We start from the raw sequence: 144,179 nt of genomic DNA on the forward strand, positions 1-144,179 counted from the left end.
AGAGCTAATTCTAGGAGGGAGTCACCTAAAATAAAGCAATTTTGGCATTGCCTGAATGGGATCTGTTGGCATCTGTGTCTGCTGACACTAAGCTTGTTCTACCACCTTTATGAGTACCTGTGCCAATGGCGGCTGGAGACATTTGAAAATGGTGGGGTATAAAAGTTGGGTATAACTTTTATGTAGCGAACGAGCAAGCTTAATGGACAAAAGTGGGATCCACGGTGGGTCCTCCTCCCGAGAAAAAAATGAAAAATGATTGGCAAATGGTGCATTTAAAAGCAAAATGCTTATAAAGCACTGGGAATGAATAGTTTTGAAATAATAAACACATTAAAAACTGGCACATATCTTATTACAATAATATGTTCAACATTTACTGTAATGTGCAAATTGTACAGCACGACACCTTCAGCCATTTAAAGCGTGTGCTTGCCCAGTGTCTAGCACTGCATGTGGCAGCAACTTTGGAAGAAAATGCTCTAACCAGGCTTCAAGAAGCACCCACAGCTGCTGGCTGCAATCAGTCATATGGAAAAATGTGCAGAATGGTCTTTAACGAGGATGATAAAAGGGGTGCTCTCCAAAAGGGAACATGTAAAATACATTTCTGTGATTCCCATTGTGTGCCACCCGACTAGTATTTTGGTTTCTCTCTGAGATGTAAGTGCATCCAGATATATAACACAACTGACATACACCTAAGACGTATCAGTATGATTGGCGTTGTCGATGGTTGTTAGCTGTTTAAGATAAATGAGTTACAAAAATGATTAGTTATAAATAATTAACATTGGAAATGTTTCAATTCTGAAATTGTGAGTCTATAAATTAAATAGTATTGATACCTGAAGAAGGTACTTTGGCCTTCAGCTCTATGCGCTTTATGTTAGATATGTATGTTTTTTCTCTGCATACCTCATCCATCTGCACATCTTCAACTATCTCCTTTTCCTCCTCAGCAACCTCTTTTCACTCTTCTCTGAATGCTCTTTCTCGCATCTCCCTCACTTCACCACTTCCAAACATACACTGCACTCACTCACATTTAAGCAATGTATTACCTTTTTTTTGCCTTGTAAATATTTTGACATCTGTGTACCCCCTTCTCACACATTTGCACAGACTTTCAATTGCAACTGGAATACATGACTATAGTTCTGTTCGGTCTGCAGAGAGGCCAAAGAGGACAAACTACTGACAGGCACTTTGCTTTGTCTTCAGCGTCAGAGCTCTCAATCAAAGCCCCTAATAAACATCTGGCATGGGTCAAAGAATGCACTATGCAAGAGTAATAAGATGCACAGGAAAAAATATAGAAACAATATGATAAAATAACTCACACTCTTGGGAAATGCCACATTAAGTAAAACATATGAAATAAGAGAGGAACTAAGGCCCATATTTATACTTTTTTAGCGCTGCAATTGCGCCGCTTTTTGACGAACAAACGGCGCAAACGTACAAAATACCATTGTATTTTGTAACTGTGCGCCGTTTGTGCGTCAAAAAGCGGCGCAATTGTGGCGCTAAAAAAGTATAAATACGGGCCTAAATCGCTGACATAAATTGTCTTAACGGTTTTAACATTCATTGTTCGTAAAGAAATCCATGTTTTTGCCATTAATGTTAAGGCATGAAGATAGGGCCAGTTTTATCACTATACATCAGATGACTGTCTTTACCATAAGCACATATTTCCCCCTTTGCGCTTGACTTGGATATTTGGATCAACTTCGCAAGGGAACTGCTCGTTTTTTTGTACGGGTTTCAATGGGGAGCGAATATAGCGGTTCTACTTCTAATGAGGCCAGCGACATGCAGCCAGGATCTGGGGTGTCACAGTGGGCGAAGTGAGCGTAACCTGGGGTCTCAGCACAATATACTTAATACAAGATTAGCATTATAACACTTACCATTACCAAAGATAAGGCACCATGCTTGCTTCCTACGTGTGACAAATGGTGGAGGGTGAGATCTATGCCTATGGATGACGGACGGGTGCTCTCACACAGGGAAGGAGACTCTGACACCCAAAACTGTGGCGCTGAAAGCGTCACTAGCCTACAGGGGATACCACTATAGACTACAATGGCAATGAAGGGCTATAGAACGGTAAGCCCTGCGTCATGCGTCACATTGTAGAAAGTTGATTTGATGCCTGGTTTCTGTCTCCTGCTTCAGAGCGGGTTTGGACAGGCAGCCTGGGACAGACAGCCCAGACTTAAATACATCAATTTGTTTAGAGATACGAGCATATCTCTAAATAAATCAATCTAATTAATATTTGTGCAGGAATGTATAGGGGTTTCAGTGGGGGGCAGCCCCTGAACCCTAATGAAGAAGCCGTCCCTGATTTGTGCTCTTCCTTGTGCAGCCCTGCCAAGTGCCAAGCAACTCAAGTTACTGTAACACATTTTTTTTAAATGATTGCAACTCCGCAAGGCCAGTCCTTTGTCATGCTAATCAGCTATGAGCTGACACCATGATCTTAAATTTAATACAATCTGAGAGTCATATAATCTCTGCTCTTCTCCCTGAACATTTGTGACTAACAGGACAACAGATAAAAGATTATGATAGCACGCCGGAGGTACACGTCTGGGAGACTGAAAATACGTGCATTAGGACTTGGTTGGGTAATATCCATTCCGAGTGACTGATCATGTTTCGCAGGGAGCACTGGTCTTGACTAAGCTGAGAGTCTGCACTGGACCCCAGCAGTCCCACTAGCACAACGTTTAAAGGCAGCAGCACACTGAAAACTCACCATCAGCAAGATATCAGAGTAGCCTGTTCCTCTGTCGTGCGCTAGACAATCCCTCACGCCACCCTGAGCCTTGATGTGGGAGCTTCAACCTACTAAACAACTACTGACTCCTCTGACCGGCTGTGCAGGATGTCACAGTAAGCATAGCTCCTTTCTTGAGTTTGTATGTCAAACTACAATAAACCTTTTTTTCAGTGATCGAAGTTGTGTTGCAATTCTGCAGCACACCCAGCTCATTGCACCTTCAGTGCACAGACTCTCTGTACTAAAGGAGCAAGTGTGAAAGCACTTCAGACTCTCAACGAAGCACAACAACAGTACTCTTTTCTTAGTGAACTGCTCCTGATTCGCAAATGCATTCCGTGGCACACATTTCAAACAGTGGGTCTAGGGTATGTTACTGTAGGAAGTTGGCTCTGTATGCACTATTTCAAAGTAAGGAATAGTATGCACAGAGTCCAGGGGTTCCCCTTAGAGGTAAGATAGTGGCAAAAAGAGATAATACCAATGCTCTATTTTGTGGTAGTGTGGTCGAGCAGTAGGCTTATCAAAGGAGTAGTGTTAAGCATTTGTTGTACATAGACACAGGCAATACATGAGGAACACACACTCAGAGACAATTCCAGGCCAATAGGTTTTTGTATAGAAAAATATATTTTCTTAGTTTATTTTAAGAACCACAGGTTCAAATTCTACATGTAATACTTTGCATGAAAGGTATTGCAGGTAAGTACTTTAGGAACTTTGAATAATCACAATAGCATATATACTTTTCAAATAAAACACATATAGCTATTTTAAAACTAGACAGTGCAATTTTCACAGTTCCTAGGGGAGGTAAGTAATTGTTAGTTCTTGCAGGTAAGTAAACCACCTACGGGGTTCACGTTTGGGTCCAAGGTAGCCCACCGTTGGGGGTTCAGAGCAACCCCAAAGTTACCACACCAGCAGCTCATGGCCGGTCAGGTGCAGAGTTCAAAGTGGTGCCCAAAACGCATAGGCTTCAATGGAGAAGGGGGTGCCCCGGTTCCAGTCTGCCAGCAGGTAAGTACCCGCGTCTTCGGAGGGCAGACCAGGGGGGTTTTGTAGGGCACCGGGGGGGACACAAGTAAGCACTGAAAGTACACCCTCAGCAGCACGGGGGCGGCCGGGTGCAGTGTGCAAACACACGTCGGGTTTTCAATTGGAATCAATGGGAGACCAAGGGGTCTCTTCAGCGATGCAGGCAAGCAAGGGGGGGGCTCCTCGGGGTAGCCACCACCTGGGCAGGGGAGAGGGCCTCCTGGGGGTCACTCCTGCACTGGAGTTCCGATCCTTCAGGTCCTGGGGGCTGCGGGTGCAGGGTCTTTTCCAGGCGTCGGGATCTGAGAGTCAGGCAGTCGCGGTCAGGGGGAGCCTCGGGATTCCCTCTGCAGGCGTCGCTGTGGGGGTTCAGGGGGGACAACTTTGGTTACTCACAGTCTCGGAGTCGCCGGAGGGTCCTCCCTGAAGTGTTGTTTCTCCACCAGTCGAGTCAGGGTCGCCGGGTGCAGGGTTGCAAGTCTCACGCTTCTGGCGGGAAACGCTGTTGCCTTTAAGTTGCTCCTTTGGAAACAAAGTTGCAGTCTTGGGTGAACAGGGCCGCTGTTCTCTGGAGTTTCTTGGTCCTTTTAGAGCAGGGCAGTCCTCTGAGGATTCAGAGGTCGCTGGTCCTGGGGAAAGCGTCGCTGGAGCAGTTTTTTTCCAAAGGGGGAGACAGGCCGGTAGAGCTGGGGCCAAGGCAGTTGGTGTCTCCGTCTTCTCTGCAGGGTTTTTCAGCTCAGCAATCCTCTTCTTCTTAGGTTGCAGGAATCTGAGTTCCTAGGTTCTGGGGTGCCCCTAAATACTGAATTTAGGGGTGTGTTTAGGTCTGGGAGGGCAGTAGCCAATGGCTACTGTCCTTGAGGGTGGGTACACCCTCTTTGTGCGTCCTCCCTGAGGGGAGGGGGGCACAACCCTATTCCTATTGGGGGAATCCTCTTTCTACAAGATGGAGGATTTCTAAAAGTCAGAGTCACCTCAGCTCAGGACACCTTAGGGGCTGTCCTGACTGGCCAGTGACTCCTCCTTGTTTTTCTCATTATCTCTCCTGGACTTGCTGCCAAAAGTGGGGGCTGGGTCCAGGGGGCGGGCATCTCCACTAGCTGGAGTGCCCTGGGGAATTGTAACACGAAGCTTGAGCCTTTGAAGCTCACTGCTAGGTGTTACAGTTCCTGCAGGGGTTTTTCAGCTCAGCAATCCTCTTCTTCTTAGGTTGCAGGAATCTGAGTTCCTAGGTTCTGGGGTGCCCCTAAATACTGAATTTAGGGGTGTGTTTAGGTCTGGGAGGGCAGTAGCCAATGGCTACTGTCCTTGAGGGTGGGTACACCCTCTTTGTGCCTCCTCCCTGAGGGGAGGGGGGCACAACCCTATTCCTATTGGGGGAATCCTCTTTCTACAAGATGGAGGATTTCTAAAAGTCAGAGTCACCTCAGCTCAGGACACCTTAGGGGCTGTCCTGACTGGCCAGTGACTCCTCCTTGTTTTTCTCATTATCTCTCCTGGACTTGCCGCCAAAAGTGGGGGCTGGGTCCAGGGGCCGGGCATCTCCACTAGCTGGAGTGCCCTGGGGAATTGTAACACGAAGCTTGAGCCTTTGAAGCTCACTGCTAGGTGTTACAGTTCCTGCAGGGGGGAGGTGTGAAGCACCTCCACCCAGAGCAGGCTTTGTTTCTGTCCTCAGAGAGCACAAAGGCTCTCACCGCATGGGGTCAGAAACTCGTCTCTCAGCAGCAGGCTGGCACAGACCAGTCAGTCCTGCACTGAACAATTGGGTAAAATACAGGGGGTATCTCTAAGATGCCCTCTGTGTGCATTTTTTAATAAATCCCACACTGGCATCAGTGTGGGTTTATTATTCTGAGAAGTTTGGTACCAAACTTCCCAGTATTCAGTGTAGCCATTATGGAGCTGTGGAGTTTGTTTTTGACAGACTCCCAGACCATATACTCTTATGGCTACCCTGCACTTACAATGTCTAAGGTTTTGCTTAGACACTGTAGGGGCATAGTGCTCATGCACCTATGCCCTCACCTGTGGTATAGTGCACCCTGCCTTAGGGCTGTAAGGCCTGCTAGAGGGGTGACTTACCTATGCCATAGGCAGTGTGAGGTTGGCATGGCACCCGGAGGGGAGTGCCATGTCGACTTAGTCATTTTCTCCCCACCAGCACACACAAGCTGGCAAGCAGTGTGTCTATGCTGAGAACGGGGTCCCTAGGGTGGCATAAGACATGCAGCACTTAGAGACCTTCCCTGGCATCAGGGCCCTTGGTACCAGGGGTACCAGTTACAAGGGACTTACCTAGGTGCCAGGGTTGTGCCAATTGTGGAAACAATGGTACATTTTAGGTGAAAGAACACTGGTGCTGGGGCCTGGTTAGCAGGGTCCCAGCACACTTCTCAGTCAAGTCAGCATCAGTGTCAGGCAAAAAGTGGGGGGTAACTGCAACAGGGAGCCATTTCTTTACAGTTACAGACTAGTATTTGCAGAGGAGAGTTAGGAGGCCCTCTGTCAGAGTGTAAGAGTGCATTATATTTCCAGTAGTACACAAAAAATGCACATGCAAGCTCAGGGCCCAGAAACGCAAGTTCATATATCACATTTTTGTATTACTGCAAGTTTCCAAAGATACCCAATTTCCTCATGAGAGAACGTGTTGGAAGAATATGAAGAGAATTGTTAATACAGAATTATTTTTAGTTGGGGCGCTGCAGATATAGGCCAGAGAAAGAAGCAATCACATAATGGATGGGAAATACAAAATGAGCAGTGTAGCATGAAAAGCAAGAGGTTTGGAGTGGATCCTGGTTCAAGAGCACCTCCTACCCCGACTGGTGTTTGGGGAGCAGAATATTGCACTAATCAGGGTTCAGTGCCATTACACTTGCTGCACCATTGATTGCTACGTCTATGATGATTGCCCTGAAAGATTATTCTGGAAAGTGAGAGAAGGAAAATAGTAACTAATTGACAAAATTATTTGCTGTAGAGTGATGGTGGGAGACCCTATTAAGAGCTGAGGGAGAAGGTCATGCAGTTATTTATTCTATGAAGGGGCCTTGAGGCATAATTGGAGATCAAGATCGGAGTAGTAGAGAGTTGGTGGTTGCAATTAAGGTAATCTAGAATAATGCAGCCAGCCACAATAAAGTGTCACTCAAAGTGTCACCCATAAGACATGAAAATGTAACAGAGAAACCCACTTTACACATGGAACGCACATAAGTAAAATAAACATTTGGCAGCTCTGTTTGTGAGACGTTCTGGTAATCACTGGGCAAAAACTAAGAAGTGCCATAACTCACTACTGGTTATTTAAATCACTGATCTCTGAAAAATCAGCGCCATGTTCCATGTGTCCAACTCCTTTTCATGCCATCTCTGGTTGATGTAACCTAGTACTGTTTCAGTTCGCCTGGTGTCAGGCAGCTGCTCCTCTTCATGTCCTCTACTTTGGATGGGGTAGCCTGTCCCATATTATGTACGGTACCTACTTTCCCTTTGTTTAGAAGGTGATTACAAACATACTTTAGCAAACGCGCCGTCGTGTAGCCTTCAAAAAATAATAAACATGGCAACCAAATACATGGAACAGCACGCGGCTTTGATCCAGAAAGAGGCTTGCAACGCACGCAGACGCTAGGCGGCGAACAACGTCAGTTTCAGGCGCGGTAAAATGCCCGTCCTGCGGTTGCTATGGTAATGGACGCGTGCCGGGCTCAGGAATGAGTGCAGGGGCACGGAGAGCTCACTTTAGGGTCTGTTGTCACGGCCCCCGGTGCGCTTGACCCCCGGTGGGCGGCGCGTGACTTCTCGGCCCTGCCAGAGGCCGCGTCGGGAAATGCTTCTCGGAGAGGCGTGAAAACTGCCCGTAGCTTCCATGGTCAACGAAGAGTGCTAAAAATCCCCAAATTTGAGGTGGGACGTCCTTGATGCGTTTTTGTTGTAACTGCTGCAAAAATGTCTCTTTCGCGAGGGAACCTGAGAAAATTAATATAGCAAAAAGCGCGTTTTCGGTCATTCATCGCATTTTAGTAAGGGTGCTTGCTTGTGAATTATTTCGGTTTAGGAGGTGCTCCCTTTGAATGCGCACATTGTGAAGCGGAATGCGGTTGTTTGACGTCAGATGTGAAGTTCTAAGCGTAGAGGGGGGCAAGCCACTAAAAGCTCGAGGCACGAGGTCGCCAGGCAGCTGTGACCCCCAGATTGCCCCTTGCGACCTCTGGCACTGCCTTTGCGACCCCTGGCCTCAGAGGTGGCAAAATCAGTGCCAGGAACAAAGGAGTAGCTTGTTATTATGGACGTTGCTTTGGGTTCCACTTTCTCGTTATCAATCAGTTTTTTTTATTACACTAGTAGTGAATAAAACATTGTTATTCACTTTTAGTGTAATACAAAATGGAGTACAGTTAGCTGGAATATTACCCTTCTTATTAGCTGAAGTAAGTAAAAAACACATTGTTAGACTTGCTATCCTTGGCGTGGTCTCCCCTAACTTTTTGTCTCTGTTTCTCAGGTTGTTGATGTGTGCTGGACTCTGTTTTTGTTAGTCTGGGCACTTTACCAATGCTATCCAGTGCTAAAGTGCAACTGCTCCTATGCAAAATGTATGTGTAATTGAATTTCCATGATGGGCATATTTGGTTTACTGGTACGTCCCTAGAACAGTGCACTAGAGGTGCCCAGGGCCTGTAAATCAAATGCTACCAGTGGGCCTGCAGCACTGGTTGTGCCACCCACATGAGTAGCCCTGTAATGATGCCTCAGACCTGCCACTGCTGTGTCTGTAGTTTTAACCTGCTAATTCGACTTGCCAAGTGTACCCACTTGCCAGGCCCAAACCTTTCCATTTCTTACATGTAAAACACCTGTAAGGTAGGCCCTAGGTAGCCCCATGGGCAGGGTATGTTTAAGGTAAGACATATACTAATGTGTTTTTTATGTCCTAACAGTAAAATACTGCCAAATTCGGTTTTCACTGTTGCAAGGCCTATCCCTCTCATAGGTTAACATGAGGACTACCTTTAAATATGATTAAAGCATAGATTCCATTTGGGAGAGGATAGATATGTGGAGTTTGGGGTCTCTGAGCTCACAATTTGAAAATACGTCTTTTAGTAAAGTTGATTTTAAGATTGTGGGGGTCAGTACGACCCCGGCTTACGGCGATAATATGGCAGTAAGTACTGCCAAAAGGCTGACGGTATTTACTGCCATATTATGACATTGGCGGGTTGGCTGAAGCCAACCTGTCAATGTACCACTCCGACCGCCACGGTGGTAACAGCTGCTGGGCTGGAGATATCTATCTCTAGCCCGGCGGGCGTCACTGTTCCGCCTGCGGGATTATGACCCCGCCTACAGCCATGGCATTAGCACTGCCATGAAAACCATGGCAGTAGGCACTATCAGTGACAGGGAATTATTTCCCTATCACTGATGGAGGTCTCCCCCACCTCCCCCTTCCCTTTTCTTACATGTAAAATACCCCTAAGGTAGGCCCCAGGTAGCCCCATGCGCAGGGTGCAGTGTATGTTTAAGAGGATATAAACTAATGTGTTTTTCATGTCCTAACAGTGAAATACTGCCAAATTCGGTTTTCTCTGTGCAAGGTCTATCTATCTCATAGGTTAACATGGGGGCTACCTTTAAAAATGATTAAAGCGTAGATTCCCTTTGGGAGCGGGTAGACATGTGGAGTTTGGGGTCTCTGAGCTCACAATTTAAAAATACATATTTTAGTAAAGTTGATTTTGAGATTGTGTGTTTGAAAATGCCACTTTTAGAAAGTGAGCCTATTCTGTGACTCTGCCTGTTTGTGGATTCCCTGTCTGGGTCAGTTTGACAGTTGGGCTGTTTGCACCTCTCTCTAGACAGTGACCCAAAGGGAGCTGGGGTGTAGCCTGCATACCCTGATGAGCCATCTATGCTAGGAGGGAGGGGGGGAGTGGTCACTCACACCTGAAAGGGCTGTGCCTGCCCTCACACAATGCGGTCTCCAACCACCTGGTGTGTGTCTGGGGCCTGGCCTAGGCAAGGCAGGATTTCACAAACAAGAAAGACTTTCCTTTAAAGTAAGCCTACTCCAAAGGCCAAAATGGGTATAAGAAGGGCACCCAAAACAACATACTTTAGATCACTTCTAGAAATCAAGAGGAACCTCTGGCTGGAGAAGAGCTGAGGATAAGTGCTGCCCTGCCTGTGCTTTGTGGAGCTATGCTGCAGTTGTTGCTTCTGCCTGGTGAAAGGGGACAAAGACTGGACTTTGTTGTGCATTCTTGCTTGTGAAGAAATCTCCAAGGGCTTGTCCTGAGCTTGCCTCCTGTTGTTGAAGTCTCAGGGCCATCAAAGGCTTCCCCTGCAAACACATGGACTCTCTGCTGAGACTCCTGCCCTGCCAAGTGGTGCCCTATCTAGTTCCTGGGGCCTTGACAGGTGAAGGCTGCAGCCCAAGCTTGAAAATCCATGCATAGACCGCCGTGTGGGAACATTTCCGATGCAACTTTTGAGAGCGGCTGAAGAAAAGACGCGCCGCCGGCTCTGCGGCCGAAATCGACGCAGGAGATTGACGCACGCAGCTGGAGAAACGACGTACTGCATAGCTGATGGAGGCTGGTAACGTCACAACCCACACAGCGCGGTTTTGCCATCACCGTGCGGCAGGATTTTCGATGCAAACCTTGCTGGGTGCGGAAAAACGACGCAACGCCTGCCCGGACCTGAGTGTTGCCCAGATCGACACTTGTTCCCCTGCGGGGCGGTAAAACGATGCACACCGGCTCGACCGGAGAAGGAGAAATGGCACACAATCTCGCTTGCAGGTGAGAAATCGACGCATTGCCTACTTTGTTTTACGCACACTCGCCCGTGCGTGTTATTTTGACGCTACCCAGGTACTTTTCAACGCTAACAGTGTTTTACCTGTTTACAAAAAGATTTAAGACTCTTTTTGCTTTTTCATTATTAACTTGACTTGTGTTTGTTGGATTTTTGTCGTTTTGGTCTTGTTTTGTTTAGATAAATATTTCCTATTTTCCAAACTCGTGTTGGGTCATTTTGTAATGTTTTCACTGAGTTACTGTGTGCGTTGGTACAAATACTTTACACCTAGACTCTGAAGTTAAGCCTGCCTGCTTGTGCCAGGCTAGCAAGGGGGTAAGCGGGGTTAACTGAGGGTGATTCTCCTTTAACCTGACTAAAGTGAGAGTCCTTGCTTGGACAGGGGGTAACCTGACTGCCAACCAAAGACCCCATTTCTATCACACTTTTAAACGTATGTTGTGTGCATGCTTGTGGGTGAGACTGTGCTTATGTAAAAGAGTGTGTGTGTACGAGTCAATGTGTATGTATGTGTGTGTTATTGAAAGTAAAGATGAAATGGCGTGTGCTGTCACTTCGGCTACTCATCGCATTTTGGTGACTTGACATCCATGCTAAAGCCTAGCTCAGGCGGAGGTCCTCTGCAACTTTGACCTCATGCCGAGCCTTCATATGGCTTCTGCCTGCCACCCTATATCTATTCTGAATGCAACATTAGGGCCAGAGCTGCTGACTTTGAAACTGGTGAATCAGGTTCGTGTCTTAGTGTGGACTCCGCATATTGTGATTTTGGGCGAATCACGTAACCTCTCAGTGCCTCTGAAAAATAAATATGATCTGGTGTAATGTAACTGGCACTCGCATAAAGCGGTCCAAAACCTTCGGGGTTGAATACGCGCTATACAAAAACTGCCAGAAAATGCACAGAGGTAAAAACAAAGCATTTACGTAAAAAGGAAAAACATATAGCAAAAAAGCAGGGGGTGGGTGCTAAAAAAATCTGCGTTTCCCATGTTAATTCCTATAGGAGCTTTGAACACGACTATAGCCCGAACTACTGGACGGAATTACACCAAATTTGGCAGAAAGCCAGCTGTTGGTACGCAGATCGCGCTTTCACTTTTTTTGTTGTAAATCTGTTCAATATTTTTCGAGATATTAAAGGGAAAATAAATTGAGATATCCAAGCATGCAGATTACTTCGCAGTGACTTCGCGAATTCTCACACCACCAGAACTGCCGAGATTGGTTGGCCGCAACCTCACCAGAAAGTTGCCTCTGCCAGTTTAAGGTCCCAGGAGAATTATTATTATTATATATTTTTTTCATGCTGCATGATATTTGCTAATTCGTCGCGACTGTAACTTTGCGACAAATTCACGAATAAGCAAAAAAAACATTTACAGACACATTCATACACTAATTCATTCTGTCCTAGATGCAGTCGGAGACTCATGCGCCCACTCACACACCCACTCAGACACGCATGCACCCTCTCAGACCCACTCAGACTCACACACCAACTTTAAGACCCACTCAGACACTGAAGAACCCAATCGGAGATCAAATCACAGAGAGAGGCCCTGTGGCCAACCCCTGCCGTGCATGGCCAAAGGCTGTGTGCGACATGGGGTTGGGTGGTTATAGGGATTGACTGTAGGCCATGCGGCCAACCCTAGCCGTGCGCGGCGGTGTTTGGATTAACGTATGGTAAGTAAAATCACTTTACTTTAAAAAAAAAAAAACATAGAAATTCACAGAAAAAAACAAAGGTTACAGGGACGTTATAGTTAGGAATAAGAATTTAAAAAAACATAGAAATTCACAGAAAAAAACAAAGGTTACAGGGATGTTATAGGGGTTCTGAATTTACTTGTACAAAACAATAGAAATTCAGCAGTTCTAGTTAGTTATTTCAAGTAACTCGTGCCCTAAGGTAGCTGTAACTCGTGCCTTCGCCATGCACACCCAATTACTCCACATATTATATCATTGATGACATCTTCTGTCAGACCCTCAAAGATTTCGCGATTTGCAAACAAATTGTGAAATCTGCAGTTTTGTAAAAAGGCTGCACTTTTTTTTTTTTTTTTTTTTTTTTTTTTTTTTTTTTTTTCACAAAACTGCCCGCAAAAATTTGGGGAAGGAGGACACCTTGTGGCTAGGAATGGAAAAAGCACCTCCATATGAATTCACTTCAGTGTTATAACTGATTTGTTTTTTTATGTATTTTGAAATACTTGTTTTTGTTTAGTGCAGATGTTTATAAGTACATAACAAACACACCATTTCATACTGGCCAAGGCCTGCTTTTTTGGCTTTGCCAATGCTTAGTTGTTAGAAAGTGATTTTTTTTTCCTTTGTGGCATGCAACAGTGGTACATATTTGTCACTTCTGATCTGGGTCTGGAAGCTTACTGGACTAATGCCTCAGCTCCTGGGGCCCGCGTTTTACCCTATGGTTATAGGTTTGACACATCCACTTAGAATTAAATCTTTCTGTGGTTGATAAAAAGTGTAATTTGGCTGGGTAGCATAAAACGTCTGTTACAAGCAAATAGCATCAAGAGAACTCTAATTGATTAATGTGACTCTGCAAACATGCTCGTTACATTTTGGGCTATGACGACGTTTGCCACTTGTCCAACGCACAGCGCTCGTAGCTGAAGGCGGGGGAAATGTTTGAGTGCAGCTTTATGTGTACTATCTTTCAGAACATGTATGTTTTATGCCTGTATGTGTGATGTTCATGTGTGACTGTTTGTGTTGAGAGTATGTGCTTGTGTGCCTGCCCCTTTTTCACAACCCATCCCTGCACAGGGCATGTGTAAGAAGAATGTATTGCAGAGGCAGGTACCTAGGTAGGTCAAATACGGCAGAATAGGTATGGATGATAGATAGGTACATTAGGCTAGATATGGTAAATAGAGATGATAGGTATTACAGGTAAATATGGTTTGTATGTAAGGTAGGTGTGGCCGATATAGTATTTGTGGTAATTAGATAGTTACTGTAGGTAAGGTATGGCAGTTTAAGGCATGGTGGATGAAGCAAGGTAATTTACGGATAATTAATTAGTATTAGTAGAGTGTGGCTTATCACCCCCGGGGCTATCCAGGTGCTGGGGAACTGACGCTGAGTACTAATGGCCTCTTGTCAAACAGCCAGGTCTTGAGCTTCTTCCTGAAGTTGGGGAGGGTGTGTGCAGTTTGCAGGTGGTGGGGGAGGTTATTCCAGGCTTTGGCAGCGAGCTAAGAAAAGGAACGGCCTCCGCAGATGTCTAACACGTCTGGATTGAGAGAGTTTTAGTGTGCATGTCAGGCTGGCCATTGCAAGACGGCCGGCCAGAGGGGCATGCGCACTGTAAACTAGTGCACAGGCAGGCAGCTCTCCACTGCTGCCACTCAGCAGGCCCCGCCCCGTCCTGACACAGTTCAGGTCGGGTTGACGAAAAATAAAATGGTGATGAATTACCTTCATTACCGTTTTCTTTTTTTGTCTCTGTGGCATTTCTTGGGGAGGGGATTAAAGTGGGGCAGCGTTCCTCCACTCTAAAGGAGTGCCACTGATGACTTGTTTATTGAGAAAGGCAATATATTGTGCAGTAACTACTGGTAATAAAAAGCGGGATATTAGATGAATGGCGGAGGATTTAACTAAAACGAAATGAAGCCCAAAACTTTCTCCAAATAAAAATGTGAGGCACATATTTTAGTATAGTTGTGATTTAGGGGTGGAAATGGGGGTCAGACTACAAGAAGATGAGTAAAAAGCACGCAAATCATAGCAGTCCTAATGAAATATCTACTCTGTCGATGAAGTTGTTAACTAATAAAGAGTGTAGGCATGCAAACAGAGGGAGATTAGGTGAAGTGCAGAGAACAAGTAAACACTTGTATGCAGCTGTAATATAAAAATTCTGGTCAGGGCAATTTTGCACTAGTTTTTGTTCAAATTTTGCAGTAGTATTTGCATCGACGACCATTGCCAAATGGCATTTGTCTCAACCATTTTGCAATAGTTGTCTGGTACAAATGTCGGTTCAATAGCGGTGCAAAGATTTCCACCAACCGTTCAAAATAACCCATCACCAGGGGAAAAATTGCTCATCTTCAGCGCAGTCAACATGATCTGGCCCTGTATTTTACCCCAGTAATACTAATCTGTGCAGCTTCATTAGGCTTCACTTCTCATAAACTGCTATATATACAATCTGATTAAGTCCTCAAGCCTTACCCATCATTGAAATTAACATCCTCACCCTATTGACAGTATCCTTCAGCAAAAACAACGAAGACTGTGGTATGTCAAGGGAATATTTGGCAGGCGGTACTCCGAACCAGGAACATGTGCTGTGATCTCATACTAATTACAGAGAGTGCACCTAATGCTTCTTATGAAAAAAACCATTAAAGCAAAGAAATCCGTGTGTCTATAACCTCTTCTATGAATATTGGTTGAAAGCAAGTGCTATTGAAAGAGGATGGGATTCAAGCTAAACACGAAAAAGAGAGGGGGGCTGATGGTTTAGGACAGGTGGCAATGGCAAAGTGAAATCTTTATGGTTGAGGAAACGGCTACTAATAATGCAAGTGTTGCTGTACTCGGCACACTTTTCTGCCTAGTGAGAAGTAAGGGTTAAAGCACACATTGTAACAGAGGCCTCTGTAATCCATGGTCCAGGCTGAGTCATTAAGCAGGAGGCTGCCTTAATGAATTCTGCGGGCACCTCTAGTTGTTGCTGATTTGTCTGCACTTGAGACCCGTTGGGCAGTGAGAGCGCAGAATTACTGAAATTAAGCACTATGTGTTGCAGGCCTCTGAATCTTAAATCTAGAGCCATTTCAGCCCAGCTTGCTTTTTAGGTCGAGCGTTTGAGACCTCTTGTGTATATACTTTTATACTTCTTTGTGGGGTCTCTGCTTTTTCACTGGTTTGTTTTAGTGTCCTTAAAAAATCTTTGCTTGCTAGTGGTCAATCCTTGCTCTTTGTCCCACCTTTTCCACAGTTGTGCACTCCCCTGGAGCATGGCCCTAGTACTGTACCCTTCCACTTGTGCCTATGTAGCATGTGCTTAGGGATTACGTTTTTCTCACGCTAATAGTATTTGACCAGAGCGCTGGATGTTTCAGTGGCTCCAGTCTGTTTCTGTTAACAGGGCTCAAGTCTATTACTTATTTTCATCTGCAGTCATGTGTGATTTTGTTTATTCCATTCATTACTCTCCCTCGCGCATTTTCTGTTCTTGCATTACAAATGCTTGTTCCTTTTGTCTGCCTCTGCGAGCTCACAGCGGCACTTTGAACCGGCCACTTATGTCAACTGTTTTACTTTTTATTTTCAGTTTGTGTGGCAAGAAAATGCTAATAGCTCTAACTCGAGAGAACGCAAGACCCATTGCAGTTCAAATGCTTGTGTGTCTGTATTTTGTTTTTTTTAACACTGATTTTCTATCCGATAGACCGTTTGGAGTAGAACCTGGCAGAGCTGTGGCATGGGGTGAGGGTAAACACACTCGGCCCCCACCCCAGGTGCTGTTCTTTCTAATGAGGTAATGGCTGGGATGTCTGCCGATAGTGTTTGCTTTTCTGGGGGAGGGGCGGACACATGTAATTTTTTTTTCTTCCTTGTAGTGCCTGTGGCCCTCAGAGCGTCCTTGCAAGCTGGCGGGAGAATCTCTACTGTACTACTGTTGGCAATGTTTGTTCCCCAGGCAGCCCCCTTTTTACTCCACCCAGTCCCTACACATGCACACGCCACTGCGATTGGCACCAGTTACATGTTTTCTTCTTACCATTTCCCGCTCTTATCTCGCTTCACTGCTCCTGACTGTTAAAAGAACCTAATTTAAAAAAAAAAAAAACGGAACTACTGAATTGTCCCCAAACACGCTGTAAAATCATTCCTAATATCTAGATTTTCTCTTGAACACTTTACATTTTAGTGTAATCTGCTCACGTTGCATAAGATTTCCTGTAAAACAAGTGAGTTATGTATGGCACCGCAGCACTGCATTCCAGCAGTGTATTGTTTTTGTCGTGATATGTGACTCGGGCTGACAGGTCTTCTCAGACTCTGATTTTAAACTCCCCAGTCCTGTCTTGCCGATAGGCAGGGAAGGGGCGCATTTTCCATTTCACTAATCCCACAGTTTTGCTAGCTGCCGAAGAGACTATAAATATTTCACCCTCATGAGTGATACCGCAAGTCTCTAAATCTTTGTTAGACATTTGTGTTCTTTTCATAGAAGAAAGGTTTATTTAAATCCTAAAGGGAGCGCTACGATGTCTTTCAAGTTATTTATTTACTGTAAGGATGTCTTTCTACTTGCTTATTTACTATAAGAAATCTCTGTACTGCACTTGCTATGTTCAGAAAGGTTCTGTGTCATGTTTAACTCATATGTTCTCTTGATTAATTGTTACTTAGCGTAATGCCTTCCTGCACCCATATGGGTGTCTTTGGAAATAGTTGACTCCCTTTCCTCCTTGTAGATGCCATTGGACCTCCAGAGCAGTATTGTGAGTAGGTTAGTTATACACGCGCTTAGTCAGATGTCAGCGTTATTCTGTCCTTTTTAGCGTCAAGCCTACGAGTGCATGCGCTAGTGCATGCAAGACACTTTTGTGTTCAGTGTTCAGGCTTGGAACCCGCCTGTCGCTCACCATTTGTTGGTTTGCGTGGCACTCTTCTTTACAGACTCGTCAAGGCATGACCTCTGTGTGGAGGAGGGATCAAACATTAATAGATTTGAAATCAATTAGTGTCTGTTCGCTACTCCCGACGTGATCGAGGTAGTATTTTCCTCTTTTTAACATCCAGTGACCGCAAACAGGAGGCCTGTGACTGGCAAAAAACATGCCCAGCAGGACAAACAAAAGTGCAATTTTGTATTTTTTAAAATTAACTTTCTTTTATTTTGTTAAGTAGTCTTTTCTCGGTTTCCACTCATGTTTTCTTTTTGTTTTTACTCATGGGCGCTGTCAAAAGATGACGACAATGTGATGAAGTGCATTTTTGGGCTATCCTATCATTTTTGTATTTACAGTTACTTAAATTGCTAACCAGCACCTATTGCTATCAGTCAAGTGCCAAGCTGAGCTTTTCTTTAATGAAGTACTTCTGCCCACATGCCCAGGGTGTTCAAAACACAGAACTTTGTAGCTTAATGGTTTAGCTGTTCGCTGGAATCTATACTTTGTGGCCGATATCCGTTTTCAGACACCGTTTTGTTCACAGGGACTCTGCAATGTTTAAAGGGGCATGTACTGGTAAATTTAAGTTTTTATTTAAAAAAAATATATATAAAAAAAAAAAAAACAGGTGTCAGTGAAAATGTTAGTTTGCTAGCCAGGCCTCCTATCATTGCATTGGATCTTCCCCAGACCATTTATTTTGAGATACTAATGTTAATCCTTCCACGGATCATTCATTTGAGGCTGGATTATTAAAGCTGTGTTCCTGGATTGCAGGTTGGTGAATGTATTGCTTTAGTAACAAACTCAGTAAAAGGCAGGAAAAGACAAAATTATGCGGCAGGGTTGACCAATTTATGTGACAAGAAAAGCCCAGTTATACATTTACAACACCAATAGCTCTAACTCAAGCAAATTTAAGACCTATTCAATTGCAAATGCTTGTTTTCTTTTACAAAAGTTACAAAGTAATTATAAAATGGAGATTCTGGGCAAACACTATGTGCAACTTCTGCGGCTGTAAGGGTTTGTGTGTCAGAGCAGTACATTATACACAGCGGCCTGTTACGGTACATATTGCTTTTCATTCCCATATGAGTGCAGTGCTGTGGAATTACTGGCCTGCTATGTGTCATCGTAACGACCAGATGGCCCATCCAGCCGTCACACAGCCTGTCTGGACACAAAAAAGAGGGACAGGGCCTTTTAGAGAAATCAGTCCGCTGTCTAAACAGGGGGAGGTTGTTCCAAGCTTTGGCTACAGGATGTGAGAAGGAGTGTCCTCTGCTGTTGGCTCGACAGATCTGTGGGGTGTCTGCGAGGGAGAAGGAAACTGATTGGAGGTGTCTGGTCGGTTGGTGGAAGGTCAGGCATTTGTTGATGTATTCCAGTCCTTCGTTGTGCATGGCCTTGTATACGTGGGTCAGAATCTTGACCTAGCATCTCTTCTGAATCAGGAGCCAGTGCAGTTTTTTGAGATGGGGTGTGATGTGCCTCCCTCTGGGGAGGTTGAGTACGAGTCTTGCCACCGAGGTCTGTATTGCCTGAGGTCTCTTCGAGAGGTGTGCTGTGACTCCTACATACAGCGTGTTTCGTAGTCCAGTCTGCTGGTGATGGTGACTTGATTGACTGTCCTTCTGGTGTCTGCTGGGAGCCACCTGAAGATCTTGCAAAGCGAAAGGTGTGAAAGCAAGAGGATGAGACTGTGTCAGCTTGTTTCTTCATAGATAGCTTGCTATCCAGGATGATGTCGAGGTGATGGGCATGGTCTGCTGGGGGTGGGGGTGGAGTCTATGGTGCGGTGTTGTTCTTAAAGATGAGGAGTTCCTTTTTTTGACACTACTGGGCTCCATCTTGTAGCCAACATTTATCTCATCCTATGACTCCTAGTAGAGTGTGACTACAGTACCAGTCCCACCACACACTCCATGGGGCTAATGACCTGTCCGACTTAGGGTAAGATTTAAAACAAATTAGTGATCAGTATTGCATATTTCTAGGAGTATGCCTTTTATTGAATTTGTGTCTTTGTCCTGTGACATGTCTCACCTATAACACTCTCACTTTTGACATTTTGCAATTAAAATAGCATGAGTGACTCACAATTTCACAATTGTGCACTTCACCCTAGGTGACCACTTTAATGAACCTCTAATGTCACTTTACCCTGCTTTTCCAGGAGATGAATATGTCCTCCCATATTTTGGACTTGATGAAGGCCTTCTGACACACACACAGGCAATAAAACAATGGCCGTAATGTATACTGTAACAGTGATGCAGAGGCCGTTATTACCCTGTAGCCTCCAGTTCAGTACTGTTGTACAGCCATTTTAGTGATGCCTGTAGGCACATTATGTTAGCAGCGAGGCCTGACGCTTGTGACCTTTAGCAGAGTTAAATTGTATTCTGCTTCATTTTTATTATTTTAGCATCAGCCACATTCGTGGTGCTGTTTTATTTTCTTAATCTAGTTGTTCTTTCACCCAGGAAAGCATTGTGGTTCTTAGCAACACATTATTCTCACTTTGTGCTTTCCTCAAGGCTGCAGCGAGATCGGGTTGCCATCAAAATGGTACACTGGGTCTCCAACATTTGCAGAAACATACAGAACATTATGTGGAGACATTTTCCCAGAACATTAGTTGTTTTATTATAAAAACATTTCCTGTCCTATGCATGTTAGAGGGAGATCCCAGCCAGATGACCACAACCACATGCTGCCTAACTTTGCTACAGCTGCTTGCTGAGACTACCGGCTCCTTGGCCTACATGGAGATGGTGTCTCTCTAGACAACAGGCTTCCTTGCTCAGGTATGGGGTATGATGACTTCCCAGGGGGGAAACCTGAAGGGCGGATTAGGGCTCATCACGCTGTGCTCTAACATAGCTTGGGTAGGCACAACATATATTACTTTTTAGTGACAGTATGGTGAGACTTTTCCTGTGTTTCACGTTTTCCGTCACCGTTTTGCTTCTAGCATGTTTCATCATTTTAATTATTGCAATTCATGCCATTTTATCTTAGACGCAGTTGTTTCAATTAATCTTGTTGAACCATTCTCTGCCTCGGTTTGTGTTTGTATGTGTGAGAGTAGCGTAACTGAGAGAAAACGATGAGATCTGATACACCACGATTTACCTGAGAAGTCATTCTTGTCATGCGCCCGGCTGCCACAATCATCCTTGTTCTCAGACAGAGATGAGGTGCTGATAATTGGCCAGAAATGGATTAGGCTGACAGGTGTCACATGGTGTGAGATTTGACTCAGTTCCTCACGATTCAGGTGACGCTGCAGCCCAAATCCAACAGCCTCGTTAGGATAATGAGAGCCCACGCGACGGTACTTCCATAGTACCAAGTGTTTGTAGCCTTATCAGGGCGACTCTCCTTAAAATCAGTTTGTATATTTATTCCCTAAATAATGTTATTCTTCCTCATCCTTACAATATTGAGTGCTCCCAGATTTCTGGTTGAGCCCAACCACACGCACCATCATCCTGGAAGAGGGGTTAAATGATGAAGCATTCCACAAAACCTTTGTTGGTAAGGTCCCCTTTATGGCTTTATTTGTGTGTCCACACAGGGACCCATTATTAGCTTACGTCATTTGTGATGCAGTGTTTTCATGGGTGCCTGCACCCTCATTGGACTTCATGAAAATAGGTGTACGTATGTATGTGTGTTGATCTATTTGCATGTGTAAATGCTCTGAATACATGCGTTCCCATATTTTGTTAGACTCTCTGTTCATGTACTATTTAAAAGCGAAACATACTGTCTTTGACGCTACCTATTTTATATAGCCATCAAAAGTACCAGATTGGGTTTGCAGGTTTTTCTTTCCTTGTCTCAACAATGTCACTTACTTCTCAAAATGGATTAATTATTTTCTAGGGAATCAGTAAATTCTAACAGTTATTGATGTTGTAAATAGCTTTCAGAAGCTGCATTGATCGTCTCTAGTTTAATTTCTTTTAAAAATCGAGTCCATAACAACCAATATAAAATGGAAATATCAATTACCACATTTTGAGACTAGTTTTTTTATTGTTATGAACGTTGGGGAATCAACCATAGACAAACGCAATAGATCCTGCTTTAAGTTTGATGAAGTGCTTTGTTTTGAAAGAGTCTCTGTGTGAAGAAGACTGGCTCTTGTTGATAGTTTCAGTAGCGTGAACAAGGATTATATTGACAGTGTGCATTCCCTCATTACCATCCTTATGGCTGCTGCATCATAGTGGACATGTGAGAAGCTACCAGCAGTCATAGTTTACATCAACAATAATACTACTTTCCAACTCGGCTGCTATTCATTGAGTAGGACACTATCCTCCCTTGTATAGATTGTTTTGTATACTTTAAATGCTTAGTGCCTCCACTTACCAGCAGGGCTACCGAAGGGTTAGTGAAACAGTACTACCACTTCTCAGCAGAACTACTGCTCATTTCAAGGGCATCTGTAATAGCTGGAAGAAGAGGGCCTCATACGGTTCCTAAACTGATTCCACTCTGCTTAGATAGGTCATGGAAACAGTGTCTCATATGCAGTGCTGGAGTAATAGGTTTGCTAAGTACAGTTGAAGTAAAATACGTAAAGCTTCATTTATGAGCTCATAAGAGATGCAAATATTTATTTGGCTCTTAAGAGCTGCGAATGTTTATACAGCTTTTAAGGGCTGTAAATATTTCCACAATTGCTACTGGCCTCTGACACGACATAACAAGTGACTTCATTGACGACATCCGTTGTGACATCACATATGATGTTATGAAGAGCATCAATGATTAACTCTTAAGAGCTGCAAACATTTCCACATTTTCACATCCTTCGGCTGACAAGTTGTTTTCACATGGACCTCTTGCTGTTGTGAGTAGTTCTTCAGCCTTACAAGTACAGCTAATGTATGAGTGCCATGTGCCCCGAAATAATTGGGATCACATCTAGTAGATTTCATAAGTCCATTAAAACTGTTCTCCTTTTAGGGAAAAAGAGCACTGGCCTAAGTCTTTAGCCACTCGCAATGAGTTATGTTCATTTGGATAAAAGTGTTAGGAGTCAAACGGACCTGTCGGAGATCTCTCAGGGGATTTTTCAGAGCACCAACCTTAAACAAAATGTTTTTGTTGTCGTTGCTAAACCAGTTTATTGATTTTCAGCACAAATAACAGGTACAGTTAATTGCATCCCTGTCACCACATACAGCACATTGCACGGATATAATATGTTCAGTCACCAAGTACCAAATCATGGTAGACAACATGGAAAAAACTGCCTCTGACAATGCACATTGGAAGCAGTTAGCTTGAGGAATACTACCAGCTCGGTGGAGTCGCAGGGGTGTCCTATAGTTTAAGTGTAAGTAGTTAAGCTGAATTAGCCTGAGGGGTGTGGAGATAGCTAATTCTCTGTGTGGGCCAACTTGGCCTCTCTCTCTCTCTCCAATTAGTGTCATTCAGCTCACCAACCCATACCTCCCATCTTTGCTTCAATCTAGGGAACTGGTCTGGTGTATTAATTACTAGAGATCGACAGACCTGGGAGAATGCAACTTTAGTTAACTTCCTGGTCAACAGCTTAGCCTCAAGAGGCTGAAGGAGTGATTGCTGTGTCTGGGGAAACACTAGCCCTCAGCGCATCCCACAGTTGCAAGTACTTATTGAACTGAGCCCAGTAGAAGTGAGACCAATCCTGAAGCTCCTGGAATGTTTATAATTGACTACCCGACCACATATTCCCAAGATGAGTGATTCCTATCTTGTTCCACTTCGAAAACTCCTCCAACCTCATTGTCTGTAGCAGCCATCTCCCTTTACGGAGGAGGAGTCATCAGTGCCAGCTTGCAATCGCAGCCCGTAATGTGGAGCGCTTTCCTCCATTTCAGGAAGATAATCTGAGTGAGATTCTGGATTATCTGAGGGATTGTGTCTCAATGTAGAACTGCCACTATCCTGTCGTGTCTCAACAGTGCCAACTCTGCTTGATAAGCTGGATCATCCTAGTCCCCATCAAGCTAATCATTATTTGTTACCTGTGAAGTTATATAGCTGCACTGCAAGTCCACCATTCCCAGACCTCTGTCGTAGAGGGATTGCTGGCAATTAGCAAAGGTGATCCTGGGGTGGCCACCCATCCATAGGTAGGAACAAATGATGGAGTAGAGATTTTGGAACCACATTTTAGAGATTTGGAGAGGGAAATTGTGAGGGTCCATGTCAACTCGGAGAGTAGCAAAATGTGGCAAGTCAAACGAAGTATCAGGATTGCAAACTGCCAGGTATATACCCCTGAGTCACCTCCTGTTGGGACCAACAAAGACTTTGCTCTATTCACTTGCAAACCAGAGGCCACCTCAAAAATATCAAGGATTTCCATAGAACTTGGACCAGTGTTTTGCGGGTCCATCAGGAAGAGCAAGACATCATCAGTATACAAGGCTATGTGTTCCCCAAGGCCATTGCCCCATGCCCATTCCTGCACTTAGGCATCCAAGCGTATAAGTCTTGCCAGAGGTTCAATAGCTAGGACAAAGAAGAGGGGAAAAAGGACAGCCTTGTTGGGTCCTCCTACATATCGGAAAGGGATCCATAAATTTGGACCTGGGCAGCTGGTTTAGAGTACCAAAGCGAAATACGCTTACATAAGTAGGGCCCCAGTCCTGCCTGTTCAAAACCGTGACGAAGAAATTCCAGTCTACTATGTTGAAGGCCTTTACAAAGTCTATCATGAGCAGGGCAGAGGGTCCTCGAAGACGGTGAGCTTGGGAGAGAGCCACTTGACTCTACAAATGGAATGTTGGGTGCCACGGGCCAGCATGCAGCCTCATTGATGAGGGTGGATCAGATAGGGCAGGATCAACTGCAGCCGGTTGGCCAGGTTCTTGGTGAACAGTTTAATCTCGGCATTAATCAGTGAGATCGGCCATTAAGAGTCTCATCTATCCGGTGGCTGACTCGTTTTAAGGATCATCATTATCATGGCCTCATCTGCACACATATGCTGTAAATGCAGGAGACTGCAGAACGTCTGGTAATACTTGACAGGGAGCCTATCGGGCCCTGGGTTTATCAGGGAGCAGGTCTGTAAGCAACTCATCAATTTTTTGAGGTGTAGTTGGCAGGTCCAGGTCACTAGCAAGCGACTGGGGGACCTTAGGAGGATCAGGATGTCCTTCAACAAGGGGCACATTGCCTCCTGCAGAGGCTGTGGTCTTGGCTCATACAAATCTTGATTATAGTTCAGAAACACCTGCACAGTATCTGAGGTACGGATCTTTATCCACCCCAAAAGCGTCATGATTTGCGGAACCACCCTAGATGCAATCTCTCTGGTGGCCAGCCAACATACGAGCTTCTCTGTCTTGTCTCCTTGCTCATAGACCCACCTTGTGGATGCTCTTCAACATTGTAGGGCCTACTCCAGCAAAATTTCTCACCCTTGTCCTAGCCACTGTGAGGTGACATTTGATCTCCTCGGAGGATACTAACAGCGCTTGCTGCTCTAGGGCTAGGATTTCGATCCCAGAGTTGTATTTTGCTCCAATTTCTTCTTGTAAGCATCCCAGATATACCCTTTTACAGGGCCACTAAAGGTAAGTTTGCTGGCTGATGAAAGGGTTCCAGCCGGGCTCACTGTACCCCATCTAATCTCGAAATAGGCTTGGAGTTCAGATTCCACATAGTCGGAGCAGTCCTCGATCTCTCAAATGCCATACGTTAAGACGCCACATAGGGTGCTGAGTGGGTGCTGACCACCTCAAACATATTAGAAACGGTGTGTTTTCAGAGATCCTCTGTGGCAAGATATGAACCTTGAACACTTGAGGGACATCTGTTGCCGGCAGCAGCAGTAGGTCAATGTGTGTCCTTTTCCTGTGGGCATCCAATGTGTGGGGTTTTGCAAGGTCATGGGGGTGCCATACCCTCCTTGCATCACAGAGACCTAGGGAGTTTCTCCAAGTGGCAAGTTGCCTCGACTGGAATCGTCTCACTGTCGACTCAGACTCTGGATCCAGGACTGTGTTAAAGTCCCCTTCTATAATGGTACTACCCTGCGGAAGTGTCAGTGGGAGTGTTGTCGATGTTTCTAGTATGGGGTAGAGCAGTTAGTTCAACATATATACAGACACAAAGTTATAACGTTTGCCTTTTGAGCGAACCCTGCAGCCCTATTTATCTCTCCTGGGTATCTGTGTGTACCTTTACCTTTGTCACTGTCAAAGGAAAGCCTCTGTGTAATAAGAGAGCCACCCCATGGAAGCCTCAAGTGTACCCTGAGTGATATACTCTATCATACCCGTATCACTGAAAGAAGGGGCACTGCCCACCTGAAGAGATGAGTTTCTTGTAACCGAGAAGAACAGAGGGCTGGAAACGTTTTGTGTAACTGAAGACTGCAGACCATTTGATGTGGTCCAGGAGGCCATTTACATTCCAGGAAAGTATCTTCATTTCTGTCATGAGGGGCTGTGCGAAGCACATTGTGGATTAGGGCTGCAAAGCTGTGCTGTGGAATCACTGATGCGCCTTGTGATTGGCACATTCAGGATTATGTCCCTAAGGAAGTCGCACAAGTGACTGTGGTGTCTGTGACTTAAAATTTGTACCATTAAACAGGTGATGACCCACTTAACATCCCCTCCCTCCAACTTTCCCCCACCCCATTATTCTACCCCTGAAGCATATGTTGCCCTAGAGAAAAACATAACAAAGACCTCAATCAAAAGTTTATGCCAAGATTTAAGATGGAGACCTCCACACTTACAGGATAGCATACCAGACATTTACTCACTTTCCTTACTGTACTGCAGCTAATTAACAGCCCCGGCCAATGAAGATGATATACCACACAGGGAAAGTAGACCGGTTAAGGGGTCTCTGGGCCAGTGACCCATGGGCCTGTTCTTCCGCAAACCACGATCACAGGTTTTCACTGGTGACCCAGGACCACAGCCACACTTCCAGGTGGTGCTCTGTTAGAAGCTTCTGTGCTTTTGGGGGATCCCACGAACCATGGATTATCCCTACATGATCTATTTTTGGCATCTTTGGTGCACTCTCCAAGGTCCACTGTAGGAGATAGCAATTTGGCGAACCACTTTTTGAGGGTAGTCACGTCATCTTCAACCAAGGATATTCTGTTTTCGGCATCAGTGATTCAGCTTGCAACATTTCTGAGATCCTGATGTAGCAAGGAGACTTCAACCTTATCCTCGCTTACCCTGGCCTCCACTGTGTCTCTTGAGTCCTGGATTGCCTCTAGGATTGTTGCAGATTGTGCAGGATTTTGGTGTGACCCGGGAGGGTTGCAGATGGTTCCTGTGTTACTTAAGGCTGACATCATGGTCTGTGCGAACATGGGAGGCGGTGGCGGCTTGTCTCTTCCCATCTCATCAACCATTTGTCCAGCTCCAGGCAGACCCAAACGGACCATGGCCCTCTTACACTGTGGTTAAGCATGAACAGCTAGGGCCAAAGCAATGCAGGAATTACTCCGGTGTTACCAGGTCAGTCGGCCCCCACCCAATGAGCAGGCCGCTCACAAGTTGAACAGGTGAGCAGAATGTGAGGTTTGGTGGTGACTATGAGTTGCTGCCTCGAGCAGTGTCTGAGAGTGTCCGTCTGGGCCCTCCTCCCCTTGGGACCTCCGGCCCAATTCCAGGTGTTGGGGACTTGGGGGGAGGGGGGGAGTTTTCCTGTCCTGTCTCACCTCCCTGGTGATCCTCCAAGATAGCACAGCCCTCAGGACTACTCAGTTGTTCCTCCTTGCCCACCTTCTCCGTGGGTGAGCCATGGCAGCACACCAACTCCTCTTCGCAGGAGGTGCTGCAGGGCAGAAGCTGTGCAGTCCGCACCAGTCAGGTTCACCATCTACCTCCAAGTGTGGCCCCTTCCACTCCTGTCAGGTTGCTCTGATTCTCAGCCGGTTATCAACTTGAAGCAAGAGAGGGAGAGGTCCAAAGGGCAAGATACGCTTCCTTGGCCCAAAGATGGCCCCAGTCAGTCAGCTGGCCATCCAGCACCACGTCGGTGCCTGCTACACCACCAGTCACTCCCTGCTTCATTGCGGCATACCTGCAGCCCACTCTGCCTCCATACGCTCCCTGAGGCAGTGCAGGCCTCCTTACTTCTGCTGGCCACTCAGGAGCTCCGCAGCCTAATTCCCCTGTCCGGCACTGCACCTGTCAGCCATTTTAGAGAAAGGACTGGCTGGAGCCCACATCCCCCTTGTGCTTCTGCCAGGGAGAGCCCCTGCTCTCTCCGATGCAGTGTCCTCACTACTAGTGCAGCGATGGGTGAGTTTTATTGCCAATATCTTGCTTGATTGGCTACCCCAACCAAAATTATTGTGAACACACACACAAGTATTAGTATTGCACAAATAACACATTACTTATTATATGTTAATCTACAGACTATATATAAAGTACCCTAAATTATTGAACAACTCAGTAAGCAAGATGACTATAAAGTTGAACATGAAGTACACTCCAATCATATTTCATCTGACATCTCTTGGTAATTTAGTCTAAATCCATAGCTACATTACTAATAACTACAGCTATTTTATTTCTATGGTTCTGTGCAATATATAGCCTCCTTCCTAACTTATGCTATTAGACTCGAAGCTGGAGAATCACTTATAGAAACCGTTCCAACTGCTACGCCCCTCCCCAACCACGGGTACCATTTATAACTTTTTGTTATTACATAGTCTCTAAAGTGAAGAGGTACTCAAGCAGTGCCTTCATTCTAACTTCATGAAGTACAAATATGCTGCATCTTCTCTGGTTCTGTATCAGCTAAAGGGTCATTTTTATTGAAGGTAGTACTGGCCCAGAGCATATTCTCCTCAGTCACTCTAATGCACATAACAAGAGTATGTTAAGATACATCAAGGACCATGCTGTAAGCAACATCACCAAAATATATTATGTGTATTTTGTGAATAAATGCGGAAACATTTATTTGCCATATAATCTCTACAAAGACGTTTCTGTCTTCTGACAGTTGTCGTGCAGCCTATACACTTCTTTAATATGTATGAAGATATTTGTGGATTGAAAATACAACTGCAGCAACTTTTCTTTTGTACTTAATCTAAAATAAGTGTAATTGCTTGCAAGAGTACTGCATCCTTGTTAAGGTATTTAATGTTTTCCATGTTATCTATTGCTTGAAAGTGGAACAGCACAGACCTTTTTTCGCTTTATACTGTTTGATCATCCAGCTACTAACAGTAGAACATGAATCTTATAATTTCATTTGATGACTATCAATATTGATTGGTCATGAGTGGACCAAGGGTACCTTATTAGAATGCTATCTGTTAAGTGTTCACTGAATACTATTAATGAGGACCTTATGAAAGGTTTTGGTACAGCTCTCATCCTGAACTCTCATAGTTATTGGTGGTCTCATGTGCTGTAATGAAGGAAAAGGAGGACTGGTGAAATTAAACATTCCTGTTGAATGAAATTTGGCTAAGCAGGAATGCTGAGATTGTTCCCAGGTTTTCTGGCTACACTTTGTACAATTTACCAACTGGTGGATATCTCTTTCTCTCTCCTTTTTACATGAAACGTTAATGATTTGTTTTTGTGCATGAGGTTAGAGCATAGGTGGCAGGAAGAAGCCACATGAAATGTTAGCTTGTTTTGGACTCAAGGTTCAAAGAGGACTACACAAAATGCAACTGTTCATCTTCTAACAAGCACTTTTAATAGCACTTAGTACCAGAGAGCTTCAACATGTTCCAGATTTAGCTAAATAGGGCTATTGCGATGTAGTAATGTAACCAAACCCAAGAGATGAAGCAAGCAGGCCAGTTTGTACACCATGGAACTGAGAACCGTGAAACGCAGCTGCAAGCAACTAGCATGGAAATTGCACACCAGTAAGAAGCCCACAGACAGAGCCACCTTCAAGTCCTCCCTCAACCAATATCACCAACTACTGAAAGAGATGAAGAGGAGCCCCCTAGCTAACTGCATCAAAGTCTGCTCTAACCACAGCAAAGACCTCTTCAGCCACCGAAGAAAACATCGTCACTCTTCTCTGGAAGACTGTGACACCCAGGCGGAATTATTCTACAAGATCTTCGCCATCTACAAAAACTTTGAATCCCAACCCACTGACACCCTCAATCTCCATGCTCCCACGGATACAAACCCAATGCTATCTCTGACCACTTGCTCTCCGCCTGGGACCAGCTCACCACACAATACACCACAGCCATCATGAACTCCGTTCACTCAGGAGCACCTGCTGACCCATGACCCCACCACATTTTTGACCTTGGGAGCAAGATGATCACCAGACGAGCTAAGCACTATCTTCAACTCATCCATAACCACCACCACCATCCCTGAAGTTTGGAAGCACGCAGAAGTCAAACCCCTTCTCAAGAAACCTTCTGCCGAGCCCAGCAAAGTACTGTCCCATCTCTTTGCTCCTCTTTCCCACCAAAGTCCGTGAAAGTGAAAAGGCCGTCAACCACCAACTCCCAGAACACCCGGAGATCAACAATCTTCCGGACCCCTCCCAATCCGGATTCCGCACCAAAACTGCCCTGATTGCTGCCTCTGATGACATTGAAACCCTTCTCGACTGGGGAGAAATGGTGGCCCAGATCCTCCTCGACCTCTCAGCAGCATTCAACACTGTATTCCACCACACACTTATAAAGAGGCTTCCTCATATTGGAATCCAAAGAGATACCCTCAAATGGATTGCATCTTTCCTTACTGGAAGAACACAGAGAATCCGCCTACCACCTTTCACCTTGGAGCCCAAAACAACATTTGGGGCATCCCTCAAGGCTCATCATTCAGCCCTACACTCTTCAACATCTACATGACCCCCTTGGCCAACATTGTCAGAACCCACAGAATGAACATCATATCCTACACAGACAAGAGCCAGCTCATCCTCTCACTATCAGAAGGACCACAGATGACACCCAGCTCATCCTCTCACTATAAGAAAAACCCTCCACCACGAAAGCCAGCTACCACGGGTGCATGGCTGGCATTGTCAACTGGATGAAAAACAACTGTCTAAAACTCAATACAGACAAAACTGAAGTGCTGATCTTCAGGAATAACACCTCCCCGTGGAACGACTCCTTGTGGCCAACGAATTAGGACCAGCACCTGCTCTGACAGACCGCTCTTGCAACCTTGGCATCATCCTGGACAGCAAGCTCACCATGAAAAACCAGATCAACGCAGTCCCTTTCTGCTGCATCTTCACTCTTCACATGCTCTGTCAGATCTTCAAATGGCTCCCCGTAAACACCAGACAAACCGTCACCCAAGCCGTAGTCAACAGCCAGCTGGACCACAGCAACACACTGTACATGGGAATCACGAAGCACCTGCAGAAGAGACTAAAGACCATACAGAATTCAGCTGCAAGCTCATCCTCGACCTCCCAAAACAGACCCACACCCCCCCCACCCCCAGCTGAAGAAGCTCCACTGGCTCCTCATTCAGAAGAGATGTCAATTTAAGATGCTGATCCACACCTACAAGGCCCTTCACAATTAAGGGCCAGCATACATCAACCACTGCCTGAAGTTCACCAGCCCTCCAGACACCTGGGCTCCGCTTCCCTCTCCCTCGCATATGCCTCCCACGTCTGCTGAAGCAACAGTAAAGGACGCTCCTTCTCCTACTTGTGGCAAAATCCTGGAACAACCTCCCCTTTCATCTATGCACTTCATCCTCTCTTCTGGAATTCAGGAAAGGACTTAAGACCTGGCTGTTCAACTGAACCCCTTAGCAGCTATGTTCATAGCACCTGGATACCCTTGCTGGTGATTAGCTACGCTCTATAAATTCTGTTTGATTGAACGTAGTTTGACCCGGCTAATACTTAGAGGGAACAAGGATTAGTTCCCAGTTGAGGCCACAGTTAAACCTATTCATTCGACCTCCTCTTCAAAGTAAAGGTGTTTTGCCTATTGAGAAATTCACTTTTAACCCACAGGCAATTACCCCTGGAAGCTCTTTAAGGCTTGTGAAGAGCCAATTATGTGCTTGCCTTGCATGTGACTGAGCAGGTCTCACCTTTATGTTTTTACTCTCCATAAACCAGCCAACCTTTCTGTGAAGAGAAAGAGAGCCTGAGGCCCACTTCAGAGCATTTGATTTTGTTTTTTGTATATGTTGCTTACACTTGCATGCTCACAGCAAAGTGCATGAGTTAAGTTCACACACCTTGGTGTCACAGGGTCCTTTCCTCGGGTTCTGCACGTTGCTGAACAAAAGGCCCACCTCCTGGCATCACCAACTCAGAAAGCTATTATAGCACAGAGTTATGGTGAAGCCAGTCAGGGGGAAGGGAATTAGGGAAGGGAACAGCAGGGAGAGATATCTGAAAAGGAAAGGTTAGAACAATATGCATTTACTCATTCATAGAAAACGTAAATCATTTATAGACTCTTGACTAAAAGTGTCTCTGAGATATCAGGTGGAGACCTCTTCTGAAATGCAGTCAAAGCCCCTTGTAAAACACGACCTCCGATTCAAGAGATGGCAAGAACGTTGAATTATGATTTTACACAGAATATCAATCCTGTAACATTTATGTATTCACAACATAAACCTTTGATCATGACTTAGAAAATCTCAAAGACTTAAATATGTTTTTTCATATCTTAAGTTATTCAAAGAACAATGAAAACTTTGATTGGTTCATCTCCAAAATACTTTCACATTCATAATAATAAATGTCAAAATGGTTTTACTCATTAAAACCTAAAGCGCCTTACTTACTAACACCAGGAAGCGCTTTTACTCAAGTTGTCTAAATCACTTAGATCATTGTGCCAAGAACCTTTTCCTTCTGTGAATTGAAGCGCTTTATATCTGGGAACTGAAGCACCTAAATTATCATGCCCAGCGTGCTTTACGTCTGAGAACTGAAGCGCTTGGAATTACTGAGCCAAAAGAGCGCTTTACATCTGTGAACGGAAACACCTTGAATTACGTGTGCACATAGCGCGTTACCTCTTGGAAGTAATAACTTCCTCCAAACTTGGATTCAGCAAGGCCTTAAAGCTACGAGTACGACCTAGTTGTTTTTGGATGCACCATGGACTTTGGTTAGACGATACTCTGCCATTCAGAAACTCTGGACTTTTCCAGAGAAACCTCCATGAGGTCTGGCTGCATCGAAGTCTTCAAAATAGTGAGTAATCTGCTTGGGTGTGGCTGGGCTTTATAGGCCTACCACACTCCAAGATGGCCACTGCCTCTAAAAACATGGGAAATGTAGTCCCTTCATAGGATAGCACTGATAAGTGCATCTTGTTCACCAATGCCCTTAACCTGCAGCTATATGAGCTTTACCACAGGTCAGACGACGCTGATGGCCATTCTTGGAACGAGCGGGGATGACCAGTGGTGCGCATAAAGCACTGCAGAGTTGCGTAGCGGAATTTCGAACGAGACCTGGACCGCGCCTGGCCTTATTCCTGACACTTGGTAGCAAAAGGCAGCTCTCATTCTGTTAGTTTGTGTAGTTGTAGGAGGCTGGACTGGCTTGTAGTGAGTACCAAGGGGTACTTGCACCTTGCACCAGGCCCAGTTATCCCTTATTAGTGTATAGGGTGTCTAGCAGCTTAGGCTGATAGATAATGGTAGCTTAGCAGAGCAGCTTAGGCTGAACTAGGAGACGTGTGAAGCTACTACAGTACCACTTAGTGTCATATGCACAATATCATAAGAAAACACAATACACAGTTATACTAAAAATAAAGGTACTTTATTTTTATGACAATATGCCAAAGTATCTTAGAGTGTACCCTCAGTGAGAGGATAGGAAATATACACAAGATATATATACACAATAGCAAAAATATGCAGTATAGTCTTAGAAAACAGTGCAAACAATGTATAGCTACAATAGGATGCAATGGGGAAACATAGGGATAGGGGCAACACAAACCATATACTCCAAAAGTGGAATGCGAACCACGAATGGACCCCAAACCTATGTGACCTTGTAGAGGGTCGCTGGGACTATTAGAAAATAGTGAGAGTTAGAAAAATAACCCTCCCCAAGACCCTGAAAAGTGAGTGCAAAGTGCACTAAAGTTCCCCTAAGGACAAAGAAGTCGTGTTAGAGGAATAATGCAGGAAAGACACAAACCAGCAATGCAACAACTGTGGATTTCCAATCTAGGGTACCTGTGGAACAAGGGGACCAAGTCCAAAAGTCACAAGCAAGTCGGAGATGGGCAGATGCCCAGGAAATACCAGCTGCGGGTGCAAAGAAGCTTCTACTGGACAGAAGAAGCTGAGGTTTCTGCAGGAACGAAAAGGGCTAGAGACCTCCCCTTTGGTGGACGGATCCCTCTCGCCGTGGAGAGTCGTGCAGAAGTGTTTTCCCGCCGAAAGAACGCCAACAAGCCTTGCTAGCTGCAAATCGTGCGTTTGGCGTTTTTGGACGCTGCTGGGGCCCAGGAGGGACCAGGAGGTCGCAAATTGGACCTGAAGAGAGAGGGGACGTCGAGCAAGACAAAGAGCCCTCACTGAAGCAGGTAGCACCCGGAGAAGTGCCAGAAACAGGCACTACGAGGATGCGTGAAACGGTGTTCGCCGAAGTTGCACAAAGGAGTCCCACGTCGCCGGAGACCAACTTAGAAAGTCGTGCAATGCAGGTTAGAGTGCCGTGGACCCAGGCTTGGCTGTGCACAAAGGATTTCCGCCGGTAGTGCACAGGGGCTGGAGTAGCTGCAAAGTCGCGGTTCCCAGCAATGCAGCCCAGCGAGGTGAGGCAAGGACTTCCCTCCACCAAACTTGGGCTGAAGAGTCACTGGACTGTGGGGGTCACTGGATTCGAGGGACCTAGCTCGTCGTGCTGAGAGGAGACCCAAGGGACCGGTAATGCAGCTTTTTGGTGCCTGCGGTTGCAGGGGGAAGATTCCGTCGACCCACGGGAGATTTCTTCGGAGCTTCTGGTGCAGAGAGGAGGCAGACTACCCCCACAGCATGCACAAGCAGGAAAACAGTCGAGAAGGCGGCAGGATCAGCGTTACAGAGTTGCAGTAGTCGTCTTTGCTACTATGTTGCAGGTTTGCAGGCTTCCAGCGCGGTCAGCAGTCGATTCCTTATCAGAAGGTGAAGAGAGAGATGCAGAGGAACTCGGATGAGCTCTTGCATTCGTTATCTAAAGTTTCCCCAGAGACAGAGACCCTAAATAGCCAGAAAAGAGGATTTGGCTACCTAGGAGAGAGGATAGGCTACTGACACCTGAAGGAGCCTATCAGCAGGAGTCTCTGACGTCACCTGGTGGCACTGGCCACTCAGAGCAGTCCAGTGTGCCAGCAGCACCTCTGTTTCCAAGATGGCAGAGGTCTGGAGCACACTGGAGGAGCTCTGGACACCTCCCAGGGGAGGTGCAGGTCAGGGGAGTGGTCACTCCCCTTTCCTTTGTCCAGTTTCGCGCCAGAGCAGGGACTAAGGGGTCCCTGAACCGGTGTAGACTGGCTTATGCAGAATTGGGCACATCTGTGCCCAAGAAAGCATTTCCAGAGGCTGGGGGAGGCTACTCCTCCCATGCCTTCACACCATTTTCCAAAGGGAGAGGGTGTCACACCCTCTCTCAGAGGAAGTTCTTTGTACTGCCATCCTGGGCCAGGCCTGGCTGGACCCCAGGAGGGCAGATGCCTGTCTGAGGGGTTGGCAGCAGCAGCAGCTGCAGTGAAACCCCAGGAAGGGCAGTTTGGCAGTACCAGGGTCTGTGCTACAGACCACTGGGATCATGGGATTGTGCCAACTATGCCAGGATGGCATAGAGGGGGCAATTCCATGATCATAGACATGTTACATGGCCATATTCGGAGTTACCATTGTGAAGCTACATATAGGTAGTGACCTATATGTAGTGCACGCGTGTAATGGTGTCCCCGCACTCACAAAGTTCAGGGAATTGGCTCTGAACAATGTGGGGGCACCTTGGCTAGTGCCAGGGTGCCCACACACTAAGTAACTTTGCACCTAACCTTTACCAGGTAAAGGTTAGACATATAGGTGACTTATAAGTTACTTAAGTGCAGTGTAAAATGGCTGTGAAATAACGTGGACGTTATTTCACTCAGGCTGCAGTGGCAGGCCTGTGTAAGAATTGTCAGAGCTCCCTATGGGTGGCAAAAGAAATGCTGCAGCCCATAGGGATCTCCTGGCACCCCAATACCCTGGGTACCTCAGTACCATATACCAGGGAATTATAAGGGTGTTCCAGTAAGCCAATGTAAATTGGTAAAAATGGTCACTAGCCTGTTAGTGACAATTTGGAAAGAAATGAGAGAGCATAACCACTGAGGTTCTGATTAGCAGAGCCTCAGTGAGACAGTTAGTCACTACACAGGTAACACACTTATGAGCACTGGGGCCCTGGGTTACCAGGGTCCCAGTGACACATACAACTAAAACAACATATATACAGTGAAAAATGGGGGTAACATGCCAGGCAAGATGGTACTTTCCTACAGTAGTTGACAATGCTTAATTTCTTCAATAAAAGTGCAGTGCATGACCTTTTTTTTTTGTTGTTGCACAGTCCTTAAGCTGCCTATACTTGATTCCAAATCAAGATTTTCTTCCACCAGCTTCATGTCCTCTTTGTCTAACTGTTGCAGGTTCTTATTCATCTCTCCTTTCTCTGGTTGTGACAGTTCTCCTATCTTTTGCTCTTCTCCCTTTTTTTTTTTTACCTTTGTCTCTCTGGCTCTGTCAAAGTCTTACGATGACAATATGCATTCAGCGGATGTGCATTGCAGTGGAGCAGGTAGTATGTGACCAGCCCTGATTCTAACATGAAGCAGCTCTGATTTAAAAAAAAAAAAAAAAAGGAAAAAAAAGCTTTCTTTGTTCATCATAGCCGTATAGAGCCTTTGCAGTATGGACAGACTGTTTTCACCAAAATGAGCAGCAGGATTAAAGCGTTAGTAGGGGCACAGATCCCATGCCTCAACTGATGCCTTGATGTCATCTGTAGGCCCATATGTATGGTCTTGAGTAATGGTTTGGCGTTGTTTTGGGCATTAGAGCTGACCGCACTCAGTGTTATTCACACAACCTATCTACTTTTTTAATAAAAATAATGATGTATGCGAGATGTAATACCACAAATTATTGAACCAACTACTGCAATAACTTGTTTGCAATTAACAGAGTGCTATCAATTGCTTTATGTGGCAACTGAAAAATTATTTCTCTCCCTTTGCTCTTTAATGCCTTCATCTTTTATCTTATCTTGACCTTTCTTCTGACTTCCATTCTCCTACCTATCATTGACTTCCATCTTACTCCTCTTGTTTCAGCTGCTGTAGGTAGTTCCTGGCTAGCATGTCACGGCGACGTTTAGAAGAGGCCCTCTGTATATCCAAGGAGCTAGAGAGCGGAGGAGAGAGTGCGGACGAGTATGTATCCGATGAGGACTATTTGGACAAAGTCTCTGAACTCTTTGTCCGGTGCCATATACCTCTCCCTAAAGATAGCCACAGTATTTACAGCGTACAGTTCTCCCCCGATGGAAAGCAGCTCGCTGTTGGCTTTGGAAATGGCGGAATCCAGGTAAGGAGTCTTTGGCATTGTGAAAGATGGGACCTTGAAGGGAATAATCAACATTTAATTGTGGCTGGTCTAAAAGTAGCTAGATTATAATGATTTATCGGATTAGATGTTGAGAGCATACAGTGTGCTGTTTTGTACATTCTGGCCACACTAGTACAATTCTACTAAAACCCAACAAATTAAAACATTGTACTATTGTGTTTCTGCGTACTAGAACATCATATCTATCTATGAGTACCAATGTGACTTGCAACTGTTGGACTACTCCTTCTCAAGTTCATTTAAAAGTGATAATACAGCACTAGAAGTGCATAAGTATTGGGTGATTTAAACCTAATTATAGCATTTGAAACAAGCATTTGGAATGCAGTGGGTCTCACGTTCGCTCGAATTAGTGCTATCAGTGTTGTATATTCCTAACTGGACTTTTCTTGCCACATACATTGAAAATGAAAAGTAAAACAGTTGACAGAAGAAAGCCAATTTAAAGCACCACCACCCTCATGAGCGCAAGAGTTATTGGCTCCCTGCTTGAATGTCTAGAAAGGATCACTGCTGGGATGAAAGGCAAACCGAAACTGGAGGATGGTCCATCACACACTGTAACAGGAGGAAGCATGACATAGTGTGATGGCCAACAAAAATGTTCACTTGGTGAAATCACCTGGGAGGCAACTCAGCACACAAAGGAGGGACATTTCACAAAATAAAAATGAAGCAATTAAAACAAGCACAACAAACAATGAATAGCAAGAGTGGGTGTGATGAAAAGCCCACAGAGCGATTACAACAGGCCAGAGCGCTTGCGCGCTTGACCCTAAAAAGGCTGAGCTGACAAACCTCAATGGAGACCACTGACATATTGTATCTAGATAAATCTATAAATGTTGCTAAGAGACGCAAGGGATGTTCATAGCTCCTCTCAAAGTTTAGGTTTGCCAAACTTCTCTTATCAGAAGGCGAACATTGCTTTTTTTGTCTCCACTTAAGAGAATTTCATATTGTCCCTACGAAAGAGACTCCCTCCATTGACTTGAACAGGATGCATTTTCTATGCCTTTGTCAGGCCACTTGTGGATGTGCGTGCCGGTAATGAGGTAGTGCCACCCACACACACACCAAAATGGCACCTTTAGTCGCTCCATGAACATCAACCATTTTGCATCCTGCACATTTGCTCTCCAGGGAGAAGGGGCAGAAAATTGCTTACCAGTGCTCTGCCTGCTCTCATTGGACACTTAGGGCCTGTTTTAGAACTCAGTGGATGGGTTATTCCATCACAACAGTGACGGATATCCCATCCACCAAAATCTAAATTCCATTCTGTCCTATGGGATTTAGATTTTGGTAGATGGGATGTCCGTCACTGTTGTGATGGAATAACCCATCCGCTGAGTTCTAAATCAGGCCCTTATGCTTTTTTTGTCCCAAATCGCAAGTAACATTATCTAAGGGTTGCCACGGGGGTGTTTAAATCTCGGGGAAAGCAGAAGGGCTACCTCTGTTTGTTGTCCGGGTTCCCCAAAGTGTATGCTTGCATCCTGGCCAAGGCGGCTGAGGATGCAGAAAAATGTCTTCATCTATGTACAACTAGTAACAAAGTTGTTTAGTACTGGTGGTAACTTGGTAATTGGAAGTTGAGGTTTTGTTATTGGTGTGCTTTTCTGGTAGGCTTGCTAGGTCACTAATGTCTGTTAGACCTGACAGCCTTAGGATGGTAACCCCCCCCCCCAACTTTTTGCCCGTCTTCCCGTCATTTTCTGACCTCATTTTTGCTAGTTTTAAGACTGTGCGCTTTACCACTGCAAAAGTACTTCTGCTCTCTCCCGTGAATCTTGGTCACATTGGCCTAACCACAATTGGCATATATAATTTACTTATAAGTCCCTAGTAAAGTGCACTACATGTGCCGTAGGTCTGTAAATTAAATGCTACTAGTGGTCCTGCAGAACTCATTGTTTCCACCCACTCCAGTAGCACCCTAACCATGGCTCAGGTCTGCCATTGCAAAGCATGTGTGTGCAGTTTTACTGCCACTTGAACTTGGTATTTAAAAACCTTAAACTTCCTTTTTATTACCCATATGCCAATCTAAAGTAGGCCCTAGGTAGCATATAGGGGAAGGTGCTGTGTAAGTAAAAGGCAGGATACATACTTATAAGTTTTGCATGTCCTGGTAGTGAAAAACTCCCAAATTTGTTTTTCACTACTGTGAGGCCTACCCATCTCATAGATTAACATTGGGAATTCCTTATTAGCCCTTTAAGTTGTAATTCCTAATTGAGGAGTAGCTATGTCATGTTTCATATGATTGGAATTGTAATGTTAAATCCAACTTTACCAGTAAAGAAGATTTAACATTACTATTTTAGAAATGCCACTTTTAGAAAGTGGACATTTCTCAGTGTGCCTGGATCCTGTCTCCAATTCACCTTTGGGGTGGGTGACAGCTACGCTTTGTGCATTTCCTCTAAACCGCCACAAACACAGAAAGAGTAGATGTGTCTGAGCACTCACCTGCATTCTGATGGCTCTTCCTGGGCAGGAAGGGAGCGGAGGCCTGGCACTTACACCTGAATAGGCAGTGCCTCTCCCAAATCAAAAGGCTGATTACCCCCTACTGATAGTCTGGAGCCAGGGCTTGGAAGAATGGACCTATATGCACATCAAGGACCCTTCTTTGAAGTCACCCCAACTTCAGAGGCATAAAGGGGTATAAGACCCAACCAAATCAGTACAATGCTGGACCTGGGAAGATTCTGCCTGGAAGAAGGACTGCTGTGGTGCTTAAAAGACTGCTACTCTGCTGGATCCCTGCCTTCCCTGACTCTTCCTTTGCTGAGCTGCCGTGCTGCCTGCTGTTACCCTGCCTGGGTGAAAAGGACAGAGCCTGCATCACTTGAACCTAGAGTGACTCTAAGCACTTGCTGGCTTGCCTCCTGCTTTTTAAAGTATCAGGGACACAAAAGTCTTCCAACAATCCTGCTACAACACGTGCCACCTATGAGTTCTGCCCTGCCAAGTGGTGCCAACCTAGTCCTGGGCCCTTGGAAGTGACTCTTTCTGGATGCTCCTTAAAAGAACCGCGCATCGACTCATGCTACACAGATCGGAGCCAACGTACTGCTTTCACTGTCAGCGCTTCATTAACACATTGCAGCTGCTGTGAGAATCTAGGACACTGCATCGCATGACAGCGAACCACTGCTGCGAGAATCTGAGCACCACATTGCCGGCTGCGCAATACATTGCCCCCTCTGCATGGCCTGGAATCAATGCATCGCCTTCATCTTCCAGCTCAACAACTACGCATCACTTCACTTATTTCTCCAGCGCGGACCTAGTGCCGATGCATCAACATTGTTGCACAGATTGGCACCGATGCATCTCAAGGACCAAGGTACTCTGACTCAGCGGGCCCCACGTAGGTCTTGAAGCTGGCCTGCGCTCCATCATGGTCGGCCTGTACTTTTGACTTTGGCCCGGTCTAACACAACCAGATAGCCCCAGTGGGTGCTTTCTGCTTCTAAGCCCTACAGTTTCAACAGTTTCATTTATTCTTCAAAAATTCATATATTGTCTTCTACTTATTAGATGTTTGTCATTTTAGTCTTGTGCTGTTCATTAAACTATCCTCTTTGTTTTCTAATCTGTTGTGGGTTATCTTTGTGTGGTGCTTTCACTGGTTTACTGTTTGAAGTGTTGCACAAATACTTTACACATTGCCTCTTAAGTTAAGCCCAACTGCTCTGTGCCAGGCTACCAGAGGATGAGCACAGGTTAACTTATAGTATGTATGTGACTTATCCTGACTAGGATTGTGGCTCCTGCTTGGACAGGATGCATACCTCTGCCAACCTGAAACACAATTCCTAACAATGCCCAAGCAGGGATGGTGTGTTATGTAGTTCCCTGGAAACTGTGCTCTATTCTGCTAATCGTATTTCATCACTCATCTGTTATACTGTAAAGTCTGCCATAATATTGATGGCACTGTGCCACTGGCCCCTGGGGAGGCAATGCAGATTGTTGGCATCATGTGGGAGATTTAAACAGGAGTTTGAGTATCTGCAATACTACAATTTTCAGGTACATTTGCTAAAGCCATTTTTTGAATGTCGAACTTGTGTACAGCAGCTGAATATATTGCTAGTTACAATTATTACATGCTGTAGAATTGAATTATGCCTTATAGTCAGTGGCGGTTCCTCCGCTATGGTGGAGGAGCATTGCCCCCCCCTGTAAGCAGCAGCCAATGCAATCCTTTAACAACAAAACAATAATAAACAGTTTTTCTTATTGTTTCCTTTTTCAAGGGGCGGACCATGGGGGGATGACGGGGACAAGGAGGAGTGCACTGTGCACTACCCTCAGTGTGCATGTGTGTTTGGCCAGCGGTCTCGGGCCAGCCAAACACACATGCGCACTGTGCTCTCTCCAGCCTGGCACTGTGTGGCATGGCTGGAAAGAGCAGGCACAGGCTCCCAGTCTGCCTGGGAGCACCCTAGCTGGGCGCTCCTGCCAATCCTAACTCTGCTTTCATGCAGTGTTAGGATTGGCCGCAGGGCAGGCTGGGATTCTGGGCCTGCCTGCAGTGACCGTTTGACCCCACTGCTAGGGCCCGCCTCGCTGTCATTCCACCTAAGCGGAGAGATGGTGATGCGGAGAGTTGGTGAAATGGGGTTTTTGTTACTCGGGGAGGGCGAATTGCACGTTGCAAGCGTACTACTTTAAATCACCTTCACAGTTTAAATATAATGAACAATTATGTTATGTGAAGATCTCCACATAAAAAAAAGTTCTTGCACACAGGGCAGGTAGTGCATTAAAACGTACAACTGTTCCATGACATAACACAGCTGACTTAGGGCTATGTACAAGGGTAACCCAGTCGATGCTGTGCTGTTTTGTTTAACAAAGGAAGGTAATTCTAGAGAACATTGCACAATATAAAGAGGTCTTAAAATAGTTTTCATGCCTGTTACCTCTGTATTCCAGATTGTGAACGTGGAACGGATGAACGTAAAACACACATTGTTCTCTGGCCATAGAGCTAGCCATGCTGTCACTGCATTGAGCTTTCATCCAAGAAGTCGAAAAAGCCTGTTGGTTGCCGCAGGGGCCGATGGGATTGTGTCCATATATGACATTGAGGCTGAGATGAATGTTGCCTCTTTGCCAGGTGGGTAAGATGCACGTTTGTCTGCTTTAGCATGTTATTCTGAAAGTATGCAATGGAGATTTCTCATAGGCCATAGATCAGTAATTCCCAACCTTTTGGCTCCTGAGGCCCCCACTGAATCATTACTTGAGGCCAGGGACCCCCAAGCAATTTGTACGATTTACATTTCAAACATTACAACAGGAATTGGCAAAAAATACACAAACAAGTACACACCAAACAAATACTCAAATTACTAAAGATATAATTATTTTATACTGAAAAAATATGCAAACATTGAAACATTTTAATGGGAAGGTTGGCGCTGCATCTCTGGGACGAACTTTAAATGTTTGGTTTTATTTAGGAAAGCTGAATCCTCAGGCCAGAGACTACATTTCCTAAGCAATTTCTGTTTTTATTTTTCAGGTACATAAGATCTGAGAAAGCCTTTTCTCTTAAATATTTGTGGGAAAAGGAAGTAAAACCATAAGGGCCTCTCATCTCTGTCACTTGTAATTAATTTGTTTTATAGCACCTTTCATACAAGTGTAGGTGTTGGAGTACTTTACAGGGGACTTAAAGGTGTAGGATTCACGTCATCGACACGGGTAGGAATTTTCTAAGAGTGCTTGCTCTGAAGAAGCGCATACTCAGGATTTAGAACATAACACAGTAGTTTGCATTGACTTTAATAATAAGAATGTATTTCCACGCAAGCAAACCTTTTTTAGCAGCATAAGGAAAATGAAAGATTGGGAAAAAAACATAACTTTTTAATTTGTGCCATGTAGTTTGCATGCAGCTCTTTGATGGCAGATTGCAGCTCACTGTGCTCGATTAAGATTGTAAATTATGAACTTCTCCGTAACAAAAGAATCTCAGTAACAAAAGCATTAACCCACTGTGCTATGCACATACAATACTGTTCTCTGCCTGATACATGTTCTTTGCAGCAGTCATACTAACCATCTGCGCTACCTTAGATGATTCAAAACTGCCACTAGACAAAACTTCCATCTCTCGCCAGCAGGTACATTAATCACCAGAGTTACCTTGACGCTTTTATTTTTGCACGAACTATGGTGGATGTACAAGGAACTTTGCAGTGCTTTTTAAAATGTTGCACAATGGAAGTTATAAATATAAAAACACACACTTTTCTGTCATAGGCCCCAGGACTGCTGACCCCCTGGGAATGTGTCGAGGACTCCTGGGGGGCGACGGCCCTATCTTGGGAACTGCTGCCATAGATTATTGAGACATTGTTTTCTAGACAAATCATAGAAAGTCTTTCGGTTATTATGACTGTGTTCTTATAATATCAGACCTATGATAATACCTTCTCTGATTATTTGAAAGCTCCTGTTATATCATGGTGTAGATTCTAGCAAGGCTGTGATTTTGCCTGCTTTGACCAAATCTACTTCAATGTGGAGGAAAGAGCTAGTTCCTGTTCAATATTTGTATGCACCCTTTATAAGATATAGGGGGTCATTACGACCTTGGCGGGCGGCTACCGCCGCCCGCCAGACGGTAACCGCCGTGCGGCCGTCAATGCAGCCGCACTCACGCGGCCCCCATTATGACATACCCGCTGGGCCGGCGGGGATGAGGCCGCAACATAGGAGCCGGCTCCTAATGGAACCGGCGGTGTTGCGGCCGTGCGACGGGTGCAGTTGCACCCGTCGCGCTTTTCACTGTCTGCTATGCAGACAGTGAAAAGCTGGCCGGGGCCCTGTTAGGGAGCCCCTGCACTGCCCATGCCAGTGGCATGGGCAGTGCAGGGGACCCCAGGACACCCCTTACCGCCAGTCTCTTCCTGGTGGTGCAAACGGCCAGAAACAGGCTGGTGGTAGGGGTGTCATAATCCCCAGGGCAGCGCTGCTGGAGGATTATCACCGCCGGGGCTAAAACGGCGGGAAACCGCCGGCCCCGGCGGTGCGATTGCGGCGCTTCCGCCGCGGTCGTAATAGGGCAGGAAGCCCGCCAGCCTGTTGGCGGTGCTTCCATCATTTTAGCCCTGGCGGTCTCGGACCGACAGGGTCAAAATGACCCCCATAGTTATTTAGCTTTAAAATGTTTCTTAAAAATGGTATGCTTTCATATTGTTTTATTTCCATTAGGTAGATGACATGATGTTGATGAGTTTGTTACTTAATAAGTCAAACTAGAGACATAAACACTCCTTTGAGTAGAACTCTTTGCCTAATAAACATCATGGGATTATTATAGACCATGGAATGAAGAGATACTTGGGGTGATACCAAGATGCTGATTTATAGCCAAAGGTAATGAATACAGTTGAGGCACCCGTGATGTCTTCCATTGGACCTGGAGTATTCAGTACAAATCACTTTATTCGATTTGACATAGTAAATCTCAAAAGCACAATCAAACAGATTGAATGCATCATTTACATCTTAGAAACATGGCATAAAACCAAGAATTTAAAACAATCATATTCCAGAATGGACATAAAACACTCCTGATAAAAACCGTGACAAATAACAACAAACATTGAGGTTCTCTAGAGACTGCAAATACAGTAATGCTGGCCTTGCTTGTTTAAAATTTAAATGTAAAAGAAGAGGGTGTATATACTTATATCGTAATCCTGCCCGCTTGAGGCAGAAAAATATAATATGTAAAGTGTCTTATACAGCTGTCCTATCACAGGTACAAGTCGTTGGGGGTGGGGGGGCGGGGGATACAGAGAACGTATGCCAACCCACTAAAATTCAACCGAGAATTTGCTAAAAGTCTTCCATGCTGAGATGGCATATCCAATGTTAAATATAGCTCTAAATTACTCAAAAGTTTCACCAGCGCATAATGATTACAATGAAACTCTGGCCCTTTCCTCATGCCTATGTTAAAAAAAAAACTCTTTAGCCCAGGCGATGTCAACTTTAGCAATCAACTCAGGATCACTATAAAAGTGTGGCTTACCCAGCTCACCCAAAGTGATTTTTATATACTTCAGCCAAGATATAAGTAATCATTGATCTAGGCTCAAACGATCCCTTAAAATTGTTCTATTCAGCTCAAGATCACCTTTTAACCACACTGATAACCATAAAAGTATAGGGTGAATTTGAATAAAATCTTCTATAAAGCCCTCACGCAACTCATCTTGTCCGATCTCTGAAAGGACACTCTGGGGTAGCCATAATATTCTCCTGAAGAATTTATTTTTCGCAAATTGTATCTGGGGACAGGGCTTGTACCCCCATATCTCTGACCCATATGAGTCTGTAGGGATGCATTTGGCTTTGTAGTGATGTAACATAGACCTCAGGTGGATATAGCCCAAGTGTCTAGCATAAGCATCAATGATGTGGACTGTCCTGTTTAAAAGATTGAACATGTGCTTTCATCAGGGGGGCCCAAAGCAATTTATGGTCTGTCAAAATGCCAAGATAAGAACAATTAACCACATTAGCAATGGGATTGTTCCTAATATGATTTGCTTTGGGTTTTACCTTTTTCAAACCTATAATCATTGAATAAGGTTTGGTATAATTATTTTTGAACCCCAAATAATTAATCAAATCTCTCCTATAAAAATTGTAGTCTAGTAGCTGTACGTGCAATTAAAACAGAATCATCTGCGTTGCTCAGAGCCAGAACTAATTTGGATCCTACCTTCGGAACATCAATACAGGGGCCTTTTCATAAAAACTGTATTAGTCGGTTAATATAGAGAATAAAAAGCAACGGGCCAGTATACAACTCTGCCTGACCCCGTTCCCTAACTAAAAGTGTGTTGTGCATTTGCCAGAAGATCCGTATCTAAACGAAGCTTCCAGCCCAAGTGCAAGTCATGCAGAAAGGCTATGAGAGCCTCATCTATCTCCATGTCCCTCAGCACAGCCCACAGTTTTGATCTGACTTCTGTGTCCAAAGCTGTACTGAGGTCCATTAAGACCAGATGAATACTCTTTCCTTTAGCAGCTGTATATTTAGTTATTAATAAATACAGGTTCAGATTTTGTTCCTCTGTTCCACGGTCAATATTTCATTGCTATCGGCCCAGTCCAGTAACCGGTTAAGCAGAACCCGGCCCAGCACTTTCACTTCTGTGTCTATCAATGAAATCGGTTGACAGCACGCCGTATTTTCTCGGTTCCCCTTTTTAAAACCGGGAATAACCACTGATTGCTTCCACGAGGTTGAAATTAAACCTCGTACAGCGATGTTAAGGTATAAAGGGGGTCATTCCTCCGCCGCCCTCCAAAGTAACCCCGTCGAAAGACCGCACCGCGGTCAAAAGACCGCGGGGGTCATTTCGACTTTCCCGCTGGGCCGGCGGGCGACCGCCAAAAGGGCGCCCGCCGGGCCAGCGGGAAAGACCCTGCAACAATGAAGCCGGCTCCGAATGGAGCCGGCGGAGTTGCAGGGGTGCGACGGGTGCAGTAGCACCCGTCGCGATTTTCACTGTCTGCAGAGCAGACAGTGACAATCTTAATGGGGCCCTGTTAGGGGGCCCCTGCACTGCCCATGCCAGTGGCATGGGCAGTGCAGGGGCCCCCAGGGGCCCCACGACACCCGTTCCTGCCAGCCTGGTTCTGGCGGTGTAAACCGCCAGAACCAGGCTGGCGGGAAGGGGGTCGGAATCCCCATGGCGGCGCTGCAAGCAGCGCCGCCATGGAGGATTCCCTGGGCCAGGGGAAAACCGGCGGGAAACCGCCGGTTCCCCTTTTCTGACCGCGGCTTTACCGCCGCGGTCAGAAGGGCCCTGGAAGCACCGCCAGCCTGTTGGCGGTGCTTCCGTGGTCCCCGGCCCTGGCGGTCATGGACCACCAGGTCAGAATGACCCCCAAAGTGTTTATAGGAGCTGTTAGACCTGACAGCCTTAGGGTGTTCGTCCCCCCAACTTTTTGCCTGCCTCCCCCCACTTTTCTGACACTGTTTTTGATGGTTTTAGGACTGCTAACCAGTGCTAAAGTGCATATGCTCTCTCCCTTAAACATGGTATATTGGTTCACTCCCAATTGGCATATTTGATTTACTTATGAGTCCCTAGTAAAGTGCACTACATGTGCCCAGGGCCTGTACATTAAAAGCTACTAGTGGGCCTGCAGCACTGATTGTGCCACCCACATAAGCAGTCCCTTAACCATGTCTCAGGCCTGCCATTGCAAGGCCTGTGTGGACAGTTTCACTGCCACTTCGAGTGGGCTTTTAAAAGTACTTGCCAAGCCTTAAACTCCCCTTTTTCTACATATAAGTCACCCCTAAGGTAGGCCCCTAGGTAACCTATAGGGCAGGGTGCTATGTAGGTAAAAGGCAGGAGTTGTACATGTGTGTTTTAAATGTCCTGGTAGTGGGACATTCCTAAATTCGTTTTCCACTACTGTGAGGCCTGCTCCTTTCATAGGATAGCATTAGGACTACCTTCATATACTGTTTGAGTGGTAGATTCTGATTAGTAAGGGGTAACCAGGTTTTATTTAGTATGGCCATAATGGTAATAGCAAATCCTGCTTATTGGTGAAGTTGGATTATATATTACTATTTTAGAAATGCCACTTTTAGAAAATGAGCATTTCTCTGCACTTACAGTCTCTCTGTCCCTTACAGCCTGTCTCCAATCAACATCTGGGCTGGGCTAGTTGACAGCTTCCTTTTGCATTTCACCTAGACAACCACAAACACAAACACAGGACATTCAGTCACACCTGCGCTCATCTGCATACTGAATGGGCCTTCCTGGGCTCGAAGGATGGAGGGCCTGACACTTATATTTCAAAGGCTAGTGGCCTGCCCTCACATCATGGACTGCCAAACCCCCAACTGGGACCCCGGCAGACAGACCTATACTGAAAGGGGAACTTGTGCCCTTCAAAATCACTCTTTAAAGTCTTCCCCTACTGCAAACGCATTTTTGGGTATATAAACTGGGTCTCTGACTCCACCGACTCAGACACTTATGGACCTGAACCTGCAACCTGTCCAGAGGAACTGCCTGGCTGCCCAAAGGACTCATCTGGACTTCTTTGCTGAGAAGGACTGCTGTTGCTCTGATGCCCTGCTGACCTCTGACGCTGCTAAGAAGTGCTCTCCAAGAGCTTGGATTGAGCTTGCCTCCTGTTTTCTGAAGTCTCAGGGCCAAAAAGACTTAATCGCTTCATTAAACTCATTGTGTGCCGAGAATCGATGCACAGCCTGCCAGAAACGACGCACAGCCTGCCTTGCGACCCAGAAATCGCTGCATAGCCAAACCCGAATGACGCAGCCTGACTTCCCGAGTGGAAATTCGATGCAGCGTCTGCCTTGCAACAGAATATTCGACACACAGCCCTACTGGGTTGATGCACAGTCAAACTGGAGTGACGCAGCTGATTCCCCGAGTGGAAAATCGACACAGCGCCTGCCGTGCAACAGAAAATTCTACGCATCGCCCCCCCGGATCGATGCAACGCCTGTGACTTCCTCCAGCGCTGCCAGGGTTTCCCCACATTGTCCCTGGGTGTCAAAAAGATCCCTGCATCGCAGTGAGGAACGAAGACTGCATGCAAAAAAATGACGCAATCCCCTTGCAGCATGGAAAGAAATGATGCAACATCTGTGCCTTGTCAGAAAATCTGTTGCACACCTTATTTGTCCACACATCTCCTCCTTTGCGGTCTCCATGCGTGTTATTATTTACGCAAACCAGGTTCTTTGTGTAATCAAAAGACAACTGTAGATTGCTAAGATTTAAGACTCTTTTTAAACCTGCAAAAGTGATATTTCAACTTCTGCTTATTGAATCTTTATCGTTTTGACCTTATTTTATTTAGATAAATATCCACTTTTTTTTTTAACTTGTGTGGTGTCTTTTGGTGGTGTTTTCACTGTGATACTGTATGATTTATTGCACAAATACCTTACACATTGCCTTCTAAGTTAAGCCTGACTGCTCAGTGACATGCTACCAGTGTGGGCACAGGATAATTTGGATTGTGTGCGACTTACCCTGACTAGGATTGTGGTCCCTACTTGGACAATGGTGTAATCCTCTGCCCACTAGAGAACCCATTTCTAACAGGAGCCCATAAATCAATACATAGTTTAAGGAGGTACCCTGGCACCCCATCCGGGCCAGGTGCTTTTCCACCTGAAAGGCCTGATATTCCTGCCTTCACCTCTATCAGAGTAAATTGTACTTTTGGCTCAGTTACCCAAAACACCATATTAGGTGAATCATCACCACTTGCATAGATGGATGAAAAATTGTCTAACCATTTCTGGCTGGGATGGACTGGCTCATGTTTGGAGTCGCCACCTCATTAAAAAGCGGCTGGTTAACAACTTGCCAGATGGCTGAACCATCTCTTAGACTTCAGGCCTCCTTAAGCTCTTTCCAAGCTTCTCTTTTAAGTGCACTTATTCTTTTCTTGTGTGCCTGTGGGTATAGCCTCCTAGTCTCCTTGACAGCTTCTCTAGACCTCGGTTTCTCTCAAAGGGCCATCTTTAAAGCTTGATGTGCCTTAGTGCAATCTTTATCTAACCATTTGGAGCCACAGTGAGCAAATTACACTTCTTGGTGAAGGCACTCTTCACCTCTTTACATATATTAGAGAAACAATCCACTATGGCTTGATCAGAGGAATCATCTTGCAGACACATTTCAAAATCCAGTCTACAATTCTTCGGGAAGTCTTCGAGAATGAGCGTATCCCAACCTATTCGTCTACCTTGTTCCTTAGGCAAAAGGATTTCATTATATGAATTGATATGCTTCTTTGCCTGGAAATCATACCAGACAAATTTGGCTATAAGAGGGTTATGATCGCTGGTAACATTCCACACGACCATGAACTTGATAAGGGAAATGCCGAGGCAAGCAGACACAAAAATATAGTTGATAAACAAGTTACTACCTATGCCCTTAAATGCAGAGACTAACTCTGGGGAATTATAGAGTTCCTTAGTCAGGAGATCAATAAGATAAAATTCAGATAGCAAGTCATTTCAGTTATCACCCTGATAAGTGTGAGTAAAGTGAATTCGCTCCATAGCCATTGATTGATTAGATGCTCTCCGGTTGGAACTACATGAGGCGTAAGGGTGTATATTAAAAATCACCTGCTACTATAATAATGGGCAAAAAGGTCCAGGCTAATGGGGTCAAATCCCAAACGTTCCTTAGCTCATCTTCCAGCTTAACCTGAGACAAGGGAGAATTATAAATGTTAATAACCATGAGGTATTAGCTATGAGGGAAAGATAAAAGAACCCCCAATACCTGCTTTGTTCCAAAAGCCACAAACTCCATATCACAACCCAGCCCTAGACTAACAAAAGTTGCAAGACCCCCTTTTTGTCTACTGTGTGGAGAGGCAACCGCTTTAACCCGGAATGCTATAAAGAAGCTCTCCTTGGTAACCCAAGTCTCTTGGAAACACACTACCCCCACAGGACTTACATAAGTCAACACCCTGGTCATCGATCAGCAAGGATCTTATCCCAGCTACATTCTAACTAAGTACTCCCAAAAAGTTGTTGCATATCCCGGGACCCTCCCTGGGAGCCTGAGCCACCTTTATAATAACTTCCATAGTACTATCTGTTAGGCTCCCTATTTCTCCTACAGTTCCATTGATGGAGCCAGCCCTTCCATGATATGTCAAGCTATACCTGCTAGTGCCTGAAACCTACTGTAAGTTGGAATCCCGCTAGGGATAAATTTGCCACTATTTGGGTCCTCAGATTTCCTCACAAGACCTCCATAAAATGGAGTACCTACTTGGGCAGATGCCCCGACAATTCAAGCTACCAGTTTGTAAAAGTATCCCGGGGCAGTATTACGATGTTACTAAGACCAAGCTACATGCTCAAGTGCCCAAAAAGTAATCTTTTTTCCAGATATGTAGAACTAAAATTGACAATAATACAATTCCCCTGCCCGTCCACCGGAACCTTTCCAGTCCATCCCACCCCACCCTCCTTGTTAACAAAATCTTACTAGCAAGTAAAGGAGGAAAATTTCTATATCGACCCAACCAATTCACAGTCTTATTAAGTAATTGGGGGATTTTGTCAGTGCCCCAGAGGGTGAGAATCTCTTGGAGCACCAATTGCCAATGCCATCGGCTTCCCTCTGCGTGCATATAAGGGAAACGTCAGGGGGTTATGGATCCCAAGAATCGTGTAGGCAGGAAACCTAGGAATAGAAGTCTCAAATGCTGTGTCAATATCATCTAGTACCTGTATCCAAAAAGGTGAGAGCTTGGGGCAATGCCATAACAGGTGAAGTAGCATGCCCATCCCACCGCAGCCTCTCCAGCACTCTTTAGGGCGCTCGGAGTGCCATGTGTTGAGTCTGACCTGGGTTAAATACCAGTAGGATACTATCTTATATACTGTCTCTCTGCTTGAGATGTTGTGTGCTGTGTGTCTCGCTCTGTGGAATATATCCGCCCACTCTGCGTCTGTAAGTGGTCTGCCAATCTCCCCCTCCCCACCGTCTCTGTCCACATGTGCGGGTATTCGTCTTTTCCCTATTAAGTATGGCGTACAATTCAGTGGTAAGGTGTCTATCATTGTCCTTTAGGACTAACCATGTTTCTAAGGGAGTCAGGGCCCTCTCATGAGGCCGTACAGAGGGCTAAAGGAGCCAATGATGACCTGAAGGTACTGGACCCAATCAGCTTCCTCTAGTCTGTTATCAGCTTTGAGTTGGTCAAAAGGAATGACCCCCTCAGGATCGAACAGGCATCCAATTGGCTTACAGCACCCCTCATGTTAGTGCCGTAATCGGTCAGGCTGTGACCCGGGAGTGGACTCTGAGTTTCAGAGAATAGGTGTCTTTGGTGAAGGGGAGGTTGTCAGCCCTGTACTGACCGCCACTGCATCCCACACATATAGGATAGCCCTTGTTACCGGGTAAGAGTAAAGTCCCCAAGCTCTTTCTTTTTAGGGAGCCAGGGTTCCTTCCAAATCTGGGAGCCAGCCACTGCTTGGTCTCTAAAACAATGAGCCAGTGCTTCTCAGTGAGTGGTCGGCTCCATTCAACAAGGAACCGCAGTTGTGAGGCCTGGTAATATTTCAGGAGGGAAGGCGCAGCACGGTCACCATCGCACTTAGCGTGATATAGAAGATGTCAGTGGAGTCAGGGGGTGTCTCTTCTTCTCCCAAATAAACCTATTGATATCTGACTGCATAGCTTGAAGTGCTTTTTTAGGTGGGGTCAGTGGGAGCACCTGAAAGAGGTAGAGAAAGCGCAAAAGGGTGGTTATTTTGATGACCACAATTCTGCCTATCCAGGAAATACCAAATCGCTCCCAAGCGTTGATATTTGCCCTGACTTGTTTGGTCAGGTTGCCATAATTGAGGGTAATGGTTCTAGAGAGTGTATTTGCTAATTGAATCCCAAGATAGGAAATATGTGAGGAGGCCCATTCGAACGGGAATTGGGCCCATAGGGAAGATTCAGTCTGAGCAGAGACTGAGCGATTCAAGATGTGATTTTTGCATATTGACCTTGAAACCAAAGTGGGTTCCAAAAGTTTGAAGCTCTGTGACCAGAGCAGCAAGGGATGTCACTGGGTCTGAGATAGCTAGTATCACATCATCGGCGTACAGGCTGATCAAATTTTGCTCGGCTCCAAACGTAATGCCAGTGATGTCAGGGTGCACTTGTATGTGTTGCCTGGAGGCTCCATATAGAGAGCAAAGAGCAGAGGGGACAGCCTTGGCAAGTGCCCAGGCCGATGGGGAAGGGCGAGGAGGAGAGGTCATTGCCGCGCACTGTGGCCCTAGGAAAATTGTATATGCTTTTAATCTGTCTACGGAACCGGGCACCAGAGCCGAAAAGCTCTAGACTCTGGTGCATGTAAGGTCAGTGTACTCTATCAAACCCTTTTTCTGCTTGGATTGAGAAGAAGAGGGCTTCTTTTTCCGTCCTCGACACTTTATCCATCAGGTGGTATATAGGTCTTGTGTTGTCACTGCATTGGCACGCTGGAATTAAGCCTGTCTGATCTGGTGAGATCAGTCCCAGCAAATGCAGCTTGGATCGGTGGGCCAGTATGCTAGTAAATAATTTGGCATCAATGTTGAGGAGGGATATGGGCCTATAAGACCTGCAAAGTGCCTGATAATTCCCATGCTTAGGAATAACTGAAATGGAAGCTTCGAGCATCGAATCCGTAAGGGAGCCCGTAGAGGTGAAAAAGGCCAGGCTAGGTCCAGACAGAATGTCTTGTAAAAATTAGGAGAGAAGCCGTCCGGTTCCAGGGACTTCAGGAGTTTAAGATGGGCAATAGCCAAAATTACTTCTTCAATTCAGAATGGAATTATCCAGGGAGTCAGCTATTTGATGCGAAGTGGAGTTGGAGGTCAGGCTAAAAAGTATTCAGAGAGGTCGGTGGGCTCTCTGACTGTACTGTATAGAGGGATTTGTAGCAGTTGTGAAAAGCATCAACGATCTGTGTGTCTGAATGTACTCCTGTAAAGGGGGTGGGGCGGATTGTTGGGATTGATCAAGACTGTACCTTGGCCCTCAAGCGATGGGCTCACTCTGGTTTCCTCCAAATAGTACTTACACCTCAGGCAGATGAGGGCGTATTCTACTCTACTGAAGTCTAACCATTTAAGAAGTGAGCGTGCTCCCTCAAGCTCACGCCAGACTCACAGGGTTTCTGTACGTTTGTGAATCATTTCAAGCCGGAGGACTTTGAGTTTGAGCTCTTTTTGCTTCTCCTTTCAGTGACGGTTTTCTGCGGCAAATATGGTGATGACAGAGGCTTGACAGAGGCTAAAGTAGATAATACTAATGCTCTATTTGTGGTAGTGTGGTCGAGCAGTTAGGCTTGTCAGAGGGTAGTGTTAAGCATTTGTTGTACACACACAAGCAATAGAAGAAGCACAAACTCAATTACTTAACTCCAGACAAATAGGATTTTATATAGAAAAATATATTTTTGTTACCTTATTACTAGAACCACAGGATTCAGTTCAGAAGTAAATGCGGTTTCAGGTAAGTACTTAACGTAGACATCAATGTAACTTTGTTTCACTTTAGTCAAGTAAACAGGTTTTAAGAAAACAGAGAATATCTATTTTAAAAGTGGACGCAGTGCATTTTCTAAACAGTTCCTGGAAAATGCACTTTTAGAGGTAAGTACACGACTTACAGTTCCAGCCTCTGGGTTATAGGTAGACCACCATTGGGGGTTCAAGTCAACCCCAAACACCCACCACCAGCGACACGGGCCGGCCGGGTGCAGAGGTCAAAGTTGAGCAATTTTAACGTGGGCTCCTGTGGAGACAGGAGGTACTCGGAATCAGGTCTACCAGCAGGTAAGTACCCGAGGCTCAGAGGGCAGACCAGGGGGATTAGAAGAGCACTGGATGGGCCACAAGTGGGCACCAAACACACACCCTCTGCAGCACAGGGGCGGCCGGGTGCAGGGTGCAAACAGGACGTCGGGCTTCCAATGCTGGTCTATGAGGGGACCCCGGGGTCACTGAGAAGCTGCAGGAGAGGTCCAGGGGGGTGTCTCGGGCAAACCACCAGTCGGACAGGGAGGAGGGCCACTTGTTGATCGTTACTTGGGTCAGAGGGCAGTAGCCAATGGCTACTGTCCCTGAGGGTGGTTACACCCTCCTTGTGTCCACTCCCTTTGGGTGTGGGGGAAGCACAATCCCATCCCTATTGGTCCCTGTCCTCCCAACCAAGATGGAGGGTTCTGCAGGGAGGGGGGTCACTTCAGCTCTGGACACCTTAGGGGTGGTCCCAACTGAAGTGGTCACTCCTCCTTGTTTTTTTTTAAAGTTTCCTACCGAACTAGCCACCAAAAGTGGGGGCTTGTCCAGGGGGCGGCATCTCCACTAGCTGGGGTGCCCTGGGCACTGTAACATGAGGCCTGAGCCTTTGATGCTCACCACCAGGTGTTACAGTTCCTGCAGGGTGGGGAAAGGGGTGAAGCACCTCCACCCAGAGCAGGCTTTGTTTCTGGCCTCAGAGGGCACAATGGCCCTCACCCCATGGGGTCAGAAATTTGTCTGCTAATGGCAGGCTGGCACAGACCAGTTAGTCCTACGCTAGAGGATTGGGTAAAATACAGGGGTCATCTCTAAGCTGCCCTCTGTGTGCATTTTGTAATAAATCCCACACTGGCATCGGGGGGGGGCTATTGTGCTGAGAAGTTTGATACCAAACTTCCCAGTTTTCAGTGTAGTCATTATGGAGTTGTGGAGTTCGTAATGACCAACTCCCAGACCATATACTTAATATGACCACACTGTAGTTACAATGTCTAAGAATGGACTTGTACACTGTAGGGGCATATTGCTCATGCAGCTATGCCCTCAACTGTGGTATGGTACACCCTGTCTTAGGGCTGTAAGGCATGCTAGAGGGGTGACTTACTTATGCCACAGGCAGTGTTTTGTGGGCATGGCACCCTGGGGGGGGATGCCATGTCGACTTTGCCTTTTTCTCCCCACCAACACACTCACTCAAAATGCAATGGCAGTGTTCATGTGTTAGGTGAGGGGTCCCTTAGGGTGGCACAACACATGCTGCAGCCCTTAGGGACCTTCTCTGGTCACAGGGCCCTTGGTACCACTGGTACCTTTTACAAGGGACTTATCTGTGTGCCAGAAATGTGTCAATTGTGGAAACAAGGGTACATTTTAGGGAAAGAACAGGTGCTGGGGCCTGGTTAGCAAGATCCCAGTACGCTCTGTCAAGTCAGCATCAATATCAGGCGAAAAGTGTGGGGGGGGAGGGGTAACTGCAACAAGTGCCAGTTTCCTACACACACACTTACACCTCCTTCAAGTTTCCTCTTGCCCATAATGGCACAAAGCTTCAGCACTCACCCTATTCGTACTGATTAGGGTACATAACACGATGCAGGCTTGGAGGATTAAAAAGCCAAGAGGGATGACCTAGCCTCATCTGGGTGCAGACGGGCCAGCCCTTGGTCCGGGCACGGCACGCGTGCGTCCCGCACAGTAGCTTGCAGGAGTGCTTTTCAGCACGACGGAGGAAGGCCCTGCCCCTTCAGGAGCAACCCTCAGCAGCTACACCTTCTGGCGCGGTAGGTGGGAGATTAAGCCCCCTGAAATGTTCAAGGTCCCGGCAGGTCAGTTATCCCAAAATCACTGGCCAAAATGACCCACACAGCAGTCTTGCAGGAGCGCTTTTCTACGCAACTGGAGAAGGCCCCGCCCTCTCAGGAGCAGCACTCACCAGCTACACCTCCTGGTGCGGTAGGTGGGAGATTAAGTCCCCTGAGGTCTTCAAGGTCCCGGCAGGTCAGTTATCCCAGAATCACTGGCCAAAATGACCTGGAATATATTGTAGCCTACGGGGATGGTTCCAGAAATATTGGCACAAAGATCTTGTTCTGCCTATGCTGAGTCACTGCCAAGAGTTCCAAGGAGTGTCCATTGGACAGTTTATGGACTCCCCATCAGTAATGGGCCAAGAAATGGTAAGCGTATAACAACTAATGGAGAAGCAAGAATCGGTCATTCATTCATTCATGATTTTTAAGAAATATAATAAATGAAACATAGCACATAAATCTAAAAGCACAGCATATTTCACAAATGATACAGTAACAAAGTAGATAAAAGAAAAAAATACTTTACAAGTATCAACATTGCACTTTATAAGTAGGTGCTAAATAATAATACTTCAAAAAAACCTACTCAATTATATGTTATTTAGGGCTCTTTTATTCTCATTATAGAAAAGGAGAATGTTGACACCAGCCTTACAACACCTTCTGATGACACACCAGACATTTGGCATTTCGTTGGGAGCATATTCCTGGGAAGAGAGGGACATGGAAGTTTGATACAAAAATAATAAAGTATTGATAGACAATAGGTTCAGCCCATTTAATCCACACGCATTTTTAACTTTTTGAACGCCTGGTGTTTAACCTTTTACTGTAGGGGAGCCTCATAACCTGTGACTAACCCATGGAAATGCATGGTAAATGACTGTGCATGTTTACTGCCAATGTCAGCCTTTTATGGTAATGCCGCTGCGATGCGGCAAGGGTAAAGGGCACTGGATTGGTTACACGTAAACGTGTGCACATGCATGATGGCTGTGAGTGTGAGCCTTCTGTTGTGTGCAGCCCAGTAACTACGCACAGGTAGCTTGGTGCAGAGGAGATTCTGCAGGACTGGATATTGACCTGGGGGAGGCCTCATAGTGTTAGTGTACACTCATAGGGAAACTTGGTGTGGTTTTCTGTCTTGTTTGCAGTGAAACTCCATTATACATGTATGGGAAAGGATGCCTTAGTGTGCAACTGCGCTTCCCTTTGGCCTCCAGAGACCAGAGACTTTTCGAATTGGGAGGAGGGGGTCATGCAAGAATGTCATCTTTCTCTGCTCATCTCAGGACAAGAGCCCATGCCTTTTGTCACCCTGCTGGGCTGGCTTAATTACATTTCCCTGCAGGAGCAGGAACAATGACCTCCCCACACAACAGGTGTAATTAATAGTTCTTAACTCTTCTCTTGAGAAGAAAAGAGGTGGGGCGGAATGCTGTGCATTAATCAACCAGCTGTCGCACTGTTCCAGAGATTGGCCTGCCCAAGCCCACTAAACAAAAGAGGGAGCCCAGACCTCTGGAGCCAACCCAGGATGGGGCTTCCTTTGAAGATTTGCTGGGAAAGGCCCTAGCAGTGATGTCAGCAAGTGGCTGAGCTAAGGCCCCAGAGCAAATGTGGCAAGTGATGCCTGGGTGACACCATTTTGAAAATGTCCCAGCAGGCTGTGCAGGAAGGTCCCGACAGGGGCGGAGAGGTAATGTGGCACCCCAGGACAGACCAGAGGTGCATCCCTGGTGAAACCTTCTGCCCCCTCTTAAAAGGTCTTGCGCAAGGGGAGGGCGCCCTCTTAGTTGTGACTTTCTGCTTGATAATGGTACGGGAGGAAGCTGTGATGGGCAAATTGGAAGGAAGAACCCCCTGATGGCCATCTGGAATAAGGACTTTGACTTCAGCTGACCCCAGAACTAATGGGGCTCTCCCCAAGATCAAGGATTCTGGTCCGCTTATAGCCTCTGAGGACTAGTTAGGGGAAGGGCTGGCCTTCTGCGCCAAGGAGGAGAGGGGCCCAAGGGAGTACAAGGAGAAAGGCTGGCACAGGAAGCCAGTGAAACCAGCTGCCTGCAAAGTTTGTCGACTTTGAGGCCAAGAGAACTAAGGAAAGTGCTCAAGGTGGCTAGGGCTCACCACCAGGAACAAAAGGAGACCAGAATCAACGGCCCAATGAGGCCTGACATATGAGTCTGCAAAGGATTTGACCTTTAACCCTCGCCCCCCACAAGAGGCCCATAGCACGTTGAGATCCGCTGTCGGAGCCTTTCTAACCCCCCGCCCGGGGGTTGACCAGGGCCTAGGGGTAGCTGCAAAGAGAATCCTGATACTTAAGCCAGGAGGGGCTTGTATGGGGACCCCTTCCCCAGCAGTTTGGGGGCCCCAATCCCCAGGTCAGTTTTATGACTGAGAGGCCCGGGCCCCAACTCTGGGTCCCCAATGGCAGAAAGGGTGGGGAAGCACCACTGTGCTTCTCCCACACACACAGAAGCCACGGGGGGAGTGCTGCAAGTGTGGCGACCTGGCAGAGGTGGTTGAGGTAGCTGGGGATTGGCTCCCTAGGCTGCCTCCCAACCCAAGCAGAGTGTGAAGTGGCCAGGGTGTGACCGGGCAGCCCTGGGAAAAGAAAAGGGGCTGTGCGGCATGATGCAGCATGGCTGAAAACAACAGAAACAAAAAGAAAAACAAAGACCGCAGGTCTCCCCTGGTCAGCGGGAGAACCACTAATTGAGTATTCACGAGCTCCGAGGGAGGGCCCAATAATGCTCTGTGGGGCTTAGACATTTGGCACTGTTTCTCGCTCTGTGGTGGCTCCAGTATGGCGGGGCCACCACCAACAATGTTTAGATGTGTGGGTGGAACTGCATGTTTGGCGCAGCCTATCCCCAATATGGATTTCAGCGGCACCACCATAAGTTTGATGGTACTAGAAAGTGGGAACCATCCCAGGGTTTTCCATATAGTTCAAGCACTCCCCAGTATGGAGCATGTGCTCTTCAGCTGGGAGTGTAGCACCCTTTAGGGCAAAGTCTATGGTTACAATTACAGTTGCCTGAAGGATGTTAAAAAAAAAAGTATACATGTTGTGCAGTGCCTTCTAGAGATGAAGTCAATGGTAACAGGTGTTGTGATAAATAATGTAATGCTTTCTAGGGGCTATGTTTACAACTGCTTTTTCCATGTTGGTAGTTTATCATTAAAACACAAACCATTCACACTTCTGTATATATATTGTTCTTGTAAATGCTTTATTGATATAATGATGTCGACAGCCACTATATATATGCTTTATTGCCAGAAATAAGCTAATTCGTAATAGTTATATACAGATTATTACATTTAAGTACAAGATAATATTTTGACATGTGGTTTGGTGAACTGGACCGCCTTTAAAGGGTCATAAGTGATTACGCAGTGCCATTGAAAGGTACTTCCATCAGCCTTATGTATATTTGTGAATCACTCCATAGTACTGAGTTGTGTGTGTGTGTGTGATAAATGTACTCTTCCTTTAACAAAAGAAAAAGCACAGACTAGATAATCCTTCATTTAGAGTCATTCTTACATGCCAGTTAGTGGTGATCACTAGCTCACACTACCTCCCTTGAGTAGGCCCTGGACTTCTCTGCTTTGCTGCCCTGGGAGAGTCAAGCACCATAACGGGGTGTCTGGTTCTCAGTGGAGGACAAATGTGAACCCATTACTTGTGTAGGCAACACAACTAATGACATGTTTTCTTATAAGCATAAACTATATTAGCACGACCCCAGCAGACACATTCAGGTATATTTTAGGAGTAATAAGAGCAAAGATGTTTAGATGTCAACTGTTTCGGATACCATAAAGGCGGTGGTTAGGGGCAAATGCATTGCTATTGAAGCTGGCCAGATGAGAATGTGGGCACTGGTGCAGGAGAGGTTTGTAGCAGATATTTAAGAAGTGGAGAAATGCAACAGGGAGTGGGGTACTCTTACCGACTTTAGAAACCTCACTGCGCTAAAAGGATAACTGAATTTACTTCTCAGTAAATGAACAGAAAAGGTTCTACTCTGGATCATACAGAAATCCTATGTGAAAGTCAATAAAACCAACAAGGTGGTAGCAGTATGGCTGAAGCTTAAACTAGAATTCTGAATGTCTGTGACATATGGGGCTGCCTCTAATTCGTTAAACTCTGGAAGCCACAAAACACGTGTTCTTTATTTAAAGGACTGTATGAGGAAGAGCAGATTGATAATGAAGCAGATGCTTTCTTTGAGGACATCACTGACCGGTATTGAGACTGTCTGATCGGGAGGCTTTAAAAGGAACAGATATCTGAGTTGGAAGTGGCAAGACTAATTAAAAATATTCAGGTTAACAAGACACTGGGTCGGATGTTCTTACAAGGTCTTTCTCTAAATGCTTCTATAATTAGTTGAGCCCCTCCTCCCCCAATTAACCAAGCTGATTTCTCTACATGAGGACGAGCTCCCATTTGATGAGGGAAGCGGACATCACCCTGATACATAAACTGAGCAAACCCACTAACGACTGTTCCTCATACAGATGTGTTTCCTTTTTGATCACTATCCAAAAATATTTACAGTGATATCGATTGACCATTTAGAAAATTGGATGCCATTCTCTATAGAACCTGGCCAGTCAGGATGTTCGATAAAGTACATGGAATTTTGCATCAAATAGAGAAAGTTCAACAAAAGAAAGCTCATCATGGCTAAACTTTTTCTCAACGCTGTTGTTAAAAGAGTTTGACGGATTAAAGTACATCAGATTATGTTTTACTCAAGGTCGGATAAAGCCCAATAATGTGGGGCCATTTATGGCATCCTATGGAAAACTTTCTTCAAGAGTTTCAGTATTTTGTAAAAAATAAACACCCTTACGTTTTAGTAGAGGAACCATACAGAGGTGTCTGCCCCTTCTCTATCTTTTTTTTTAATTTTGATGGTAGAACAATAGTTCCTAAAATCAGAGGGGATAGGTGGCCAAGGATATGCCTTTTGGATCCACAGATCATAAGGTAGGTTTATTCACTGATGCTATACTCTTAGTGTTTAAGAACCCAGAGATTTCAATTCCAAGAATGCTAGACATTCTGTAACAGTACAAAAGAATCCTTGTTTTCAGGTGAACCCCTCAAAATCAGAATTGATGGGGTGGGACTTGACGTGGAAACTAGTACAGGCCTAGAATCTATTTCACCTTTCAAATGGGTGAAAGATAACTCAAATACCTTGGAGTGCATACCATTCCTTCTATGCTTGGCTTGTATAATGCCAAACTAGCCTGCCCTTTTCGAGGAACTCGAGGCCGTTTTCTCAAGGTGGTGCCTGCTATTTGTATATTGGCTGGGGATTGCCACAGTGCTGGAAATGAACTCCCTCGGCCGATTGTTATGCATGTTCCAAACCTTGCAAAAACACTGCCCAAATCAAAATTACTGACAAATTAATTTGGGGTGGTTGGAGACCTAGAATTTTGAGAGAAATAATGCGATTGGGTAAGGTTGAGAGTGGACTGGGGCTGCTCAACATAGCATGTTATTTCTTGGCTGCCCAACTGCGAGTAACTTTTGAATGGAGCCTGAGGGAGACTGACAAATATTGGCTACATATGGAACAGGCATTACTTGAGCGGTCCCTTTGGGACATGATATGGCTTCCTTCAGAATCTAGAAGGACAACTGCTTACACTTCAAAGATGTTTCCCCCCCTCGTGACATTCTCCTTCCTCTGCAGTACTAAACATCATAACCCTTGTACTAAACATCATAACCCTTGTACTAAACATCATAACCCTTATTTTACTCCTGTTATTGAAAGGTGAGGCCTTTTGGGCATGGGGAGGGGGTGACTGACGTGGTTGAGCAATATGTTCCTATTGTAGGTGATTAAGTCTTTTGATTTTTAACAAAAATATTTTGTAATTGAATAAGTGGAAAGGTTACACTATCTTTAGCTACACCACTGCACACTCACTCCCTTTAAGGTGGTTGCAACAAGAGGTGTGACACCTTTTGAAAAAAAGCTCTTTTGCACACATAACACTACAAAAGAACCCATCTACAATATGCACATCTTTAGTAGCCATATATGGCTTGATTGTAGAGGGCACTGGATTAGGGCATGTCACACAACCAATGGCAAACACCGTGGCAGTATCTCCAGGGTGCCTGATGTAATGAACAGAACAGGGAAACCCTCTCCAAACTATTATTCAGTTGGTACTTAATGGGAATGTCTAGTGGAGACGGTGAAAGGAAGGAAATTCATGTTTGATGGGATTGTCTGAAAATTAAAACATATGGAAATAAACTTTAAGTTAAGTCAAAAGTGGCCACATCTTAGGTTACCCACTACCAGCTGATGCAGTATTTATTCTTCTTGATTTGAAGACTAGACATTTGCCAGGAATCATGAAAAATCACCAGACGTATATAACCCTTAAGCTATTAGCGGGTGAACAAATAATGGCAGCGGAATGGAAACAGGTGACCTCACCTACTGTGAAGGACTAGCTGAGGTGACTCTGGTTGCTTATAGCAGTGAAAATGCTCTCACATTATCTGGTAGATGAGGCCCACGTTTAAGGTTGTATAGAAATCACTAATGCGTTTTATTGAAGTTCAAACACCATCTCTACCGTTCCCCAGAAAAGTGGTTCCCAACCTGTGGTCCGGGGACCCCTGTGGGGTCCACGGAGGATCCTCCTCAGGAGGTCCGCGACTGCTTAGAAAATTAAATAATATTAACAGATTAGCTACCCAACTTTCAGTAATGACTTAGTGGGGGGTTCCCGGATTCCAATAGTGATTCAGTGGGGGTCCCTAGGTTCCAGTAATGATAAAGTGGGGGTCCACAAAAGTCAAAATGTTGGGAACCCCTGCCCTAGAACACGGAGCGCTGAAGCTTCTCTCGGACCCTTATTTTTTGGTAACTTAATAGGCTGTAGGAATGATGGGAAATAATGAAGGTTACCAAGTGGTGCTCTCAGAAGAGGTGTGTACTTGTTAAGTAACATATGGTAGACAGATACTCTGTCCCAGTTTAGAAGGGGGCAAGAAGGGCGTTTGGGAGGGCGGACATGGAGAGCTGATCTAATTGCAACTATGTATTGCATAAGAATGAACCATCTCATTTTTCGATTTATATATGTTCCATGAATAAGACCTTGTAGTAAAAACCTAGGCTAAATGAGTATTCACCTTGAAACGGTTATTGGATAATGGCAAACATTGTTTAAGATTTTTAAACAATTCAAAATATGTCAAGAATGTGGGACAGCAAAGACTTGCTAGATATTAATGGGGATACACATAAGGACATTCAGAAATATAAAAAACACTGAGAAACCCAGTTCCATTTTTGTAAAAAAAAAACTTAAATCTCAGGTAACAAACAAACTTCCAACATAAATGTTTTGCAAATGTGTGTAGATTTTATTTACTTTATTCTTGAATGCTACCTAGGAATTTTCAGTCCCTAATAAACTATAGATAATCTGCAGCATCTAGAAATGTATGTAAGGTATTTATGAGAATATTCTGAAGCATACATAGTTCAGAATCATATGTTGAGCCCCTATATTCCCTTCCAATTGAATGTTTGTGAACTTCCATAATCATTGCAATTCACTCCTTACTTGCTCACCAACTCGTAACATTTACCATGTAGTGATTTCTCACTCTGAAATAAATATTCATGGTTTGGAATTTGCCAAGCTAAATGTTTTCACTGGAAACTGAGTACACATTTCGGAAAAAAGAAATTGCAGTAGAACAAACTATATTATGATTTAGAGACGTTGATCAGTCAAACTTGATTCTTTCCTTAATTTGTGTTACTCCTGTTTGTTGTATTGACAATCATACTTAGCTATCAAATACCGCAATGACTCCAGAAATGGTCTGCAGAAAATAAAATATAAAAATTGGGTCATTCCAGCTAATTTACTAAATCCTGATGCAGGCCGATGAACGTGGAACTAAATTCCCAAAATGGCGAAAAGTGAATGAGATTTGTATATAGTATTCTATATTTCAACGAATTGGCAATTATTAATGTGTGTGTGCATGAATTCTGCTGACATTGTTAGCTGTATATCATCCCATCTGTACATGCAGATTTCTGAAACTGAATTTTCCAATTGCTTCTTCCTCAGAGAAGGATAACGAAATAAATGCTCTGGATTTCTCAATGGATGGCACTGTATTTGCCACTGCTGGCAAGGATAAAAATATTCGTCTATATGATAGCACTACTAATCAGGTAAGTAGGGGCACTGAGATGAGTAGAAATGTGTGACACTAAATGTAGGTCAGAGTGTGAAGTGTCATACACCTAGTGTTTTGATGTGAATGTTGAGACAAAAGAAAATAGTACTGCTTTTATCAATGATTGGAAAAACAACAAGCATTTGCAATGCAATGGGTCTCGCGTTTGCTCGAGTTAAAGCTATTAGCGTTGTAAACTTCTAACCGGACTTTTCTTGCTTCATAAAGTGAAAATGTAAAACGGTTTCACATAAGCGAGCCGACGGCCGCCATGAGCGCAAAGCAGACACTCAAAAGGAAACAGAAGTTTGGCTCGTAGTGAAACATTTTGGCAAAAGTGCAATTATATATGTAACCTGCAAAAGTGCAAATATCCATGTAACAGGGTCGATGTCATGCAAAGCGCTCGACTAGTGCCCAGCGAGATTGCGCTACCTACAAAATAAAAGAAAAAGTAGCCCATAAACCATACGATAAACATGGAGCCTCGTATGTTTTCAGTAGTTGGCGGGTGCGCTCGAGGTGAGCTAAACACCGGAAAAGGCATGACTTATGTATGCCTTTTACTAATTAAACCAAGCGAATTTTAAAAGGAAAGCCCACGAACCAACCAAACTGATGGGCGTGGTTACAAGCCCACAGAGAGATCACACCAGGATCAGAGCGCTTTGCGCTCGACCCTAAAAGTGTGATGGGAGGAATGCTTAAAGTGATCTCAGAAACTAGTAATTACTCAGGTTGCAGTCAAAAGGTTTTTTGTTTTTTTTTGTTTCTTTTGTTGCTTTTTTTTACCACTATGCCACTCTTGGAAGCAACCACATGAAAAATCTGACTTGACCCTCTTCCAAAGGGAACAGTCCAGCCCAGGTTTGCAACAGTAGGAACGCATAAGAATGAAATGGCACCTCTAGTTTCTTGGTATAAATGCACTAAGGGCTGAGACTGTAACTTTCATATGTTCTCATTGTCTTTTAAATTGATCAGTTTCTTTTTGCATCCCAACGCAGTGCGGTCAGAAATGATGATTGCTTACACAACTGGAACTCTCCCTCTGCTCACGCTTAAAGATAGCTGCCAAACACATAGGGGGGGCATTATGAGTTTGGCGGACGGTAAAGGCCGTCCCCCGAACTCCTGCAGTCAGCTTGCCGCCAGCGCGTCCGCCTTCCCGCGGTCAACATTACGAGTTCCCTGCTGGGTCAGCGGGCGGAAGCGGTGTTTCCGCCTGCTGGCCCAGCGGGGAACAGGCTAGAGCCGGCGGCAATGCTGCGGTGCGTAGAGTGCACCAGCACCCGTAGACAGTGAACACCGCGACGTGGCTGGCCATGGGGGCCCGTACACTGCCCTTGCCAAGTGCATGGGCAGTGCAGGGGCCCCCCGCACCCCAACTCCGCCAGCCTTTACATGGCAGTGCTACCACCATGTAAAAGCTGGCGGAGAGGGGGGTGCTAATTCCCAGGGTGGCGCTGCTTGCAGCGCTGCCCTGGAGGATTAGGACCGCCAGTCCCTCCTATGGCGGAGAACTGGCGGTGCTGGCGGTCCGACCGTGGTGCAACTGCCACGGTCGTAACGTTGCGGTCAGACCGCCGCCAAAGTGGTCGGACCACTGCTTTGGCCTGGTGGTCGTAATGAATAAACTTTGAAGGATGCATCTTGATTTGCCTTTACTTTGGCCTACCTATGGTCTCCTAAGCAGTGCTAAGACACTGGAAACCATATTTGCATGGCAGTTCTCTGCACACTTAGATTCAAACAAACTTCTGAGCCCCCTTGGTGAAATTCAGGGGACCAATCTTAACAGACTTTTAGGCCTGCATACAGTTGGTTGGTGATAGTCGGTGTGGGAGCCCTGCAGGGGTGGGACTATGTCTCCCAGCATTCACCTGTTACAGGAGGGGCAAGGACAAGTGCACAGTGCTTAAAAGCACAGACTGCTTTCTGCAACACAGAGAGCAATCTCAATGAACTTTTTGGCCCACATACAGTTGGTTGGTGGCAGTTGGTGTCGGAGCCCTGCTGGGGTGGTACTACATCCTCCAGCATTTCCCTATTACAGGAGGGGCAAGTGCAAAGCACCAGTGGTTTCCCACGGCGTAGGACTCACTCGGGTGTGTGCCCAGGCCAAGACTGGGCCCATCTTTGCTCATCCTTGGCCAGAAGAGGCTGAGCTTGGCCGCATCTCTTGGTTTTCCCACCAAAAGGTACTGTTTTATTATTTTTATTATGTTTGGAAGTTATTTTAAGTGACCTTTTGGTGGGCTGTACTTAACTTGGATCTTGGACTTTGCCCCCGGCGGCTCCTGACTACAGAACCAGCTTATTTATTGAATCGTCATCAACATGGGACAAAAAATAAAATCGCTGATTGTGACTGTTTCTACTGCCTCCATTAAACATACCTCCATTGATCGCATGCTTGAGCGAGCCGTAGGTGTTATTAGTACAGAAATCGCTCTAAAGGAGAAAAGACTTTCGTTAAACTTGTGCTGTGGAGCAGGGCCTAGCTCTTTGAACTCGTCACCAGGAAACCCTACTCCTGCACCTAGGGAAATTATATGTGCCAATTTGCTCGGTTCATTTAATACGCAATCTGCCATTGCGAAGTCACCTGGTTTCACTCCAGCAGCAAGTTCTGCTTCTACCCCGTCTCCCACCAGGAAATGCAAGCGTGGCCCTTGGCCAACTCAATCAAGTAGCAAGAGTACAAGATACAGGATACCCCGCTGCAGGTTGTTAAGTTGGTGTCTTGTAATTCTCCTGTTCATTGCCTTTGCCCACGAGGGAAGAAGGTTGTATAAACATGTCTCAGGACAGTTTAGCCCGCCTAATGGAAGGTCACTTTAAGAGGCTTATTTCTTTCTTGAGGATTGAAATCTCGCCTCTTATCTCACGCCTGGACTCTATTGAAGACAAATTATCAACACTCCTGGCTCATCCTTGCCGTTCCTTATCTCCAACTGTTGATAATAACATTCCCTGCCCAGAAGGGCCCTTACAGCCGGCTTCAAACAAGCGTCTTTGTAGGGTCCCCGTTTCCTCAACTCATTCCTTCACTGCCAGGGATGCATCGTTGCCTAGAGATACTGATCAAATGGAGCAACCTGACACAGTTCCATCATCCCGGCCCGTCCTTAGAACCTCTTCACAAGTCAATACTGTTGGAGAAGGACCTACTCATGCGGGGCAGCACGATATGGAGCCCTGAGACAATAATTTAACCTCCAAGCCAGACCAGGCCATTGTTAATCTTCCTCCAGTGGCATGTCCCTCTATGGCAGTTGTCCCGGGGGTTACTCTGCTATGTAACGGCCAGAATGAATCACATAAGGAGGTGTTTAAGTAAACTCTAAGTTGTCTTGTGCATTACAAAGGGTTGCCTTTCCATCACGCTAAAGATATTCTGTTGACTTACAGATGCACATGGATTGACCATGTCCCATTTGACACTTTGGGTGACTGCATAATAGTGAACTTTAGGTTTCCATTTCTGGTGCAGAATGTTTTGTGTGTTTCTGGTACATGCTCTGTATTGAGGAATGACATCACTTTGATTCCCCAGAGAATTATCCATTTCCCAGGTCCTAATATGGCTCAGCCTAATTACTCCCATGACACCCGATGTTGGTCCTCACCGTTCTTTCCCTCAGCCCAGTCCATTGGGGTGCTCAATAGGGCACCCACCCAAGGGCCCACAGTCCACTTGAATAGACCCACTGCCCTTTTTCCATTCCCACTGCCAACAGATTTGAAGCATTGTCAAGTCAGTCTAGATTGACTCCATCTTGAATTGAATCCTGCTACTGTTTACGTAGTTAATTTGAACCCACCAGTTGTGAAGGGCAGTTCTCCAGGACCTAGGCCATGTCGATCATTTACCATACACAGTTGGAATGTTGTGGCTCTCCAGGGGAAACTTAACCCTGATTGGATGGCCTTTACTAAAAATATGCCATTTCAGCCCTTCAGGAAACATGGGCCACCACAACCATGTCCTGTGATGGCTACGCATGTTACGCTAATGAAACTATTCTATCCCCACGTGGTAGAGCCATGGGAGGTCTATTGACCTGAATCATCCTGAGTCTTCATATGGAATTATCACAATTTACTTTTTGCTTAATTTCTGTTAAAAATGGGGTCTCTAATTGGCAGTTGGTTTGCACCCTGTCCAAGTAGGGACCCTCTCTCTAGTCAGGTAGGGGAGATACCCAGCTCAGATAACCCCCTGCACCTCCTTGGTAGCTTGACACGGGCAGTCAGGCTTATCTCAGAAGCAATGTGTAAAGCATTTGCACATAACACACAGTAATACAATGAAAACACTAAAAAAGGACACCACACCAGTTTTAGAAAAATAGCAAATATTTATCTATGTAAAACAAGACTAAAACAAGAAAAATCCAACATTCAGTAATAAAGATTAAAGATATAAATTTTGCAAGAATTAACTTAAAAAATACAGTTTCTTGAAGTCGATGGCTCCACCTGGGGCTATCACGGCGTTGTGATCAACAAAATCAACAGTTCAGGCCGGCTGTGGCGTCGCAGGCCAGCTACGGTGTCGGGAATACTGGACAACAGAACCTTTGGAAATGCAGGGCGTCATGATCGTCTCGATGAGATCCGGAGAGCGGCGTCGCAGTGTCTGTTTTCCGGAGGTCAGTGCGGGGGTCGTCGGGCCCTTGAAGTCTCACGCTTTGCAGATCAAACACTGGGCTGATGAAGTCAGGACGCTGGTGTGGATGGCGTCAGGACTGCGGTGCGAAGCGGGACGATGCGACGTGCGGTGCCAACAGGTCACGGTGCAGGCAGTGGCGTCGTCATTGCTAAAGCGCTGTCGTTAGTATGCCCATGTCGGTGGTGTGGCGTGGGATGGGCTACGTGCAGCATCCATGGCTCGCTGTGCAGACAGGGTCGTCTGTTGACGACACTGGAGTCAATGGTGCTGGTGTCGGTGGGCCGGGGCTGCGGTGCGAGACGGTGCTTTGTGTTCCTTACAATCGTGCCCACAGGCCACAGTGCAGGCAGCGGCACCGGCGTCAGTCGGAGCGTCGTCGTCGGGGATGCCCAGGCTGCAGTGTGAGCAAGGCGATGCCAGAGTTCGGGGCCCACAGGTCACGGTGCAAGCAGCGACTCGGTGGTGGCGTGAGATGACGACATACGTAAGATCAGGGTTGCGGGGTGATGCGACGTCAGCAGGTCACGGTGCAAGCCAGCAGCATCGTTGGTGGCGCCGCAGTGTTTTTTTTTTTTCTTCCTGAACGGCACAACACTCACAGTTCCCGGTGCTGTAGGCAGATGAAACTAAAGACTTTGTTGTCCCTGAGACTTCCAACAGGAGGCAATCTCTACTTCAAGCCCTTGGAGAACTCTCTCAAGCAGGATACACAGCAAAAATCACCCTTTGCTCTCTTATGAGGTAGAAGCAGCAACTGCAGGCCAACCCAGCAAAGCAACACAGCAAAGGGGCAGTACTCCTCCTCCAGCTCTTCAGCTCTTCTCCTTGGCAGAGGTTCCTCTTGAACCAGAAGTGTTTTAAAAGTCTGGGGTTTGACTCCACTACTTATACCCCTTTCTGCCTTTGAAATAGGCATACTTCAAAGGAAAGTCTCTGTTGTTCACAAGATCCTGCCATGCCCAGGCCTGGCCCCAGACACACTCCAAGGGGTCGGCAACTGCATTGTGTGAGGGCAGGCACAGCCCTTTCAGGTGTAAGTGACCACTCCTCCCTCCACTCTAGCCCAGATTGCCAATCAGGATATTCAGACTACACCCCAGCTCCCTTTGTGTCACTGTCTAGAGGGAATTCACTACAGCCCAACTGCAGTCTGACCCAGACATGGAATACACAAGCAGGCAGAGGCACAGAATGGTTTAAGCAAGAAAATGCCTGCTTTCTAAAAGTGGCATTTCAAACAGACAGTTTAAAAATCAACTTTACCAAAAGATGTATTTTTAAATTGTGAGTTCAGAGACCCTAAACTCCAAATCTCTATCTATCTCAAAGGGAAACTGCACTTTAAGGATAATTAAAGGCAGCCCCCATATTAACCTGTGAGGGAGATGGGCCTTGCAATAGTGAAAAACGAATTTGGCAGTATTTCACTTTTAAGACATGTGAAACACATCAGTACATGTCCCACCTTTAACATACACTGCACCCCGCCCTTGGGGCTACCTAGGGCCTACCTTAGGGGTGCCTTACATGTAGTAAAAAGGAAGGTGTGAGCCTGGCAAGTTGGCTACACTTGCCAGGTCAAATTGGTAGTTTAAAACTGCACACAGACAAAAGAAAGTTTGGGGATAACCCTGCAGAAAGGGCCATTTCCAACTATTTCTATAAATGATTTTAGTAACATTTGTTACATTTTCTTTTCAGATTATATTCCCCAGAGGGTGGTATTAAATCACAGCCACATTACTTCTTGTGTGGCAATTTTAATGCTAAGTTGGCATGCCATTCTTGGGAACTAAGGACACCAGTGGGAAAATTTTATAGAGAGTTGACGGCAGGGGCAGGGAGTTGGCCAGACATCTAGCTGCACATAATTTAGTCGATCTTGTTGATACATTTATAGAAGGGCCTTGCCTGCCATCTTTTGGAGGCCAGGTTGTTTGTTAGCCATTGACTATGTTTGTTACTAGAAATGTTCTACCTTGGTACTTTAAAAGGGAAGTTTTACAGACCGCATGGGGGACCATAACAAACTCTCTGCCTCAGGACATCTGCCCCTGAGCAGACATAACCACCCCACCAGAGCCATCTCTGTCACACAACATTCATTGAAAGGATTTAGGCTAGTTTGTCATCTAAAAGAACCTAGTCTGTAGGTTCTCAGTTTTCTCTGCTTTCGCTCTTGTGGGCAGGGAAACTGTAATGTCCTGGGACACAGTGAGTGAGCCGGCCCTGTGGAATAGGGTCCCCGGGGCCTTTAAAGGCACTGGGAGGGAGTCAGCATGGCCCCCCCTCTCTTTTTAAATATTATCAGCCCTGAAGAAATGGGGTCCCCTAGGGCCTTTACAGGCCTGAGAATGGGAGCTGTGCTCCCTTATCCCCGTTATTTTGTTTTCAGGCCAAGGGTTGGGTCCCTGGGGCCTTTTCAGGCTCGGGAGGGAGGGTGCATGCTCCCTTCCCTTTATTATGATGTTGACCCCATGGGATGGGGTCCCTAGGGCCTCCTGGAACAACCTCGGGGAGATGGGTCATTATACTCCCCTAAATATTTAAATGTGCCGTTTGTGTTTTTTTTTTTTTCCTTTTTCCTTTTAATATTGCTATGGATTCGCAAATCAAGTGTGCAAAAACGATTTTGGCCCTGTAGGGGTGGGGAGGAGGAACTTCCTTCTGGGACTCCAACCAGGCAGAGGGGGCAGGGTATCCCTACCCTGCCTTCTTATAGCTTTTTCAGGATTTGGAACTAAGTCCCAAGTCTTAAGATGGCTGCCGCCACATCTGGTTGATGTGGTGGCCGCCAATCAGATCCTATTTGTGGATCTGTCAGTTTCATGGCATGAAGATCTAGCTTTCTGACAAATCTGGTTTAAATCCATTCAGCCATATGGGCTCTAGCTGTGTCAACATTTTCTATGGAATAATAAATAGGGGAAACACGTTTTGGAACCCCTCCTTATTGTTGGCCCCTGCTTGATAGGTCACTCTGAAACGTTCCAGAAGGGAGGAACTTTTTTTGGGAAAGTTTCTTGATTCATCAAACTGCACTGAAGTTACTAGGACAACAAAAAATGCTTTTCCTATGGAACCACAATCCTAACTATAACTACCCAGTGGGGACTGCCACTGGGTAATAAAATGTAGTCACATATTTATATTCACATGTACATATTTAGTCCATATATTGATGTACATAACATCACAGTAATTATATGTACAGTTAAGAATAGTAAATCTGTAAATGTATGTACCTTGACAGTATAGTGGCACTTAATATTTTGCAGTCGCCATCCTTTCAGGGAGGTATTAGTGACCTCATTATTTTTTACACATCCTTTTTGAAGGCCCTCAAAGATTTGCACTCTCACAGCTCTTCTTCAAATGTTTGTGGTACTAATTTCCACATTGCAACCAAGTTTGATGTCCCTTTCCACATTTACACCGCTTTCCACATATGCCAAGGTGACATCTAGATCCACCTTCAAATTCAGGATTGGTCTGGGCATCAGCATTAATTAGGTGACACGCTAGCGTAAGTCCAGGACTCGATGTATGAGGGCATGTTTTCATTATTGTGTCCGAATCCGAGATCACAATAACCATTCAACGTAAACTGCCATTGAATTGCCCCCCTGGGCTTACTATTCCATCCACCATAATGAAGGGACATTATCCAGAGGTTCTTATTGGTGCCATTCGGTACTTTTCAGTTACTTTAAAAAAATAAAATAAAAAAAAAAGAGACTGGCAACTTTTTTTGAAATGGATGCATAAAATGCGATCTACAAGATGTTATTAAAGTTTCAACAGCGCTTGTAATAAGACATTACATTGTAATCTCATGTAAAGTCCACATTGATGTACTTTTCACTGGGAGACAAAAAGGGCATCTAAATGGCATGTTTTTGTTCAGGTGTCCTTCCAAGAATTGCAGGTTTAATGGGACGTCTGATACTTAGATACTGACATAGAAATCTTGTGCTGCTCATTAGTGAAAAAAGCAGGACAAGATCAGACTGTCACCAGCTCGGTGCATCCCAGCCGGGACCACACACACTTTTCACCTGGCAGCAAGAAAAAGCAGACCTGGCCTCTTATGACGAAGGGGCTCATTTAGGGGTTGGCAGAGCGGGAATTCCACTGATAAGCAGCAAGGTTCCTGCTCCTCAAAAATGATGGACCTCCTGGCTCATTTAGAGGTCAAGAAACAGTTTACCGACCGCAGTTGGCCACTTTGCTGCTCTGCCCGTTACCACTCATTTTCAGAAACCGGTGTACCACAGGGATGCTGTATTTGCAGCATCGAGAGGCCTCTCCTATATAAGGCAACACATATTCTTCCTGCTTTGCTGCCATCATGCAAACCTGTGAAATGTTTACTAGGAGAGTCTCCGGCATTGCATTAGGATTCACCCTGCAACTGGCAGGCTGTGCCTAGCTGTGATGCCCTAGACCCAGTAGTGCAATGCAATTGGGATGTGGGAGATGGGGAAGGGTGTGCCCATCGGGTACTTGCTGCAGAATGTAGCCCTGGACTACATCCTGTGCCCAGCACCCTTATCCTCGGTATCAATAGTTCAGACATTCCTCAGTGGCCAGTCGGTGCTTTACACAGAAAATTACTTTTTTCTTTCAACAACTTTGTACTAGCATTTCCATGTAGTTTATCGTACAGTAACTTAACTTAGACCATTTGCTATTTGTTTGAATAATGTACATGCAAATGTTTTGTGTGAGGACCAATGCCAGCGATTAACTTAGCAACAATCCCCCCCACCTCCCTTCCTTTTTCTCACCTCTGCAGACAGCATTGGTATATGTGCAAACAATGAGGCATAGGTAGAAAGGCAGTCAATTCTGGCCATGGTTATTCGACTATATCTAAGTCAGTGTTGGCTTCTTGGCTGCCAGTTTGCAGATTTTCTTGTGGGGGATCCCCAGTTATTCAGTACTCTCTTTATTTCCTGTAGGACATGTGTTGGAGCAATTGAGTTGCCACTCTTTGCTGCCTATTGCTAAGTCGTTGAACTGCAACGAGTTTGCATGTCTTAAGTAGTGACCCCTCTCATTGTGGTCTCTGATCGTTCCCAATGTTCTTTTTGTGTAGCTGCAGCATTTTATCCCATTCTTGTGCACTAGGCTTTTTCAGCATTCCCCTTGCTTTCTCCATTTTAAGTGTTCTAATTTCTGCCTCTGCCCAATAAAGAAGTGCTTGTGGCCAGTCCTCAACCATAGGAGGCTGGCATGCCTTCCATGTCCGTGATTGCTTGCATATTCAATAGCAACTCCAGGGCTGCATATTTGGTGGGCGGGAGGGGGAGGGAGGTGCAGTCCCAGCAGGTTATGTCCAACATGCCCAATCCAGTTCTAAATGTGGTGCAATTTGAGATCTTGTTCATGACTCCAGTATTTCTGAAGCATAGGGCAGTCCCACATCATATGTATCAGGTTAGCTACATCTACTCCGCATTTGGGGCATTTATCCAGTGTGGTAGGGTATATCTTGCTTATTTTCTATGGTGTAAGATACACACTATGCCATATTTTAAACTGGATATATCGAAATTGCGCAAGTCCCACTCGGTCCTCCCATTTATCTCTAAGAGCCTGTAGGGAGGCACCAGTATGTTCAAGTAGAGATTTGTATAGCCAGGTGATCATTTTGCACCCAGGGCCCATTGGGTATATTGTTTGCAGTACACTGTGCATAGTGATGTTCCGTTTTTGCCTGAGTGCATGTATGACTTTAGTATAGAGGAGGGAGCTGTCCTCCAGGTATCACCCAACCTTCCATCACAGTCTGAAAGTCCATCAGTGATTCTTGGTGGAACAGACGGCCAACATTATCAATTCTGGCTCTGCCCCAGTGGTATAGATCTCTGGAGGTCAACTTGCTGCCTGCTATTGGGAGGCTTCGCAGTGGTACTGGTGGTGGGTAGGGTACGTCTGTCGGGTAATTGCTAGTCTCCTCCTCAAGTATTCCATTGATGTTATGAGCAGGGCAGTCTTTCTTAGTCTTTTGTGGAGCATGAGCGCTAAAAGAGCCCCTTCCCTTATTTGTATGTTAGTAAAGCTGGTATCATGTATGTGGTGTCCTGCAAGTCACATTACCACTCACTGGAGCTGCACTGCTAAATAGTATCCCCTAAAATCTGGCATCCCCATTCCCCCTCTGTCTGTTGGCAGCTTTAGTTTTGCTAAGGCGTTTCCGCTCCCCAAACCAACATGTTTGACAATGTGTTGAGTTCTACAAATAACTCTTTCGGGAGCAAAAATAGCAAATTGACAAAATAGTAAAGCAGTCGTTGAAGCATCGCCATTTTAGGAACCACTATGCGTCCAGCAACTGATAACTCTAATGTTGTACAGAAGGCCACTTGCGATTTTAAGGATCTAGTAGCGCAACATACATTTCCCTCTGGGTAGTCTGCTTCTCTGTGGTATACGTAGATGCCCAAGTATCAAAGTGTAGAGGGTTCTCATCGCATTATTCTACCCTCTAGCTTCAGCTGACCTGGAGCCTGGGAGCATTGATGGGGAAACAAACACGATTTATTATGGTTCATCTGCAGTCCCACCTCCCGTAGTTGTAGGCTCTAGCTAGTGCCCCACTCTCTTAGCTTGCATGCCAGTGGTTCCATGGCCAGGGCGTACAGAATGGGGGACAGCAAGCATCCTTGACTCCTGCCCCTGATTACTGTATACTTGCTTAAAATGTGTTGTCTCGTTCTTACCCTAGTCGTGAGGTTTGTGTATAAGAGCTTTATCCAGGCAGTAATTCATGGCAAAGTACTCTTCACATATATTCTCACTTGAGTGTCAAATGCCTGTCCAGTATCTATTGCCAGAGTTGCTGCTTTGGGCCACTTATCCCTGGCACTCTCCTGAATGCGATATATGCTACTTAGATTTAATCAAGTGTTTCTGTGAGGGATAAATTTGTTTTGATCTGAGTGCATTCACTCTGAAATCTCTGCTAGGCTTTTACTGCATTTATTATAGCCTGGTTCTCGGCCTGGCTTTAAGACAGAAGTGATTATAGCCTTTCTAGTCGTGATCAGGAGACATCAATCTTCCCCTGCAGTTTCCTAAAGTTTCAGGAGTTGTTGTGCAAGCCGAGATTCATATGTAGCATAAAGTTCTACGGGGAACCCTTCGGTCTCAGGTGTCTTCCCCTCGCTAATGCATGAATCGCTTGTTTAAACTCTTGCTCTGTTATTGGGGCACCTAGAGCATCTACGCATCCCCTGGGAAATTGTGGAATCTGTACCTCACTCAAAAATATTTCTATGGTATCAGCGCCATGAACACCATTGCCTCTATATAGATGCTCATAGTAGTCTCAAAGGCTCCATGAATAGCAGCTTGTGTACATTTATTTTTGGTGCCTTGTCTAATGCGAATTGCTTGGATTAGGGTACTCCTGGGGTGTGGCCTTATTATCCATGCCTTATTAGTCTGTTCTGCCCTCCCAGATACCCGAGGATTGATCCCTCCCTTTGCCAAGTGTCAGATGTCAAAGGATGCTGTCCACTGTTTGCAGGTAGACCATTGGAGTCGGACCCGAAGTGTCTGTCACTCTTCTTGCATTTTTTCGAGAGAGGTACTGGAGATTCATTGAGTTGGTACTTGTGTACTTTGTCATTGTCATCATCGTCTTTCCAGTTGCCTGTTTGCTGTGTCATCTCATTCATTATGGGTTCCTCCGTCTGGGTGATACTTTTCTATCCACAGCTAAACATCCTGAGGCTTTGTGAAAAAGTGGGCCTTCTGCTGCCTGATTATATTTCAGCTGCTTTGAGATAAGCTTAAATTACTGGCGGCCATGTTCACACAGTCGCTTCTTCACAGGCAGGAAAGAGGAGCGTCTACGTCACACTCTCTGTGAAATAGGTGAAGGTCATTATCTTGCCATTCTTGACCACTGTGGGTCTACCCAGGCTGGCTTTCTGTAACATAGTGTCCCTGTCTCTGTAATTCAGGATTTTCACAATAATGGGCCAGGGTAGGGACCCTAGCGAAGGTCGTCTGCCCAGCAGATGTTGCACCTGTTCCACAGTGAAGTGTCCCGACGGGTTCGGCAACCATGTTTCTATAAACGTTGTTACATTTGGTCCTTCTATATCTTCTGGCATGCATATTACGCGCAGATTATTGTGCTGCTTCCGGCATTCAGCTTCTTCTGCCTGTTCGTCCCAAATGCAGACTCTGTCCCTGAGCTCATTTAGCTGTCTTTGAATGTCTTTCATACGTGGAACCAGTTCTTTGAAGGTAGTTTCATTGTGATGCATCTGGTCACTCAGTTTTCACCGGTCATCCCACAGCAGGCCGTGTAAATGTATACTCTTGTGCTATTCTCACTCCCCTAGCACTGCTAGTATTCCATCAACTTTAGTTGCCATGTTATCAGGGAGAACAGTAGGGGGTACCGCTTCTTGAGAAGGTGTGGGCCAATGTGGTGTTGTCATTTGGTCATATCCTCCATGCAGGTTCTTAATACTCCGGGGTCTGCACCTCATCTGGCATGGTAGGGCACCACAATCCTGCTCGCTGTGTGCACACTCTGGCCTTCAATACTGACACGGGCATAATCATCAGGGCCCCCTCCCTTTCTCGCCGGTCACCCGCTGTTCACCTATGAATGAGGAGATCCAGTCACCCCCCTCTCCCTCCATATGAGCCAGCACAAACAGCTGCCACAATGTGTCGGGTCTCAGTGCTACACTGGACGGATGCAATATTGTAGGCCAATATTATGGAGATCTGGTGGCCTGCGATAAATCAAGGCCCTTCATTGTCCCCAGGGAAAATGGCTAGCCCTCTCAGTTGGGTGGTCCGATGTGCAGGTCTCTGTGTCTCCCTAATAGACTCTTTCCTCATGAGGGCACTCTGTGCTCCTAGCTGCTCAGGGTCAGTGCTGGATTGCTAGTTCCTCCTGAGGCCATGGGTTCTTCTCTCCAGCCCAAGTATTACCCGTAAAAGTACAATCTAGTCACTCATGAGCTTCAGGCTACAGTGCAGATGTCTTCTGATTATTATGGCAGCTCCTGGAGTGCTCGCCAGCATCGCAGCCCCAAGATTCTTGCCCACTGATCCCTCTCATGCAGGGGGGTAGGATGGTGGTTGCTGGAGCGCTCGGGTTATTGCAGATCATAGAGCCCACGCTTGGTGCCCACCCCTGCCTCTGAAGTGCATTGGAAGTTCATACAAGACCCCAGAACTTAGTTATGTACAGGAGCTATCAGAAACTTGGCTGAAGCGCAGCTTCCCATCTGGTTTTGTATGCTGTTAGTTATAAAAGTGTTATATGACTTAATGTCAGCATTTTACATTATGTAAATATTATGTGTAAGGTACCTTTTGTTGCCTATAACAGATGGTGTTTTTATATGATAGAGGAGGCATTTACTTGCAGGTGAGATGGCAATAAATTTCATCTGCCCCCACACCACCGAATAATTTACACCTGTTTTTCCAAGACATACATCTTGTAGACTCATTTGGGTTGTTGCAAATGTGATGCAGAATGGTGAAGAGGGGACAAAATATAAGTAGATCCAAAAAGCACCATTTTGTTTGTAAACCTCCATGGTAAGATTCCTCTGCATACTGCAGCCACTAAATAATGGTGAACTAAGTTTGGAAGGCCTAAAGTTCTTGCCTTTGTACCTTTCCTTTCACTTGTTTAGTGCATGTGCCCTCACCTGATCGAGGGGAATTCAAGAATATGATAATTTGCTATACACATTTATTGATAAAATAAAATTTATCATAGCGAAATATTCCACACACAATTTGAGTTGGCTGAATTTTACTCAGGTGTGCGAACAGAAACATGTCTTATTGGCTGGACATCCTCAATCCCTGTGCTTCTCGGACTTTGGTTCACAAGCTTCAAAAACCAACAGGGAAAAGCCTGGGGTATTTATTTTTTTTTTAAAGAAAAAAAAACCCAGCAAAATCAAAAATATATGCACTGCCAATTAAAAAAAGATAAGATGTATCCTATATTTTTGGGTTGGAAACAGAAAGATGCTCTCTTACAATTGGAGGTAGAAACCCAAAAACATTACAGGTCATCAGAAGACCTATTGCCTGGCCACTTTTGAAACAGAAATTCTTGGCTGTTCATGACAGCAGTGAAAAAGAGGCTTCTGCTTCTTTGGACCCATGCGCCTCAAACACCCACAGCCTTTCCTAGGCCAGAGGAGAGGTGGGGGTGAAAAACCTATGTCCTGGTGCTAGAGAAAGGCCTAGGTGGGATATTACAAAGTTCCCCGTACTCGTATCCAACGGCTGATGAGTGACGTTCGAGGCGCCTCCCACTCTCTCCCTGGCCTTGCCTTAAGGCAGAGGAGTGATGTGTCCCCTCTACTAAGGGTCCCCAGCCTTGTTAAAGGGATAGGAAAAACAAAGCACAACACCTGGCCTTACCTAGTGCAAGGAAAGTTGTGCTCCTCATCCTCCCCTCAAAATGCACATGTAGCCCCCTCCTCACTGCAGATCCCATAACCTTGTCCAAGGGACGTTAAATATGTGTTGATCTCACACTCTGAAAATCCTCCCCTGTCCTTGCCCAAGAGTTTTGTCTGCTGTGATGTCCCCAGCTCGGAAACCTGCTGTGTTGCTAGATGGCTTTGAAGTAAACATATCCTCAATTCTACCTATCTCCCTCCATGCGACCGGAGACTGGAGCAGAAGAACTATGGTCATGGCAGAGTCTCATTAGTCAGGGCATCAATCTTTTGCATTATCGAAAGCAGATGCATTCGCTGCTCCAGTCCTCTGTCTGATGCTACTGTAATCCAACAGCTGTAGCCATGCACATACCTAGACTTCTGTTACTGCGGGTGAAAAACAGAAACACAGCTGGGCATGAAATTCCCCTTCTGTAGTGTCACAAAGCAGTGCTGCCTTACGGGTGCGCCAACCTTCGGGGTGTACCAATCGTGCGGTCACAAAGGGCCCGCACTTTGGGGGGGAGGCCTGAAAATGTCTCAGAAAATTTCACAGAAATTTACCATCAACATCAGAGTGCCAGCCCCTCAGCGCTGGCGCTCTCGTCAGCCAGCGCGGTCAGCTGAAGAGGTGGGCGCAGTCCACTATGGAGGCAACAAAAGAACAATGGGGCAAGGATGCGGAAGGGAGTGTGTGCACCTCAGAAGCCCTGTAAACTGACACTTGCCACAGAAAGTGGAGGCTTCTTATGGTTTCTGTACACTGGCTATACCACTGCTAGCTCCGAGATCGCAGCACAGTGTCGGGTAACGTAAGGGCACAGTGCCTCCATGGATTACTGTCGGAAAGTGTGCTGTGTGTGACGTCATTGTCACAATGTACTGTGTCTGCTCTCTCAGTTCTCAAATATATGTATGACAACCACCTGCATGAAATTTATCCCAATTTAAACATATTTTTAGATTTTTTTTTGACAGTTCCTGTCACAGTAGCCTCTCTGGAACAATAATTCTCAAAGTTGAAAATTATTAAGAATTACTTGCACTCTTCAGTGGCCCAGGACCGGCTCACTGGCTTGGCACTGCTATGAGTTAAACATGAAGTTGGAGAACTCTGAACTGCAGTGAATCAATAAAAGAATTTGCAGGACAGAAAGCAATGAAAGTTCATTATATATAATTCTACTACACGTGCTGTTGTATAGTTAAATTGTACTTGTTAACAACCTACTAAAATAAAATGATTAACATTGAAAAACAACTGGGCTTGTGTTGGGGGGTGAGGGGGGGGTATACAGTATACTCTGCACAGGGCCCGACATATCCTAATGCTAGAAAGGAAATGAAAAAGGGGCTCACAGACTATAAGAGGCCTGCAGTCTCTGGTCTTTCATCTCACTTAGGGGTTCATTATGACTCAGGCGGTAAAAATCGCCTACCGCCGCGGTGACGGCTGCCAAAAGACCATCGCCGCAGCTACCAGCCGTCTGCCGGATTATGACCACAGCCGGATTTCCGCCAGAAGAAAGGCGGAAATCCATCTGTGGCTATGCTGGCGGTAAGGTGGTGCTGCTGCCAGGAGAGGGGGGTGGGGGGGGGTGTTGTGTGTTTGGGTGGTGTGTGTGTATGTCTGTGCGTCCGTGAATGCGGGTGTGTATTGCATTTTTGTATGTGTGTGCATGTTTGAGGGTGTGAGTGCGTGTATGTTGAGTTGTGTGAATGCTAATGTGCGTGTATGTATGTAAGTGTGTGTGGATGTGTGTGTGAATGGATGTATGCATGCGTGGATGAATGTTGGAATGGGTGTGTGTATGCGTGTGTGAAGGGGGTTTGGAGAGGAAGGGGGGTTTGGAAACGAAGGGGGTTGGGGGGTGAACCTGGGGAGGGGGTGGGGAAGACCCCTATCAGTGACAGGGAAGTGATTCCCTGTCACTGATCGTGCCTACTGCCATGGTTTTCGTGGCGGTAAGGATGCCACGAAAACCATGGTGGTAGGTGGGGTCATAATCCCGCAGGCGGGCAAGTGACGGCTGCCGGGCTGGAGATTGAAATCTCCAGCCCGGCGGTCGTTACCGCTGTGGCGGTCGGTGTGGTACATTGTTATAATATGGAGGAGAGTACCGCCAGCCTGTTGGCAGTACTTCCCTCCATATTAACGCCGACCGCCGGGGTCATAATGACCCCTTTAATGTTCTACAGAGTTGCCCTGTTGTGATTGTAAATGTCTTCAGATGCATCAGCTTCAAAAGCTCTGACTCAAGTCAATGTAGAGTCACATTCTCAGCTTAACAAAATTGCACTAGTACGGTTGAAAAAGTTCACAGCCCAGTTTGCCAGTCTCTGTCCATTTGCAGCATTCCTATCCTCAGCATAGGGTTCCTTGCTTAAAATCACTCACTGAAATTAATTACCTCCTCAAACTATTTTTCCTCATACCACTATTTACTATGAGGTGTCTAACTTCTTCCTAAGTATCACACCTTCCATCCCTCTTCTATGCCCCTCCTACCCATATGGAAATAAAGAGAGCTGCCACACTTCTTGTTCTGTTGTCTGCTCTACAGACATTGAGCCTGTGTGAACTTCTTTAGTTCCAGGCATCCTCTCCACTCCTCGTGAGTAGGACACTGTGTCAAGCACTGATTTGCTCTACAATTGCCTTGTGTATATATATATATATATATATATACATTGCTCCCCTTTTTATTTGATTTGCATAAAGGCTGTGCTTCTATTATTTCTCATGAGGGTACATGGAGCGTTTCCGCCCTAGACACGCCTTCCTTTTTGGCCTGATTTCAGAGGTATTGTTTTGTAATTTATGACCGGTATGACGCCTTTGGCTTCTTTTTGAAATTCCTCCTGTTCCTGTTTGATAAGCGTTAGCGTACTGTCACTGGTGGAGGCAATTTTTAATCAGCTGCTGTCTGATCAACCTGTGTGCTTAATGCTCTTTTTCACCTTCCATCACTTCAGAGGTGTTTTTTTTGGCAGGAATGGTGTGAGTGAGGAGACAAATCTGAAAGTTTACTGGCCTCACTGCAGATCAGATAGCCCTGCCAAGTACCACGCATCAGGTGTTAGACTAACGCATTTCAGTGTGGTAGTCGTCATCACCCCACTGAAATGAACTGTCACGCATTATAGGCAGAGCGCCTCAACCGTCAAGCCGTTAGTGCTGCTATGCGGACTAAACTAAGATGGAGTGGCTGGCAGCTCGCCATGGCTTGCTTGCGGGCTGGTTGAGCTAGTAGCTGCAGTAAAATCATAAAGAAGTCCCCCATGGGAAAACCAAACCAATCACACCTCACTCATACAAGCAATGAATCTCTCTATTGATCAGCTAAAATCAAGGGTACATTTTTAATAAAATTCCAAATAAAACCCAAGTCATACAAAGACAAAACAATCACATAAATACTAAAACAGCTAGTAGCTGCTACAATGTATCAATAAAGGATAATATTCTCCCCGCGGCGAGCATTACATTCTGACTGACGTCACTTCGTTGCAGTGCCCAAAGGCTACTACCAAGACAGAGACCAGCCGACTCAGGTTGAGTGTTAGTCAGACATAGGCACTGCGGGACGTCATGTCACGTCCTGCTGCTGACTGCACTTAAGTTTGTGACAGTAAAATTAAAATCAGTTAGAACACAGCGACTGCTGGACCCAACCCAGTGCTTAATTTGAGCCAGTGGTTCCTGGTAGGGGGGACTGGCACTTATTTTTGAGGGCCTGCGCTTATTTTTTTTGGCACCTGGCATTTACTGCAAGCTAAATACACATATCGAAAAGTTGGAGGAAGAGAAAAATGAAAAAGCGTCACACAGGGAGAAAGCAAAAAGCTGCAAGAATGTGCCGGCGGGAGCGGCTGTAAATAGATTAAGAAGGCCCGCAATGGCTTTAGGATTTCGCTCGCTCCGTATTCTGTCCTCGCACATTTAATTGCAGCAGCCACGTGTTTCAAAGGAGAGCTTTGGGCACCGGCGCGTTTTTATTTACAAATGATGCACTGACCCAACCACACAGGACCGTGGTGGCCGCTGGAGCTCACTGTGCAGCAGCTGGGCCTGGCGCCCGGGGTCGGTGCACCGAGCACTTTTGCTGAGGGAGTGTCGTTGCAGCAGCCAGAAGTCTGAGGAGGTGAAGTCCGGCCCATTAACCAAACTGTCGTGCCGTGGCTCGCCTTGAAGGTAAGTATTACTGTGAGACAGTGCCAGCCGAGTGTTAATCTCCAAATGTGCTTTGTAGCTGCAGCGCATGGTCAGCTGCCTGCCGGTCGGTGTTACCGTCTAGCTGAAATTCTGCCCTGGCTCGTGGCTACCGGCGAGCTGTGACCTTCAAGTGAGTGCCTCAGCCTAAGGCTCCCTTACCCAAATTCAGTCCCCCCGAGGTGCGTGCTAGTGTCTGCTGCGGTGGCTGCCTGAAATGGAGAAGGAATGAGCTCACCATCTGCTCACATATCTGGCTGTATCCGGGGTCCGGCCGCTGTAGAGTTAAAAAGCACCAGCAGACTTGCATTTGAAAATGTGCAGTGAGTGCAGAAGAAATACGGAGTCAAGAGCAGACTTCTGCACTTGAGAGCTCCTCTCACCAGTGGCACCAAGTGCCCTTCCATTTCTGGTGCTTTGCAGCAATTTAAAGATTTTCTTGGAGTTTCTCATTGCTCAAATGGGTGTAATTTGATATGTGTATATATATATATATATATATAATATGTATGTAGAACAAATCCGTCAAACAAAGTTTCGGCGGCCCACTCCTCTGTCGGTGCCGATGATGAAGGACATCACCCTTGATTCATTTTTATCCAAAGAAAAATTCACCGAATGTCTTTATTACAGCCTCAGCAACCACCAACGCGTTTTAACTCTTTTGAGTCTTGCTCACGGTTAGTGAGTCCTTTTACCATTTCCCTTGTTTACAAATTATCTGTTCTGCGGACCATGAGTCATTCTGGATATCGTAGTACGTAAAAAACAATATACGCAGAAATCTAAGTACAGACTTTTGATTGTTATATTATGTAACAAAATACGAAGTTGCAATCCACGGATCTATTCATAATGGACTTATAATTACAAAGTACTACACATTCAATAAATGTATAATGATAGTGTGTGTGTGTGTGTATGTATATATATATATATATATATATATATATATATAAAATATTACCTACTGGCAGTCGTCGGTAGGTAGTTATAGTTAGGACCCTGTCTTTGGCGCAGTTTGATGAATTTTCCCAAAATTTGCCAAATAAAGTTTGCTGGTTATTCTTGTTGCGTTTGGAAAGTTTCAGGGTGATCCATCAAGCAGGAGCTGAGAAAAAGGGGGGTCGAAAATGTGCATTTCCCATAGGTGATTTGAGCACAACTACAGCCCAAACAGCTGGACAGAATTACAGCAAATTTGGCAGAAAGATAGCTTTCGGTACGTAGATTACACTTTTTTGTTGTTTGGTGTAAATCCGTTCAGAAGTTTAAGAGACATTAAAGGAAAACTACATTTGTGTATATATGGGCCGCAGATCCTCCCTGATGACTATGGGAATAATAACAAACTCATGCAGGGAAATGCAGAGCTCTGATTGGCTGCCAACACTTCAACCAGGAAGAGCTGGCAGTCATCATGGGACTCTGCTTCAGCTGAGTCCCTGACAAAAAAGAAAAGGGACCAGGGTAGGGACACCCTGACCCCTTAACTCTGGTGCTCGAGTCCTAGCGGGACCCCTCCAGGGCAAAAAAGCCCTTAAAAAGAATTGCTGCGAGTTTGCGAAGTTGCAAATTCACTGCAAAAATTAGAGATAAAAACAAGTGTAATCTCCTGTGGTTGTTTTAATAAAGCCCCCAGGTCCCCAGTGGGCATGTAAAAAAATAAAGGAGGAGTTCACACTGTGTCCCCCCTCCCCCGCAGCCCCATGGACCGCAGCCCCATGGACCTCCAATAATACATTTATGAGGGGTGGCACGCAGCCCCCTCCTCCTCCTCCCAACCCCCCCCAACAAAAAAACCCGGGGAACACCACCTCCCTGGAGCAGAAAAAGTAAATGATTAAGGGGGCCTGTTGCACCACCACCTCCCCAGGGCTATTCATTTAAAATGAGGGTGGGGGGTGCACATCCCCCCGCAGCCCTGGGGACTGCTACGTCTGTTAACAATTAAATTAATGTAGGGGGGCCCACTCAGGCCCCCACAGCCCCAGGGACTGCCACCTCCCCAGGGTTGAATTGGAATAATGAAGAAGGGCCATTGCGAACCCCTGGCACCAGGGGCCACCACCTCCCCGGGGCAAATTCAAATGTTGGAGGGGGGTTGCGGGGTCCCCCTCATGGAGCCATGCATTGCCCTGGGGACCACCACCCCCCAGAGCCCACTCCTGCTATGTCCTGGGTTGCCCACCCTGGGACATAGCTGTTTGCACAGTCTTGGCGGAGGCTTTGACAGCTCCCGCCAAGTCAGAGCAACTACTCAGATCCCAGCTAGCAAGAGCTGTCAAACAGCTCTCGCTGGCTCGGAGCGGAGGTTTCCTCTGTTTCCCTGCCCGCAGACATGCAGGCAGGGAAACAGATGAAACAATTGCTATCACAGACAGGGAGCGGCCTGTTTAGCAGCTCTCTGTCTGTGACAGCAATGCTGGCTACTGCAGGAGGCATGGAGCCAGCTGGGATAGCGGAGGCCTTGAGGCTTCCCCTGTGGTTCCCAACGATGGTGACCGGGTGTCCTGGGGGGGGTGGCACCCAAGTGACATGGCTGGGCCCTGGAGGATGGGAACACCGGGCCGAGATTGTCCAGGGTGTCCGCCCATCCTCCACACTGGCCATTCACCCAACGAGGTAGCATTTACCAACTAACCAGTAGAAAGTGCTTCAGTTGGAAAGACATTTTATGCAAAACTGCAGACTCTTGTTGGATTAACGAGCAGGTGAGCTTCTGTTCTGGCCATGATGCTCATTTCACAGAAATTAAACCTCATCAGGAAGCACTTACAAATATAAATGTACCAAGTGCCCCAGTTGAAGCTCCACCTCTGGAAAGGACAAATGATTCTATCTCCTGGGCTTGGCAAAGGCAAAGCAAGTTCCATATTGAAAAACAATCTGAAATCCTTTGTGGAGGTGAATGCACCTTTCATTCTTTGGAGTGCAATCAGACACTCTCAATACCACTCTCACACCCAGACAGACACACACACAGACACTCACACACAGACACCCTCTCACACCTATTCTTACACACAGAGAGACAGGCCCTGCGGGCAACTGCCGCTGTGCACGCCCAAAGGCCATGCTTAGTGTGGGGTTGGATGGTTAAGGGAGTTGGCCGCAGGACAGGCCCTGCGGCCAACCCCATCCGAAAGCCGTGCATGGCACGGGGTTGGGTGGTTATATGGGGTTATAGGGGTTTGGCCAGGCCCTGAGGAGAACTCCTGGCGAAGGCCGTGCGCGGCGGTGGTTGGATTAACGTATAGTAATGAAAATTACTTTGTTTAAAAAAAAAAAAAAAGAGAGAAATTCACTGAAAAAACCCACCTATTACAGGAACATTATAGTTAGGTTCAGAATTTACTCGCACAAGACCAGAGAAATTTCAGCAGTTATAGTTGGAGTTATTTCAAGTAAGTATAACTCGCAGCCTTGCCATGCACTGCTAATTACCCCAGATATTACAGCACTCATGACAACTTTTATAACATCAATAAAAATATAAATGAAACAATAAAAGTCCAATTATTAAAGACAAAACTGTGCGTTGTGGGGGTGCAGGTTATAGTTACCTTAGGCCGCGAGTTATAGTTACTTGAAATAACTCTAACTATGGCTGAAGAATTTCTCTGGTTTTGTGCGAGTAAATTCAGAACCTAACTATAACGTCCCTGTAACCTTTGGTTTTTAAGTGATGTGTGTGTGTATATATATATATATATATATATATATATATATATATATATATATATATATATATAATCACCAAAGAAAAGAAACACTGCACTCCTGAAGATTTCACTGGCAATTTGATTTAATGACAGGCAGCAGTGCTCAGGCGACGTAAATCAGACACCACGACGCATTTCAACATCTCGTCTTTTTCAAGTAGTTTTCAGTCTCTCTCCATGCTGTTGTAGGTTGCCTGCCCTTTTCAGTGCACAGAGGCATTCTATGATTTATACTTTTATGTCCCACACCTGGGAACTCAATCATCCTGTGAGCATTCTCAAATACATAACAGGCAGCGCAAATCACGTTGATGCAGTTACAAGTGAAGGAGTGCACATATTTTCCCCACTACACCCTTCCCACTCCACTTCAATCTACTTCACTCCAAACTCCCCCACTCCTATCTATCTCACTCCACACCAGCCTACCCCCCTTTTATCCAGTCTACCCTACCATAATCTACCCAATATATTCCACTCCACCCCATTCCACTGTACCGCACTCCACTCCAATCTACCCCACTCCAATCTACCCCACTCTACTCTTATCTAGGCTTGTTCACTCCAATCTACCCCACCCCACTCTACCTAATATACCCCACTTCACTCCAGTCAACTCCACTCCACTCCAAATCTACCCCGCTCCACCCAAACTACTCCACCTCCATCTACTCCAAATGAACCTACCTCACTTCAGTCTTTCCCAATCGACTCCACTCAATCTACTCCACTCTACCCCACTCCAGTCTAACCCACCCATCCCAGTCTACCCCACATCACTTCAATCTACTCACTCCCCCAAGCCACCCCACTCCAGTCCAATCTACCCCACTCCATTTCATTCTACCCTGTTGCAATCAATCCAGTCTATTCCACTCCAATCTACTCCACTCCAGCCTACCACACTCCACTCCACCACAGTCCACCCCACTTCACTCTTCCTCAGTCTACCTCAATCCAATTCACCCCAATATATCCCACTCTACCCTACCCCAAGCTACCCTACTCCTGTCTACCCTACTCCATCGAGTCCAGTCTACCCCACTCCGGTCTACCCCAATCTACCCCATTCCATTCTACCCCACTCTAGCCCCAATACACACTACCCCAATATACCCCATTCTTCTCTACCCCACTCTAATCTACCCTACTCCCACCCCCCCCACCCCCCCAACACCATTAACTTTTACCCAAGCTGTGCAGCAGCCACATTGGTGTACAACATGGCTAAAACACATTGCAACACCAATAGCTCTGGCGTAGACAAGATCTATTGGCTGTACCAATGCTTGTTACTTAATACTCCTAATCCCTGCTGGCAGGGGTTCTAACCCTCACCGATACATTTTGGGGAAAAATAAGATTTATATTTTATAATTTTAAAGCTCATATGTATATTTGTACAGAATTATTATGAATTTTATTTTTTGAAGCTTAAAAAAAAAAAAAAGAAGAGTGAAGGAGAGGGGGTTCTTTTTTCCTTTTTTACAAGCACTGTTCCATCCGGACTGGATCCTTGGTTATTTGCTAAATAGGGGCAGTGGTCTTCTAGTCCTATGTCCATCATGGAGCACCGGAAGCACTCCTCCAAGGCACACCATTGTTCGAGAGATGATAATGCTGAAGGGAAGAGACGTAAACAGGATGAATCTACTTAGTCAGCCAGTCAAAATATCGTTATTTGGCTAGACAAGAGCCATAAAGGAACTCAGATTCACAAACAAATACATTATCTCCATCAATTAAAAGCATACGATTATCTAACAAGTTGGTCTAAATCAGTTAATTTCAATCTGTTTATAGTACTCGTTGCACTAATGATCGACAACATTTCCTTATTTTTATGGCACTTTGAATGACATTAATTCCAGCCAGACAGCTCATTTCCGACGAAAGTTGTTGTAAAGCCAGCAATGCCTGAGTGGCCCATTTAAATTTCAAGGCACGCAATATTAGCAATAAATAAAGTTTCCTAGGAGAAGAAGAAAAACCACAAAAGAACATAAAGTACCGTGTGCTCTGAAGAGTTGATTATCACATGGACATACAGTAAGATTTTAAAACAATTGCCACAGTACGGAAAGACAATCAAAAAGTGCACAGTATTCAATGTAAAACACATTCAATACAATCTGTACTGAGGACTTGATACCATCAAAAGGTAGGGTTCCAGCCCTTCCATTGCCAATAAATCTAAGTGGGTTTGCAACGTAGAGTTGCTTATTGCACACAGTAATCGAGCATCTTTGAGGTATTTAGTATGCAATGTTATCATCTTTTCCTTACGTGATACTCTCAATGTTGTTGTTTCAGTTAAAATACTGTGATACTCCCAGTAAATGAAAGGCATCTTGTATGTAAGAAACCCGAGGGATATACACAGCTTTATCTTGGAGCAAACAATCTCTTATTGTCTCCTGTTTGAATCTCAGTTCCCGTTTGGAGCATATAGAGACCCACACAAATGGGGGTGCATTCTACTGTGGTCAAAAATAAAAGGTAATCCCAACTATTTATGGCAGTGGTTCCCAACCTTTTGATTTCTGTGGACCCCCACTTTAACATTAATGGAACCCAAGGACCCCCACTGAATCATCATGGGAATCCGGGGACCCCTGTCTGAGTCATTACTGGAAGCTGGGGACCTAATTTGTCAATATTTGTTAATACTTTTTAATTTTCTAGGCTCTCGCGGACCCCCTGAGATGGCTTCGCGGACCCCCAGGGGTCCCCGTACCACAGGTTGGGAACCACTGATTTATGGCATATATAAATGTAACCGCCCTGAGGGACCACCAAACCTCTGTGCAGAAATTTGATTTCTACCTTCTGCAATGGATCTACCCATTCATAGCCCCACAAACCCTGCTCCATATGAGAATATAAACAAACACTATTATATTGTGTTAGCATACCTTTAATAACCTTGTTGGCCAATGTTTGTGCAAACCTAAAAATAGCCTCTAACAATCTAAAAATTGCTGCTGTTCAGAATTACCAAGTGGCCCCTATGGAATGAAGATTCAAAGAGGATACCTAAATAAAAGTCTTAGCACACCCCACAACAGAACCATCTATAAAGTGTGAACTTTATTTTTGGTATTTTTTGGTCTACTTATCATAGTAAGGGGGTCATTACGACCCTGGCGGAAGGCGGAAAACCGGCGGTAAGACCGCCAACAGGCTGGCGGTCTTTTTTTCCGTATTATGACCATGGCGGTTACCGCCATGGTCATCCGCCGGTTCTCTGTTCCGCCCGCCGGGCTGGAGACCTGGGTCTCCAGACTGGCGTCCGTCACTATACTGCCAGCGGTATTTGGACCCATCTTACCGCCGCGGTTTTCCAGCGGTCTGAACCGCCATGAAAACCATGGCGGTAAGCACTATCAGTGCCAGGGAATTCCTTCCCTGGCACTGATAGGGGTCTCCCCCACCCGACTCCCTCCCCTACATCCCCCACCCCCCATGCCACCCCCCAAAGGTGGCAGGGCCCCCCTCCCCACCCCGACCCCCAACATCACTGCACCCATACCCACATGACACGCACACAGGCACCACCTACATACTTACATACTTACACGCACACACGCCGACATACATGCCTACATCCACACACACAGTCATACACGCACACCCACATTCACACATACATGCATACATCCATACAGACATACCCGCAGGCATACACGCACTCACACACCCCCTCTACATACACAGATGCACACCCCCATGCACCCACACAACACACAACGCCACCCCACCCCCTCCCCTCACGGACGATCGTCTTACCTGGTCCGACGATCCTATGGGTGGGGATGGGAGCCATGGGGGCAGCTCCGCCGACACCACACCGCCAACAGAACACCGCCACGGTGACTCACAGGTCGTGATTCACTGGGCGGTGTTCTGTTGGCATGGCGGTGGAGGTGGAGCAACCTCCACTTCCCCGCCTCCCGCCGGTATGGCTGTTGGCGGCTCTCCGTCGGAACAAGGACGGAGAGCAGCCAACGGTCATAATACGCCGAGCGGAAGACCGCCACCACTGGCGGTACCTCGGCGGTCTTGCAAAAAGACCACCGAGGTCGTAATGACCCCCTAAATGTTTTAGTTAAATTGTTGTCGATATCTAAATCTCTCATAAAAAGAGTAAAATGATTTAGGAGGGCCTGGAGACCATTTGCAGTTCTGGCCAGCAGGGCTTCATCATCACCCACATACAATAGCACAGGAATGAAGCATTTACCCACAAGAGGAATGTCCTTTCCCCATTGAACTAAGTAGTCCCCTAATCCATTAGTATAAAGTGTAAAAAGAAATGAGCCAACATTCTTCCCTGGTGGACACCTCCATTCGATTTAATTAACTCAGTCCACTCCACGACTGGGCCTACCAAACCCTTGCTGTATCATCCCTGTGTATAACCTTCAGTAGGGTAATCAATGGTTCTTCCACCCCATCCCCGCCAAAGTAGACCAAAGCTTTGATCTAATAACTGTGTTGAATGAACAGGAGTGGTCTATAAATGCCAGGTGTATAGCTGTCCTCTTGATTTGGTATATTTTGCAGTGTCAATAAATACTAGTTTGAGGATTCTTCCACAGAGTTCTATCCAAGTTTCTAATCTAGCCAAAAAGACTCTACCTAAGATTTAACTGTAGTGTCCAGCAACAAAATCTACTCCCATTTCTTCTGAGGAATTTCAGTCCCTGAGGAACAAATGCAGTATTTAGTTGCTTCTTTGTCTGATGCTCTTGCTAAATCTAAACATTCTTCTAAGGGGGAGTATTCTCCTTCCTCTCATTCCTCAGTTACTTAATTTAATGTTTCTTCACCTTCATCTATTTCTTTTTGGCTGCCTCTCAAGTATGGGAAAGAAAAGGGTTATAGCCCAGAGATAGCTCATAAAAGCGATTTCATTCAGAAGTTTGGCCTTCCTTTTAGGTGATAATCTGCTGATACCCATTGAGGAGAAGATGCCAAGCACTAGCACATGGCTCTTTAAGCCATTACAGTCTCATTTACCGATGCTTGGTAAATCTAAAGATATTTCTAGGAGACATTATTCTCCTTCCTTTCCCACTTCCTGAGTTTCTTCTTTTAGTGTTTCTTCACCTTCATCTAGGTTCAGGATCCTGAGACAGCTCATAAAAGCAAATTCATTCAGAAGTCTGACCTTCCTTTTAGGTGATAATCTGCTGATACCCATTGAGGAGAAGATGCCAAGCACTAGCACATGGCTCTTTAAGCCATTACAGTCCTGTGTCCCTTCCCGACTTATTTGGCTATAATTAAGGAAATAATGAATTTGCTTCTGACAGAGTAAAAAAAAAATCCAGAGAAGGCTGAACTTCCTAAATTTCAAGCACGTTTGTACCCTTTGGTTAAGGGTGACATGGAAATTCTTTCAGCCATTAATATTGACCTGATGTTGGACGGTCATGCAGGACACAGTGATAGCTGAAGAGGTCTTTGATACAGACTTTGTAGAAAGTTGAAAACTTCTTGAAGAGCTGTTTGGGGTTAAATCTCACCTTGAGAGATGCAGGTTCTGTGGTGTGTACCTCCCAATTTTTGGTAAAGGATTTCTATGGAATAACTTCAGATATGCTGGATGGTACTCAGTGGTTTGGAATTATTTTTTAATATGAAAATGTAGGCCAAATTCCTGGCAGACTTATCTTGTGCTATTCGGAAGGCTTCCATGGCTTCCATTGTAGCTGTCAGACATCAACTTTACATGAGGGACTAGAGAGCTGAAGCAACTCAGAAAGTGGGTGCCTTCACATGCCTTTTTTTAGGAAACAGACTGTTTGGAGCTCAGTTAGAAGATGTGCTTCAAATGGCCAGCAAGAATCAAGAACCTGCACAGTTATTCAGAGCCCAGGTTAAACCAGAGCCCCTTGAAGAGCTACTAGAAGGTGATGACAGAAAGTCTTTCTGTTCAGTTTTCAAGTTGGAAAGAATAAATCAGCCCTACTCTGGCAGGAGTTAGGGTTCAAAGCTTCCACCCCCTCCTCCAAAGCTCATGAAGTGCTCCGGACTGTGCAGAGCCTCCATGGGCGAGGACACCTGTTGTTCTTTCTACAAAAGTGGCAAGAAAGTTTTCAGGTGCCTGGGTTCCCCAAACAATAGAAATGGGATATGCTTTGGAATTTGAGGAGATTCCTCCAGAGCCCTGACTCATCTATCATATTCATGAGATCTAGTAAAGGCTCTAGATGTGTGTCAGGAGATATCAAAGCTGTTAATAAATAATGCAGTATGTCCAGTATCAGAAATTCAGAAAAATCTCCCTCCTCGAATTGGAAGGAAATGGAAGCTGTCCTCCTGCTCTTCTACATTTTACCCATGTTTTGTTGAATCTGGTTATCCTAGTAAGAACAGATAACACACTCATGAAGTTTTACTTGAACAAAAATTCAGGAATGGGATCCTGAATTTTCCTGTCAATTAATCAGTTGGGCAGAGTCTCATCTGAAGGCCCTGTCAGGAAACTACATTCAGACAAAGGACAATGTTCTGGTGGATAGGCTAAGCAGGGTATTTCCTTCTTCCAATGTCTTTTAGTCTAGCTCCCTTTGTTTTGAAACAAGTATGCAAAACATGTGGTACTCAGCATTTCTGTCAAGGTTCCAAGAGCAGAATTGTTGTGGAGTAGATGCTTTGACATGTTCTTGGCCTCTTGTTCACCTTCTTTCCCTTTCCTGTGATACCCAAACTCCTAGCCAGATTGAGGAAGGAGAAAATTGACCCTGTCCTAGTAGGCTGCTTTTGTCAAAGAATGGTGTGGTCTCCTTTTATTAAGTTAGATGGCAAAGGTTCCAAAATGGACTCTTCCAGTAGATCAATGTCCCCTTCTATCTCCATTGCTCCTCCTGAGCACTTGCAGGAGGGTGAGACTTTGGCATGGTGGTTGAGAAGAAGGGTTTGAGGAAATTGGGACTTTCTTCTTCTGTGGCCAGTTCTGTCCATCAAAATAGAAATCTGACAATCATAATTGGTCATCTTTTTCTAGATGGTTTATGGTGAAAATTTTAAGCCTTTCAGATTATGAATCCAGGTGGATACCTCAGTTTCTACAGGAAAGTTTTGACGAAGTTCTAGCAGTTGGTCCTTTAAGGGCTCAGTGTACTGCAGTAAGGACAGGGCACCCTGCAGGGTGTTTCTGAAATGGATTTCTTGGTTTCAAGATTACTGATGGGTTTCTCTTTTATAAATCCAACTTTTAGATCAATTTTCCCTTCTTGGCAGCTTTCTCTTGTCTTCAGAGTGTTACAGTCCCATCCCATTGAGTCTCTGGAAGAAACATTTGAAACATTGACCTCTAAAGGTTCTTTTTTTAGTGGCTGTAACATTGTCCCATAGCCTTGAAGAACTGGGTACTTTGTCTGTTAAGCCCCTTTATTTAGGGACAGGTTTCTGTTCTAAGGTAATATCTTCATTTCATGAGGATCAGTTAATAATTTTATGTTATGTTTCCCGGTGCCCACTACTCCTAAAGAAGAAGATCTATATACATTGGATGTTTTAAGGGCTGTAAAGATTTATGTGGCTAGATTAAAGAGATACAGACAATGTGGAAACATTTTGTTTTTTTCATCATGGACAAAAGGCTGCTACACAACCCTTGAGCCGATGGTATGAAACACTCATTTCCATTGTTTATGATTTACAGGACACTGTCCTACCGGGTAAAATACAGGAAAGGTCTACCCAGGGAATGGCTGCCTCCTGGTCTGATGCCTGTGAGGCTTCTGGATTGGACATATGTAATTCTCCTATTTGGGTCACACCATCTGTATTGCTTCTCATTACAGCATGGATGTTGGAAATGCTGAATCCATGAACTTTGGTTCCAGAGTATTAGCAGCCGCTATACCCTGAATATTTGTATGTCCGAACTCTTAGGCATTAAAATAATTATTTGCACCATTTGGAAGTTTCTCATTATATATCCGAATCAGGTTGTGCTTCATTGCTGTTGTACATGCTCATATAGTAAGCAGTGGTGCAAGAAAAATGGTGTTACCAATACTTACAACCCTCCTTCTCAGCCCCATTTCACAACCTAGATTCTCTTATACAGCCTGGGGACATATGGGAAGTGTGGGGGGCTCTACACAAGATGACAAACCTGGGATATATATCTTCTTTAGTGGTATTGATAGTTGGTGTACAGTAAGAGAAGGCCCGAGGGCGGGGTAGTGACAGTTTGTACCTGGGAGTGTGTAAAATCCGAGGGGCTTGTGAGCACAGGAATCTAGGAGAAGGGGCGTGCACAGCATGGAAGGATGGCTGTGATAAACTTGTAGGTAAACAGTGGCAGACTTATGAGATGCCTATTGGGTGGAACCTTTTGGATGGCCTTATGTTTTTTTCCTCTTCCTGTCATCTCGCCAGATCCTCAATGTGCTGCTGGCCCCGGATATAATGAGTAGCGATGACCTCACACTGACAAGTGGGCATTCTCGACGAATATTTGCCCTGAAGTTCCACCCTGCTGAATATCACATCTTTCTGACAGGAGGCTGGGATGATTCGATTAAGGTACTGGCTAAATATTTAGAGGAAAAACTAAGTGCTAAATGTGATGTAACCTGGAGTTAGGTTTGGGACAAAAGGACCATGTTTTTGCTGGTTAGGGAGACTTATTTATGATGTTTAAGTAGGTTCTAAGGTACATTGTGTGGATCTAGCTCCCCATGTGGCATGTAAAACCTATCTTAGTATAATACAGCAGCAAGACTGTTGTGATTTTTAGTGGTTCGAAAAAGAGCAGGAAGGAAAAAATAGCTCTGGTCAGGCTTCCAGGACAAATAAACTTTAGAAGCACCTTCATGGTCCTTTGCCATTTAGTTTTTTTTCTTTCATAAGAAACTAATAATAATATTTCCCTGTTCAAAATACACACATGAAATAGTAGTCTCGTACAGCTTTAAATAATTTGTTATGCTGAAAATTCTAAATATATAGTGAACATTTAAAATACATGGTTGTATACATTATTAACTCCTTATTAAAACTTGTCTGTAACTTTGTATCTCATAACGTATGTTTGTACTATTTGTACAGCACATTCTTAGCCAAAAGGCATTGGAGCTGTTCAGGATCAAAGGTACAGCCAAAGAGACTGTTGGGGGAGCAGCTGCTGAAAGTGGAGATACATTGTTCCTGCACCGAGATTTCGTTTTCTTTAAAGAGATGCTTTTGTCCGCTCTTGTTTGTATGTGGATTTTCATGTATATTTTGGGAATTTATGTGAAGGACACAGTCCACCAAAAGGCAGGATATGAACTTAAACAAAGGCAAATGAATCTACATGGGGGTCAGAAATTGGGTTATCAGTTGAGGGGGTAAGTACCCATCTCAAGTAACAGTACGCTTGCATAAACATGTTTAAATTCAACAAGAAAGGTTCGCATGCAATTTTAATAGAACAGCGTGGATGCTTCATAGCAGTCAGGTGCACATTAAAGCGGGTTAGAACCCCTTTTTAGTGCTCATGAATATTAAATGCACAAAGAAAAGATGCTGTTAGCTGTGAATTACTGTAACCTGAAGGTGTAGTTTACAAACACATGGGTGATTACCAAGAAAATAGATGCACATGGAAAGAAAAAACACTGGCAAAGTAAGGCATTGGCCCACCAGCCTTGGAATTGAAGTGCACTACTTTTAAGGCAATGTGGCCATGTAATGCAGGACAATGGTGTCGTCCACTTTCAAGGGAACCAGGGGCTGAAGTGGGCTGATTCACTGTCCTAGGCTGTAGTGACCAGAAACCACACATGAGTGACAGATGAACATATCAGTGAGGGAAAATGGCTTACCCGAAGCCGTTCTTAGTATGTATCTTGGCCAGATGTAGGAAACTCCTATTTTGCATTTCCTAAATAGCCAATCCTAAGAAATTGCTATTTAGGAAATGCAAAATGGAATGTACAAAAAAAGAGATCTCCTAATAGTGATTCCTACAGACTCCTAATAGGAAATGGCAAATTAGGAAATGCCCCTTGATGCACCCCAAAACAGTGGGGCGTTTGCGTGCCACGTGGCACTTTAAAAAAAATGCATTTTGAATCAATTTTTCAGATTTGCACATGGTTACCCTCAACTTGGAGTCGAGAGTAATAGCATTTCCTAAATGCCCATTTCTCATTTAGGAAATGCTTTAAACGTGCTTAGGAAATCACAAATAGGAAACCCTATTTGGGAATCACAAAATGTGTTTTCTACTGGGTAGAAATCTCATTTTGCGATTCTCTATTGGCATTTGTACATCTGAAAAGGCAATTTTATTTTTTCTTGTGATTCAGTCCATTAAGAAATGCTAGATCCGTTCGTACATCTGGCCCTTAGTTTTTTTTTTCTTCTATGTAATAAGATTTTTATTACATGACGGTTGACGAGATCCGTAAAGCGATCTTTAATCCAGATTTAAAAATCCCTGCCTTCGAAGGAAAAGAGAGCCAAACAGCATTGCAGCAACAATGGATAAGGTAGACTGTAATGAATCTCTGTGCACTATAAATAATCAATATTATTATCACCCAAATTATTTAGTGTAATCTATTCTTAAACCCAGAAACTGATTGGTGCTTGCTAGGACTTTAACCCATGTGCTGCAGACTGCCCCCCATTTCAAGGGGAGGAGATTAATTTAGCAAGCAATGACATGAAATAGAGAAGAGCCCCATAGTAATGGCACCCTTTGGACATCACAGTTCCCTCCATACTGCTGAGTCGAAAGAAGAATCTTTCAAGACTCCTTTGTCTACCACTGTCTCATTTGTCAAAGGTGTGATGCCATGACAAGGCCTCTTAGATAGGCCACATCCTCATAGTTTGCTGATACATATGTCACTATAGAGCATTTTGCATAGTTTACTAAAGCAGCATTTCCAAAAGTTAGAGTACAAGTTCTGTGTTTCAGAGGAACCACTCATCATTGAGTAAGTGAAATGATTAGTGCCTGTAAGACACCATCCACCTATGGTGGTCAGATTTTATCAGCCAATACCTGGGTCAGGAAAAGGCCTAATTTTAATTGCTGTTGAATTCACATACATGGAGACTCTTGCACCAGAATACTGCTCTGTCCCACAACTAAGCATCTCCTAAACATGTCAATGTCAGTGATCTGGCACCCCGTAAAATCCTCACTCCTAAAAGGCACAAGTTTTATCCCTTCAACAATTAGCTAAGTTTCCTGACTCTAGGAGGCCCAGATCCAATTTATTTAGGGCAGTACAAATGCACATTTTTGCAAAGCCTTAGCTCTTTTTCAGTTTTGGCCTTAATAAGCTGTATTTTAGCAGAATAACGAACTCAGTATTGTATTCATGAATTACATCTTCTCCTCAGGGACCTCTTGCACTTCCTCCAGAAGATTCTGCCACCTGTTCATTACAAACTTATTACTTTCAGCAGCAACGTATGTCATATGATTAAATTCCATAGACTTGTATTGAGAAAAATCATATATGAACAATGCTAAATTTCATGTATTTTATCGTTAGGCTCCAGGTTGCCCTTTTTAAGCGAGAAGTCGGGTCAGTTGAAAAGGCGTTTGTCTTATGATTATTTGATGTGCTGCTTGCTAATTTTGTATTAATAGCATGGGGAGAGTCAATCGAAAAGATAACTGTTGTTCTCCAGGCCTGCCACCCTGAGAGGCAAGGGAGGTGGAGTCATGTTTGCGATATCTTTCCTCCCTTTTGCCCTCCATGCTGTCTGCTCTAATCTGAACTTTAATTAATCTAGCAACAAAGACTCTGGAGCAGTATTGAATAAAGTTGAGGTTAGTCAGATTGTAAAGAGGGTGCAAGGACAAGAGCCCAAAATAAAGAATATACTCCTCTCTGTGGAGACTGATTTGAGTGCTGGACCAATTTAGCAGTCATATGCCTTATTGCAATGACCATGTTACATATGTCATGATGAATAGTTACAGTCAACCATCAGCTGATGAATGTGGGCTCATCGGTATGTGGATGACTTATTGCTTTAAGAGGCTGTAGGTAGGCTGATCTTTTGCTCATCTCTGCTTAGTTGCAGTTAGACCTGTGAGACAGATAAACTTGTCCCTCGGTTCATAAATACTACAAAGGTATAGCAGAAGGCCATGCATTTTTCTGATGCCAAATGTCATGACCAGGAGGACTGTCCATAGTGCATGGAATAAAGGTCAGACCTATTGCCCAGTACCTGCTGGCACAGATAGATGCTCTAACTAGTGGGAGTTGAGGGTAGGAAAGATGACCAAGGACATATCTAAAGGTGACATCCTGTTCCCAGCTCTTGAGTACTGTGCCTGCACTGACTGCATGCAGGACATGGCCTTCAGCTATGTCCTTTGTCTGTACCTGCTGGTCACATTAGAAGGCTGTTCGCTACAACCTGAACTCCTGGAATAATATATAGCGTAAGATAAAAAAAATTACAAAACGAGGTCTTTTGTGGTTTGATGCAAACATGTCTAGTAGTTTTGGTGGTGGTAGCATGAAAATAGTTCTCAATACACATGTATGAACATTAATGTTAAGTATTTCAAATTGAAATTAACTTCTGCAGATTACTTGCACAACTTCCTTGGTGTCAGAGTATATTGGGACCATTTTTCACAGCTATTCTCCATCACTGGGATCACGTGGTGCACATTAGTATCAATGTCTTAATCATCATGACCTTTAATGATGTGAGGACCTCTTTCCTTATAAGGAGCCATAGTCAAGGTTTTCATTTTTTTTCTAAAGGCACTCAAAAGTAGTTTTGACACCATGTCACTGCCTAAATCTTCAAGTGTCAAACCTTGCAAAACTTTTGGAGACATTGGTTAGTCGCCCTCACACTTCCTACGTCATCTGATTAATTTCAACAGATGCATCACAAGGATTTGAGATATAGTTGGGCCAAATTATGTATGGCTTCACTGGAGGAAATGTTGAAGTCTCCTTCCAGAGCAAGTACAAGATCCAGGACTAGATCTTGTTCAAGCTCCAGGTCTGAGAAGAGACATGAAAAGCATAACAAAAGAGTACTGCTCCTCTCACTATGACATGAAAAGTAAGGTATAGGTAGGAGCCTTCAAGCTCCTTGTTGGAGTTAGGTCCAGCACTTCAGACTATATCCCCTTGGTAAGCTATCTTATGTTTGAAGAATCTTGACAGCAGATTGAGGCTTTTAAAATAGTAATGCAGATCTACATGCTACGTCGTTTGAGGCGACTTAGCCAACTTCAAAAGAGGTAGCCGCGTGCTCCTATCTCCACTCCTCAGCCTTTCATCTTGATGGTCTGAAAACAGTGCTGAAGGGGTCATCCAAGCCACCTTCAAAGCCTGTCTGACAGCTATGGTTAAGCTGGAGTTTGAGGCACCGCTATCGACTTCAGTCAGAATCGATTCAGAGACCAGATCTTGCAGTCTAAATGAAATCCTTAGTAATACTTGAAGGATGCAGAATTTCCACAAGTTCCTCAAGTCTCAAGGTAAGATTCTTTTAAGAGACTGTACAGTTTGTTTGGACTGCTTTCAGATTCTTTGATGTTCCAAAATTTTGCCAGATTCATGGATGATTCAGAGGAGCAATAGAGTTTTTACTTCCCTTTAGGCTCCTATGCTAACCCTTTAGCTGATTTACGCAGTGCAAGTGGCTGGAGACACATTTAGCAAAACTGAGTTGCCAAACCATGAAGGTTTGCATCCGCTGAACAAGCCATTATTGTTCTGCGAGCAGGAGCCTTGTTTGGCTGTGTAGGGAATACAAACTGCTGTTAAGCCGAGTAGGAGTGCCTTTGTGAGGCAGCTGGGCAGTATAGATACGAGTGACCCCCATCAGGAAGTATATGTACATTAAGCATTGTCCTAGATGCTCAGTCATTGTGGAGGCCCCTCCATGGCTCAGCCAGGTCTGGTTTTGGGACATCTGCAGCTCCTGCTCCAGTACCCTGTCACTGACTCTATTTCTCCTCACCATAGTTCAAGGTTTGGCAGCTCCCAGAAAATTCACAACCAGGTACAAGTGCAATTTAAATTGTTTAAAGTTTTGATAATAGGAAACGATGGTGCTCTGTTCACACCTATTATTTGCTCTACAGAGATAGCCTGTGCTTTTATGCCATTACAATAAATCCATTAAAGTAAACAGAGAATAGTTACGGAGAACCCCACATTGAAAGGCATTAAAGAGATAGTCAAGCACATCGTTGACACAATGTTTTGCTTTTTAACATTGTGGTCAAATGTTAACAATTTATGATTAGGATTATAGTTGGGATTCAGTGCAGTACTATGTTTAGGGTTAGAATGAGGGTTTCAGTTAGGCTTAGGGAGACAGGGACATGTGTAATTCAGTTAGTTTCAAAACAGAGGGTAGGGCTTGTAGTTAGTTTTCTGGTTTGTGTTAAGGTAAAGAGATAGCAATAAGGTTAGGGTCTTCAAGCTTCAGAGAGTGATGGCTACAATGAGCGTGTCCATTGTAAATAGCACTGTTAGCTGTCGTAAATTAAAATATTTGATTATGGAGTTTGGTTAAAGGGATTGACTTCTAAGGTGGTATGGTGTCATTCTTTTGTTATGACAATGATCCGTTGGCTGAATTTTATCTTTTCTCTATGCCATCAATCCAGCTTGGCTGACTGGGCACTGCACAAAGTAGCTGTAATTCACTCACTCATATAATATAGGCGCCGAAGAGCTTATTTCCATTTCCATAATCATCGCCGGTGGCTACGATCCGTATGGGACAGGAGCATTTTCAGTTCTCAGTGCTCCCATCTCACCATTGTCCCCATGGATAGTCACAAAAGTGATGGTGGTAGTAGTAGCTGCTCTTTGGGGCTCGGAGTCCCTGGATTCCCCTACATCAATGACTGGCTGTTTAAGGTGGGCTTGCCCCAGGAAGTAGTTAACCATCTCCAAACTATGGTGAGCCTTCTGTCATCTCTCGAGTGCACTGTCAATGTGCCAATGTCGCACCTGACTCCATTCATAGAAGCCGTTCTGGGTGGTTTTGTGTCTTTTACACTGAAACAAAAGCACAGGGCATTTAGGCCATGAACTCATTCATTCAGCCTCTGTCCTGGATTTCAGTATGGTTGACTCTGAGGCTGCTGGGACTGATGGTCCTCTGCATTCTGCTGGTCAAGAATGCCATTTGGCATATGTGGGCTCTGCAGTGGGATCTAAAGTCTTAGTGTGTCCAGCATCTAGGGGACGTCTCTGGCCATGTCCAGGTTTTGGAGGAGACTGCAAATGATCTGTATTGGTGTTACCTGGTTGAGTCACCGGCAGACCCCTCTCCCTTCCTCACCATTGCGGACAGTGGTGACCTAAGCATCACTTCAGGTGGAGATCAGAGCCCTATGGTCTGCCACAGAGGCCAACTCTATATTAAGCTTCTGGAGCTGAGGGCCATCTCCTTGGCATTAAAAGTCTTCCTTCAGTCCATCAAGAGGAAGTTGGTACAGGTGCTTATGCATAACAACACAGCAATATGGCATTGCAACAAAGATCGGAGTGAGGTCATTGACCCTGTGCCAGGAGACACTGTGGCTCTGGAAATGGATCATTAGGGAATTTTCTTGGTGAACCACCTGCCAGGATCTTTGAATGGCAGAGTGGACAAGCTCAGCTATCCATGCCTAGCAGTCCACAAGGGGCATTTGCACCTGGAGTGGAGCAAAGTCTCTTCTGCCAATGGAGATAACCTTGGCTTGATATATTTGCCACTGTAGTGAACTCACAATGTCAGCAGTGCTGCTCGTTGGAGTTTCCAAGAGTATCTCGCTAGGAGATGCTTTCCGCCTCAGGTGGAACTTGGGACTAGTGCATGCCTTTCCACTGATACCTCTCATTTCCTGAATTCTGAAAATGATCAGGACTGACAAGGCCCAAGTCTTTCTAGTGGCCCTGAATTGCTCACAGAGTGTGATATCCATATCTTTTGGGCATGAGCATCTGTCCTCCCATCAGGCTGCCCTCTGTAAGGATCTGCTGTTGCAGCAACTGGGCAGGGTCCTGCACCCATAACTTGACAATCATCACATTCATGCCTGAGGATTGAACTGCCACGGCTGAACACCTTGGGCGTTACTCTGAAGATGGGTGATGTCTTCTTGGCAGCCAGGAGTGCCTCAACAAAGACAGTATACGCCTTTCGTTGGGACAAACGTATGTCTTAGTGCTGCACACAGCAGATTGACTCTGTCCAGTCAAAGCTCTCTGATGTTTTGTTGTTTGTTTTTTCTCTCATCCAGTGAGACTTTGCTCTTGTCACGTTTAAAGGATATCTTTCAGGTCTTTTGGCCTTTAATTGTTGCCAGATCAGCCCTCATTATTTATATTTCCAGTTGTAAGGTGTGTTTTTTTTAAAAGCCTACAACATAGGCTTCCTCCCTCTCCCTTGTCCACGCCACAGTGGGACCTTAACATGGTCCTTACATATTTGATGTGCACTTCCTTTGGCCAGCTTCACAGATGTCCTTTATGGCTTCTCACTCTTGAGGTTCCTCATCACCATAACATTGGTACCGCATGTAAATGAGCTTCAAGCTCTGTTTCAACCTGCTATACACCTTCTTCTTCCCAGACAAACTTGATCTGCTGATGAGAGTATCCTTCTTGACGAAAGTTGGGACACTGACCACATCGGTCGTAGTATCACATTACTGGCATTCTTTGCTCCATGTCACCCCTTTAAGAAGGAGAGGCTCCAACACTTGAACCCCAAAAGAGAACTCAGCTTTTACATTGATCGTACCAGAGAACATCAGGTGGACAATCCGCTCTGTTTCAGGTTTGTAGGAGCGAAAAAAGGCTAAGTCTTGCAGGAGAGGATCCTCTCCTGCTGGATTGTGCTCTGTGTTAAGATCTGCTATGCATTAGCCAAAAAAGCAGCCTCAGGAAGAGTTGCATGCTCATTCGACCATACCAAATGTTACTACCACTGCGTTTGCATGCAGTTTGTGTCCTGGACATCTGCTAGGCAGTTTTGTGGGCATCCCTCGATATATTTATGAAACGGTCCTACCTGGCTAGCCAGATTCACCGAGAGGGGCATGTCACCTGCTCGGTCATACAGGATTTCTTGGTTTGAGTACATCCACAGACCCACCTCCAAAGAGGTACTGATTTGGTATGTATTCTAAAGGTGAGGAAGCTGCGGTTAGAAGTCTCTATCAGAAGAACAAGTTATTTACCTTTGGTAATGTTTTTTCTGGTAAAGAGACTATCTAGCCACAGATTCCTCAGCAACCCTCCCATTCTCTCCATTGAGTGAATTGCACTCTATCCATTAGTAAGATCCCAAGTTTAGGAATCTGCACACTGGTGAAAGCCAATTTGCTATTGCAGCTGTGCATCTGGAGGCACGGACAACCTCGAAAGCAAATAACATCAACTCAAGGGAGCAGTGCCTCTGAAGGCTCACCATGTCACTTCCTGAGCGGAACAGCAGCAGTGCGGAGTAACGCGGCGCCACCTACCAGTACGCTGAGGTACTGCTGATAAGTTTCCAGATCCAGTATGACTACTGGGAGATAATTAAAAGGTCAGGAATCTGTGTTTAGATAGTCTGTAAAAGGAGCGTAACAAAAGTTTAGTAACTTTAGATTATCAATACCAGGATATCTGTAATAACAAGTTGCGGTATTATTGGTGGAACACAAGTTGGTCCCTTATTGGCATCAAAGGAATGGGGAAATAATACAGTAACAATTTCTGCACATGAACCCAAAATTTCGGTTGTCTTTCATTCATATTGTAGAAGTCAGGGTTGGTAATTTTATTGTATGGAATTATTCTCTCAATTATGTTGTAGATGTGACACTTATGTAATCTTATGTGATAGTGCTGCCTCATCCATATTTCAGTTAACCCTACACTTTAAATCACTCCAAAATCCTGTAAACTATGTTTCCCCATCAAGTGGCCTGAAGATTTTATCCCTGGAAAATGGTGCAGTTTTACCTTGTCTTGTTACAGCTAGAGCAGCGGTTCGCCATGAGAGCCATTCTGTGTAATGCAACCCTTTCCCTAAAATGATCAATGTGTGTCCTTCCTCCTCATCTGCAATCCATGCAGGATAAATGTTTTCTACAGCGGGTACTGGTATCTGGAACAGAGATGGAGTGGCAATGTATAGAACCCACTGTATAGGGGTAGGTGAAACATTAGTGAAACTCTACATATTGAATAATGTTTTCATACCTCACTGGGTATTCTCTTGTTTCAGATCTGGGACAAGCGAATGGCCAAGGAAGCCCGAAGAGTAATAAATGGACCTCATATCTGTGGCCCAGGGATTGACATCAAAGTAATACTCCGAACAAGTTGTATTTTAATAATATTCGTATTTAGATTGTGTATATCTTCTAAATTATTCAACTGAATCCCTTCTCTTAATTGCAGGAGAACATGGTTTTGACCGCTTCATGGGTCGCACGTAATGCTTTGCAGTTGTGGGATTTCCGGTCATCAGGGCTCCTGAAGGACATCCCTTTTCCAGCAAGTTTATTACAGGGGGAGTTTCTTTACGCAGGAAAGTTCTGTAATAAAAATGTGGTCATCGCTGGAGGGAGTGGCACTTTTGGTGCCAGTGCTGTGGATTATAAAACTGATGAGGTAAACCTGATGAGAACTAATCATATAACCAATGAGGTAAAATTGTCTGCATTTCTCTTAGGAAATTTATTGTGTTTGTGCAAAATACCAGTGTTCAATATATGGCTTGATGTATTCTTGAAAGACTTTTTCAGTTGGCCAAAAATCTGCCATGTGCTCCGCATACCATTATTTTTAGACCGCTTGTGGTTTATATATAGATGGTAAATGCTTTATAATGGGATGTTGTAGGAGGCTGGCCTGGCTTATAGTGGGTACCTTGTGGTACTTACACCTTGTGCCAGATCCAGTTATCCCTTATTAGTAGATTAGTAGTGTTCTAGCAGCTTAGGCTGATAGAGGTAGCTATAGCAGAGCAGCTTAGGCTGAACTAGGAGACATGCAAAGCTCCTACTATACCACTTATATCACATAGCACTATATCATAAGAAACACAATAATCAGAGTTACTAAAAATAAAGGTACTTTATTTTAGTGACAATATGCCAAAAGTATCTCAGAGGATATACTCCCTTAGGAGGTAAGTAAAATACACAAAATATACACACAAACCAAAATCAGGTAAGTAAAACATTTAGAAAAGTAGTGCAAACACTGTAGAACACAATAGAATGCAATAGGATACAATAGGCCTAGGGGCAAGACAAACCATATACTCCAAAAGTGGAATGCGAACCACAAATGGACCCCAGGCCTAGTGTAGTGTGTAGAGGGTCGCTGGGGGTGTAAGAAAACACTAAGGGTGTCCAAGATACCCCACCCCAAGACCCTGTAAAGTAGGAGTAAAGTTACCCTACTAACCCAGAAAGACAGTAAAGTCGAGAGAGGGGATTTTGCAAAGGCAACAACTGACTGCAAAGCACTGAAGACAGATTCCTGGACCTGAGGACCTATAAAGGAAGGGGGACCAAGTCCAAGAGTCACGCAAGTGTCTGGGGGGCAGGAGCCCACTAAACCCCGGATGAAGGTGCAAAAGGGCTGCCTCTGGGTGGAAGAAGCCAAAGATTCTGCAACAACGGAAGGTGCCTGGAACTTCTCCTTTGGTCAGAAGATGTCCCACGGCGTGCTGGAGGATGCAGAGTTGTTTCCACGCAGAAAGACCGCAAACAAGCCTTGCTAGCTGAAAGAGTCGTGGTTGAAGATAATGGGTGCTGCCAGGGCCCAGGAAGGGCCAGGAGGCCGCCCCTTAGAGGAGGAGACAGAGGGGGCGCTCAGCAACAGAGAGAGCCCACGCAGAAGCAGGCAGCACCCGCAGAAGCACTTGAACAGGCATTCAAGAAATCTGAGCACGGCGGTCGTCTCAACACAACAAAAGAGGGTCCCACGAAGTCGGTGGTCAACTCAGCGAGTTGAGCAATTCAGGACGGAGTGCTGGGGACCTTGGCTGTGCTGTGCACGAAGGAATTCGTGCAAAACTGCACAGAAGCCCCAGCAGCTGCAGATCAAGCAGTACACAGGATTACTGTCTGGTGTGGGGAGGCAAGGACTTACCTCCACCAAATGTGGACAGAAAGACCACTGGACTGTCGGGGTCACTTGGATCCAACTCCTGTGTTCCAGGGGCCACGCTCGTCAAGAAGAGAGGGGACCCAGAGGACTGGTGATGCAGAAGATTGGTGCATGCGTTAGCAGGGGGAATATTCCGTCAACCCATTGGAGATTTCTTCTTGGCTTCCAGTGCAGGGTGAAGGCAGAAAGCCCTCAGAGCATGCACCACCAGGAAACAGTAGAGAAAGCCAGCAGGATTAGGCGCTACAATGTTGCTGGTAGTCGTCTTGCTACTTTGTTGCAGTTTTGCAGGCGTCCTGGAGCAGTCAGCGGTCGATCCTTGGCAAAAGTCGAAGAGGGAGATGCAGAGGAACTCTGGTGAGCTCTTGCATTCATTGTCTGACGAGAAACCCACAGGAGAGACCCTAAATAGCCCTCATAGGAAGATTGGCTACCTAACCAGGTAAGAGCCTATCAGGAAGGGTCTCTGACGTCACCTGCTGGCACTGGCCCCTCAGAGGTCTCCATTGTGCCCTCACACCTCTGCATTCAAGATGTCAGAGGTCTGGGACACACTGGAGGAGCTCTGGGCACCACCCCTAGGGTGGTGATGGACAGGGGAGTGGTCACTCCCCTTTCCTTTGTCCAGTTTCACGCCAGAGCAGGGGCTGGGGGATCCCTGAACCGGTGTAGACTGGCTTATGCAAGGAGGGCACCATCTGTGCCCTTCAAAGCATTTTCAGAGGCTGGGGGAGGCTACTCCTCCCAGCACGTAACACCTATTTCCAAAGGGAGAGGGTGTAACACCCTCTCTCAGAGGAAATCCTTTGTTCTGCCTTCCTGGGACTGGGCTGCCCAGACTCCAGGAGGGCAGAAACCTGTCTGAGGGTTGGCAGCAGTGGTAGCTGCAGAGAAAACCCCAGAGAGCTAGTTTGGCAGTACCCGGGGTCCATGCTGGAGCCCCGGGGATGCATGGCATTGGCACCCCAATACCAGATGTGGCATGGAGGGACAATTCCATGATCTTAGACATGTTACATGGCCATGTTCGGAGTTACCATTGTGAAGCTACACATAGGTATTGAGCTATATGTAGTTCACGCGTTTAATTGTGTCCCCGCACTTAGAAAGTCGGGGGAAATTGCCCTGAACAATGTGGGGGCACCTTAGCTAGTGCCAGGGCACCCTCACACTTAGTAACTTTGCACCTAACCTTCACCAAATGAGGGTTTGACATATAGGTGACTTATAAGTTACTTAAGTGCAGTGTAAAATGGCTGTGAAATAACGTGGACGTTATTTCACTCAGGCTGCAGTGGCAATCCTGTGTAAGAATTGTCAGAGCTCCCTATGGGTGGCAAAACAAATGCTTCAGCCCATGGGGATCTCCTGGAACCCCAATACCCTGGGCACCTAGGTACCATATACTAGGGAATTATAAGGGTGTTCCAGTGTGCCAATCAGAATTGGTGAAAATGGTCACTAGCCTGCAGTGACCATTTTAAAAGCAGAGAGAGCATAAACACTTAGGTTCTGGTTAGCAGAGCCTCAGTGATACAGTTAGGCACCACACAGGGAACACATATAGGCCACATACTATGAGCCCTGAGGTCCTGGCTAGCAGGATCCCAGTGACACAGGCAAAAACAAACTGACACACAAGTAAAAATGGGGGTAACATGCCAGGCAAGCTGTTACTTTCCTACAGATGTCAGGCAAATCACTAAATTGAAGGTGGAATAACGAGGCAGGCTTGTCTCAAAAGAAAATGGAGAAGAAAGTATAAAAAGGGCACATTTGTCCTCTCTCTGCATGGTGTTTCAAAGTTTCCATTTACATCATAAAGTAGTGTTGATTAGATACATGTAAATAATTCTTCTTTGTAAAGCATGAGTGAGTGTTTTAATGGACATCATTCCAGACCACTACAATTTATTGAAAGAACTGTGTAAGACAGATTAGCAGTAACACAGTAGAACGCATACCCTTGCAGAAACAGTCACAGATGTGAGGGACCTGACTTGCTCTTCAACATCATAACTAAGTACACAGTTGGCAAAATAGCTGCTTATGCCTTTTCATACTAGTCAGTTTACTCCTATGGGATCCCATATACATTTAATTTAAATATACATAGGGTGCATTTAATTGTTTAAGTTCGAAGTGCATATAACATTATATGTATTCAAATTAATGGATCTGATGTGACTTATAATAAAACATAATTTAAAATGTCAAATCCCATCATTTCTTCACTCTAGAAAAAACATACTGTTCAGTCTCTTTAAAATAAGCCGCTGGCTTTCATTCACACTGTAGAGCTGAAACATATGGTCATTTTATTGTGTGGAATTATTCTCTCAATTACTTTTCAGATGGGGCGCTTATGTTATATAATGTGATAGTGCAACCTCATCCATAATTCAGTTCTAAACGTCCTATATGGCCTCAAAATCCTCTAAACCAGGGGTCTCCAACCTTTGCTGTAACTGGAACTACATATGTTCAATAAAAATCATTACGAGCTACTAATAATATTAGTGTTCTGATAGTGACCACATCAGACAAGATTACATCGGTGGAAATCCTTTGCATGATTATGCGGAGTGATCACCTCAATGTATCAGGCAGGTTTGCCAGCATTAATGGTAAAAAAAAAAAAGGTAACATGCTTTGCCCCTATATAGGTATTACACATCAGTCATGCCAGTGGTACCAAGGTTATGGTATTAGTAATAAGTCTTCCCAGTGCCACAAGATACATCACTCACATATCAACTTTAAATATATATTTGAAAAGTGAGCCATTTTTCTTCAGAATTCATCTATTGAGTTCTGGCAATACACACATTCTCATCTCAAATATACACTCACAATTTTGTGTCCATAAATTAATTCAGCCAAGCAAAAGTTTCTAACTTAGTAGGCTGAGATGCACATATGAGAGCTACTTACAGGTACCTGGAGAGCTACCAGTAGCTCATGAGCTACTCGTTGGAGAAGCCTGTTCTAAAGTATGCTTTCCCCATCAAGTGGCCAGTCCTATATGGGGACAAATCAACCCTTGTTCAAGGAGCTATTAGGTTCACACAAAATTGCATCTCCTAATGTTCATGTCTTACTTGTTAATGCTGTAATCTGTACTTGTTTTGTTAATAATTTTTATACCAACACAGAATCATCAACCTTTAATAGCTCAAGATAAAAGTCTAGGCTTGTGGATAAGGGCTTAAGGAAAACATCTAAAGCCTAAGAAGCGGAAGAGAAATGTCCATGTTAGACAACTTCCTTACCCTCCTTTCCCAATCCTGTTGCCACTCGTTTTACAAGTGATATGATAGATACTTCTGCTGCAACCAGAGCATCTGCTGCAGCAGCAAGAGTTGATACCAGGCACTAAGTAGGTCCCCGGTGCTAGAGGCAGCAAGAAAAATCTTTCTAGGAAGCTCCTTTAACATGCCCCAAAGTGATGGTTCCCAAAGAATATTGCAAATCTAAAAGATAAGAGCGTGAGAAGGGAAGAGTTAATGAACTGAATGGAAACAATGCATTTGGCAAATTACCAGTCTCAACAAATACATAATTCATTGCAACAGAAACCTCTGTTGATATGCTTGGTAATGTGTGTCCCCCGAATTTAAAGATCACAAATGTTTTAATGTCTTAAAAGATGGCCTGGTGGGACCACTCTGTTGTGCCGGTGTTCTGCTCAGGCTACCTTCATTGAGCCTTACTGCAGTACTTTTACAGTGTCTACCCTGAAGTTGTTATTCGGATTCACAACCCTCCTGTTCAAAAGTTATAAAACCCCTTCCCATAGACCTTAAAGTATACAAGTTATGCCAATCCAGAGAATAAATATTCAGAGAAGTGCAGACATGACTACAGAAAAGGTGACTTCCCATTACCAGTTAGCTCAATCATACTCAGTTAAACCTACCAACCACTACAGCCAACCACAAAAAAGGCAGGCATCCGAAATCAAGAACATTTCGTGTTCAAGAGTGTCATTCATGCAAACATGAAGAAAGCTAAAGGATGTTTTGAACATAGTTGTTCAAGAGATGAAGTCTTCAGCAGAGAAGAGCAAAACAGGTGCATTTCCCATTAAGAAGGCAGGGTCAGACAAATGGCAAATGAGTAAGAAACTGAGATTAAGTTTGTGTGTGTTTCGGTTATTTGAATAAGGCAATGAACCACAACACCTCATCACTCAATTGTTTTTTGGAGGCAGAATACATCTTTTCAGCAAACGTCATCATCCCTAAAAGATCCACTGCTTGTTGCTGCACGTAGATTATCTAATTTACTTTATAGGATGTGGCAGTGTTGTGTCAGGAGTAGAATAATCTAGAAGCCCAGTAGCATTCTAGAATGTACAAATATAAGCTAATAAAGCTTTGTAGTCTCCAGTGCAGAGTGTACCCCTTTTCTTGTTAACTGAAACATCAAACAACTAATCAGACATCCAATATTTTGATTGATTTGCATCTATTTGCTTCTCACATTGTTTGTGGTAACAAGTCATTTTGAAACGTTGAATATCAATCTTCATAGTTGATTGCACCAAAAGAAAGTGAGTAATGTTTGTTTGATTAACCCAATTAGTTGGACCATTTTGCAAATGCATGTTTCTGTAATTTCATGCCATGTGAATGTCTGAGAAAGTAATTAAGTGCCCATCGTAGTAAAGAAATTAAAAAGTTTTGGTGGTTATCTTAGTGATGGTACCTCTATGAGCTTTTGGAAACTTCACAATGAAAGTCTTAAACAACATACACTAGTGTGATGTAGAAATGAGTTAATGCTACAAACCTCTGTTATCCCAGGATTGACCCATGGGTACCGTGCTTCAAGTTTGTTTCCCCAGTTGCTCTCAAGTAGAGTAATAGATAGCTGCATATAAGCTCCTTCACTCCATTAGGTGTTATGAGATTGTGATGGGCATTTTACATCATTTGGGCGAGATGTGTGTGTGTGTGTGTGTGCGCGCCTGTCCAACTTTTTGCTATGTTTCTTAGCTGATGTTTCAGATTGTGGATAGCTTGTGTGGCTATTGACTGAGATTCCAACTAGTATATCAATATTGGCATTGTCTTTAGGTGTCAGGTTGTCATTCTTAATTGAAATTGGTACACAGTGGGGGAAAAGGTTTTTGATTGTATCTTAGTAAATCATTAACAGAAATGTGTCTTAGTAAATTACTAACAGAAAACGATATTAAATTAATTATGGAAAAAGTGCAATTTAAAAAAAATTATGAATATGTTGTTTTCCCACTAATCACAGGTTCTTGGTGATGTCTCCTTATTCAACAAAACAGTTCAGACATTGGATGTGACACATAATGGTCAGGTTGTAGCAGTGGCTGGAGTTGGAGGAAATCTACATATTGCTGAGCTTTGCTGATGTGCCAGGACTTCAAAAACCCAGTGAAACAAGCTCCCAGTTATTAATGTGTCTTATGGTAGCTTTGTAAACCAGTCAAAAGTTTTAAGATTGGTTGAACTAAGTCAAGACAGAGGCTTGTAAGATTTGTTCTTCCAGACAATATTATTAAAGTGCCACAGTTCAGTAATAGATATGCACCAGATATTTTTTTAATATGAAAATAAAAATGTATGGTCCAGTAAATGAAAGTTAAAGGATAAGCTCTGAGTAGCCGAAGCCCAAAGCATAAACCTTCTTTTTGTGATCACCAATCATTTTGTATGTTGTTTTTTTAAGATAACTGGGACTTCATATAGTTAATTAGTTAAATAGACCATAATACTGTCAATTTGTCAGTCCTTCATTATATTTCAGGAAACCTCTTGAACATCATGACAAGCATTACAGAGTTTTGTTCCTGTTGATGAAGAAATGTTTATCCAAATCTCAAGGAATGCTTCTGGGTGCAATGAAAGCTTCATGCAAATCTACTGCAACAAGAGGAAGATATCAATGAAATGTTGTGGCTATTCAGTATTCCATTTAAGGATGTGGAAACCGATACACAGTAGTTCCACCTCCTCATAGTCTGAACCAACTCATGTGAGCTCTATATTATCTTTATATTTAAAGCATTTAGAATTGTAATTTGGCAGACTGAGGCAGAGAAATACTAACCGTGAGAAATAAGAAACTAACAGATGTCACCTAAAGCAGAAAATGAAGTAGAATAAATTCATAAAATTCCTTGTCCTCTTAAGAATATAATATGTGTTTGAACACTTTAAGCTGTGTTTTAAAGAGATGGCCAGAAAACTTCTGTCTCCTTGACATTGCCCAAACTTAACAGATCAGTTAGATTGGCATTACCCAACATCATTTTTCAACATTAAATTGCCATGCCCTTAAAGCTGTGTGAAGAGGTTAATCATCAGGTGAACATGTTGATATTCACTGGTGAATAAATCTACAAGATCCCACAATCTACCAGAAGCCTGATAACAATGGCTCCTCTTTCAAGACTTCAAGTTGGCACTACTAACAGTGGTTAATATAAGGTCTGACATGGCCCTGCCTCTTGTCATTCTCATCTCTGATTAAATGCAATATTAATGTCATTGGCAAGGTATTGTTTAATACATTTCAACAAGACTGTGCTATACTGATTCTTGATTTGCTAGTGGGATTTGTTTTCTAGTGAAGAGCATAAACTGGTGTAGGAAGACCTCCACATACTTTACAAGAAGGAAAAGATATGCAAGAATCCAAGATTGCCTTATATGGCCGTAGTTGCTGAGAAAGCTTTTGACAGGGTAGAGTGAAGTTTTGGGCTACAACTAGGATTGGTATAGAAGCAAAATATATTGTTGTTTATCTTTTATAGTAGACACCTTTATTTAGGTGTCTGGCTTCCAGGTTAGGCCCATTCTAAACACAATGAGGCATAAGACTGGGGATGCCACCTCTCTTATTCCTCTTCATCCTGAAGCCATGCTGTTTTGTGATTAAGAATGATCAAAGGCATTAGTAAAGAGGTGACTGAGGTGAACACCGTACGAATATGATCAGTTATAAAACATAGCTCATTTCAACAGTAAATCGGTTTCCTTTTTTTCAGTATTTGAAATTCACTATAGGAAACGTGAAGTCCTGTCTCTAAATAACCTCAAAGATCCACAGGAAATCACACAGTTATAAATTCCAGTGGTATCAAGGAACTTGAACTACACAAGCATTGGATTCTACTAAAACCTCAAAAACATGTTTAGAAACAATCTCTATGCGAAGCTTCTCCAATGAGTAGCTCGGTAGCTACTTGTGATATCTTGTTACTTTGGACAAGTAGTATTTACCTTTTTTCCTGTTAATTCTCCCCTTCCTTATTCCTTTCCTTTTATTAATGGTATGTTCCCTCACTGATATTTTGATTCAAAATTTTATTGTTCAAAAGAGACTGTGATGCTTCGTTTTAGATGTGTCAAGAGTTTTTTTTTAATCTGCTATTAAACTAACCTAAATTCTCCTGAGACTTCTGCTCCATTTTGCCATCAGACTTCGTTACTACTTCCATATTGGTGACAACTTGGGCACTCCCAGTGTGCTTAACCCCTTTGGGGGCACGGACGTAACCGTTACACCCTGGCCTCGGCCCTCGGGGGAATGCTAGCACTCGCCCCTAGGACCTCCCACCCCCAGGGCAGGGATGGAAGGGGAATTGCTTCTCTTTCCACCCCCTCTCCCTCCAGTGACGTCTGATGACATCAGCGCACGATCGCGTGCTGACCTCATCAGAGGCTGCCCCCATCTGCGCTGGAAGCTCAGCTTCCAGCACGATCTGAAGAGAAATTAAAGCATTTCTCTTCTGATCCTGGGGCTGGGGTGGGGGGGGGGGGGCACAGAGACATGAAAGGAAAGGCCTTTCCTTTCCTTTCATGTCTCTGTGAGCATTTCTGCAGCCTGATCGTGAAGAGATCGGACTGCAGAAATGCCCACTAGACACCAGGGATTTTTTTTTATTTTTTTATTTTTTAGGTTTTTATTATTTATGTATAAGGGGAGCGGCCCCTTTGGCAAGGGCCGTTCCCCTGGGGGGCAATATATTATTAGGTGTTTTCTGCCCCCCTGGGGGCAGATCGGCCTATTTTGATTAGGCCTATCTGCCCCCAGGGGAGGCAGGAGCCACTAGACGCCAGGGAGTTTTTTTTTTAATGTTAAGTTTGAAGGGGAGCGACCCCTTGAGCAAGGGTCGCACCCCTGGGGGGCAATTTTTTATTAGGCCATTTCTGCCCCCCCCCCCCCCCCCCCTGGGGAAGATCGGCCTATTTGAGGGGGGAAGAAGCCACTAGACGCCAGGGAGTTTTTTATGTTGAGAATGAAGGGGAGCGACCCCTTGAGCAAGGGTCGCTCCCTTGGGGGGCAATTTTTTTATTAGGCCTATTTTAATCAGGCCAATCTGCCCCCAATCGGGACAGAAAGCACAAGACAACAGGGATTTTGTTTTGTTTACGGGAGTTTCACGCAAGGGGAGCGACCACTTAGGCAAGGGTCGGTCCCCTGGTTGGCAAATTTATTTTAGGCCACTTCTGCCCCCCTGAGGGGCAGATCGGCCTACTTTAATTAGGCCGATCTGCCCCCAAGGAGGGCAGAAACCACAAGGCACCCTGGATTTTTTTATTTTTTTTACAGATGTGGAGGTACCCGTTAGGCACGGGTCGCTCCCCTGGGGGGCAAATATATTTTAGGCCATTTCTGCTCCCCCCCCCCGCTTTGGGGCAGATCGGCCTATTTCTATTAGACCAATCTGCCCCAGGTGGGGCAGAAGCCACTTAGGCACCAGGGGTTGGTATGTGTGTTTTGTTTGGGGGCAGCCCCTTGAGCAAGGGTCGCTCCCAATGGTGGCTCATTACTGTTGGCCATTTCTGCCCCCTTTGGGGGCAGATCAGCCTATTTTTGTAACGCCGAACTGCCCCCAAGGGGGGCAGAAAGCTAGGGAAGATTTTTGTTTTCAAAAAGAGGGCAGGGGTATAGCCATACCCCCAACCCAAATAAATAGGCACAAAGTTGTTCTGCCCTCCTGTGGGCAGATGGGGCAATTACCCCTGATCCACTCCCCAGGGGGCAGAAAGCCTACTAGATGCCAGGGAATAAAAAAAAAAAATATATATATATACTGGGGTGCTCTCTACCAACCAGTATGGGCATGGTTATGCCCCCACCCGCACTGAAGGGGGTAACAGTATTTCAGCTGTCTCTCTACACACTAAAAGATTTTATCCCACGGCAAGCAAGAGCACATTTGATTTTTGGGGGGTTTTGGTTTTACATTTGAGCCATGAGAGCTTGTCTAACTCTCAAAATCGTCCCACTTGGAATGGTGAGGGCCGTACTTTTTGGACTTTGGGACGCTGCCATGTAGAAAAATCCACAAAACCTAGACACATCTGAAAACTAAACATCTGGGTTGGTCCAGGGTGGTGTTCTTCACATGCACCCCACACCATTTTCCTACCCACAATGCCCTGCAAACTTCTAACCTTGCTTGAAATCACACATTTTCCCTACATTTTTGTGATGGAACATTCCGGAATCTGCAGGAATCCACAAAATCCCTACCACCAGGCATTGTCGCATCTATACCGATAAAAATTCTGCCCCACTTGTCAGCCTAAACTTTTTTTTTTTCTTCAAACTGCCCTTTTGGACCCGCTTTGGTCCCCCCTCAATTTTGACCTGTTTTTGGCTCTTCCCTGTCAAAGGCACTTGGCCCACCACACAAGTGAGGTATCATTTTTATCAGGAGACTGAGGGGAACGTTCGGTGGTAGGAAATTCGTGCCGTTGCGGTGATCCCACACAGAAATGTGGGAAAATTAGATTTTCTTTTTTTTTTCTTTTTCTTTTTTTAGCTAAAATTGAGGTTTGCTGAGGATTCTGGGTAAGAAAACACTGGGGGATCCACGCAAGTCACACCTCCCTGGACTCCCTTGGGTGTCTAGTATTCGGAAATGTCTGGGTTTGGTAGGTTTCCCTAGATGGCTGCTGAGCCCAGGACCAAAAACGCAGGTGCCAGCCCCGCAAAAACAGGTAGCTTTGTATTTGATAATTTTTATGTGCCCACATAGTGTTTTGGGGCATTTCCTGTTGCGGGCACTAGGCCTACCCACACAAGTGAGGTAGCATTTTTATCAGAACGCCTGGGGGAGTGCTGGGTGGAAGGAAATGTGTGGCTCCTATCAGATACCAGAACTTTCCATCACCAAAATGTGAAGAAAAAGTGTGTTTTTTTGGCAAATTTTGAGGTTTGCAAAGGCTTCTGGGTAACAGAACCTGGTGAGAGCCCCACAAGTCATCTCATTATGGATTCCCCTAGGTGTCTAGTTTAAAAAAAATGCATGGGTTTGGTAGGTTTCCATAGGTGCCGGCTGAGCTAGAGGCCAAAATGCACAGCTAGGCACTTTGCAAAAAACAGCTCTGTTTTCTTTGGGGAAAGTGTGATGTGCCCACATTCTTTTTGGGGCATTTCCTGTCGCGGGCACTAGGCCTACCCACACACTTGGGGGAACACAGAATAAAAGAACAAGTGTTATTGCCCCTTTTCTTTCTCTACATTTTTGCCTTCCAAATGTAAAACAGTGTGTAAAAAAGACGTCTATTTGAGAAATGCACTGTAATTCACATGGTAGTATGGGGACCCCGGATTTCAGAGATGTGCAAATAACCACTGCTTCTCAACACCTTATCTTCTGCCCATTTTGGAAATACAAAGGTTTCCTTGATACCTATTTTTCACTCTTTATATTTGACCAAATGAATTGCTACATACCCATTCTAGTAGCATGCAAGGTGAGCAATATCCCTTTGAATTTGCATGGTGATGTAGAAACAGAACTGAACAGACTGAAAGAAGAAGGAATCATTGAGCCAGTGGAGGCCTAGTGGGTGGCATCCGTGGTGGTAGCAACCTTCACGGGACATACTTCTATGCATTGACCTTTGCTGCACCTTAACCCCTTCGCTGCCAGGCCTTTTCCCCCTCCTGTGCCGAGCCTTTTTTTGGCTATTTGGAGCAGTTCGCGCTTAGGCCCTCATAACTTTTTGTTCACATAAGCTACCCACGCCAAATTTGCGTCCTTTTTTTCCAACATCGTAGGGATTCTAGAGGTACCCAGACTTTGTGGGTTCCCCAGAAGGAGGCCAAGAAATTAGCCAAAAAACAGTGAAAATTTCGTTTTTTTAAAAAAAAATTGGAAAAATTGGCTGCAGAAGAAGGCTTGTGGTTTTTTCCCTGAAAAGGGCATCAACAAAGGGTTTGCGGTGATAAAATCACCAGCTTCCCAGCTTTCAGGAACAGGCAGACTTGAATCACAAAACCCAATTTTTCAACACAATTTTGGCATTTTACTGGGACATACCCCATTTTTACGATTTTTTGTGCCTTCAGCCTCCTTCCAGTTAGTGACAGAAATGGGCATGAAACCAACGCTGGATCCCAGAAACCGCAACATTTTTGAAAAGTAGACACAAATCTGAATTCAGCAAGGGGTAATTTGTGTAGATCCTACAAGGGTTTCCTACAGAAAATAACAACTGAATAAGAAAAATATTGAAATTGAGGTGAAAAAAAACATAAATTTTTCTCTACGTTTTGTTCTGTAACTTTTTCCAGCAATGTCAGATTTTCGAAAGCAATATACCGTTACGTCTGCTGGACTCTTCTGGTTGCGGGGATATATAGGGCTTATAGGTTCATAAAGAACACTAGGTACCCAGAGCCAATAAATGACCTGCACCCTGCAGTGGGTTTTCAATCTATGCCGGGTATACAGCAATTCATTTGCTGAAATATAAAGAGTAAAAAATAGCTATCAAGAAAACCTTTGTAGTTCCAAAATGGGCACAAGATAAGGTGTTGAGAAGCAGTGGTTATTTGCACATCTCTGAATTCCGGGGTGCCCATGTGAATTACAGGGCATTTCTCAAATAGATGTCTTTTTTACACACTGTCTTACATTTGGAAGGAAAAAATGTAGAGAAAGACAAGGGGCAATAACACTTGTTTTGCTATTCTATGTTCCCCCAAGTCTCCCGATAAAAATGATACCTCACTTGTGTGGGTAGGCCTAGCGCGCGCAACAGGATATGCCCCAAAACACAACGTGGACACATCACAGAAAACAGAGCTGTTTTTAGCAAAGTGCCTACCTGTAGATTTTGGCCTCTAGCTCAGCCGCCACCTAGGGAAACCTACCAAACCTGTGCATTTCTGAAAACTAGAGACCTAGGGGAATCCACGATGGGGTGACTTGTGTGGCTCGGACAAGGTTCTGTTACCCAGAATCCTTTGCAAACCTAAAAATTTGGCTAAAAAAAACACATGTTCCTCCTATTTCTGTGGCAGAAAGTTCTGGAATCTGAGAGGAGCCACAAATTTCCTTCCACCCAGCGTTCCCCCACGTCTCCCGATAAAAATGATACCTCACTTGTGTGGGTAGGCCTAGCGCCCGCGACAGGAAACGCCCCAAAGCGCAACGTGGACACAGCCAAATATTTGAAGGAAAACAGAGGTGTTTTTTGCAAAGTGCCTACCTGTAGATTTTGGCCTGTAGCTCAGCCGCCACCTAGGGGAACCTACCAAACCTGTGCATTTCTGAAAACTAGAGACCTAGGGGAATCCAAGATGGGGTGACTTGTGTGGCTCGGACCAGGTTCTGTTACCCAGAATCCTTTGCAAACCTCAAAATTTGGCTAAAAAAACACATGTTCCTCACATTTCTGTGGCAGAAAGTTCTGGAATCTGAGTGGAGCCACAAATTTCCTTCCACCCAGCGTTCCTCCACGTCTCCCGATAAAAATGATACCTCACTTGTGTGGGTAGGCCTAGCGCCCGCGACAGGAGACACCCCAAAACGCAACGTGGACACATCACATTTTTTCATTGAAAACAGTGCCTACCTGTAGATTTTGGCCTCTAGCTCAGCCGGCACCTAGGGAAACCTACCAAACCTGTGCATTTCTGAAACCTAGAGACCTAGGGGAATCCAAGATGGGGTGACTCTTGTGGCTCGGACCAGGTTCTGTTACCCAGAATCCTTTGCAAACCTCAAAATTTGGCTAAAAAAAACACATGTTCCTCATATTTCTGTGGCAGAAAGTTCTGGAATCTGAGAGGAGCCACAAATTTCCTTCCACCGAGCGTTCCCCCACGTCTCCCGATAAAAATGATACCTCACTTGTGTGGGTAGGCCTAGCGCCCGCGACAGGAAACGCCCCAAAGCGCAACATAGACACAGCCAAATTTTTGAAGGAAAACAGAGATGTTTTTTGCAAAGTGCCTACCTGTAGATTTTGGCTTGTAGCTCAGCCGCCACCTAGGGAAACCTACCAAACCTGTGCATTTCTGAAAACTAGAGACCTAGGGGAATCCAAGATGGGGTGACTTGTGTGGCTCGGACCAGGTTCTGTTACCCAGAATCCTTTGCAAACCTCAAAATTTGGCTAAAAAAACACATGTTCCTCACATTTCTGTGGCAGAAAGTTCTGGAATCTGAGAGGAGCCACGAATTTTCTTTCCACCCAGCGTTCCCCCACGTCTCCCGATAAAAATGATACCTCACTTGTGTGGGTAGGCCTAGCGCCCGCGACAGGATATGCCCCAAAACACAACGTGGACACATCACAGAAAACAAAGCTGTTTTTAGCAAAGTGACTACCTGTAGATTTTGGCCTCTAGCTCAGCCGCCACCTAGGGAAACCTACCAAACCTGTGCATTTCTGAAAACTAGAGACCTAGGGGAATCCAAGATGGGGTGACTTGTGTGGCTCGGACCAGGTTCTGTTACCCAGAATCCTTTGCAAACCTCAAAATTTGGCTAAAAAAACACATGTTCCTCACATTTCTGTGGCAGAAAGTTCTGGAATCTGAGAGGAGCCACAAATTTCCTTCCACCCAGCGTTCCCCCACGTCTCCCGATAAAAATGATACCTCACTTGTGTGGGTAGGCCTAGCGCCCGCGACAGGAAACGCCCCAAAGCGCAACGTGGACACAGCCAAATATTTGAAGGAAAACAGAGGTGTTTTTTGCAAAGTGCCTACCTGTAGATTTTGGCCTGTAGCTCAGCCGCCACCTAGGGGAACCTACCAAACCTGTGCATTTCTGAAAACTAGAGACCTAGGGGAATCCAAGATGGGGTGACTTGTGTGGCTCGGACCAGGTTCTGTTACCCAGAATCCTTTGCAAACCTCAAAATTTGGCTAAAAAAACACATGTTCCTCACATTTCTGTGGCAGAAAGTTCTGGAATCTGAGTGGAGCCACAAATTTCCTTCCACCCAGCGTTCCTCCACGTCTCCCGATAAAAATGATACCTCACTTGTGTGGGTAGGCCTAGCGCCCGCGACAGGAGACACCCCAAAACGCAACGTGGACACATCACATTTTTTCATTGAAAACAGTGCCTACCTGTAGATTTTGGCCTCTAGCTCAGCCGGCACCTAGGGAAACCTACCAAACCTGTGCATTTCTGAAAACTAGAGACCTAGGGGAATCCAAGATGGGGTGACTTGTGTGGCTCGGACCAGGTTCTGTTACCCAGAATCCTTTGCAAACCTCAACATTTGGCTAAAAAAACACATGTTCCTCACATTTCTGTGGCAGAAAGTTCTGGAATCTGAGAGGAGCCACAAATTTCCTTCCACCCAGCGTTCCCCCACGTCTCCCGATAAAAATGATACCTCACTTGTGTGGGTAGGCCTAGCGCCCGCGACAGGAAACGCCCCAAAGCGCAATGTGGACCAGCCAAATTTGTGAAGGAAAACAGAGGTGTTTTTTGCAAAGTGCCTACCTGTAGATTTTGGCTTGTAGCTCAGCCGCCACCTAGGGAAACCTACCAAACCTGTGCATTTCTGAAAACTAGAGACCTAGGGGAATCCAAGATGGGGTGACTTGTGTGGCTCGGACCAGGTTCTGTTACCCAGAATCCATTGCAAACCTCAAAATGTGGCTAAAAAAACACATGTTCCTCACATTTCTGTGGCAGAAAGTTCTGGAATCTGAGTGGAGCCACAAATTTCCTTCCACCCAGCGTTCCTCCACGTCTCCCGATAAAAATGATACCTCACTTGTGTGGGTAGGCCTAGCGCCCGCGACAGGAGACACCCCAAAACGCAACGTGGACACATCACATTTTTTCATTGAAAACAGTGCCTACCTGTAGATTTTGGCCTCTAGCTCAGCCGGCACCTAGGGAAACCTACCAAACCTGTGCATTTCTGAAAACTAGAGACCTAGGGGAATCCAAGATGGGGTGACTTGTGTGGCTCGGACCAGGTTCTGTTACCCAGAATCCTTTGCAAACCTCAAAATTTGGCTAAAAAAACACATGTTCCTAACATTTCTGTGGCAGAAAGTTCTTGAATCTGAGAGGAGCCACAAATTTCCTTCCACCCAGCGTTCCCCCACATCTCCCAATAAAAATGATACCTCACTTGTGTGGGTAGGCCTAGCGCCCGCGACAGGAAACGCCCCAAAGCGCAACGTGGACACAGCCAAATATTTGAAGGAAAACAGAGGTGTTTTTTGCAAAGTGCCTACCTGTAGATTTTGGCCTGTAGCTCAGCCGCCACCTAGGGGAACCTACCAAACCTGTGCATTTCTGAAAACTAGAGACCTAGAGGAATCCAAGATGGGGTGACTTGTGTGGCTCGGAACAGGTTCTGTTACCCAGAATCCATTGCAAACCTCAAAATGTGGCTAAAAAAACACATGTTCCTCTCATTTCTGTGGCAGAAAGTTCTGGAATCTGAGTGGAGCCACAAATTTCCTTCCACTCGGCGTTCCTCCACGTCTCCCGATAAAAATGATACCTCACTTGTGTGGGTAGGCCTAGCGCCCGCGACAGGAGACACCCCAAAACGCAACGTGGACACATCACATTTTTTCATTGAAAACAGTGCCTACCTGTAGATTTTGGCCTCTAGCTCAGCCGGCACCTAGGGAAAACTACCAAACCTGTGCATTTCTGAAAACTAGAGACCTAGGGGAATCCAAGATGGGGTGACTTGTGTGGCTCGGACCAGGTTCTGTTACCCAGAATCCTTTGCAAACCTCAAAATTTGGCTAAAAAAACACATGTTCCTAACATTTCTGTGGCAGAAAGTTCTTGAATCTGAGAGGAGCCACAAATTTCCTTCCACCCAGCGTTCCCCCACATCTCCCAATAAAAATGATACCTCACTTGTGTGGGTAGGCCTAGCGCCCGCGACAGGAAACGCCCCAAAGCGCAACGTGGACACAGCCAAATATTTGAAGGAAAACAGAGGTGTTTTTTGCAAAGTGCCTACCTGTAGATTTTGGCCTGTAGCTCAGCCGCCACCTAGGGGAACCTACCAAACCTGTGCATTTCTGAAAACTAGAGACCTAGAGGAATCCAAGATGGGGTGACTTGTGTGGCTCGGAACAGGTTCTGTTACCCAGAATCCATTGCAAACCTCAAAATGTGGCTAAAAAAACACATGTTCCTCTCATTTCTGTGGCAGAAAGTTCTGGAATCTGAGTGGAGCCACAAATTTCCTTCCACTCGGCGTTCCTTCACGTCTCCCGATAAAAATGATACCTCACTTGTGTGGGTAGGCCTAGCGCCCGCGACAGGAGACACCCCAAAACGCAACGTGGACACATCACATTTTTTCATTGAAAACAGTGCCTACCTGTAGATTTTGGCCTCTAGCTCAGCCGGCACCTAGGGAAAACTACCAAACCTGTGCATTTCTGAAAACTAGAGACCTAGGGGAATCCAAGATGGGGTGACTTGTGTGGCTCGGACCAGGTTCTGTTACCCAGAATCCTTTGCAAACCTCAAAATTTGGCTAAAAAAACACATGTTCCTAACATTTCTGTGGCAGAAAGTTCTTGAATCTGAGAGGAGCCACAAATTTCCTTCCACCCAGCGTTCCCCCACATCTCCCAATAAAAATGATACCTCACTTGTGTGGGTAGGCCTAGCGCCCGCGACAGAAAACGCCCCAAAGCGCAACGTGGACACATCCAAATTTGTGAAGGAAAACAGAGGTGTTTTTTGCAAAGTGCATACCTGTAGATTTTGGCCTGTAGCTCAGCCGCCACCTAGGGAAACGTACCAAACCTGTGCATTTCTGAAAACTAGAGACCTAGGGGAATCCAAGATGGGGTGACTTGTGTGGCTCGGACCAGGTTCTGTTACCCAGAATCCTTTGCAAACCTCCAAATTTGGCTAAAAAAACACATGTTCCTCACATTTCTGTGGCAGAAAGTTCTGGAATCTGAGAGGAGCCACAAATTTCCTTCCACCCAGCGTTCCCCCACGTCTCCCGATAAAAATGATACCTCACTTGTGTGGGTAGGCCTAGCGCCCGCGACAGGAAACGCCCCAAAGCGCAACGTGGACACAGCCAAATATTTGAAGGAAAACAGAGGTGTTTTTTGCAAAGTGCCTACCTGTAGATTTTGGCCTGTAGCTCAGCCGCCACCTAGGGGAACCTACCAAACCTGTGCATTTCTGAAAACTAGAGACCTAGAGGAATCCAAGATGGGGTGACTTGTGTGGCTCGGAACAGGTTCTGTTACCCAGAATCCATTGCAAACCTCAAAATGTGGCTAAAAAAACACATGTTCCTCTCATTTCTGTGGCAGAAAGTTCTGGAATCTGAGTGGAGCCACAAATTTCCTTCCACTCGGCGTTCCTCCACGTCTCCCGATAAAAATGATACCTCACTTGTGTGGGTAGGCCTAGCGCCCGCGACAGGAGACACCCCAAAACGCAACGTGGACACATCACATTTTTTCATTGAAAACAGTGCCTACCTGTAGATTTTGGCCTCTAGCTCAGCCGGCACCTAGGGAAAACTACCAAACCTGTGCATTTTTGAAAACTAGAGACCTAGGGGAATCCAAGATGGGGTGACTTGCGGGGCTCTGACCAGGTTCTGTTACCCAGAATCCTTTGCAAACCTCAAATTCTGTCTAAAAAAACACATTTTCCACACATTTCGGTGACAGAAAGTTCTGGAATCTGAGTGGAGCCACAAATTTCCTTCCACGCAGCGTTCCCCCAAGTCTCCCGATAAAAATTATACCTCACTTGTGTGGGTGGGCCAGGTGCCTGCAACAGAATAAGGCCCAAAACTTGTAGAGATAGAGGGGATAGCACAGCAAGTTTATAAGGACATATTCTTTTATACATCTTTAGACTGACTCTGCTTTGGGGACCCACATAAGTGAGGTGTCATTTTACTTGGGAGACTGAGGGGAACACTGGGGAGTAGGAATTGTGTGCTGGAGTGGTGATCCTACGAAGAAAAGTAAGGAAAATATGCTTTTTTAAGCACATTTTTAGGTTTACAGAGGAGTCTGGGTAAGAAAATGTTGGGGGATCCACGCAAGCCACACCTCCCTGGACTCCTTGGGGTGTCTAGTTTTAAAAAATGTCTGGGTTTGGTAGGTTTCCCTAGATGAAGGACGCACACAGGACCAAAAACATAGGTGCCCTCTCCCCCCCAAACACAGGTAGTTTTGTAATATATCGTTTTGATGTGCCCACATACGTCCATGATGTGCCAAACACTAAAATTTTGAAAAGAAACACACTTCGGTTATGTGAAAAAGACCCCTCACCCACCAACCAAGTTGGTGGCATGCTTCATCATCGGGGTCCCACCTGAGGCACCTAGCGTGTCACAGGTGTGCTGCGACGCCTGATTGCAGCGGAGCAGGTTTTGTCATTTTTACCACACATACTGGTTGGATTTGGCACGAGGGTGAGTGATGGTTCAGTGGATCAAATTTTACTAACAAGAGCTTTCACAAAAATGAAATGCACTGTTAGTAACTGAAAGGCAAAAAACTGAACCAATGACTCACAGCTCGTGAGCTGTAAAGCCGCGAAAAGGCACCAACCGCTTTACAGTCCATTCACACAACTTTCATACATGACACACACAAGGCCATTCACACCGCCAGCCACGGGCCCAGCACATTACAACACTCACATCGACAGACAGCGCCACTCAAGGGCCCATCACTTACATACGCCCACATGCCTGATACAACAATCACACCAGCTGATGGGAGTGTGTGGACTGGTGTTTGGCTGGCAGTGTGTTGCAGTAGCCAACAGCAAGTCAATCAATATGTACACTCTCAGCCAAGCCCCACTCCACCCACAATGGCATCATTTTTTTTTTTTTTTTTTAACAGAGGAACCCCTAACTAAGTAGAAAGAATTACAAAACTACAAACACAAAAGCTCTAACTAAGAACATGACAGAAATGCTAACCATGAAACTAAACACATGAAAATACAAAACAGACATGAGTTTACACTCATGGTTGTTCCCAGAAATTCTTCTGGGTGTGGTAATTCTTAAAACAAGCACCGACACACAGCCCAGGCTTTGAAGGACAATCTGGGCAGTACATTCGAGTCTCCCTCCGGATACCTCTTCGAAAACACACTCTACATTTCTTATCTGGAAAGTCTTTTTTGGGTGTGGGAGGAATGTGCTCAGCAAAGTGGCGATCTTTCAATCTAGCCACATCCTCCACCACTGCTTCTCTAGGAACTCTGGCCTGTTCCACCACAATAAGGCTCTCTATCACTGACTCCTGAAATTTCACAAATGTCATCTTTGACTCTGGAGACCTATCCCTAAACACAATAAAAGCATTGAAGGTTGCTAAGTGGAAGAGGTGAAGTGCTAACTTCTTATACCAAACGTAAGACTTACGAATAGCAGTATAAGGTTCCAACCTCTGGTCAACTCTATCTACACCTCCCATGTGCTTATTATAATCTAAAATGCACACAGGTTTGCGCACTTCAGCAACCTGGCCCCAAACAGTCACAGGGGAAGTACTCTCATCATGGATGGTACTTAGCATGTAGACATCCCTCTTCTCTGAAAATTTCAAAGCTAGCAGCTCCTCGTTCCGCAAGGCACAGCACTGTCCTCTCTCAAGTTTTTTACAGACAAGCTCCCTTGGATAGCCTTTCCGGTTAGAACGGATTGTGCCACAAGCAACTGTGTCCACTCTAAACAATTCCTTGAACAATTGCACACCAGTGTAGAAGTTATCTACATACAAATGGTGACCTTTATTGAACAGTCGTCTACCAAGATCCCACACAATTTTCTCAGTAACTCCAAAAGTGGGAGGACAACCAGGGGGGTCAATATTGGAATCCCTACCAGTGTACACACGGAAACTATACACATATCCTGTCCTACTTTCAGACAGCATATACAATTTAATTCCATATCGTGCCCTTTTGCTAGGAATGTACTGCCTAAAAACCAAACGACCCTTGAAGAGGACCAAAGACTCGTCCACACTTAACTCTTTGCCTGGAACATAGACCTCCGAAAACCGATCTACAAAATGATCAAGGACAGGCCTAATCTTAAAAAGACGGTCAGAATCTGGGTGATCTTGTGGCAAGGCTAATGCATTGTCAACAAAATGCAGCATCCCAAGAAGAATCAAATACCGATTACGACTCATGGTCGCTGGAAATATAGCTGTTGCCATCAAGGGACTAGTAGACCAATAAGAAGCCAGTGACGGCTTCCTTATCAACCCCATCAAAAAAGTCAAACCCAAAAACTTTTTTAACTCCTCCAAATTTGTGGGAATCCACTGGGCAGCTCTAGAGTGTGGCCTAAGTCTAGCAGCGTTGTCCCTCAAATGCTGCTCCGCATACAAATTAGTCTGCTCAACAATCTCTTCCAAAAACATATCATCCATGAATAACTCAAAGAAATTGATAGGCATAACGTTCTCTGTATTGGCGTTACACTCCGGGAGACCAGTAAAGGCAGGCAACTCTGGCTGCTCCATGTTTGGGGCAACCCAGACATCAGGTCTTATAACGGGAAACCTTTCGGCCCCAGGTTGCTGCACTATTGGCACATCAATGTCCTCCTCTAAAACAGGCCCTTCATCTGCACTGAGTGTGGCTTCATCATCAGAAGATTCCCCTCCAACAGAAACATCACTGCCAGAATCTCTGACTTCCTCCTCTGCCTCAGATGCAGAGTCCGTCTCATAGTCATGATCAGACCGTGACTCAAAAAGCATACCAACCACCTGCTGAGCGGTCATCCTGCGGCTAGCCATGATCTCTCCTGCTAAAATTAACTGGACAAATTCACCACCAACAACCAGCACTGTGTAAGACAAGTAACAAAGTGTAGCTTTGTTAGTAAGAGTTATAAACTCAAAAACTATACCGCTCACTTGCCTGAAAAAGCTTGATTCACCAGCAACTACACAGCAATCACCAATGATATCCCACTAAAAATAAAGAAAGAAAGGCAAATTAGAAATAAGACAAAACAAATATCATTGTGCACAAACCTAAGGACAATTTCACACACAATCCTGCATGTAGTACACCCCCTACAAACATGTCATTCATGCATGGCAACAATACTCCTTTGGAGTAAATTGTTTTTACTTACCTAAAACATGCAACTGTGCAAACTGCAGGTCAACCACCGCCAAAACCGCAAGGAGCCACAGCAAATAAAGCAAAAGCTTTGAACTAGAACAAAAAGGAGGAAAACATTTTTTATCACAAATGCAAAGACTTCTTCAGTTGACAAACACCCCACCATCAAACATTTAGAAATTGGTGCCTAAGTGGATTCTGCCATAGGGGCAGATGGGCCTACTAAAAAAATAGGCCCATCTGCCCCCATGGGGTGTAGAAATGGCCAACAGGTCAATGCCCCCCTTGGGGGGGCGCCCCGTGACCAAGGGGACGCCCCCCCACATAAATAAACAAATAAAAAAAAATCCCTGGCGTTCTAGTGGTTTCTGCCCCCCTTGGGGGCAGACCAGCCTAAAAATAATAGGCTGATCTGTCTCCAAGGGGTGCAGAAATGGCCTGGGTACATGTGCCCCCAAAGTGGGGGGTGACCCTTGCCCAAGGCCCCCCCCCCCCATCCACTAACACACACACACACACTATCCCTGGTGTCTAAGTGGCTTCTGCCCCCCTTGGGGGCAGGTGGGCCTAACAAAATAGGCCCATCTGCCCCCGGGGGGTGTAGAAATGGCCAACAGGTCAATGCCCCCCTTGGGGGCGGTGCCCCGTGACCAAGGGGACACCCCCCCACAAAAAAAAACAAATAAAAAAAAAACCCTGGCGTTCTAGTGGTTTCTGCCCACCTTGGGGGCAGACCAGCCAAAAAATAATAGGCTGATCTGTCTCCAAGGGGTGCAGAAATGGCCTGGGTACATGTGCCCCCAAAGTGGGGGGCGACCCTTGCCCAAGGCCCCCCCCCCCATCCACTAACACACACACACACACACACACACTATCCCTGGTGTGTAAGTGGCTTCTGCCCCCCTTGGGGGCAGGTGGGCCTAACAAAATAGGCCCATCTGCCCCCAGGGGGTGTAGAAATGGCCAACAGGTCAATGCCCCCCTTGGGGGGGCGCCCCGTGACCAAGGGGACGCCCCCTCACAAAAAAAACAAATTAAAAAAAAACCCTGGCGTTCTAGTGGTTTCTGCCCACCTTGGGGGCAGACCAGCCTAAAAATAATAGGCTGATCTGTCTCCAAGGGGTGCAGAAATGGCCTGGGTACATGTGCCCCCAAAGTGGGGGGCGACCCTTGCCCAAGGCCCCCCCCATCCACTAACACACACACACACACACTATCCCTGGTGTCTAAGTGGCTTCTGCCCCCCTTGGGGGCAGGTGGGCCTAACAAAATAGGCCCATCTGCCCCCAGGGGGTGTAGAAATGGCCAACATGTCAATGCCCCACCTTGGGGGGGCGCCCCATGACCAAGGGGACGCCCCCCCACAAAAATAAACAAATAAAAAAAAATCACTGCCGTTCTAGTGGTTTCTGCCCCCCTTGGGGGCAGACCAGCCTAAAAATAATAGGCTGATCTGTCTCCAAGGGGTGCAGAAATGGCCTGGGTACATGTGCCCCCAAAGTGGGGGGCGACCCTTGCCCAAGGCCCCCCCCATCCACTAACACACACACACACACTATCCCTGGTGTGTAAGTGGCTTCTGCCCCCCTTGGGGGCAGGTGGGCCTAACAAAATAGGCCCATCTGCCCCCAGGGGGTGTAGAAATGGCCAACAGGTCAATGCCCCCCTTGGGGGGGCGCCCCGTGACCAAGGGGACGCCCCCTCACAAAAAAACCAAATAAAAAAAAAACCCTGGCGTTCTAGTGGTTTCTGCCCACCTTGGGGGCAGACCAGCCAAAAAATAATAGGCTGATCTGTCTCCAAGGGGTGCAGAAATGGCCTGGGTACATGTGCCCCCAAAGTGGGGGGCGACCCTTGCCCAAGGCCCACCCCATCCACTAACACACACACACACACTATCCCTGGTGTGTAAGTGGCTTCTGCCCCCCTTGGGGGCAGGTGGGCCTAACAAAATAGGCCCATCTGCCCCCAGGGGGTGTAGAAATGGCCAACAGGTCAATGCCCCCCTTGGGGGGGCGCCCCGTGACCAAGGGGACGCCCCCTCACAAAAAAACCAAATAAAAAAAAAACCCTGGCGTTCTAGTGGTTTCTGCCCACCTTGGGGGCAGACCAGCCAAAAAATAATAGGCTGATCTGTCTCCAAGGGGTGCAGAAATGGCCTGGGTACATGTGCCCCCAAAGTGGGGGGCGACCCTTGCCCAAGGCCCCCCCCCCCATCCACTAACACACACACACACACTATCCCTGGTGTCTAAGTGGCTTCTGCCCCCCTTGGGGGCAGGTGGGCCTAACAAAATAGGCACATCTGCCCCCAGGGGGTGTAGAAATGGCCAACAGGTCAATGCCCCCCTTGGGGGGGCACCCCGTGACCAAGGGGACGCCCCCCCACAAAAATAAAAATAAAAACCCTGGCGTTCTAGTGGTTTCTGCCCCCCTTGGGGGCAGACCAGCCTAAAAATAATAGGCTGATCTGTCTCCAAGGGGTGCAGAAATGGCCTGGGTACATGTGCCCCCAAAGTGGGGGGCGACCCTTGCCCAAGGCCCCCCCCATCCACTAACACACACACACACACACACACACACACACACACACACTATCCCTGGTGTCTAAGTGGCTTCTGCCCCCCTTGGGGGCAGGTGGGCCTAACAAAATAGGCCCATCTGCCCCCAGGGGGTGTAGAAATGGCCAACAGGTCAATGCCCCCCTTGGGGGGGCGCCCCGTGACCAAGGGGACGCCCCCCCCCCCACAAAAATAAACAAATAAAAAAAAATCACTGGAGTTCTAGTGGTTTCTGCCCCCCTTGGGGGCAGACCAGCCTAAAAATAATAGGCTGATCTGTCTCCAAGGGGTGTAGAAATGGCCTGGGTACATGTGCCCTCAAGTGGGGGGTGACCCTTGCCCAAGGCCCCCCCCCATCCACTAACACACACACACACACACACACACACACTATCCCTGGTGTGTAAGTGGCTTCTGCCCCCCTTGGGGGCAGGTGGGCCTAACAAAATAGGCCCATCTGCCCCCAGGGGGTGTAGAAATGGCCAACAGGTCAATGCCCCCCTTGGGGGGGCGCCCCGTGACCAAGGGGACGCCCCCTCACAAAAAAACCAAATAAAAAAAAAACCCTGGCGTTCTAGTGGTTTCTGCCCACCTTGGGGGCAGACCAGCCAAAAAATAATAGGCTGATCTGTCTCCAAGGGGTGCAGAAATGGCCTGGGTACATGTGCCCCCAAAGTGGGGGGCGACCCTTGCCCAAGGCCCCCCCCCCCCATCCACTAACACACACACACACACACACTATCCCTGGTGTGTAAGTGGCTTCTGCCCCCCTTGGGGGCAGGTGGGCCTAACAAAATAGGCCCATCTGCCCCCAGGGGGTGTAGAAATGGCCAACAGGTCAATGCCCCCCTTGGGGGGGCGCCCCGTGACCAAGGGGACGCCCCCTCACAAAAAAACCAAATAAAAAAAAAACCCTGGCGTTCTAGTGGTTTCTGCCCACCTTGGGGGCAGACCAGCCTAAAAATAATAGGCTGATCTGTCTCCAAGGGGTGCAGAAATGGCCTGGGTACATGTGCCCCCAAAGTGGGGGGCGACCCTTGCCCAAGGCCCACCCCATCCACTAACACACACACACACACACTATCCCTGGTGTCTAAGTGGCTTCTGCCCCCCTTGGGGGCAGGTGGGCCTAACAAAATAGGCCCATCTGCCCCCAGGGGGTGTAGAAATGGCCAACAGGTCAATGCCCCCCTTGGGGGGGCACCCCGTGACCAAGGGGACGCCCCCCCACAAAAATAAACAAATAAAAAAAAAAACCCTGGCGTTCTAGTGGTTTCTGCCCCCCTTGGGGGCAGACCAGCCTAAAAATAATAGGCTGATCTGTCTCCAAGGGGTGCAGAAATGGCCTGGGTACATGTGCCCCCAAAGTGGGGGGCGACCCTTGCCCAAGGCCCCCCCCATCCACTAACACACACACACACACACACACACACACGCACTATCCCTGGTGTCTAAGTGGCTTCTGCCCCCCTTGGGGGCAGGTGGGCCTAACAAAATAGGCCCATCTGCCCCCAGGGGGTGTAGAAATGGCCAACAGGTCAATGCCCCCCTTGGGGGGGCACCCCGTGACCAAGGGGACGCCCCCCCCCCCCACAAAAATAAACAAATAAAAAAAAATCACTGGAGTTCTAGTGGTTTCTGCCCCCCTTGGGGGCAGACCAGCCTAAAAATAATAGGCTGATCTGTCTCCAAGGGGTGTAGAAATGGCCTGGGTACATGTGCCCTCAAGTGGGGGGCGACCCTTGCCCAAGGCCCCCCCCCATCCACTAACACACACACACACACACACACACACTATCCCTGGTGTGTAAGTGGCTTCTGCCCCCCTTGGGGGCAGGTGGGCCTAACAAAATAGGCCCATCTGCCCCCAGGGGGTGTAGAAATGGCCAACAGGTCAATGCCCCCCTTGGGGGGGGCGCCCCGTGACCAAGGGGACGCCCCCTCACAAAAAAACCAAATTAAAAAAAAACCCTGGCGTTCTAGTGGTTTCTGCCCACCTTGGGGGCAGACCAGCCAAAAAATAATAGGCTGATCTGTCTCCAAGGGGTGCAGAAATGGCCTGGGTACATGTGCCCCCAAAGTGGGGGGCGACCCTTGCCCAAGGCCCCCCCCCCCCCATCCACTAACACACACACACACACACACTATCCCTGGTGTGTAAGTGGCTTCTGCCCCCCTTGGGGGCAGGTGGGCCTAACAAAATAGGCCCATCTGCCCCCAGGGGGTGTAGAAATGGCCAACAGGTCAATGCCCCCCTTGGGGGGGCGCCCCGTGACCAAGGGGACGCCCCCTCACAAAAAAACCAAATTAAAAAAAAACCCTGGCGTTCTAGTGGTTTCTGCCCACCTTGGGGGCAGACCAGCCTAAAAATAATAGGCTGATCTGTCTCCAAGGGGTGCAGAAATGGCCTGGGTACATGTGCCCCCAAAGTGGGGGGCGACCCTTGCCCAAGGCCCCCCCCATCCACTAACACACACACACACACACTATCCCTGGTGTCTAAGTGGCTTCTGCCCCCCTTGGGGGCAGGTGGGCCTAACAAAATAGGCCCATCTGCCCCCAGGGGGTGTAGAAATGGCCAACATGTCAATGCCCCACCTTGGGGGGGCGCCCCATGACCAAGGGGACGCCCCCCCACAAAAATAAACAAATAAAAAAAAATCACTGCCGTTCTAGTGGTTTCTGCCCCCCTTGGGGGCAGACCAGCCTAAAAATAATAGGCTGATCTGTCTCCAAGGGGTGCAGAAATGGCCTGGGTACATGTGCCCCCAAAGTGGGGGGCGACCCTTGCCCAAGGCCCCCCCCATCCACTAACACACACACACACACTATCCCTGGTGTGTAAGTGGCTTCTGCCCCCCTTGGGGGCAGGTGGGCCTAACAAAATAGGCCCATCTGCCCCCAGGGGGTGTAGAAATGGCCAACAGGTCAATGCCCCCCTTGGGGGGGCGCCCCGTGACCAAGGGGACGCCCCCTCACAAAAAAACCAAATAAAAAAAAAACCCTGGCGTTCTAGTGGTTTCTGCCCACCTTGGGGGCAGACCAGCCAAAAAATAATAGGCTGATCTGTCTCCAAGGGGTGCAGAAATGGCCTGGGTACATGTGCCCCCAAAGTGGGGGGCGACCCTTGCCCAAGGCCCCCCCCCCCCCCCCATCCACTAACACACACACACACACACACTATCCCTGGTGTCTAAGTGGCTTCTGCCCCCCTTGGGGGCAGGTGGGCCTAACAAAATAGGCCCATCTGCCCCCAGGGGGTGTAGAAATGGCCAACAGGTCAATGCCCCCCTTGGGGGGGCACCCCGTGACCAAGGGGACGCCCCCCCACAAAAAAAAAAAATAAAAAAAAAAACCCTGGCGTTCTAGTGGTTTCTGCCCCCCTTGGGGGCAGACCAGCCTAAAAATAATAGGCTGATCTGTCTCCAAGGGGTGCAGAAATGGCCTGGGTACATGTGCCCCCAAAGTGGGGGGCGACCCTTGCCCAAGGCCCCCCCCATCCACTAACACACACACACACACACACACACACACACACACGCACTATCCCTGGTGTCTAAGTGGCTTCTGCCCCCCTTGGGGGCAGGTGGGCCTAACAAAATAGGCCCATCTGCCCCCAGGGGGTGTAGAAATGGCCAACAGGTCAATGCCCCCCTTGGGGGGGCGCCCCGTGACCAAGGGGACGCCCCCCCCCCACAAAAATAAACAAATAAAAAAAAATCACTGGAGTTCTAGTGGTTTCTGCCCCCCTTGGGGGCAGACCAGCCTAAAAATAATAGGCTGATCTGTCTCCAAGGGGTGTAGAAATGGCCTGGGTACATGTGCCCTCAAGTGGGGGGCGACCCTTGCCCAAGGCCCCCCCCCATCCACTAACACACACACACACACACACACACACACACACACACTATCCCTGGTGTCTAAGTGGCTTCTGCCCCCCTTGGGGGCAGGTGGGCCTACAAAAATAGGCCCATCTGCCCCCAGGGGGGGCAGAAATGGCCAACAGGTCAATGCCCCCCTTGGGGGGGCGCCCCGTGCCCAAGTGGACGCCCCCCCACAAAAATAAACACATTAAAAAAAATCCCTGGCGTTCTAGTGGTTTCTGCCCCCCTTGGGGCAGATCAGCCTAAAAATAATAGGCTGATCTGCCCTCAAGGGGGGCAGAAATGGCCCTAAAAGACATGCCACCCAAAGGGGAGCGACCCTTGCCCAAGGGGGCGCCCCCCCATCCACTACACACACAATCCCTGGTGCCTAAGTGGCTTCTGCCCCCCTTGGGGGCAGATGGACCTAAAAAAATAGGCCGATTTGCCCCCAAGGGGGGCAGAAAAGGCCAACAGTTCTCTGCCCCCTTGGGGGGGGGCGCCCCTTGCCCAAGGGGGCACCCCCCCCCACATAAATACACATAACAATAAAAAACCCTGGTGATCTAGTGTTTTCTGCCCCCCTTGGGGCAGATCTGGCTAAAAAGTAGCCAATCTGCCCTCAAGGGGGGCAGAAATGGCCCTAAAAGACATGCCCCCCAAAGGGGAGCGACCCTTGCCCAAGGGGGCGCCCCCCCATCCACTACACACACAATCCCTGGTGCCTAAGTGGCTTCTGCCCCCCTTGGGGGCAGATGGACCTAAAAAAAATAGGCCGATTTGCCCCCAAGGGGGGCAGAAAAGGCCAACAGTTCTCTGCCCCCTTGGGGGGGCGCCCCTTGCCCAAGGGGGCACCCTCCCACACATAAATGCACATAAACATATAAATCCCTGGTGATCTAGTGTTTTCTGCCCCCCTTGGGGGCAGATCTGGCTAAAAAGTAGCCAATCAATGGCCGTAACTAATTGCCCCCCAAAGGGGAGCGACCCTTGCCCAAGGGGCCGCTCCCCGCCAACAAGAATCAGGAAAGTAAACAAAAAAAAGAAATCCCTGGTGTCTAGTGGGCATTCCTGCTGCCCGATCGCAATGCGATCGGGCAGCAGGAATGCTCAAAGAGACACCGGGGGAAAGGAAAAGCCTTTCCTTTCCCCCGGTGCCTCTTTAGACCAAACCCCCCACCCACCGGGAAGAGGAACTCACCTCTTCTCCGCTTGCCGCACAGGAAGCAAATGGCTTCCTGTGCGGCGAGAACCCCATAATGAAGTCAGCGCGCGATCGCGCGCTGACGTCATTATGGGGGGGTCGGGGGTGGAAGGGGAAGGGCTTCCCCTTCCATCCCTGACTTTGGGGGGGTGGGGGGAAGCACACAGAGGGAGCGAGAGCGCTCCCTCTGGGCTGTGTGCCAAGGACGTAGTGGTTACGTCCTCGGCACAGCAGCACTGTGCCGCAGGACGTAACCACTACGTCCGCGGCACAGAAGGGGTTAATAAGAAGATAGTGGAACACAAATTTCCACTGGCCAACATCATGGAAATGACAACAGTGTTGGGAAATGCCACATTTTTATCTGCATTCGAACTGACAGCAGCATGGCATCAGGCCTGCCTCAGTGCAGTGAAGATTCTAAGAATCTCACAGCGTTTATTACACTGTTTGGTGTTTTCTGTTTTAACAGGATGCCACTTGGACTTTGTTCTGCGGCATCTGTTTTTCAGAGGCTCATATCTGGCTTATTTAAAGGGATGGAACATGTCAAATTTTTTCAAGGTGATGTGCTCATATACAATAAAACTTTGGAAGAACATATGTGTAGAATCTGAGAGATTTTGAAGGTGTTTCAGCAGAAAGAAATGACGATGAAGTTCAGCAAATGTTGTTTCTGTCTCTGAGATCACATATTTGGGGCATGTTATTTCAGGTGAGGGCATCAAACCTAAGGAAGATTTGGTAGAGACTATCCTGAGCTTACCAGCCCCAACTGTGGACAAGTGGTATTTACCTTTTTCCTGTTTATTCTCCCCTTCCTTATTCCTTTCCTTGTATTAATGCTATGTTCCATCACTGATGTTCTGATTAGAATGTTATTGTTTAAAAGCGACTGTGATGGTTAGAGAGAGCGGAGGCTTGCTTCCTGTTAGCTGTGGCTGGAGTTTCTTTATCTGCTATTAAACTAACCTGAATTCTCCTGAGGCTTCTGCTTCATTTTACCAACATCAGATTTAGTTGCTACTTCCGTACTACTTTTAGTTCTCTCGCTACCCTGGAAGTAGCTGACCTGTATACGGACCACCCTACTAAATTAAAACCTTTTGTTTGGTTAAATTAATGTATGTATCCCAAAATTGAAAACCGTGTATTCGAAATAAACGTGTGTATTTTCAGAACTCAAAATCTGATGTTTAGAGAAAAAACAGATTTCCAAAATATAGTTAAACTGATATCGGAATGAAAAATCTGGCAATATTACTAATATCACCTTGGTGACAAGGGCATTTCAGTTATTGCTGTCATGTATTAGCCATGTAGAAACATTCCAAACTGAAAAAGCCTTTTTACATTATTGATTGCAACCCTGCTTGATGCACTCAGGTGATCACTGTTAGAAATCTTGCTTGGGGTGGACACTAATGTTATCTTGTTTGATGTGGTCACTGTTAGAACATAATTATTAGTAGCTGAGGATGTTTTCATGGAGCCTGAGTAGCTGTTATCACAGAAAAAGTTGGAGTCCCCCTTGCTCTATGCTCTTTTGGGTGCAGCATTGGCAGACAAGGAAAGATACAAATTTCTCCGGGGCTCAGCACAAATGGTTAACATTTCCTCATTTTATAAAACTGTTGAAAAGTACAAACTCACAACTTAATTTATAATTTAACTGATCTTAGATTGCCAATGTTTGATAGCAACTTCAAATAGGGAGTTGGGGAGGCACTTTCTGTCCTTCTAACACACAGCTTTCTAGATACCCAGTTACTACCTGTGTTTTCAGGATCATCACAATATGAGCTGTGGTGGTCAGTCTGAAGAATAGCAGGGTATCCTGGGGATTAATCTGAAACTGTTCTCTTAGGTTGAATATGAAAAGAAATTGAATGTAATTTGGGATTAAAAAAACTCCAAACTTTACTTCATTCATAGTAGTTGCAATACAAAAAGTTAGATAGGTGGCTCTCAATGTACTTTAATAAAAAAAAATATTTGCCACTTACATAGATGGGGCAACTACCATGCATTGTTCTTTCCTTTACATGCAACATAAGCAAGGAGTTAAAAACTAAATTGAAATCTTTATTTGGAAATCAACATGGTTGGATTTTGATATCTTAAAATGGGAAGATTAGAGAGGCTTAAACATCAGACAGTTTAAATTGCTTCACTTCTACCACCGGTCCAGAGACAAATAAACCAGAATGTGCATCACCATTTATCTGAGGTGCCCTGGGCTACCTTGTGATACAGTACACATTATTTGCATATATTCTCCCCTATCCACCTTTTCAGGTCAGATTTGGCATAGATATGAACTCATGAATGTGTGCGTTGAGCTCTTTCATGAGTTTTCATGCTTAACCATAGTTCCAAAATGAACAAAATGCTGCTAATGTTCTTTGCAAAGAAATGTTTCCTATTTTTGGTCATAAGCATTATGTCAATCCTACCAGGTGGACTATAGGATCAGGAGCCCACCTCTAAAAATAATCAGGGGTCTTTCCCTAGAATCCCTACAGCAGCCTACTGATAGCCAACTCAAGAGTGTCCTATACCACATCAAGAGCTTTAGGCTGTATACACCCTTGATCCATATTATCTGAATTATCTGCACTGTTTGATTCATCATGATAGCTCTTGTCTCTTAACTACTGTTATTGGTTTTGGCTACAGTTTATGCTTCATACTCACACACGTGATCCTGGTTTTACCAAATTGGATTATATGTGGATAGTACTTGACCCTGAGAAGCACTTAGTGAAATATCCTTGCATGTGATATTTCATTTATGAAGACATACTTTATTTCAATTCTTTCAACATGCCAGCCGATTGCCAACTTTGTTACTGTGTTATATTTGTGCTGTATGAACCATCAATCGTTGTCTTATTGTGTACTGCGCATTTTCTATTTTTTTGTATTTTTTGCAAAAAAACACAAATGTCCACTGTTCTTTCACAAGATAATGAAATATATATATGGTGAATCTGTCAACCTAGGACTCCCTGGACAAAGGAATGCATTTTTCATTCAGAAAAAAAGATAATTTCAAATAAGTATTATTCTGATGTTGTTGTTCTTAGCTTCTACAGATTACTTTTTAAAGCAAGGTTTGATCCCACTAAACCGGGTTTACGTCTTGTCCAATTCCTACTGCTATCCACAACTTAATTGAAACAAGGTTTTTCAAAGTTGTTGGTCAGCTATAGGCCTGATAAATGGGTGAAACTATTTTATGAGAGCTATTCAGCTGGGTCAGTTCTTTAAGCCCTTACTGGATTACTATAGAGACCAGTTTTCAACACTGGAAAATATATATATATATTTTTTGAGAGGTTCATTTACTACTATACAAAATTCATTGAACTGTTTGCTTCAGCTTGTGTGGCTGCTTCCGCCAAAGAAGCCTTTTTTTTTTTTTTGTCCTCATTCCACAACCCTCGCTTTGGTAAGAGAGAAAAACATTTGGTCTATGCATCCAAGAGTAGACCCCACAATACCAATGGGCCACACCACCTGTCTTACACGTACCAAGTTTTCCCACATATGCCATTGGCCACACCTTACTGTTTTACTCAGGCTGTGGTCATACCAAAGCGACACCCATTAGGTAGAGGGAGTTTTAATCATTGGACTTAATTTTGGAGAAGGAAAAAAAAAAGACAAAAAATCAACATCTAACACACTCCAACCATATTTAACACTGGTAAACATTTTCCCAAACCACCCAAAAGTCATCTCTTCTACTAAGAGGACAAGATTGTTCCATATTACATAACCGTATTACTGATGATTGCCAGTCCTGAACGATGGGAGGTAGTGAGTTCACCCATTTACAACATATTTCCCATCTAGCCAAAAGCATTAATACGAACAACAAGTGCTCTTGCTGCACAGACGCTTTCTGACCCATAAAATCTGGATCACATACCCCAAACATTACCATTAAAAGATTTATTCTTAAATTGTCACCAAAAATTGCCTTAAGGATACTTCCTATATCCTCCCAGTACTTACTCAGACTTGGACATTGCCAAAACATATGGATATCATCCGCATTGTCATCCCCACATTGCGGGCAATTTTTGTTGGATTTCCCAATGGCCGTTAATCTAGCTGGTGACCAATATACCATATGCAAAGTAAAAAAATGTTTTTTCCTCATTGCCGCCGATTTAATAGTAAACCACAAACTAGAACATGACTTTTCCCATAGGGAGATAATATCTAAAGTAGGAAAAATCTTCCCCCATTTCAACCCCGGGAGAGACAAAACATCTTCTACTGCAACCAGCTGCGCATGATACCAAAAAGCAACCTCCTTATTAATGGATGTCTGATTTAATTTTCCCTCCCAAGAACTCCTCCCAATTTCTCCTACTTGACGGGACTTGACCCAGCTAGATAATTGGTAATACTTAAACTTGGAAATTGTCTCACCTATACGCTCCTGAAATGCAGACCAAGATATTAATTCGGAGTCTTCTATAATCTGCCCAACATCTTGCCACGCCGTTAACTTTCAGTGGAATAGATAGCTTATCTGTAAGACATTCAGGAGTACCTGGTGAATCCCAAATGGGGGCAGAACTACAATAATAAGCTATCCCTAACACCTTACGAAATTGCATCCAGACCTTACAAGCATGTCTGGGAATCTTCAAACGAACCTTCTTAAAGAACTTTGGGTGCCCAAATTTATACAGAAAATTATCAGCTCCTTCCGCAAGATGCACCGTCAAAGCTCTCCAAACCGGAGAGTAATCTGACTTCTTATTCAGTAAAACTCTAATGTTCTTTAGTTGGAAAGCCAGATAGTACCTATAAAAATCTGGGGACGCTATGCCCCCACCTCCTTCTTTCTACATAGCTTCTTCCATGATATCCTTACTCCCTTAGATGCCCAAACAAATGTAGATAAGTCACCCTGTAATTTTTGAAACCAGCATGACTTGAACTCCAAAGGGATAGTGTTAAATAGGAAAGTAAACTTTGGAAGAATACACATCTTTAAAATATTAGATCTGCCGATTATGGAAAGAGGGAGAACGGCCCATGCCTTCAGAAGTTTTTTAGTTTCCATATAGGCTCTGTCAAAATTAACCCTGGCCACATCACTAAGATTAGCCGTAAACTGGATTCCCAAGTATTTAATCTCCCGTTTAACTAACGGAGAAACATAGGCCATATTCCAACACATAATTTCCGTTTTCTCAGTATTTATACTGTAACCTGACATTCCACCAAACTGCTCCATCAATGTATTAATGATAGGTAGGGAACCCGCCACATCACTAGTATAAAGCATCAGGTCATCTGCGTATAATGCTACTTTCTTTTCCCAACCCCCACTCCAAAAAGGGAGAATATCCCTGCAAGCCCATTGCAAAATTGCCAAAGGCTCAATATATAAGTTGAAAAGCAAAGGTGACAAAGGACAGCCCTGTCGAGTACCCCGACCAATCCTGAATTCTTGAGACAGCAAACCATTAACCAGGATCCTCGCAGTCGGGTATCTATACAATTCCCTGATAGTTCTAATAAAAGAAATTCCCAGTCCACCTAATTCCATCACAACCTGCAAAAAGAGCCAATTAACACGATCAAATGCTTTAGCTGCATCAAAAGTCAAAACTGCCAAGGGAGCCTTCTGTAAAGCCAACTCTACAGCGGCAAGTAAATCATGAGTTAACTCATAGAGTTGTCTACCTTTTATAAAACCCTTCTGATCTGGATGAACCAAATTACCTATAACTTTCCCCAATCTTCTGGAAAGAATCCCTGTATACAGCTTGTAATCTGAATTTAGTAGTGAAATGGGTCTATACGACGAACATAACATTGGGTCCTTGCCTGGTTTTAACAATAAACAAATTATAGCTTAATTCCATGATTTAGGTACTTGCACCCCCTCTAAAAGTATAGAATTAAATAATTCCAATAAAATTGGTGTAAGTTCCTCCCCCAGTACCTTATATAACTCATTTGGTAGGCTATCAGGGCCGACTGCCTTCCCTTTTTTCAGAGCCTTTATAACTTCGGCTAGCTCTTCCCCCCCTTATCTCACTACCTAGCAACTGCCTCGCCGAGTCATCCAAAACAGGGAGATGAACTTCTTTCAAAAATACTCTAATCTGCTCCTCTGAATTCTCAAGATTCTCTGTATATATTGCTTGAAAGAAAGACACAAAGGCCTTCTCTATTTCTGACTGCTCCATACAAGGCTGAGTAGCAGTGTCCAATTTAATCGATGATATGTACCTATTTGAGTAGTCTGACTTAACCTTCCAAGCTAGCAATTAGCTGCACCCTTCCCCATATTCGTAATGCGCATACCGGCTACTTTACCATTTTAACCTATTACGGTTCTCCAGAAGAAAGTCTAACTCCAAACGCGCTTTTTCCTCTTGACGCACCAATTCCTCTAATTGCCCTTCCTTCCCTTCCCTTCGTGCATTGTGCATTAATACCTGTAGGGCATTTATAGATGTTTCAATGCTTCTCAACTTCTCTTTCTCTTCTCGACGCCTGTAGGCCGCCAAACTAATAAGTCTCCCTCTAATATATGCCTTGTAAGCATCCCATACACACCATAAACTAGCTGATCCATAATTTAAGGCAAAATACTCTCTTGTATCTTTCTTTAGCACCTCCACTATTGAATCATCTAGAAGTAAAGAACGATTTATTGTACACCTAGGACCAAGACCCTGCACCCTAATACTCAGATGTAACTTTAAAGCTGAATGATCCGAAAGGTGTGCTGGGGCATGAGCTACTCTTATCACATCTCCACACAGGCTCTTATGTATTAAAAATAAATCTATTCTAGATTTATGACCATATTTCTTATTATAAAATGTATATCTGGATCCTTCACCCCCTTTCCAATGCCAAATATCTACCAATCCTAAATCTAACATGGCCTGCTTCACCTGTGACCGGGTTTTAGGCGAGTTAACAGTACCCCGAGGGGTAGATTTATCTAGAACGAGATCCAGCAATATATTGAAATGGCCTCCTAACACCACCGGATACCTAGCTAAAAGTAGAAGATTATATAATTCTTGAAACGGTGTTGGATCATCTATATTTGGGCCATAGTAACCTGCCACTGTGATCCAGTACCCATATAGACACACTTCAACCACTACCCATCTACCCCTAGAGTCTACTTGCACATTGCTCACCTTCATCCTTATAGACTTTTTAAACAGGATTGCCACTCCTTTGACTACACAAGATTGAGTAGAGCATGCACTATATATCACCTATTTCATTCGCTTAAGCCAACTCTCCCACTCTTCTAGCCGCAAATGAGTTTCCTGCAGTATAACTATCTGCTCCTCAGCCAATCTAAGATACTCAAAAATCTTCCTCCTTCTTTGCATCACCCTTAAACCATTAACATTCCATGAGAGAATCTTCATCTCTAAACTTCCATACTTAGCCATTTTCAAAGAAGAAAGTCTGAGCACTACCCTCCTCCCTCCTACCTAAACAAATTATGAGGACCCTCCTATT

The 144,179-nt window shown here is 45.5% G+C and overlaps 1 protein-coding gene across 2 annotated transcripts; it reads left to right on the top strand.

The window, feature by feature from the left end:
- The first annotated feature begins 7,504 nt into the window (after positions 1–7,504).
- On the top strand, positions 7,505–113,311 carry LOC138295412 (U4/U6 small nuclear ribonucleoprotein Prp4-like). Of its 2 annotated transcripts, XM_069233696.1 has the most exons (9): positions 7,505–7,747; positions 16,110–16,199; positions 36,680–36,932; positions 41,931–42,114; positions 64,323–64,429; positions 95,902–96,048; positions 105,733–105,813; positions 105,909–106,121; positions 112,899–113,311. In XM_069233696.1, the coding sequence occupies exons 3-9, from the start codon at positions 36,705–36,707 to the stop codon at positions 113,016–113,018; spliced, it is 1,080 nt and encodes a 359-aa protein (XP_069089797.1). In that variant the 5' UTR covers positions 7,505–7,747; positions 16,110–16,199; positions 36,680–36,704; the 3' UTR covers positions 113,019–113,311. The 2 variants fall into 2 exon arrangements, with proteins under 2 accessions (XP_069089797.1, XP_069089796.1); XM_069233695.1 differs by lacking the exon at positions 16,110–16,199.
- The last annotated feature ends 30,868 nt before the right edge of the window (positions 113,312–144,179 follow it).

The sequence above is a fragment of the Pleurodeles waltl genome, chromosome 5 (assembly GCF_031143425.1).
Source record: "Pleurodeles waltl isolate 20211129_DDA chromosome 5, aPleWal1.hap1.20221129, whole genome shotgun sequence".
Lineage (NCBI taxonomy): Eukaryota > Metazoa > Chordata > Amphibia > Caudata > Salamandridae > Pleurodeles > Pleurodeles waltl.

What these genes read in the sequence shown, in the direction of transcription:
- LOC138295412 (XM_069233696.1), top strand. Translation starts at nt 36,705, where the DNA reads ATGTCACGGCGACGTTTAGAAGAGGCCCTCTGTATATCCAAGGAGCTA. An exon ending in TTGGAAATGGCGGAATCCAG is followed by an intron (nt 36,933 to 41,930) that starts GTAAGGAGTCTT and finishes TCTGTATTCCAG; the next exon opens with ATTGTGAACGTGGAACGGAT. An exon ending in TGGATTATAAAACTGATGAG is followed by an intron (nt 106,122 to 112,898) that starts GTAAACCTGATG and finishes CACTAATCACAG; the next exon opens with GTTCTTGGTGATGTCTCCTT.